The sequence below is a fragment of the Salmo salar genome, chromosome ssa02 (genome assembly GCF_905237065.1).
Source record: "Salmo salar chromosome ssa02, Ssal_v3.1, whole genome shotgun sequence".
NCBI lineage: Eukaryota > Metazoa > Chordata > Actinopteri > Salmoniformes > Salmonidae > Salmo > Salmo salar.
The window spans coordinates 114,038-242,500 of NC_059443.1; the positions used below are offsets into that span (position 1 = coordinate 114,038).

The following is a 128,463-nucleotide window of genomic DNA, read 5'->3' on the forward strand; positions in this document are numbered from 1 at the left end:
AGGTAGTTTACTGCTTCATATAGAGGTAGTTTACTGCTGTCTACATATAGAGGTAGTTTACTGCTGTCTACATATAGAGGTAGTTTACTGCTGTCTACATATAGAGGTAGTTTACTGCTGTCTACATATAGAGGTAGTTTACTGCTGTCTACATATAGAGGTAGTTTACTGCTGTCTTCATATAGAGGTAGTTTACTGCTGTCTACATATAGAGGTAGTTTACTGCTGTCTACATATAGAGGTAGTTTACTGCTGTCTACATATAGAGGTAGTTTACTGCTGTCTACATATAGAGGTAGTTTACTGCTGTCTACATATAGAGGTAGTTTACTGCTGTCTTCATATAGAGGTAGTTTACTGCTTCATATAGAGGTAGTTTACTGCTGTCTACATATAGAGGTAGTTTAAAGGTGTCTACATATAGAGGTAGTTTACTGCTGTCTACATATAGAGGTAGTTTACTGCTGTCTACATATAGAGGTAGTTTACTGCTGTCTACATATAGAGGTAGTTTACTGCTGTCTACATATAGAGGTAGTTTACTGCTGTCTTCATATAGAGGTAGTTTACTGCTTCATATAGAGGTAGTTTACTGCTGTCTACATATAGAGGTAGTTTACTGCTGTCTACATATAGAGGTAGTTTACTGCTGTCTACATATAGAGGTAGTTTACTGCTGTCTACATATAGAGGTAGTTTACTGCTGTCTACATATAGAGGTAGTTTACTGCTGTCTTCATATAGAGGTAGTTTACTGCTGTCTACATATAGAGGTAGTTTACTGCTGTCTACATATAGAGGTAGTTTACTGCTGTCTACATATAGAGGTAGTTTACTGCTGTCTACATATAGAGGTAGTTTACTGCTGTCTACATATAGAGGTAGTTTACTGCTGTCTTCATATAGAGGTAGTTTACTGCTTCATATAGAGGTAGTTTACTGCTGTCTACATATAGAGGTAGTTTACTGCTGTCTACATATAGAGGTAGTTTACTGCTGTCTACATATAGAGGTAGTTTACTGCTTCATATGTGGGGTTTACTGCTGTCTACATATAGAGGTAGTTTACTGCTGTCTACATATAGAGGTAGTTTACTGCTGTCTACATATAGAGGTAGTTTACTGCTGTCTACATATAGAGGTAGTTTACTGCTGTCTACATATAGAGGTAGTTTACTGCTGTCTTCACATAGAGGTAGTTTACTGCTGTCTACATATAGAGGTAGTTTACTGCTGTCTACATATAGAGGTAGTTTACTGCTGTCTTCATATAGAGGTAGTTTACTGCTGTCTACATATAGAGGTAGTTTACTGCTGTCTACATATAGAGGTAGTTTACTGCTGTCTACATATAGAGGTAGTTTACTGCTGTCTACATATAGAGGTAGTTTACTGCTGTCTACATATAGAGGTAGTTTACTGCTGTCTACATATAGAGGTAGTTTACTGCTGTCTACATATAGAGGTAGTTTACAGCTGTCTACATATAGAGGTAGTTTACTGCTGTCTACATATAGAGGTTGTTTACTGCTGTCTACATATAGAGGTAGTTTACTGCTGTCTTCATATAGAGGTAGTTTACTGCTGTCTACATATAGAGGTAGTTTACTGCTGTCTACATATAGAGGTTGTTTACTGCTGTCTACATATAGAGGTAGTTTACTGCTGTCTTCATATAGAGGTCGTTTACTGCTGTCTACATATAGAGGTAGTTTACTGCTTCATATAGAGGTAGTTTACTGCTGTCTACATATAGAGGTAGTTTACTGCTTCATATAGAGGTAGTTTACAGCTGTCTACATATAGAGGTAGTTTACTGCTGTCTACATATAGAGGTAGTTTACTGCTGTCTACATATAGAGGTAGTTTACTGCTTCATATAGAGGTAGTTTACTGCTGTCTACATATAGAGGTAGTTTACTGCTGTCTTCATATAGAGGTAGTTTACTGCTTCATATAGAGGTAGTTTACTGCTGTCTACATATACAGGTAGTTTACTGCTTCATATAGAGGTAGTTTACTGCTGTCTACATATAGAGGTAGTTTACTGCTGTCTATATATAGAGGTAGTTTGCTGCTGTCTTCATATAGAGGTAGTTTACTGCTTCATATAGAGGTAGTTTACTGCTGTCTACATATAGAGGTAGTTTACTGCTGTCTACATATAGAGGTAGTTTACTGCTGTCTACATATAGAGGTAGTTTACTGCTGTCTACATATAGAGGTAGTTTACTGCTGTCTACATATAGAGGTAGTTTACTGCTGTCTACATATAGAGGTAGTTTACTGCTGTCTTCATTTAGAGGTAGTTTACTGCTTCATATAGAGGTAGTTTACTGCTGTCTACATATAGAGGTAGTTTACTGCTGTCTTCATATAGAGGTAGTTTACTGCTTCATATAGAGGTAGTTTACTGCTGTCTACATATAGAGGTAGTTTACTGCTGTCTTCATATAGAGGTAGTTTACTGCTGTCTACATATAGAGGTAGTTTACTGCTGTCTTCATATAGAGGTAGTTTACTGCTGTCTTCATATAGAGGTAGTTTACTGCTGTCTTCATATAGAAGTAGTTTACTGCTGTCTTCATATAGAGGTAGTTTACTGCTTCATATAGAGGTAGTTTACTGCTGTCTACATATAGAGGTAGTTTACTGCTGTCTTCATATAGAGGTAGTTTACTGCTGTCTACATATAGAGGTAGTTTACTGCTGTCTACATATAGAGGTAGTTTACTGCTTCATATAGAGGTAGTTTACTGCTGTCTACATATAGAGGTAGTTTACTGCTGTCTTCATATAGAGGTAGTTTACTGCTGTCTACATATAGAGGTAGTTTACTGCTGTCTTCATATAGAGGTAGTTTACTGCTGTCTACATATAGAGGTAGTTTACTGCTGTCTACATATAGAGGTAGTTTACTGCTGTCTACATATAGAGGTAGTTTACTGCTGTCTACATATAGAGGTAGTTTACTGCTGTCTACATATAGAGGTAGTTTACTGCTGTCTTCATATAGAGGTAGTTTACTGCTTCATATAGAGGTAGTTTACTGCTGTCTACATATAGAGGTAGTTTACTGCTGTCTACATATAGAGGTAGTTTACTGCTGTCTACATATAGAGGTAGTTTACTGCTGTCTACATATAGAGGTAGTTTACTGCTGTCTACATATAGAGGTAGTTTACTGCTGTCTTCATATAGAGGTAGTTTACTGCTGTCTACATATAGAGGTAGTTTACTGCTGTCTACATATAGAGGTAGTTTACTGCTGTCTACATATAGAGGTAGTTTACTGCTGTCTACATATAGAGGTAGTTTACTGCTGTCTACATATAGAGGTAGTTTACTGCTGTCTTCATATAGAGGTAGTTTACTGCTTCATATAGAGGTAGTTTACTGCTGTCTACATATAGAGGTAGTTTACTGCTGTCTACATATAGAGGTAGTTTACTGCTGTCTACATATAGAGGTAGTTTACTGCTTCATATAGAGGTAGTTTACTGCTGTCTACATATAGAGGTAGTTTACTGCTGTCTACATATAGAGGTAGTTTACTGCTGTCTACATATAGAGGTAGTTTACTGCTGTCTACATATAGAGGTAGTTTACTGCTGTCTTCACATAGAGGTAGTTTACTGCTGTCTTCATATAGAGGTAGTTTACTGCTTCATATAGAGGTAGTTTACTGCTGTCTACATATAGAGGTAGTTTACTGCTGTCTTCATATAGAGGTAGTTTACTGCTTCATATAGAGGTAGTTTACTGCTGTCTACATATAGAGGTAGTTTACTGCTGTCTTCATATAGAGGTAGTTTACTGCTGTCTACATATAGAGGTAGTTAACTGCTGTCTTCATATAGAGGTAGTTTACTGCTTCATGTCGAGGTAGTTTACTTCTGTCTACATATAGAGGTAGTTTACTGCTTCATATAGAGGTAGTTTACTGCTGTCTTCATATAGAGGTAGTTTACTGCTGTCTACATATAGAGGTAGTTTACTGCTGTCTTCATATAGAGGTAGTTTACTGCTGTCTTCATATAGAGGTAGTTTACTGCTGTCTACATATAGAGGTAGTTTACTGCTGTCTACATATAGAGGTAGTTTACTGCTGTCTTCATATAGAGGTAGTTTACTGCTGTCTTCATATAGAGGTAGTTTACTGCTGTCTACATATAGAGGTAGTTTACTGCTGTCTACATATAGAGGTAGTTTACTGCTGTCTTCATATAGAGGTAGTTTACTGCTGTCTACATATAGAGGTAGTTTACTGCTGTCTACATATAGAGGTTGTTTACTGCTGTCTACATATAGAGGTAGTTTACTGCTGTCTACATATAGAGGTAGTTTACTGCTGTCTACATATAGAGGTAGTTTACTGCTGTCTACATATAGAGGTAGTTTACTGCTGTCTTCATATAGAGGTAGTTTACAGCTGTTTACATATAGAGGTAGTTTACTGCTGTCTACATATAGAGGTAGTTTACTGCTGTCTTCATATAGAGGTAGTTTACTGCTGTCTACATATAGAGGTAGTTAACTGCTGTCTTCATATAGAGGTAGTTTACTGCTTCATGTCGAGGTAGTTTACTGCTGTCTACATATAGAGGTAGTTTACTGCTTCATATAGAGGTAGTTTACTGCTGTCTTCATATAGAGGTAGTTTACTGCTGTCTACATATAGAGGTAGTTTACTGCTGTCTTCATATAGAGGTAGTTTACTGCTGTCTTCATATAGAGGTAGTTTACTGCTGTCTACATATAGAGGTAGTTTACTGCTGTCTACATATAGAGGTAGTTTACTGCTGTCTTCATATAGAGGTAGTTTACTGCTGTCTTCATATAGAGGTAGTTTACTGCTGTCTGCATATAGAGGTAGTTTACTGCTGTCTACATATAGAGGTAGTTTACTGCTGTCTACATATAGAGGTAGTTTACTGCTGTCTACATATAGAGGTAGTTTACTGCTGTCTACATATAGAGGTAGTTTACTGCTGTCTTCATATAGAGGTAGTTTACTGCTGTCTACATATAGAGGTAGTTTACTGCTGTCTACATATAGAGGTTGTTTACTGCTGTCTACATATAGAGGTAGTTTACTGCTGTCTACATATAGAGGTTGTTTACTGCTGTCTACATATAGAGGTAGTTTACTGCTGTCTTCATATAGAGGTCGTTTACTGCTGTCTACATATAGAGGTAGTTTACTGCTTCATATAGAGGTAGTTTACTGCTGTCTACATATAGAGGTAGTTTACTGCTTCATATAGAGGTAGTTTACAGCTGTCTACATATAGAGGTAGTTTACTGCTGTCTACATATAGAGGTAGTTTACTGCTGTCTACATATAGAGGTAGTTTACTGCTTCATATAGAGGTAGTTTACTGCTGTCTACATATAGAGGTAGTTTACTGCTGTCTTCATATAGAGGTAGTTTACTGCTTCATATAGAGGTAGTTTACTGCTGTCTACATATACAGGTAGTTTACTGCTTCATATAGAGGTAGTTTACTGCTGTCTACATATAGAGGTAGTTTACTGCTGTCTATATATAGAGGTAGTTTGCTGCTGTCTTCATATAGAGGTAGTTTACTGCTTCATATAGAGGTAGTTTACTGCTGTCTACATATAGAGGTAGTTTACTGCTGTCTACATATAGAGGTAGTTTACTGCTGTCTACATATAGAGGTAGTTTACTGCTGTCTACATATAGAGGTAGTTTACTGCTGTCTACATATAGAGGTAGTTTACTGCTGTCTACATATAGAGGTAGTTTACTGCTGTCTTCATTTAGAGGTAGTTTACTGCTTCATATAGAGGTAGTTTACTGCTGTCTACATATAGAGGTAGTTTACTGCTGTCTTCATATAGAGGTAGTTTACTGCTTCATATAGAGGTAGTTTACTGCTGTCTACATATAGAGGTAGTTTACTGCTGTCTTCATATAGAGGTAGTTTACTGCTGTCTACATATAGAGGTAGTTTACTGCTGTCTTCATATAGAGGTAGTTTACTGCTGTCTTCATATAGAGGTAGTTTACTGCTGTCTTCATATAGAAGTAGTTTACTGCTGTCTTCATATAGAGGTAGTTTACTGCTTCATATAGAGGTAGTTTACTGCTGTCTACATATAGAGGTAGTTTACTGCTGTCTTCATATAGAGGTAGTTTACTGCTGTCTACATATAGAGGTAGTTTACTGCTGTCTACATATAGAGGTAGTTTACTGCTTCATATAGAGGTAGTTTACTGCTGTCTACATATAGAGGTAGTTTACTGCTGTCTTCATATAGAGGTAGTTTACTGCTGTCTACATATAGAGGTAGTTTACTGCTGTCTTCATATAGAGGTAGTTTACTGCTGTCTACATATAGAGGTAGTTTACTGCTGTCTACATATAGAGGTAGTTTACTGCTGTCTACATATAGAGGTAGTTTACTGCTGTCTACATATAGAGGTAGTTTACTGCTGTCTACATATAGAGGTAGTTTACTGCTGTCTTCATATAGAGGTAGTTTACTGCTTCATATAGAGGTAGTTTACTGCTGTCTACATATAGAGGTAGTTTACTGCTGTCTACATATAGAGGTAGTTTACTGCTGTCTACATATAGAGGTAGTTTACTGCTGTCTACATATAGAGGTAGTTTACTGCTGTCTACATATAGAGGTAGTTTACTGCTGTCTTCATATAGAGGTAGTTTACTGCTGTCTACATATAGAGGTAGTTTACTGCTGTCTACATATAGAGGTAGTTTACTGCTGTCTACATATAGAGGTAGTTTACTGCTGTCTACATATAGAGGTAGTTTACTGCTGTCTACATATAGAGGTAGTTTACTGCTGTCTTCATATAGAGGTAGTTTACTGCTTCATATAGAGGTAGTTTACTGCTGTCTACATATAGAGGTAGTTTACTGCTGTCTACATATAGAGGTAGTTTACTGCTGTCTACATATAGAGGTAGTTTACTGCTTCATATAGAGGTAGTTTACTGCTGTCTACATATAGAGGTAGTTTACTGCTGTCTACATATAGAGGGTAGTTTACTGCTGTCTACATATAGAGGTAGTTTACTGCTGTCTACATATAGAGGTAGTTTACTGCTGTCTACATATAGAGGTAGTTTACTGCTGTCTTCACATAGAGGTAGTTTACTGCTGTCTTCATATAGAGGTAGTTTACTGCTTCATATAGAGGTAGTTTACTGCTGTCTACATATAGAGGTAGTTTACTGCTGTCTTCATATAGAGGTAGTTTACTGCTTCATATAGAGGTAGTTTACTGCTGTCTACATATAGAGGTAGTTTACTGCTGTCTTCATATAGAGGTAGTTTACTGCTGTCTACATATAGAGGTAGTTAACTGCTGTCTTCATATAGAGGTAGTTTACTGCTTCATGTCGAGGTAGTTTACTTCTGTCTACATATAGAGGTAGTTTACTGCTTCATATAGAGGTAGTTTACTGCTGTCTTCATATAGAGGTAGTTTACTGCTGTCTACATATAGAGGTAGTTTACTGCTGTCTTCATATAGAGGTAGTTTACTGCTGTCTACATATAGAGGTAGTTTACTGCTGTCTACATATAGAGGTAGTTTACTGCTGTCTACATATAGAGGTAGTTTACTGCTGTCTTCATATAGAGGTAGTTTACTGCTGTCTTCATATAGAGGTAGTTTACTGCTGTCTACATATAGAGGTAGTTTACTGCTGTCTACATATAGAGGTAGTTTACTGCTGTCTTCATATAGAGGTAGTTTACTGCTGTCTACATATAGAGGTAGTTTACTGCTGTCTACATATAGAGGTTGTTTACTGCTGTCTACATATAGAGGTAGTTTACTGCTGTCTACATATAGAGGTAGTTTACTGCTGTCTACATATAGAGGTAGTTTACTGCTGTCTACATATAGAGGTAGTTTACTGCTTCATATAGAGGTAGTTTACAGCTGTTTACATATAGAGGTAGTTTACTGCTGTCTACATATAGAGGTAGTTTACTGCTGTCTACATATAGAGGTAGTTTACTGCTTCATATAGAGGTAGTTTACTGCTGTCTACATATAGAGGTAGTTTACTGCTGTCTTCATATAGAGGTAGTTTACTGCTTCATATAGAGGTAGTTTACTGCTGTCTACATATAGAGGTAGTTTACTGCTGTCTACATATAGAGGTAGTTTACTGCTGTCTACATATAGAGGTAGTTTACTGCTGTCTACATATAGAGGTAGTTTACTGCTGTCTTCATATAGAGGTAGTTTACTGCTGTCTACATATAGAGGTAGTTTACTGCTGTCTACATATAGAGGTAGTTTACTGCTGTCTACATATAGAGGTAGTTTACTGCTGTCTTCATATAGAGGTAGTTTACTGCTTCATATAGAGGTAGATTACTGCTGTCTACATATAGAGGTAGTTTACTGCTGTCTACATATAGAGGTAGTTTACTGCTGTCTTCATATAGAGGTAGTTTACTGCTGTCTTCATATAGAGGTAGTTTACTGCTGTCTACATATAGAGGTAGTTTACTGCTGTCTTCATATAGAGGTAGTTTACTGCTTCATATAGAGGTAGTTTACTGCTGTCTACATATAGAGGTAGTTTACTGCTGTCTACATATAGAGGTAGTTTACTGCTGTCTTCATATAGAGGTAGTTTACTGCTGTCTCACATATAGAGGTAGTTTACTGCTGTCTACATATAGAGGTAGTTTACTGCTGTCTTCATATAGAGGTAGTTTACTGCTGTCTACATATAGAGGTAGTTTACTGCTGTCTACATATAGAGGTAGTTTACTGCTGTCTACATATAGAGGTAGTTTACTGCTGTCTTCATATAGAGGTAGTTTACTGCTGTCTACATATAGAGGTAGTTTACTGCTGTCTACATATAGAGGTAGTTTACTGCTGTCTACATATAGAGGTAGTTTACTGCTGTCTACATATAGAAGTAGCGGTCAATGACATTCAGTATAAAGTAGATCAGGACAAATGGTTAAATCCAGTAACCACAGCCCTCCACTCCAGACAGAGTTAAGAGAGCAGTGTAAGTAAAATAAGATTTAAATGGTATCTGTGAGAGGACAAGAGAACAAAACAAGGAGAGAACTGGAGAGAGAGAGAGAGAGAGAGAGATAAAGCCCTTGAATTGAATTGAGAGAGAGATAAAGAGTGACAGCAAGAGGGAGAGGGAGAGACAGACAGACAGACAGACAGACAGACAGACAGACAGACAGACAGACAGACAGACAGACAGACAGACAGACAGACAGACAGACAGACAGACAGACAGACAGACAGACAGACAGACAGAGTAGTGGAGAAATAGAGAGAGAGACAGGGAGTAGAGGAGACATAGAGAGAGAGAGACAGGAAGTAGTGGAGAAATAGAGAGAGAGACAGGAAGTAGTGGAGAAATAGAAAGAGAGACAGGAAGTAGTGGAGAAATTGAGAGAGAGAGACAGGGAGTAGTGGAGAAATAGAGAGAGAGAGACAGGGAGTAGAGGAGAAATAGAGAGAGACAGGGAGTAGTGGAGAAATAGAGAGAGACAGGAAGTAGTGGAGAAATAGAAAGAGAGACAGGAAGTAGTGGAGAAATTGAAAGAGAGACAGGGAGTAGTGGAGAAATAGAGAGAGGGACAGGGAGTAGAGGAGAAATAGAGAGAGAGAGACAGGGAGTAGAGGAGAAATAGAGAGAGAGAGACAGGGAGTAGAGGAGAAATAGAGAGAGAGACAGGGAGTAGAGGAGAAATAGAGAGAGAGACAGGGAGTAGTGGAGAAATAGAGAGAGACAGGAGTAGTGGAGAAATAGAGAGAGAGAGACAGGGAGTAGAGGAGAAATAGAGAGAGAGACAGGGAGTAGAGGAGAAATAGAGAGAGAGAGACAGGGAGTAGAGGAGAAATAGAGAGAGGGAGACAGGGAGTAGAGGAGAAATAGAGAGAGAGACAGGGAGTAGAGGAGAAATAGAGAGAGGGAGACAGGGAGTAGAGGAGAAATAGAGAGAGAGAGACAGGGAGTAGAGGAGAAATAGAGAGAGAGACAGAGAGAGAGAGAGAGAGAGAGAGAGAGAGAGAGAGACAGAGGGAGAGAGGGAGAGAGAGGGATAGAGAGAGAGAGAGAGAGAGAGAGAGAGAGAGAGAGAGAGAGAGAGACAGAGGGAGAGAGGGATAGAGAGAGAGGGAGAGAGAGGGATAGAGAGAGAGGAGAGAGAGAGAGGGAGAGAGAAAGAGAAAGAGGGAGAGAGAAAGAGACAGAGAGAGAGAGAGGAGAGAGGGAGAGAGAGAGAGAGAGAGAGAGAGAGAGAGGAGAGAGAGAGAGGGAGAGAGGAGAGAGAGAGAGAGAGAGAGAGAGGGAGAGAGGGAGAGAGGGAGAGAGAGAGAGAGGGAGAGGATGAGGAGCTGACCCCGTTAGATCCTAGCTTCTCCTCTCCTCCTCTCCTCTCATCAATGTGACGTGCATTACCATCACATCGTAGTCTAAAGGCCTCCACTCCTACAGTCCACTCCTCTACTGCCACTCCCAATCACTGCTACACAGAGACACACAGCACTACACAGAGATAGCAGGACCAACAGAGATACACAGGGATAGCAGGAAGGTCATAGACAGAGGGAGCAGGACCAACAGAGATAGCAGGACCAACAGAGATACACAGAGATAGCAGGACCAATAAAGATACACAGAGATAGCAGGACGAACAGAGATAGCAGGACCATTGGAGATACACAGAGATAGCAGGACCAACTGAGTTACACAGAGATAGCAGGACCAACAGAGATAGCATGACCAACAGAGATACACAGAGATAGCAGGACCAACAGAGATACACAGAGATAGCAGGACCAACAAATACACACAGAGATAGCAGGACCAACAGAGATGCACAGATAGCAGGACCAACAGAGATACACAGAGATAGCAGGACCAACAAAGATAGCAGGACCAACAGAGGTACACAGAGATAGCAGGACCGACAGAGGTACACAGAGATAGCAGGACCAACAGAGATACACAGAGATAGCAGGATCAACAGAGAAACACTACTTCACTTCTCTCTCTCTCTCTGCTCTACCCCCCACAACCCAGGATCAACAGAGAAACACTACTTCACTTCTCTCTCTCTCTGCTCTACCCCCCACAACCCAGGATCAACAGAGAAACACTACTTCACTTCTCTCTCTCTCTGCTCTACCCCCACAACCCAGGATCAACAGAGAAACACTACTTCACTTCTCTCTCTCTCTGCTCTACCCCCCACAACCCAGGATCAACAGAGAAACACTACTTCACTTCTCTCTCTCTGCTCTACCCCCCACAACCCAGGATCAACAGAGAAACACTACTTCACTTCTCTCTCTCTCTGCTCTACCCCCCACAACCCAGGATCAACAGAGAAACACTACTTCACTTCTCTCTCTCTCTGCTCTACCCCCACAACCCAGGATCAACAGAGAAACACTACTTCACTTCTCTCTCTCTGCTCTACCCCACAACCCAGGATCAACAGAGAAACACTACTTCACTTCTCTCTCTCTCTGCACTACCCCCCACAACCCAGGATCAACAGAGAAACACTACTTCACTTCTCTCTCTCTCTCTGCTCTACCCCCCACAACCCAGGATCAACAGAGAAACACTACTTCACTTCTCTCTCTCTGCTCTACCCCCACAACCCAGGATCAACAGAGAAACACTACTTCACTTCTCTCTCTCTCTCTGCTCTACCCCCCACAACCCAGGATCAACAGAGAAACACTACTTCACTTCTCTCTCTCTGCTCTACCCCCCACAACCCAGGATCAACAGAGATACACTACTTCACTTCTCTCTCTCTCTCTGCTCTACCCCCCACAACCCAGGATCAACAGAGAAACACTACTTCACTTCTCTCTCTCTCTCGCTCTACCCCCACAACCCAGGATCAACAGAGAAACACTACTTCACTTCTCTCTCTCTCTGCTCTACCCCCCACAACCCAGGATCAACAGAGAAACACTACTTCACTTCCTCTCTCTCTCTGCTCTACCCCCACAACCCAGGATCAACAGAGAAACACTACTTCACTTCTCTCTCTCTCTGCTCTACCCCCCACAAGCCAGGATCAACAGAGAAACACTACTTCACTTCTCTCTCTCTCTGCTCTAATTTCTTTGCGACACTGAGAAGGATTATCGTTGGGGTGGGGAGGGTGTTGAGGTCTGACAGGGGTATTTGTGCCACAACTGGTCGGCAAACAATGTGTTCCAAAGTCCATCTTCCACTGACTTGAATGATCAGAGAGGTTTGAGTGGTTCGTTAAACCGTTCAGACCACCCTCGGGGCAGGCGCTATCGTCGTGCTACACCACCTAAAACGATCGCCCTCCAAAAGCAGAGCACTGTAAAGGGAATAGGGTGGAATTTGGGATGCACGCTCCATGTTTTGTTTTTTTCTGCATTCTCTTTGAGCATGTAGCTTTGTCCAATTAATAATCTCTTCAAAAATAACAGTATTTTTGGATAAGCCTTGAGGGTTAGTAACCTAACAGCCATATCATTTCACATTTTAATGACAACAACAATTTGGATCCCGTTTTGTTATGGAGAACATTGATCTGACTGGCCCATGGTAAGAAGCTGTCGTGTTTAGACTCGTTGGTGCGGAGTCTGACAAGGTTTTTAATTTGAATCGGGGTCCATGCTGCTTCCTCCTCCGGGAGGGGGGGGCATGTTTTGATGTGACACCAGGGTCATGTTCATAGGGCACACTGTTACAAAAAAAGGGTTTAGAAGCAGAAAATGAAAACAAGCATGTCTTATTGGATAAATTCAGACAGGAGCTCCTGTTTCAATACGTTTCAGACCGGTTTCTTCTGTTTCGCGCTGACTGAACATGACCCAGGCCTGGCAATTAGGCCATTGAACCATTGGGCAGGCTCTGTTACAGCTCTGAGAGTTGGGCTGACGCAGAGACGTAGAGCAAGATAGGTAGAGAGACAGAGGCTGAGGAAGAGAGGAACAGAGAGAGAGAAAGAGAGAGAGAGAGAGAGAGCGAGACAGAGGAAATGAGAGACAGAGAGAGAAAAGGAGAGAGTGAGAGAGAGAGAGTATGAGAGAGAGTGAGAGAAAAGTAGAGAAGGAGAGAGAGAGAGAGAATGAGAGAAAAGGAGAGAGAAAAGGAGAGAGTGAGAGAAGAGAATGAGAGAAAAGGAGAGAGAGAGAGAGAGAATGAGAGAAAAGGAGAGAGAAAGGAGAGAGTGAGAGAGAGAGAATGAGAGAAAAGGAGAGAGAGAGAGAGTATGAGAGAGAGTGAGAGAAAAGGAGAGAAGGAGAGAGAGAGAGAATGAGAGAAAAGGAGAGAGAGAAAAGGAGAGAGAGAGAGAGAATGAGAGAGAGAGAGAAAATGAGAGAAAGGCTGAGGAAGAGAGGAACAGAGAGAGAGAGTGACAGAAAATGAGAGAAAGAGAGAGAGTATGAGAGGGAGTGAGAAAAGGAGAGAGAGAGAGAGAGAGAGAGAGAGAGAGAAAAGGAGAGAGAGAGAGAGGAGAGAGAGAGAGAGAGAAAAGGAGAGTGAGAGAGAGAGAGAGAAAAGGAGAGTGAGAGAGAGAGAGAGAAAAGGAGAGAGAGAGAGAGAGAGAGAAAAGGAGAGAAAGAGAGAGGAAAAGAGAGAGAGAGGCTGGGTGCTATCAAAGTCCTCATGGTTCTGTTCCACTTTCAGAGAGTGCCATGCTCAAAGGCACATCGAAACAGCCTTTTCAGCTACTGCCTCAACACTCCAGGATACCTTATCTTGATTAATGTCCAGTCGTGTGGTCGAGTGCTGCAAGGAAACACCTAGTTAAGCTGCAGCTGGCCCAGAACAGAGCTGCACGTCTTGCTCTTCATTGTAATCAGAGGGCCGATATAAATACTATCCACCCCAGTCTCTCTCTCTTCTATGACCTACTGTGTTGTCTGTACTGACATGTGACCTACCTGGTTGTCTGTAACTCGACACACGCCTCTCCTCCCGTGACCTACTGGTTGTCTGTACTGACACGTGACCTACTGGTTGTCTGTACTGACACGTGACCTACTGGTTGTCTGTACTGACATGTGACCTACTGGTTGTCTGTACTGACACGTGACCTACTGGTTGTCTGTACTGACACGTGACCTACTGGTTGTCTGTACTGATACGTGACCTACTGGTTGTCTGTACTGACACGTGACCTACTGGTTGTCTGTACTGACATGTGACCTACTGGTTGTCTGTACTGACACGTGACCTACTGGTTGTCTGTACTGACACGTGACCTACTGGTTGTCTGTACTGACACGTGACCTACTGGTTGTCTGTACTGACACGTGACCTACTGGTTGTCTGTACTGACACGTGACCTACTGGTTGTCTGTACTGACACGTGACCTACTGGTTGTCTGTACTGACACGTGACCTACTGGTTGTCTGTACTGACACGTGACCTACTGGTTGTCTGTACTGACACGTGACCTACTGGTTGTCTGTACTGACACGTGACCTACTGGTTGTCTGTACTGACACGTGACCTACTGGTTGTCTGTACTGACATGTGACCTACTGGTTGTCTGTACTGACATGTGACCTACTGGTTGTCTGTACTGACATGTGACCTACTGGTTGTCTGTACTGACATGTGACCTACTGGTTGTCTGTACTGACATGTGACCTACTGGTTGTCTGTACTGACATGTGACCTACTGGTTGTCTGTACTGACATGTGACCTACTGGTTGTGTGTACTGACATGTGACCTACTGGTTGTCTGTACTGACATGTGACCTACTGGTTGTCTGTACTGACATGTGACCTACTGGTTGTGTGTCTGTACTGACATGTGACCTACTGGTTGTGTGTACTGACATGTGACCTACTGGTTGTGTGTCTGTACTGACATGTGACCTACTGGTTGTCTGTACTGACATGTGACCTACTGGTTGTGTGTACTGACATGTGACCTACTGGTTGTGTGTCTGTACTGACACGTGACCTACTGGTTGTGTGTCTGTACTGACACGTGACCTACTGGTTGTGTTCTGTACTGACACGTGACCTACTGGTTGTCTGTACTGACATGTGACCTACTGGTTGTGTGTTACTGACACGTGACCTACTGGTTGTGTGTCTGTACTGACACGTGACCTACTGGTTGTGTGTCTGTACTGACACGTGACCTACTGGTTGTGTGTCTGTACTGACACGTGACCTACTGGTTGTGTGTACTGACATGTGACCTACTGGTTGTGTGTCTGTACTGACATGTGACCTACTGGTTGTGTGTCTGTACTGACACGTGACCTACTGGTTGTGTGTCTGTACTGACACGTGACCTACTGGTTGTGTGTACTGACATGTGACCTACTGGTTGTGTGTCTGTACTGACATGTGACCTACTGGTTGTGTGTCTGTACTGACACGTGACCTACTGGTTGTGTGTCTGTACTGACACGTGACCTACTGGTTGTTTCTTACTGACATGTGACCTACTGGTTGTGTGTACTGACATGTGACCTACTGGTTGTGTGTCTGTACTGACACGTGACCTACTGGTTGTGTGTCTGTACTGACACGTGACCTACTGGTTGTTGTCTGTACTGACACGTGACCTACTGGTTGTGTGTACTGACATGTGACCTACTGGTTGTGTGTCTGTACTGACATGTGACCTACTGGTTGTGTGTCTGTACTGACACGTGACCTACTGGTTGTGTGTCTGTACTGACACGTGACCTACTGGTTGTGTGTACTGACATGTGACCTACTGGTTGTGTGTCTGTACTGACACGTGACCTACTGGTTGTGTGTCTGTACTGACACGTGACCTACTGGTTGTGTGTACTGACATGCTCTGCTGTACTGACATGTGACCTACTGGTTGTCTGTACTGACATGTGACCTACTGGTTGTGTGTCCTGACATGTGACCTACTGGTTGTCTGTACTGACAGGCGACCTACTGGTTGTGTGTCTGTACTGACACGTGACCTACTGGTTGTGTGTCTGTACTGACACGTGACCTACTGGTTGTGTGTCTGTACTGACACGTGACCTACTGGTTGTGTGTCTGTACTGACACGTGACCTACTGGTTGTGTGTCTGTACTGACACGTGACCTACTGGTTGTGTGTCTGTACTGACACATGACCTACTGGTTGTCTGTACTGACATGTGACCTACTGGTTGTCTGTACTGACATGTGACCTACTGGTTGTGTGTACTGACATGTGACCTACTGGTTGTGTGTCTGTACTGACATGTGACCTACTGGTTGTGTGTCTGTACTGACATGTGACCTACTGGTTGTGTGTCTGTACTGACATGTGACCTACTGGTTGTGTGTACTGACATGTGACCTACTGGTTGTGTGTCTGTACTGACACGTGACCTACTGGTTGTGTATCTGTACTGACATGTGACCTACTGGTTGTGTGTCTGTACTGACACGTGACCTACTGGTTGTGTGTACTGACATGTGACCTACTGGTTGTGTGTCTGTACTGACACGTGACCTACTGGTTGTGTATCTCTACTGACATGTGACCTCTGAAAGCACTTCTTCGCTTTCAGAGACTGGGACTGAATCAGAGTGTTCTCACAGTCCTCCTGGCTCTGCTCTACTTTCAGAGACTGGGACTGAATCAGAGTGTTATCACAGTCCTCCTGGATCTGCTCTACTTTCAGAGACTGGGACTGAATCAGAGTGTTCTCACAGTCCTCCTGGCTCTGCTCTACTTTCAGAGACTGGGACTGAATCAGAGTGTTCTCACAGTCCTCCTGGCTCTTCTTCGCTTTCAGAGACTGGGACTGAATCAGAGTGTTCTCACAGTCCTCCTGGCTCTTCTTCGCTTTCAGAGACTGGGACTGAATCAGAGTGTTATCACAGTCCTCCTGGCTCTGCTCTACTTTCATCCTTCAGATATACGTCTTACTAATCTGAGACTACTCTGCTTCATCAGTTCACTGTGACCGGGCCGATAAGCAGACAACTGTAAACATAGCCTTCCCACTCAGCTCTTTATGGTTTCAGCACGCAAGGGATGAACCTTTTATCTAACTGTGAGTTACCATGACGTACAGTGCTCTTTACCTAGTTATGTTGTTTCCCTGCTATGAGGTGACCTTCTCTTCTTGTTGTTTCCCTGCTATGAGGTGACCTTCTCTTCTTGTTGTTTCCCTGCTATGAGGTGACCTTCTCTTCTTGTTGTTTCCCTGCTATGAGGTGACCTTCTCTTCATATTGTTTCCCTGCTATGAGGTGACCTTCTCTTCTTGTTGTTTCCCTGCTATGAGGTGACCTTCTCTTCTTGTTGTTTCCCTGCTATGAGGTGACCTTCTCTTCTTGTTGTTTCCCTGCTATGAGGTGACCTTCTCTTCTTGTTGTTTCCCTGCTATGAGGTGACCTTCTCTTCTTGTTGTTTCCCTGCTATGAGGTGACCTTCTCTTCTTGTTGTTTCCCTGCTATGAGGTGACCTTCTCTTCTTGTTGTTTCCCTGCTATGAGGTGACCTTCTCTTCTTGTTGTTTCCCTGCTATGAGGTGACCTTCTCTTCTTGTTGTTTCCCTGCTATGAGGTGACCTTCTCTTCTTGTTGTTTCCCTGCTATGAGGTGACCTTCTCTTCTTATTGTTTCCCTGCTATGAGGTGACCTTCTCTTCTTGTTGTTTCCCTGCTATGAGGTGACCTTCTCTTCTTGTTGTTTCCCTGCTGTGAGGTGACCTTCTCTTCTTGTTGTTTCCCTGCTATGAGGTGACCTTCTCTTCTTGTTGTTTCCCTGCTGTGAGGTGACCTTCTCTTCTTGTTGTTTCCCTGCTATGAGGTGACCTTCTCTTCTTGTTGTTTCCCTGCTATGAGGTGACCTTCTCTTCTTGTTGTTTCCCTGCTATGAGGTGACCTTCTCTTCTTGTTGTTTCCCTGCTATGAGGTGACCTTCTCTTCTTATTGTTTCCCTGCTATGAGGTGACCTTCTCTTCTTATTGTTTCCCTGCTATGAGGTGACCTTCTCTTCTTGTTGTTTCCCTGCTATGAGGTGACCTTCTCTTCTTATTGTTTCCCTGCTATGAGGTGACCTTCTCTTCTTGTTGTTTCCCTGCTATGAGGTGACCTTCTCTTCTTGTTGTTTCCCTGCTATGAGGTGACCTTCTCTTCTTGTTGTTTCCCTGCTATGAGGTGACCTTCTCTTCTTGTTGTTTCCCCTGCTATGAGGTGACCTTCTCTTCTTGTTGTTTCCCTGCTATGAGGTGACCTTCTCTTCTTGTTGTTTCCCTGCTATGAGGTGACCTTCTCTTCTTATTGTTTCCCTGCTATGAGGTGACCTTCTCTTCATATTGTTTCCCTGCTATGAGGTGACCTTCTCTTCTTGTTGTTTCCCTGCTATGAGGTGACCTTCTCTTCTTGTTGTTTCCCTGCTGTGAGGTGACCTTCTCTTCTTGTTGTTTCCCTGCTATGAGGTGACCTTCTCTTCTTGTTGTTTCCCTGCTATGAGGTGACCTTCTCTTCTTGTTGTTTCCCTGCTATGAGGTGACCTTCTCTTCTTGTTGTTTCCCTGCTATGAGGTGACCTTCTCTTCTTGTTGTTTCCCTGCTATGAGGTGACCTTCTCTTCTTGTTGTTTCCCTGCTATGAGGTGACCTTCTCTTCTTGTTGTTTCTCCTGCTATGAGGTGACCTTCTCTTCTTATTGTTTCCCTGCTATGAGGTGACCTTCTCTTCTTGTTGTTTCCCTGCTATGAGGTGACCTTCTCTTCTTGTTGTTTCCCTGCTATGAGGTGACCTTCTCTTCTTGTTGTTTCCCTGCATGAGGTGACCTTCTCTTCTTGTTGTTTCCCTGCTATGAGGTGACCTTCTCTTCTTGTTGTTTCCCTGCTATGAGGTGACCTTCTCTTCTTGTTGTTTCCCTGCTGTGAGGTGACCTTCTCTTCTTGTTGTTTCCCTGCTATGAGGTGACCTTCTCTTCTTATTGCTTCCCTGCTATGGGGTGACCTTCTCTTCTTGTTGTTTCCCTGCTATGAGGTGACCTTCTCTTCTTGTTGTTTCCCTGCTATGAGGTGACCTTCTCTTCTTGTTGTTTCCCTGCTATGAGGTGACCTTCTCTTCTTGTTGTTTCCCTGCTATGAGGTGACCTTCTCTTCTTGTTGTTTCCCTGCTATGAGGTGACCTTCTCTTCTTGTTGTTTCCCTGCTATGAGGTGACCTTCTCTTCTTATTGTTTCCCTGCTAAGAGGTGACCTTCTCTTCTTGTTGTTTCCCTGCTATGAGGTGACCTTCTCTTCTTGTTGTTTCCCCTGCTATGAGGTGACCTTCTCTTCTTGTTGTTTCCCTGCTATGAGGTGACCTTCTCTTCTTGTTGTTTCCCTGCTATGAGGTGACCTTCTCTTCTTGTTGTTTCCCTGCTATGAGGTGACCTTCTCTTCATGTTGTTTCCCTGCTATGAGGTGACCTTCTCTTCTTGTTGTTTCCCTGCTATGAGGTGACCTTCTCTTCTTGTTGTTTCCCTGCTATGAGGTGACCTTCTCTTCTTGTTGTTTCCCTGCTATGAGGTGACCTTCTCTTCTTGTTGTTTCCCTGCTATGAGGTGACCTTCTCTTCTTGTTGTTTCCCTGCTATGAGGTGACCTTCTCTTCTTGTTGTTTCCCTGCTATGAGGTGACCTTCTCTTCTTGTTGTTTCCCTGCTATGAGGTGACCTTCTCTTCATATTGTTTCCCTGCTATGAGGTGACCTTCTCTTTGTATTGCGCTGTAGGTAGCTATTCTACATTAGTTTCATAGTTGGTCTAAATGGTATTATTGCCCTATTGCTTGTGTTGTGTGCGTGTTTGTGAGATGTGTGTGTGTGTGTGTTAGAGGTGTGTGTGTGTGTGTGTGTGTGTGTGTGTGTGTGTGTGTGTGTGTGTGTGTGTGTGTGTGTGTGTGTGTGTTGAGTGTGTGTGTGTGTGTTGAGTGTGTGTGTGTGTGTGTGTGTGTGTGTGTGTGTGTGTGTGTGTGTGTTGTGTGTGTGTGTGTGTGTGTGTGTGTGTGTGTGTGTGTGTGTGTGTGTGTGTGTGTGTGTGTGTGTGTGTGTGTGTGTGTGTGTGTGTGTGTGTGTGTGTGTGTGTGTGTGTGTGTGTGTGTGTGTTGTGTGTGTGTGTGTGTGTGTGTGTGTGTGTGTGTGTTGAGTGTGTGTGTGTGTGTGTGTGTGTGTGTGTGTGTGTGTGTGTGTGTGTGTGTGTGTGTTGTGTGTGTGTGTGTGTGTGTGTGTGTGTGTGTGTGTGTGTGTGTGTGTGTGTGTGAGTGTGTAGTTTGTGGACCGGAAGTCCCACAAGAATAATAAACAAACAAAATAGGTCAAATGCTATTTCTAGGAGGTTTAGAGTTCAGGTTAGAATTAGGGTTGAGATATGTTCAGTGTTAGGAGTTAGGGTTAGGTTTAGAGTTCAGGTTAGAATTAGGGTTAGAATTATGTTCAGTGTTAGGAGTTAGGGTTAGGTTTAGAGTTCAGGTTAGAATTAGGGTTAGAATTATGTTCAGTGTTAGGAGTTAGGGTTAGGTTTAGAGTTCAGGTTAGAATTAGGGTTAGAATTATGTTCAGTGTTAGAGTTAGGGTTAGGTTTAGAGTTCAGGTTAGAATTAGGGTTAGAATTATGTTCAGTGTTAGGAGTTAGGGTTAGGTTTAGAGTTCAGGTTAGAATTAAGGTTAGAATTATGTTCAGTGTTAGGAGTTAGGTTAGGTTTAGAGTTCAGGTTAGAATTAGGGTTAGAATTATGTTCAGTGTTAGGAGTTAGGGTTAGGTTTAGAGTTCAGGTTAGAATTAGGGTTAGAATTATGTTCAGTGTTAGGAGTTAGGGTTAGGTTTAGAGTTAAGGTTAGGAATTAGGGTTAGAATTATGTTCAGTGTTAGGAGTTAGGGTTAGGTTTAGAGTTAAGGTTAGAATTAAGGTTAGAATTATGTTCAGTGTTAGGAGTTAGGTTAGGTTTAAGGTTAAGATTTCGGGTTAAGGTTAAGGCGTAGGTTTAGGGTTAGTGAAAATAGGATGTTGATTGGTACCCCACAAGGTTAGTTATATGTGTGTTTGTGTGTATACAGTGCATTCAGAAAGTATTCAGACCCCTCGACTTACAGGCTTATTCTAAAATTCATTAAAATGTGAATCTAAACACAATATTTTTGCTAATTTATTGATAATAAACTGAAATATTACAAAGACCCTTTACTCAGTACTTTGTTGAAACACTTTTGGCAGCGATTACATCCCTCGATTCTTCTTGAGTAGGACGCTACAAGCTTGGCACACCTGTATTTGGGGAGTTTCTCCCATTCTTCTCTGCAGATCCTCTCAAGCTCTGACAGGTTGGATGGGGAGCGTTGCTGCACAGTTATTTTTAGGTTTCTCCAGAGATGTTCGATCGGGTTTATGTCCGGACTGTGGTTGGGCCACTCAAGAACATTCAGAGGCTTGTCCCGAAGCCATTCCTGCGTTGTCTTGGCTGTGTGCTTGGGGTTGTCGTCCTGTTGGAAGGTGAACCTTTGCCCCAGTCTGAGGTCCTGGGCGCTCTGGAGCAGGATTTCATCAAGGATCTCTCTGTACTTTGCTCCTTTCATCTGTCCCTCGATCCTGACTAGTCTCCCAGTCCCTGCCGCTGAAAAACATCCCCACAGCATGATGCTGCCACCACCATGCTTCACCGTAGGGATGGTGCCAGGTTTCCACCAGATGTGACGCTTGGCATTCAGGCCAAAGATTTCAATATTGGTTTCATCATACCAAAGAATCTTGAGAGTCTTTAGGTGCCTTTGGCAAACTCAAGCGGGCTGTCATGTGCCTTTTACTGAGGTGTGGCTTCCGTCTGGCCACTCTACCTTAAAGGCCTGATTAGTGGAGTGCTGCAGAGATGGTTGTCCTTCTGGAAGGTTCTCCCATCTCCACAGAGGAACTCTTGAGCTCTGTCAGAGTGACCATCGGGTTCTTGGTCACCTCCCTGACCAAGGCCTTTCTCCCCAGATTACCAGGTTGGCCGGGCGGCCAGCTCTAGGAAGAGTCTTGGTGGCTACAAACCATTTAAGAATGATGGAGGCCACTGTGTTCTTGGAGACCTTCAAGGCTGCAAAACAATGTTGGTTACCCTTCCCCAGATCTGTGCCTCGACACAATCCTGTCTCAGAGCTCTACGGACAATTCCTTCGACCTCATGGCTTGGTTTTTACTTTGACATGCACTGTCAACTGTGGGACCTTATATAGACAGGTGTGTGCCTTTCAAAATCATGTCCATTGAATTTAATTTACCACAGGTGGACTCCAATCAAGTTGTAGAAACATCTCAAGGATGATAAATGGAAACAGGATGCACCTGGGCTCAATTTCGAGTCTCATAGCAAAAGGGTCTGAATACTTATGTAAATAAGATATTCGTTTTTAATTTGTAATACATTTGCATAAATTTCGTCATTATGGGGTATTGTGTGTTAGATTGCTGAGGATTAAAAAAAAAATCAATTTTAGAATAAGGCTGTAATCTAACAAAATGTGGAAAAGGTTAAGGGGGTCTGAATAGTTTCTGAAGGCCCTGTATATATACACATTTGTATGTTTGTGGATAAGGGTTGTGCACAGACCCAACCATCCAAAAGGCAGGTTCCTCCTGTACCACCCTCCCTAGGTGCTCTATAACACACAGATTGAAGAACGCAAACATTATATATGCCTCAAATGACATCCTACTACCTATATAGTGTACTGGGGAACAGAAGCCTGGCTGTTGCCTGGAGAGAAGAAACATTCACTGGATTACAGGGTAGAATAAAAGAGAGCAATGTTCCAGGAAATAACTGCTATTAACCCAACCAACTATAAACCCACTGCTACCAGGAAAGAACTGCTAGCTAATAACCCAACCAACTATAAACCCACTGCTACCAGGAAAGAACTGCTAGCTATTAACCCAACCAACTATAAACCCACTGCTACCAGGAAAGAACTGCTAATAACCCAACCAACTATAAACCCACTGCTACCAGGAAAGAACTGCTAATAACCCAACCAACTATAAACCCACTGCTACCAGGACAGAACCGCTGGCTAATAACCCAACCAACTATAAACCCACTGCTACCAGGAAAGAACTGCTAGCTAATAACCCAACCAACTATAAACCCACTGCTACCGGGAAAGAACTGCTAGTTAATAACCCAACCAACTATAAACCCACTGCTACCAGGAAAGAACTGCTAATAACCCAACCAACTATAAACCCACTGCTACCAGGAAAGAACTGCTAATAACCCAACCAACTATAAACCCACTGCTACCAGGAAAGAACTGCTAATAACCCAACCAACTATAAACCCACTGCTACCGGGAAAGAACTGCTAATAACCCAACCAACTATAAACCCACTGCTACCAGGAAAGAACTGCTAGCTAATAACCCAACCAACTATAAACCCACTGCTACCAGGAAAGAACTGCTACAATAACCCAACCAACTATAAACCCACTGCTACCAGGAAAGAACTGCTAGCAATAACCCAACCAACTATAAACCCACTGCTACCAGGAAAGAACTGCTAGCTAATAACCCAACCAACTATAAACCCACTGCTACCAGGAAAGAACTGCTAATAACCCGACCAACTATAAACCCACTGCTACCAGGAAAGAACTGCTAGCTAATAACCCAACCAACTATAAACCCACTGCTACCGGGAAAGAACTGCTAATAACCCAACCAACTATAAACCCACTGCTACCAGGAAAGAACTGCTAGCTAATAACCCAACCAACTATAAACCCACTGCTACCAGGAAAGAACTGCTAGCTAATAACCCAACCAACTATAAACCCACTGCTACCAGGAAAGAACTGCTAATAACCCAACCAACTATAAACCCACTGCTACCAGGAAAGAACTGCTAGCTAATAACCCAACCAACTATAAACCCACTGCTACCAGGAAAGAACTGCTAGCTAATAACCCAACCAACTATAAACCCACTGCTACCAGGAAAGAACTGCTAGCTAATAACCCAACCAACTATAAAACCCACTGCTACCGGGAAAGAACTGCTAATAACCCAACCAACTATAAACCCACTGCTACCAGGAAAGAACTGCTAATAACCCAACCAACCATCAACCCACTGCTGGTCGCCTGCCAAGAAAGAGTTAAGAAGTTATGAAAAACAACTGCCATTTCAGTTTACGGAAGTGTCTGAAACCTAACTTAAAGGAACTAGAGAAGACACCCGACCTGATAATGTCATGCCATGCTAAAACCTTGCATCTTCCTCCTGTAGGCATTACACATTTGGCATTTGGTACACCGGGTTCCTCACACAATGTTGAATTCTAGAAGATCTCTTGAAATTCTCAAGTGTCGTTAGTTCCCTTTGTTTGAAAATGTCAGGGAGAAAGTGGCCTAACGTGATGTCTGTCCATAACATCCACTTGCTAGAAGTGTAAACTAAGTCATAGTGGTCGACTGAAGCCAGGGTTCAGAAAGCAGAGGATGGATGATCAGGGGGAGAACATGAGGGGCATCTCTAAATGAAGATCTCAGAACACTACTCTAACTCAGTGTTAAAAAGATCTCAGAACACTACTCTGACTCAGTGTTAAAAAGATCTCAGAACACTACTCTAACTCAGTGTTAAAAGATCTCAGAACACTACTCTGACTCAGTGTTAAAAAGATCTCAGAACACTACTCTGACTCAGTGTTAAAAGATCTCAGAACACTACTCTGCTCAGTTTAAAAAGATCTCAGAACACTACTCTGACGTTAAAAAGATCCCAGAACACTACTCTGACTCAGTGTTAAAACGATCCCAGAACACTACTCTGACTCAGTGTTAAAACGATCCCAGAACACTACTCTGACTCAGTGTTAAAAAGATCTCAGAACACTACTCTGATCTCAGAACTCTCTGTTAAAAGATCTCAGAACACTACTCTGTTAAAAAGATCTCAGAACACTACTCATGTTAAAAAGATCTCAGAACACTACTCTGACTCGTTAAAAAGATCTCAGAACACTACTCTGACTCAGTGTTAAAAAGATCTCAGAACACTACTCTGACTCAGTGTTAAAAGATCTCAGAACACTACTCTGACTCAGTGTTAAAAAGATCCCAGAACACTACTCTGACTCAGTGTTAAAAAGATCTCAGAACACTACTCTGACTCAGTGTTAAAAAGATCTCAGAACACTACTCTGACTCATTGTTAAAAAGATCTCAGAACACTACTCTGTTAAAAAGATCTCAGAACACTACTCTGACTCAGTGTTACAAAGATCTCAGAACACTACTCTGACTCAGGGTTAAAAAAATCTCAGAACACTACTCTGACTCAGGGTTAAAAAGATCCCAGAACACTACTCTGACTCAGTGTTAAAAACCTGTTGGGACAAAAGTGCTAAAATCACTCACACTCACATACAGCAAACAACCATTTAGGAAGATGGAGGTGTGGTGAAGGAAAACCCATTTTTGAAATGTTTTCTTAAAGAAATGGATGAGTGATTTGAGTCTCTAAAGACAAGTGTTTCATTCATGCCTCAGTCCCAATGCTTTGCCCTGGTTAATACTGTCTCTATCAAGTCGGTGCACAATTGGCCCAGCGTCGTCCGGGTTTGGCCGATCTAAGTCGTCATTGTACATAAGAATTTGTCCTTAACTGACTTGCCTAGTTAAATAAAGGTTAAATATATTTATATATTTTATTTTAAATGAAGTCGATATGTGATATAAACAGGACAGACGTGGTATGATGAAATCCCATTGAAATATGGTAATACAGCCAGTCATTGAGACAGTTGAAGGTCTTTCCTCCCGATGCTGTATCTGTAACACAGGTAACGGATCTAATGGTCTCACTTAGAAAAATCCCCTCTGATAGGCAAGGTAAGTACTGAAGACTAGACAATCCCCCAGCTGTCCTCCTGTGCCTGCTGCTATCAATCACAACATAGGTGAGATGTCCTGAAGTCACACAGGAACAGAACACAACCACTTAGAGAGAGAGAGAGAGAGATGCAGCAGGAGGGGAAAAAAACTTTTTGCAGCACTTTCTGAATGGTTTATGAATGTATTTATAGCTACTTAAAAATGTGCTGTCTGTCCCCTTGTTCATTTCTCCCCCGTAAATGTAGTCACTATGCCAGCCAGCTATGGTGAGAGACAGTTTGAAGGGCTCTCCTCCCGATGCTGTAGCAGCTCTACACAGTTAAGGGGGTCTAAAGGTCCTACTGGTAGTCAAGGTTACTACTGGAGACTATAGACTCCCTCAGCTGTCCTCCTGCCCATGCTGCTATCTAGAGGACATTCCTATGGTGTTAAATACGGAGAGTTGATAAAGAAAATGGAGGAGGAGGAAAGTATTGGCTCCCCACTGACACTATAAACACTCCTACACTGTCTTTCAGAGATATACCAGGAGAGAGTGTGTGTGTGTGTGTGTGTGTGTGTGTGTGTGTGTGTGTGTGTGTGTGTGTGTGTGTGTGTGTGTGTGTGTGTGTGTGTGTGTGTGTGTGTGTGTGTGTGTGTGTCCTTCACTGTGTCTGTGGCCTAACATCAGTCTCTGTATGAGGAGAGATACTGTGTTCAGAGGGATGAAAGGAGAACGCTCAGATCAAACATACTTTTATAATTGTAGACAACAAACGTCCCCAGAGAACTCATTTTCTGCTCATGTTCATCCTAATGTGATTGATACAGGTGTTCTGATCTGTTCCAGGTACAGTCTCTACAGTCCTGTCCTCTCTATTGTAGGATTGATACAGGTGATCTGTTCTGTTCCAGGTACAGTCCTGTCCTCTCTATTGTAGGATTGATACAGGTGTTCTGTTCTGTTCCAGGTACAGTCTCTACAGTCCTGTCCCTCTCTATTGTAGGATTGATACAGGTGATCTGTTCTGTTCCAGGTACAGTCCTGTCCTCTCTATTGTAGGATTGATACAGGTGTTCTGTTCTGTTCCAGGTGCAGTCTCTACAGTCCTGTCCTCTCTATTGTAGGATTGATACAGGTGTTCTGTTCTGTTCCAGGTACAGTCTCTACAGTCCTGTCCTCCCTATTGTAGGATTGATACAGGTGTTCTGTTCTGTTCCAGGTACAGTCTCTACAGTCCTGTCCTCTCTATTGTAGGATTGATACAGGTGCTCTGGGCCCATATCCACAAAGCGTCTCAGAGCAGAAAATTGGTGGTAAGTGCTGAAAATATTTTACTCCTACTCTTACGGGTAAAAAAATAAAATCTATGCATGAAGCCTCTTTAGTCATAAGAGTCCCACCTAGTCGACAGATATTTAGGACACCTCATGAGCTTTCCTAACCAGTTAAGAGTTACAAGCAGGTGTCTTAATCAGAGAAAAATGCAGCTAGACAGTGGTTCTGGTGCTTTGGAGATCCGGTGCTTTGGAGTTCTGGTGCTTTGGAGTTCCGGTGCTTTGGAGATCCGGTGCTTTGGAGTTCCGGTGCTTTGGAGTTCCGGTGCTTTGGAGATCCGGTGCTTTGGAGTTCCGGTGCTTTGGAGATCCGGTGCTTTGGAGTTCCGGTGCTTTGGAGTTCCGGTGCTTTGGAGTTCCGGTGCTTTGGAGATCCGGTGCTTTGGAGTTCCGGTGCTTTGGAGATCCGGTGCTTTGGAGTTCCGGTGCTTTGGAGTTCCGGTGCTTTGGAGATCCGGTGCTTTGGAGTTCCGGTGCTTTGGAGATCCGGTGCTTTGGAGTTCCGGTGCTTTGGAGTTCCGGTGCTTTGGAGATCCGGTGCTTTGGAGATCCGGTGCTTTGGAGTTCCGGTGCTTTGGAGATCCAGTGCTTTGGAGTTCCGGTGCTTTGGAGATCCGGTGCTTTGGAGTTCCGGTGCTTTGGAGAATGTTTTTATATTTCTATATGATTTAGATCTACATGTAACAGTATCAAGATCTATATCTAACAGTATCTAGATCTACATCTAACAGTATCTAGATCTAACGGTATCTAGATATAACTAACAGTATCTAGATCTACATCTAACAGTATCTAGATCTACATCTAACAGTATCTAGATCTAACAGGATCTACATCTAACAGTATCTAGATCTACATCTAACAGTATCTAGATATAACAGGATCTACATCTAACAGTATCTAGATCTAACAGGATCTATATCTAACAGTATCTAGATCTACATCTAACAGTATCTAGATCTACCATCTAACAGTATCTAGATCTACATCTAACAGTATCTAAGATCTACATCTAACAGTATCTAGATCTACATCTAACAGTATCTAGATCTAACAGGATCTACATCTAACAGTATCTAGATCTACATCTAACAGTATCTAGATCTACATCTAACAGTATCTAGATCTACATCTAACAGTATCTAGATCTAACAGTATCTAGATCTACATCTAACAGTATCTAGATCTACATCTAACAGTATCTAGATCTACATCTAACAGTATCTACATCTAACAGTATCTAGATCTACATCTAACAGTATCTAGATCTAACAGTATCTAGATCTAACAGTATCTAGATCCTAACAGTATCTACATCTAACAGTATCTAGATCTACATCTAACAGTATCTAGATCTACATCTAACAGTATCTAGATCTACATCTAACAGTATCTAGATCTAACAGTATCTAAGATCTAACAGTATCTAGATCTAACAGTATCTAGATCTAACAGTATCTAGATCTAACAGTATCTAGATCTACATCTAACAGTATCTAGATCTAACAGTATCTAGATCTAACAGTATCTAGATCTAACAGTATCTAGATCTAACAGTATCTAAGATCTAACAGTATCTAGATCTAACAGTATCTAGATCTAACAGTATCTAAGATCTAACAGTATCTACAGATCTAACAGTATCTAGATCTAACAGTATCTAGATCTAACAGTATCTAAGATCTAACAGTATCTAGATCTAACAGTATCTAGATCTAACAGTATCTAGATCTAACAGTATCTAGATCTAACAGTATCTAGATCTAACAGTATCTAGATCTACATCTAACAGTATCTAGATCTAACAGTATCTAGATCTACATCTAACAGTATCTAGATCTAACAGTATCTAGATCTACATCTAACAGTATCTAGATCTAACAGTATCTAGATCTACATCTAACAGTATCTAGATCTAACAGTATCTAGATCTAACAGTATCTAGATCTACATCTAACAGTATCTAGATCTAACAGTATCTAGATCTAACAGTATCTAGATCTACATCTAACAGTATCTAGATCTAACAGTATCTAGATCTAACAGTATCTAGATCTACATCTAACAGTATCTAGATCTAACAGTATCTAGATCTAACAGTATCTAGATCTACATCTAACAGTATCTAGATCTAACAGTATCTAGATCTAACAGTATCTAGATCTACATCTAACAGTATCTAGATCTAACAGTATCTAGATCTAACAGTATCTAAGATCTAACAGTATCTAGATCTACATCTAACAGTATCTAGATCTAACAGTATCTAGATCTACATCTAACAGTATCTAGATCTACATCTAACAGTATCTAGATCTAACAGTATCTAGATCTAACAGTATCTAGATCTACATGTAACAGTATCTAGATCTAACAGTATCTAGATCTAACAGTATCTAGATCTACATCTAACAGTATCTCTTTTGACGATGATTTCACAAGGTCTATTTCACAATTTATGCCGAAATACTTAAATAAACTGTTTTTTTCTTTCTATTATTTAATTACCTGCCTCGTGTTATTTCCAGTTAACCATTTGGAGCGTCAACATCACCTTGTTCAAAACTATGACTTAATTGGGCATGCCTACATGAATAAATTCATATTTTATTTTCGTGTCAAATCACACTTTAGGCAAGGTTCCCCAGCTGGCCGCCAGCGGGCCAAAGTGTTTTTATTTGGTGGGCCAAATAAAACCACATAAAATATAATATATATAGCTGGATGGACATAAGTCTGTAAAAACAGCAGGAAATCAGCTCCAAGTGATTTTAATTTAAGAAATCAGTATTCTCACACATAATAGAGAGACAAGTGATGAATACAAATGTAAGCAAGGTTTGAAATATTTACATGTTTTTAGTCAAATATTCTTTCTGTCTGGGCTTCTTGCGGGTCAATTTGCAGTCCACCAATGATTAGTAATTGTGTTCTTGCCCTCCTACCAATCCGCTAGAGGAAAATAATCAGCCCGCGGCGGATTCTAGTTGATGACTCCGCCTTTAGGGGGTCAAAATTACAACGGTACTTCAGTGAGTCCTCCGGTTTACTGCGCAGTGCGCACTGCATAAAAAAATTATATAATACAAATATGAACAGGATAATAAAGAAAGTTTATCCGTGCAATAACAATAACCTATAAAGGCTATTGAAGGCAACTATGGCTCGTGTTAACTCGGATGTATAGACCTGTATGTATAGACCTGTATGCCTGTATGTATAGACCTGTATGTATAGACCTGTATGTATAGACCTGTATGCATAGACCTGTATGTATAGACCTGTATGCATAGACCTGTATGCATAGACCTGTATGTATAGACCTGTATGCATAGACTGTATGCATAGACCTGTATGCATAGACTGTATGTATAGACCTGTATGTATAGACCTGTATGCATAGACCTGTATGCATAGACCTGTATGTATAGACCTGTATGTATAGACCTGTATGCTTGTATGTATAGACCTGTATGTATAGACCTGTATGCATAGACCTGTATGTATAGACCTGTATAGACCTGTATGTATAGACCTGTATGCATAGACCTGTATGTATAGACCTGTATGCATAGACCTGTATGCATAGACCTGTATGCATAGACCTGTATGTATAGACCTGTATGCATAGACCTGTATGTATAGACCTGTATGCATAGACCTGTATGCACAGACCTGTATGTATAGACCTGTATGTACAGACCTGTATGTACAGACCTGTATGTATAGACCTGTATGCATAGACCTGTATGCATAGACCTGTATATATAGACCTGTATGTATAGACCTGTATGTATAGACCTGTATGTATGACCTGTATGTATAGACCTGTATGCATAGACCTGTATGTATAGACCTGTATAGACCTGTATGTATAGACCTGTATAGACCTGTATAGACCTGTATGTATAGACCTGTATGCATAGACCTGTATGCACAGACCTGTATGTACAGACCTGTATGTATAGACCTGTATGTACAGACCTGTATGTACAGACCTGTATGTACAGACCTGTATGTACAGACCTGTATGTATAGACCTGTATGCATAGACCTGTATGCATAGACCTGTATGCATAGACCTGTATGTATAGACCTGTATGTATAGACCTGTATGTATAGACCTGTATGCATAGACCTGTATGCGTAGACCTGTATGCGTAGACCTGTATGCATAGACCTGTATGCATAGACCTGTAATCAACATTATCGGAAAGTGACTAGATGTCTGATTCAGAGGGGTTGTGTTAAATGCGGAAAACACATTTCGGTTGAATGATTTCAGTTGTGCAACTGACTCTGTGTCCCCCCCCCTTTCCCTTTTGTCGAATGCGCAAAAAGCGATTTATAGTTGTTGAACGGGAGTAACGCGAGTATATTGATATAACGGTAATATTGTCAAAATTCCGCTTTTAACAACCATCAGTATTGGTTAAAAGAAATGGCAATATATTAGTCAAAAATTAAGAGTGTGCAAAGCGATCGTGTCAGGCGAAAATTATATGAAAGGTTTTACCATTGGCAGTCCCACATTCACTCTTATAGCGATTGGTTATTCCCCATAATTTGCAACAATCGTCAATGAACGTCATCACTTTATTTCCTTTGCGGTACATCAAACTGTCGTGATTACCAGCCGAGGTAAACTTTTATTATAAGTTGATTTTGTCTGAACAACACCCTAAAAACCTACCTCTGAGCTGAGAGTTATTGTTGTCTTAAAAAAACAGGTTTTAACAGGATTCCAGGACCTGTTCTGTTCCAGGTACAGTATCTACAGTCTTATCTACTTTCCATTGCATGCTTTTTAGCCTGAGCAGTTGTTCCGTCCCAAATGGCAGCTAATTCCCTACAAGCGTACTAATTTGACCAGGACCCATAGGGCATGGGCACTAGTCAAAGTAGTACACCAGATCGGGCAGAAAATAGTTGCATTTTGTAGTTTATTTGAAAATAAGAACTTTTCAAATACTCAAGGTTGTCAAATATAGTTTATATACAGTTTAAACTAAAATGCAACTATTCAAATACAGGTCTCAGAAAAACGATTTGAATTTATTTGGAATACCTTTAGGAAAACCAAACAATATTTGAATGTATTTGAATACGTATTTTATTTAATTATGCTTTATTTAACTAGACAAGTCAGTTAAGAACAAAATGTTATTTACATTGATGACCTACCAAAAGGCAAAAAGGCCTCCTGCGGGGACATAAAGAAATACAATATAAATAACATGGAAGTTATTTTAACAAATTTAAATAATAACAAATATTTGATGTAGAACCCGAAAAACGACAACAGTTAGTTTGAATTAGGTCTAATTATATGATCATTTTAAACACACTGGAGCGCTCGCCAGATATTAATATACCAGAAAACCTAGAATTAAATACACGAGGAACATAGAATCAACATAGTCATTTTAAAACTGTAAAAAAGTGGTCTAACAAATATATAAATATATATATTTACAATGAGTGAGCAATAACACACGACATCTGGTTCTTATACAAGTGTAGTAACTCCGTGATTATGACAGTGGCATCATTGTTGTTAAAGAGGACGTTGGAAATGTCTTTATAATGACATCATAATGGAGCCATGACATAAAGTGGAATAAGGAAGTCACTTATTCCTCCTGTACAGTAGTAGGAAGAAGAAGAAAACAACCTCTCAGCTCATTGCTATGCAATTAAAATGCAATTACCAAAATATTATGTAACAATATGCTGCTCCAAAAAAGTAATTGTATAACACAGGCACCAGAACAGTTTGTGTTATTAAGTGTTATCGAGAACGCGGACAGTAAGAAAACTAAATATCCCTAAAAACTATCGTCTTTAAATCAACTACAGCCGAGGTAGTTTACCTGTTAGTTTGTGTTCCTAGTAAACTGTCCCTTTTAAAGGGAAACTTCAGTATTTTGGCAACGAGGTCCTTTATCTACTTCCCCAGAATCAGATGAACTTGTGGAAACAATTTTTATGTCTCTGCGTGCAGTTTGAAGGAGGTTGCTAACTAGCGTTAGCGCAATGACTAGAAGTCTATGGGAACCTGCTAATACCCATACACTTCCAGTCATTGTGCTAATGCTAGTTAGCATTGTCTCACTAAACTACCCCCCCCCCCCCAACTTCCTTCCATACTGAACACAGAGACATTAAAGATGGAATCCATGAGTTCATCTGACTCTGGGTCAGTAGATACAATCCTGAAGTATTCCTTTAAAGATGGAATCTACGAGTTCATCTGACTCTGGGTCAGTAGATAAACTCCTGAAATATTCCTTTAAAGATGGTATAGTGTGTTTTGAAATAAGAACACTTAACCCTCAGATGGACAAAGAGGTTCCACGTTGGTTTTACTAAGCATCCAACTTGATGTTTATAATGTTTACAAAATGGCTTTGAATTGCTCTGCAGTATTTTCAGGTATCATTATAAAAGTGCAGCTTTCGACCCTTTTCAGGGGCATGTTGAAAGAGTCAGACTATAGCTGAGTCATAACCTATTCATACTTATCTGTAAAAAATATATAATTGGTTTGACTTGATTATCTACACATGGGGCAATGGGCAGTCAGGAAAATGGACATTGAACAAAATGTTCAGATATAAATGTATTGTGTAGATCAAATATGACTGTCAGAGATTGAAAGCAGCCAATCCAATAGTTTCAGAAAATAAGTCACTTCCTGAAATCTGTATTCAAATAGTTTAAAAAAGTAGTCACTTCCTGAAATCTGTATTCAAATAGTTTTAAAAAGTTGTCACTTCCTGAAATCTGTATTCAAATAGTTTTAAGAAGTAGTCACTTCCTGAAATCTGTATTCAAATAGTTTTAAGAAGTAGTCACTTCCTGAAATCTGTATTCAAATAGTTTTAAGAAGTAGTCACTTCCCGAAATCTGTATTCAAATAGTTTTAAGAAGTAGTCACTTCCTGAAATCTGTATTCAAATAGTTTTAAGAAGTAGTCACTTCCCGAAATCTGTATTCAAATAGTTTTAAGAAGTAGTCACTTCCTGAAATCTGTATTCAAATAGTTTTTTTTTTTTTTAAATCGCCTCCAAAGTAGCAATTTGTTCCCCCAATAATTCCAAAGCAGTTCAAGGGAATGGGCTGCCATTTGGGACAACCAGAGTGGAGTGGATGGAGCACAGTCAAACCCAGCCCTAAGAGATTGGACAGGCCGGCACTAATGGCGAGTGTTCATTGGTTTGCCTACAAAAACTAAACTGCTGTGAAATTAACTGTGATGTAACTACATTGAAAACGAGCAGATAATTTTAATTTTAATTACAAAACGGACCCAGATTTAATCTGAATAAAAGACTCAAAAAAATGTTGTATCGTTTGTCTGTAAATCATTTCTCCGCTCTCATTTCTGTCTGCAAATGGTTAGTACGGCATTCCCTAACCTTTAAGAGGCTACGTCCCAAACCGCACCCCATTCCCTTTAAAAAGCTACATCCCAAACGACACCCCATGGGCCCTGGTCAATAGTAGTGCACTACACAAGGAATAGGGTGCAATTTGGAAGGCAGCCATAGATCAGGGGGGGAAACAATAAGCAAGCTGCATCTGAAATCTTATTAAAAAACCTGACGTAAGATTATTAAAAGATTAGCTTCACCTAGTTCCATCTCAGCACTCTGTTTGTTTCTGTCCTGTGAACAAAGAGTCTTCAGTTTACACAGAGGCAGGAGAGGAGGCAGGAGAGGAGAGGCAGAGGCAGGAGAGGCAGGGGTAGAGGCGGGAGAGGAGAGGCAGGGGTAGAGGCAGGAGAGGAGAGGCAGGAGAGGAGAGGCAGGGGTAGAGGCAGGAGAGGGGTAGAGGCGGGAGAGGAGAGGCAGGGGTAGAGGCGGAGAGGGAGAGGCGGAGAGGCAGGGGTAGAGGTAGGAGAGGCAGGAGAGGAGACAGATATAAATCACTCAACTGAATTGATTCACAGATTTCACACAATGAAATGGTCTACTTTTAGGATGAAACTGAAACTAGATATTTGATCATTTCCACATCCTTGATTCAATAATCTTTTCACTTTTTGTATGTTACAGACATGATCTTTCTGTCGTTTGTAAGTATTAAGAAAAAACCCCATTATCTGATTCATTTAGCCCAACTCTCTCAGAATAACTAGGCTGATTATCTGGCTTCTCTCTTCATGACCTGGGTCACCTCTCCTGATCTCTTTGTGGTGTACTCCAGGGACGACACTGCCCCCCAATGGTCCATTACAGTAACTGCAGATTCTCAACACCAAAGGCATAGGATATTATTTTTATTTAACTAGCCAAGTCAGTTAAGAACAAATTTTTATTTACAATGACGGCCTACCAGGGAACAGTGGGTTAACTGCCTTGTTCAGGGGCAGAACGACAGATTTTTACCTTGTCAGCTCGGGGGATTCGATCCAGCAACCTTTCGGTTACTAGTCCAACACTCTAACCACTAGGCTACCTGCCTCCCCCCTCTAACCGCTAGGCTACCTGCCTCCCCCCTCTCTAACCGCTAGGCTACCCGCCTCCCCCCTCTCTAACCGCTAGGCTACCCGCCTCCCCCCTCTAACCGCTAGGCTACCCGCCTCCCCCCTCTAACCGCTAGGCTACCCGCCTCCCCCCTCTAACCGCTAGGCTACCCGCCTCCCCCTCTAACCGCTAGGCTACCTGCCTCCCCCTCTAACCGCTAGGCTACCCGCCTCCCCCTCTAACCGCTAGGCTACCTGCCTCCCCCCTCTAACCGCTAGGCTACCTGCCTCCCCCCTCTAACCGCTAGGCTACCTGCCTCCCCCTCTAACCGCTAGGCTACCTGCCTCCCCCCTCTAACCGCTAGGCTACCTGCCTCCCCCTCTAACCGCTAGGCTACCTGCCTCCCCCCTCTAACCGCTAGGCTACCTGCCTCCCCCTCTAACCGCTAGGCTACCTGCCTCCCCCCTCTAACCGCTAGGCTACCTGCCTCCCCCCCTCTAACCGCTAGGCTACCTGCCTCCCTCCCTCTAACCGCTAGGCTACCTGCCTCCCCCTCTAACCGCTAGGCTACCTGCCGTCCCCCCTCTAACCGCTAGGCTACCTGCCTCCCCCCTCTAACCGCTAGGCTACCTGCCTCCCCCCTCTAACCACTAGGCTACCTGCCTCCCCCTCTAACCGCTAGGCTACCTGCCTCCCCCTCTAACCACTAGGCTACCTGCCTCCCCCTCTAACCGCTAGGCTACCTGCCGTCCCCCTCTAACCGCTAGGCTACCTGCCTCCCCCCTCTAACCGCTAGGCTACCTGCCTCCCCCCTCTAACCGCTAGGCTACCTGCCTCCCCCACTCTAACCGCTAGGCTACCTGCCTCCCCCCTCTAACCACTAGGCTACCTGCCTCCCCCCTCTAACCGCTAGGCTACCTGCCTCCCCCCCTCTAACCGCTAGGCTACCTGCCTCCCCCTCTAACCACTAGGTTACCTGCCTCCCCCCTCTAACCGCTAGGCTACCTGCCTCCCCCTCTAACCACTAGGCTACCTGCCTCCCCCTCTAACCACTAGGCTACCTGCCTCCCCCCTCTAACCACTAGGTTACCTGCCTGCCGCCCTCTAACCACTAGGCTACCTGCCTCCCCCCTCTAACCACTAGGTTACCTGCCTGCCGCCCCCACTGTTCTCTGAAGTGCATCCAATAACTTCATTAATAGGTAAATTGTATCAAAACCTTTATTTAACTGACTGAAACAGATGAATCCCTTAAGTATAAATAAAGAAAGGTTTTTGTTACAGAAAACTTCAGAATACCACAATTCTGTGATGAACAAATACGATCAGACACGGCAGCAAGATAACATTTGGTCACAACAACAACAACAAGTCATGTTTTTTCCCTCAATGAATTAAAAAGTCAAATTATTATTGTCAGGATTGATGAGTTGGCGTATCCCAGAATGATGCCTTGGTAGTCTACCTCTTCTGTATCTGTCTCTTCATAATCTGATCTAAGATCAGGTCTCCCTGCTTCACGTCCGTGTTGCCACAGCCAACCACCGGACAGCTGTGGGACGGAGAAAGCCATATTATGCTAATCAATCAATCTGATGTTTTACTGCAACAGTTGTTTTAAGTGTAAAACAAGGTAGAGAGGACGGAGAGACGACATCACATCCTGATTGACAAGGTGCTATAGCAACAGGGGTAAAACAAGGTGAGAGACAGAGAGATGACATCACATCCTGATTGACAAGGTGCTATAGCAACAGGGGTAAAACAAGGTGAGAGGACAGAGAGATGACATCACATCCTGAATGACAAGGTGCTATAGCAACAGGGGTAAAACAAGGTGAGAGGACAGAGAGATGACATCACATCCTGATTGACAAGGTGCTATAGCAACAGGGGTAAAACAAGGTGAGAGGACAGAGAGATGACATCACATCCTGATTGACAAGGTGCTATAGCAACAGGGGTAAAACAAGGTGAGAGGACAGAGAGATGACATCACATCCTGATTGACAAGGTGCTATAGCAACAGGGGTAGGACAGAGAGATGACATCACATCCTGATTGACAAGGTGCTATAGCAACAGGGGTAAAACAAGGTGAGAAACAGAGAGATGACATCACATCCTGATTGACAAGGTGCTATAGCAACAGGGGCAGGACAGAGAGATGACATCACATCCTGATTGACAAGGTGCTATAGCAACAGGGGTAAAACAAGGTAGAGAGGACAGAGAGATGACATCACATCCTGATTGACAAGGTGCTATAGCAACAGGGGTAAAACAAGGTGAGAGGACAGAGAGATGACATCACATCCTGATTGACAAGGTGCTATAGCAACAGGGGTAAAACAAGGTGAGAGGACGGAGAGACGACATCACATCCTGATTGACAAGGTGCTATAGCAACAGGGGTAAACATAAGGACAGAGAGATGACATCACATCCTGATTGACAAGGTGCTATAGCAACAGGGGTAAAACAAAGGACAGAGAGATGACATCACATCCTGATTGACAAGGTGCTATAGCAACAGGGGCAGGACAGAGAGACGACATCACATCCTGATTGACAAGGTGCTATAGCAACAGGGGCAGGACAGAGAGACGACATCACATCCTGAATGACAAGGTGCTATAGCAACAGGGGCAGGACAGACTCAAGACAACAGATGTAGTGTAAATGAAATGACTAAACCAGCCAATAGGAGCGTCACGTCTCACCGTAGCTTCTTCTTCTGGTTTTGCCTGGCCTTGATCATCCCCATAATGGCGTCCCGGTCGTAGTGGTGGTTACACTTCTTGTTCTTCATTGGGTTCACCATCTCCACCTGCAGGGACACACAACAACATGGACAAAACCAGACTGGAACGCTTTATGGTCCTGTTGCCGGGCAGTTTAGTTTACAGTGGTAAAGAAATACCAAACATACTCATTATGAAATAGTGAAATGGGAAAAACACAAGACAACAACCACATTCAAGTGAAATGGAGGTTGTCAGATGACAAGTCAAGACCTACACAGTAACAACACTGACAGGAGGAGTAGAGACCAACCTGAGTGAGGGGACAGGTTACCTACTGACAGGAGGAGTAGAGACCAACCTGAGTGAGGGGACAGGTTACCTACTGACAGGAGGAGGAGAGACCAACCTGAGTGAGGGGACAGGTTACCTACTGACAGGAGGAGTAGAGACCAACCTGAGTGAGGGGACAGGTTACCTACTGACAGGAGGAGTAGAGACCAACCTGAGTGAGGGGACAGGTTACCTACTGACAGGAGGAGCAGAGACCAACCTGAGTGAGGGGACAGGTTACCTACTGACAGGAGGAGTAGAGACCAACCTGAGTGAGGGGACAGGTTACCTACTGACAGGAGGAGTAGAGACCAACCTGAGTGAGGGGACAGGTTACCTACTGACAGGAGGAGTAGAGACCAACCTGAGTGAGGGGACAGGTTACCTACTGACAGGAGGAGTAGAGACCAACCTGAGTGAGGGGACAGGTTACCTACTGACAGGAGGAGTAGAGACCAACCTGAGTGAGGGGACAGGTTACCTACTGACAGGAGGAGTAGAGACCAACCTGAGTGAGGGGACAGGTTACCTACTGACAGGAGGAGTAGAGACCAACCTGAGTGAGGGGACAGGTTACCTACTGACAGGAGGAGTAGAGACCAACCTGAGTGAGGGGACAGGTTACCTACTGACAGGAGGAGCAGAGACCAACCTGAGTGAGGGGACAGGTTACCTACTGACAGGAGGAGTAGAGACCAACCTGAGTGAGGGGACAGGTTACCTACTGACAGGAGGAGTAGAGACCAACCTGAGTGAGGGGACAGGTTACCTACTGACAGGAGGAGTAGAGACCAACCTGAGTGAGGGGACAGGTTACCTACTGACAGGAGGAGTAGAGACCAACCTGAGTGAGGGGACAGGTTACCTACTGACAGGAGGAGTAGAGACCAACCTGAGTGAGGGGACAGGTTACCTACTGACAGGAGGAGTAGAGACCAACCTGAGTGAGGGGACAGGTTACCTACTGACAGGAGGAGTAGAGACCAACCTGAGTGAGGGGACAGGTTACCTACTGACAGGAGGAGTAGAGACCAACCTGAGTGAGGGGACAGGTTACCTACTGACAGGAGGAGTAGAGACCAACCTGAGTGAGGGGACAGGTTACCTACTGACAGGAGGAGTAGAGACCAACCTGAGTGAGGGGACAGGTTACCTACTGACAGGAGGAGTAGAGACCAACCTGAGTGAGGGGACAGGTTACCTACTGACAGGAGGAGTAGAGACCAACCTGAGTGAGGGGACAGGTTACCTACTGACAGGAGGAGTAGAGACCAACCTGAGTGAGGGGACAGGTTACCTACTGACAGGAGGAGTAGAGACCAACCTGAGTGAGGGGACAGGTTACCTACTGACAGGAGGAGTAGAGACCAACCTGAGTGAGGGGACAGGTTACCTACTGACAGGAGGAGTAGAGACCAACCTGAGTGAGGGGACAGGTTACCTACTGACAGGAGGAGAGAGACCAACCTGAGTGAGGGGACAGGTTACCTACTGACAGGAGGAGTAGAGACCAACCTGAGTGAGGGGACAGGTTACCTACTGACAGGAGGAGTAGAGACCAACCTGAGTGAGGGGACAGGTTACCTACTGACAGGAGGAGTAGAGACCAACCTGAGTGAGGGGACAGGTTACCTACTGACAGGAGGAGTAGAGACCAACCTGAGTGAGGGGACAGGTTACCTACTGACAGGAGGAGTAGAGACCAACCTGAGTGAGGGGACAGGTTACCTACTGACAGGAGGAGTAGAGACCAACCTGAGTGAGGGGACAGGTTACCTACTGACAGGAGGAGTAGAGACCAACCTGAGTGAGGGGACAGGTTACCTACTGACAGGAGGAGTAGAGACCAACCTGAGTGAGGGGACAGGTTACCTACTGACAGGAGGAGTAGAGACCAACCTGAGTGAGGGGACAGGTTACCTACTGACAGGAGGAGTAGAGACCAACCTGAGTGAGGGGACAGGTTACCTACCGACAGGAGGAGTAGAGACCAACCTGAGTGAGGGGACAGGTTACCTACTGACAGGAGGAGTAGAGACCAACCTGAGTGAGGGGACAGGTTACCTACTGACAGGAGGAGTAGAGACCAACCTGAGTGAGGGGACAGGTTACCTACTGACAGGAGGAGTAAGACCAACCTGAGTGAGGGGACAGGTTAGCTACTGACAGGAGGAGTAGAGACCAACCTGAGTGAGGGGACAGGTTACCTACTGACAGGAGGAGTAGAGACCAACCTGAGTGAGGGGACAGGTTACCTACCGACAGGAGGAGTAGAGACCAACCTGAGTGAGGGGACAGGTTACCTACTGACAGGAGGAGTAGGGACCAACCTGAGTGAGGGGACAGGTTACCTACTGACAGGAGGAGTAGAGACCAACCTGAGTGAGGGGACAGGTTACCTACTGACAGGAGGAGTAGAGACCAACCTGAGTGAGGGGACAGGTTACCTACTGACAGGAGGAGTAGAGACCAACCTGAGTGAGGGGACAGGTTACCTACTGACAGGAGGAGTAGAGACCAACCTGAATGAGGGGACAGGTTACCTACTGACAGGAGGAGTAGAGACCAACCTGAGTGAGGGGACAGGTGAAGTTAACCTCACTCTGCGTCACAGCAATGTCCTCATCCAGCTCCTCCTCCATATTCTCTGCTGCGTCGGGGTTCACTGATGGAGACAGAACATACACACAAGACAGGTTTACCAGTCACCATGTGGGACATGCTGCTAGTCTCTAGTCTACATACAACTTGTGTGTGTGTGTGTGTGTGTGTGTGTGTGTGTGTGCCTCACCCGTTTTGAGTGCGTTTGTGACGTTCTCCTTAAAGCTGACCATCTTGCCGTGGTTCTGTATCTCTCCCTCAGACAGTCTGCTGTGTCTCTCAGTGAACTTGTCCTTCACCAGAGACTTCAGTCTGAACATGGCCTCGGGCTCCTGGTTCCTCACCTGGAGAACAGGAGACAGGTATCATCAGACAGGTGCTGCTGGGGGCAGCAGACAGGTGCTGCTGGGGGCAGCAGACAGGTGCTGCTGGGGGCAGCAGACAGGTGCTGCTGGGGGCAGCTGGGGGCAGCAGACAGGTGCTCTGGGGGCAGCAGACAGGTGCTCTGGGGGCAGCAGACAGGTGCTCTGGGGGCAGCAGACAGGTGCTGCTGGGGGCAGCAGACAGGTGCTCTGGGGGCAGCAGACAGGTGCTGCTGGGGGCAGCAGACAGGTGCTGCTGGGGGCAGCAGACAGGTGCTCTGGGGGCAGCAGACAGGTGCAGGGGGCAGACAGGTGAGTTAACCCTAACCTCCTGGTTCCTCAGCTGGTGGGCAGGAGCCAATCAGCATATAATCATCAAGCTGTTGATTAGTTGAATCAGGGTCATATTCATTAGTGCACAGCGTAGCAAAAAGCTTAGCAATGGAAATTAAAACTAAGAGTTTCACATTGGACATGATCAGTTAGTCCCTCCCTGTTTCAGACGGCTCTGATACGTTTGGTGCCAAAGGAATTCGACCTGGGTGTTATAGAGCTCCACCGTGGAGGTGTCATAATACCCAGAAAACCTAGCGTTCAAACAGGGAAATGGTTCCAATCGTTTTCCCACCATACATTTTTCCCCATAGGGAGTTTTAGAAACATTTAAAATAAGGGCTGTGTTTGGTGTAGGTTTACCCCGGCGTGACGTTTTGATAACCGTGTAAATCTCTCTAGGACAAGGTGACTTTTATCAATATATTTGGCTCTATTTAGTCTCAGATTTGAAAATGCTAATTAGCATCAAAGTAGACATGCAAAACTACAAATCCCAGCATGCTCCTGCACGGCATCTCTAGCTGACACCTTTGCTAACAGGTATTATGCAATGACATTTTTTAAAGAAATGTAACAAATGTATTTATTACTACATTGTTCTATGGGCTTGTCTGGTTTAGTATAATAACACCATTACAGGACTAGTTAGATGTCTGGTTTAGTTTAATAACACCATTACAGGACTAGTTAGATGTCTGGTTTAGTTATATGTCTGGTTTAGTTTAATAACACCATTACAGGACTAGTTAGATGTCTGGTTTAGTATAATAACACCATTACAGGACTAGTTAGATGTCTGGTTTAGTTTAATAACACCATTACAGGACTAGTTAGATGTCTGGTTTAGTTTAATAACACCATTACAGGACTAGTTAGATGTCTGGTTTAGTTTAATAACACCATTACAGGACTAGTTAGATGTCTGGTTTAGTTTAATAACACCATTACAGGACTAGTTAGATGTCTGGTTTAGTTTAATAACACCATTACAGGACTAGTTAGATGTCTGGTTTAGTTTAATAACACCATTACAGGACTAGTTAGATGTCTGGTTTAGTTTAATAACACCATTACAGGACTAGTTAGATGTCTGGTTTAGTTTAATAACACCATTACAGGACTAGTTAGATGTCTGGTTTAGTTTAATAACACCATTACAGGACTAGTTAGATGTCTGGTTTAGTTTAATAACACCATTACAGGACTAGTTAGATGTCTGGTTTAGTTTAATAACACCATTACAGGACTAGTTAGATGTCTGGTTTAGTTTAATAACACCATTACAGGACTAGTTAGATGTCTGGTTTAGTTTAATAACACCATTACAGGACTAGTTAGATGTCTGGTTTAGTTTAATAACACCATTACAGGACTAGTATCACTGGAAAGTGACATTCTGAGTGATAACGTAGAGGATTTGATGTACTTATCCAACAGCTACAGTAGACTACACACTGATCTCCAAAACGACATCTCCAGAATCCATCCGATGGGAGAAATCGGTCACGATGAAGGACAACTTCGACCTCTGCAGTGACACAGTTCACCACCTCACCTCCGCAGTGACACAGTTCACCACCTCATCTCCGCAGTGACAGTTCACCACCTCACCTCCGCAGTGACACAGTTCACCACCTCACCTCCGCAGTGACACAGTTCACCACCTCACCTCCGCAGTGACACAGTTCACCACCTCACCTCCGCAGTGACACAGTTCACCACCTCACCTCCGCAGTGACACAGTTCACCACCTCACCTCCGCAGTGACACAGTTCACCACCTCACCTCCGCAGTGACACAGTTCACCACCTCACCTCCGCAGTGACACAGTTCACCACCTCACCTCCGCAGTGACACAGTTCACCACCTCACCTCCGCAGTGACACAGTTCACCACCTCACCTCTGCAGTGACACAGTTCACCACCTCACCTCCGCAGTGACACAGTTCACCACCTCACCTCCGCAGTGACACAGTTCACCACCTCACCTCCGCAGTGACACAGTTCACCACCTCACCTCCGCAGTGACACAGTTCACCACCTCACCTCTGCAGTGACACAGTTCACCACCTCACCTCCGCAGTGACACAGTTCACCACCTCACCTCCGCAGTGACACAGTTCACCACCTCACCTCCGCAGTGACACAGTTCACCACCTCATCTCCGCAGTGACACAGTTCACCACCTCACCTCCGCAGTGACACAGTTCACCACATCGACGAAGCAGTTGATCTCCTGGTCCAGTTTGGCACACTCCAGCATCATCAACTCCAGCTTCTTCAGGACTGCATCATTCTCACTTCCTGGAACAATAATAATAATAATACAAAATAATTCATATCTTGTATACTGTTGGTTATGGGGACACAAGCTTCCAAATGATAGAATGCCATAGCTCTCCGTCTTCTCTGTTCTTTGTAGAAATTAGAAAACCCCAAACTGGAATGCTATACTCACAACTCAATTATTGTTAAAGTACTTGAACTGGACAATTGTATGGGAGATTGACAGCTGTGTACACAGGGATGAAAATTAAGGTATCCTGCTGGCTAGTGCTTCTCAGACCGAGCTAGTAGAAAATGCATCCAACTAGCCCGCTGGCTAGTGCTTTTCAGACCGAGCTAGTAGAAAATGCGTCCAACTAGCCCGCTGGCTAGTGCTTTTCAGACCGAGCTAGTAGAAAATGCGTCCAACTAGCCCGCTGACTAGTGCTTTCCAGACCGAGCTAGTAGAAAATGCGTCCGACTAGCCCGCTGGCTAGTGCTTTTCAGACCGAGCTAGTAGAAAATGCATCCGACTAGCCCGCTGGCTAGTGCTTTTCAGACCGAGCTAGTAGAAAATGCATCCGACTAGCCCGCTGGCTAGTGCTTTTCAGACCGAGCTAGTAGAAAATGCATCCGACTAGCCCGCTGGCTAGTGCTTTTCAGACCGAGCTAGTAGAAAATGCATCCGACTAGCCCGCTGGCTAGCGAGATTTAATATTTTCAAATACCACATGACACAGATTTTTGACCTGGATTAGTAAAAATATCAATATACTTGCACGGCTGACCAGTTCCCAAAATCCTGAAGTTACATCCTTGTGTGTACCGTTCCACTTCCTAGTTACATCCTTGTGTGTACCGTTCCACTTCCTAGTTACATCCTTGTGTGTACCGTTCCACTTCCTAGTTACATCCTTGTGTGTACCGTTCCACTTCCTAGTTACATCCTTGTGTGTACCGTTCCACTTCCTAGTTACATCCTTGTGTGTACCGTTCCACTTCCTAGTTACATCCTTGTGTGTACCGTTCCACTTCCTAGTTACATCCTTGTGTGTACCGTTCCACTTCCTAGTTACATCCTTGTGTGTACCGTTCCACTTCCTAGTTACATCCTTGTGTGTACCGTTCCACTTCCTAGTTACATCCTTGTGTGTACCGTTCCACTTCCTAGTTACATCCTTGTGTGTACCGTTCCACTTCCTAGTTACATCCTTGTGTGTACCGTTCCACATCCTAGTTACATCCTTGTGTGTACCGTTCCACTTCCTAGTTACATCCTTGTGTGTACCGTTCCACTTCCTAGTTACATCCTTGTGTGTACCGTTCCACTTCCTAGTTACATCCTTGTGTGTACCGTTCCACTTCCTAGTTACATCCTTGTGTGTACCGTTCCACTTCCTAGTTACATCCTTGTGTGTACCGTTCCACTTCCTGAGTTACATCCTTGTGTGTACCGTTCCACTTCCTAGTTACATCCTTGTGTGTACCGTTCCACTTCCTAGTTACATCCTTGTGTGTACCGTTCCACTTCCTAGTTACATCCTTGTGTGTACCGTTCCACTTCCTAGTTACATCCTTGTGTGTACCGTTCCACATCCTAGTTACATCCTTGTGTGTACCGTTCCACTTCCTAGTTACATCCTTGTGTGTACCGTTCCACATCCTAGTTACATCCTTGTGTGTACCGTTCCACATCCTAGTTACGTCAGTCAGTCAGTCAGCCAGCCAGCCAGCCAGCCAGCCAGCCAGTCAGCCAGTCAGCCATCAGCCAGTCCCATTGACTAGATACACAAAGAGCCTGTCCAGTGAGAAGGATTCGACAAAGATATTATCAGCACAGTAAAGTGTCTCTCTGATAGAGATGTGCTATTAACTTACCTGCTGTTTCTGCCACGTCCAGAGCAACGTCTGTCACAATGTCCATCCCTGTTCCAATATCTGTCTGGCATGTTTTCAGACTAGACAGTGTGGAGTGGACTGTACTCAAGGACATGTTGACATCTAAAACAAGAAAGTATCTGAAACAAGACATGCAAGTTGTTATAATATTAGGGCCCTGTGTTTTTGGTTAATCGTGTTTTGTCACATGACATGGGTTTTAACCTTTTATTTAAAAGATTTTTCATCAAACGGCCTTCTTTCTTTTCATGTCAGATGGTCCAACAACATCCTCAGATAACTGCTTTCATTTTTGTTCTAATTCAAATTCCTAGAAAAGGCTTGAAATAAAAAAATGTTAAATTCCAGGTCATGTGACATGATTAACCAAAACACAGGGACCTGGTTATAATGAATCAACATGATTAACCAAAACACAGGGACCTGGTTATAATGGATCAACATGATTAACCAAAACACAGGGAACTAGTTATAATGAATCAACATGATTAACCAAAACACAGGGACCTAGTTATAATGAATCAACCAAAACACAGGGTCCTGGTTATAATGAATCAACATGATTAACCAAAACACAGGGACCTAGTTATAATGAATCAACATGATTAACCAAAACACAGGGTCCTAGTTATAATGGATCAACATGATTAACCAAAACACAGGGACCTGGTTATAATGAATCAACATGATTAACCAAAACACAGGGTCCTAGTTATAATGAATCAACATGATTAACCAAAACACAGGGTCCTAGTTATAATGAATCAACATGATTAACCAAAACACAGGGTCCTAGTTATAATGAATCAACATGATTAACCAAAACACAGGGTCCTAGTTATAATGAATCAACATGATTAACCAAAACACAGGGACCTAGTTATAATGAATCAACATGATTAACCAAAACACAGGGTCCTAGTTATAATGAATCAACATGATTAACCAAAACACAGGGACCTAGTTATAATGAATCAACCAAAACACAGGGACCTGGTTATAATGAATCAACATGATTAACCAAAACACAGGGACCTAGTTATAATGGATCAACCAAAACACAGGGACCTAGTTATAATGAATCAACCAAAACACAGGGACCTAGTTATAATGGATCAACCAAAACACAGGGACCTAGTTATAATGGATCAACCAAAACACAGGGACCTAGTTATAATGAATCAACCAAAACACAGGGTCCTAGTTATAATGAATCAACCAAAACACAGGGACCTAGTTATAATGAATCAACCAAAACACAGGGACCTAGTTATAATGAATCAACCAAAACACAGGGACCTAGTTATAATGAATCAACATGATTAACCAAAACACAGGGACCTAGTTATAATGGATCAACCAAAACACAGGGACCTAGTTATAATGAATCAACATGATTAACCAAAACACAGGGACCTAGTTATAATGAATCAACCAAAACACAGGGACCTAGTTATAATGAAACAACCAAAACACAGGGACCTAGTTATAATGAATCAACATGATTAACCAAAACACAGGGACCTAGTTATAATGAATCAACCAAAACACAGGGACCTAGTTATAATGGATCAACATGATTAACCAAAACACAGGGTCCTAGTTATAATGGATCAAGCCACCCTCGGTATATTGGAGCAGATGCCAGGATGTCAAACCCTAACCCCAGGAGAACTGGTGTGCAGGTTTTTGTTCCAGCCCTGCTCAAAAAACACCTGATTCAGTTGCTCACCGAGACCTTGATTAGTTGAGTTAACGTTAGAGCAAGGTTGTAATAATAACCTGCATACGGTCACAAAACAAGTTATCTGTAGCTACCTTCAAGTTGAATCCACGTATCACCAACAAGTGCACTGACTAGCTATGTATGTTGATATCTGGCTAGCCGGCTAACGTTACGTTAAAATCACTAACTATGGCTAAGCAAGCATGCCAATAAATAGCTTGCTAACCTCACGACTTTCCCCACTGGGATGGGATAAACTAGTTGTAGAAGTGTTCTTTAATGTGTTGGTGCCTAAATAAGAGAAAACGCTAAACAACTTTAGCTCCCTACAGTAGCTGCATAAAATTACCGGGAAAAAGTTTGTTGTTGCTACCTTTTCCGGTTTCTCTTGAGTCGGGCTGACCTTCTTCTTCTTCGACGGGGTTTAACGGCGGTTGGCATCTAATGTTAATGGTGCATTACCGCCACCAGCTGGACGGGGTACTGAATAACAAACAAACAGACAAAAACGTTTCAGGAAAGCGGGGAAAACGATATCATACAAAATAAAAAACGTCAACTAAAAAAAACAGATATATTTATTAATTATACTTATTCAATCACAGTCCACTCCAAAATACTTCCCTGGACAGGCTCAGGGGCCTGTGATGGGCTACATTAACCGATGTGATCTAATCTCAAGGCCATCCTTCCAATTCTCAACTCATAATGTGTCATTAAGATGAGGAATATAACTTCTAGAAATTGTATATCTATACATAATGTGTAATTAAGATGAGGAATATGACTTCTAGAAATGGTATATCTATACATAATGTATCATTAAGATGAGGGATATAACTTCTAGAAATGGTATATCTATACATAATGATGAGGAATATAACTTCTAGAAATTGTATATCTATACATAATGTATCGTTAAGATGAGGAATATAACTTCTAGAAATGGTATATCTATACATAATGTGTCGTTACTGTTGCATTCGATTTTTTATTATTATATATTTATTTATTTAACCTTTATTTAACTAGGCAAGTCAGTTAAGAACAAATTCTTATTTACAATGACGGCCTACCGGGGAACAGTGGGTTAACTGCCTTGTTCAGGGGCAGAACGACAGATTTTTACCTTGTTGCTGGATCGAATCCCCGAGCTGACCTTTCGGTTACTGGCCCAACGCTCTAACCACTAGGTTACCTGCCACCCCAGAATGTATCTAAATATAACATACATTTTGCTGTGATGTGGCTGGCAATGGATTGATTTAAAGAAAGAGAGCGCAAACTCCATACATGATGCACATTCTAAAATGATTCATAACAATAAAGAGCAATATTCATCAATGTTGCTGGAATTAAGGGGTGCAGTGATATCCAGAAAGTGTCAGGCAAGTCCTCCCACTCTTTCTCTACACACCGCTGCACCATGGTTAGCAATCAGCCATGTCACAGAATGTGTAGCAGCAGGTTCATTGCTATCAGCCTGGACTTAGTGTAAGCTCTCTGTCGGAGGAGAGAGAGAAGCAGAGAGAGAGAGAGAGAGAGAGAGAGAGAGAGAGAGAGAGAGAGAAGCAGAGAGAGAGAGAGAGAGAGAGGAGCAGAGATTGAGAAGCAGAGAGAGAGGAAGCAGAGAGAGAGAGAAGCAGAGAGAGAGAAGCAGAGAGTGAGTGAGAAGCAGAGAGAGAGAGAGAGAGAGAGAGAGCAGAGAGAGAGAGAAAGCAGAGAGAGAGAGAGAAGCAGAGAGAGAGAGAGAAGCACAGAGAGAGAGAGAAGCAGAGAGAGAGAGAGAAGCAGAGAGAGAGAGAGAAGCAGAGAGAGAGAGAGAAGCAGAGAGAGAGAGAGAGAGAGAGAGAGAGAGAGAGAGAGAAAACCTTGACAAAGTACAGGCTCAGTGAGCACAGCCTTGCCATTGAGAAGGGTAGACACAGGAAAACCTGGCTCCCTGTAAAGGAAAGGCTGTGCAACCACTGCACAACAGCAGAACCTGAGACAGAGCTGCATTTCCTGACAAAATGTAAAAAATATAAAACAATTTGAGTGTCATTTCCCGAAATTTGAAACCCTTATTTAAGGTTTCAAAGACCTCTCTGATGAGAGTAGGCTACCCGTCCTGTTGGGGGGCAGAAGCTTGGGTTGGCCCACTACATTGCTGCCTGCCATAAGATGAGGCAGTGTTGACAGACCAATCAACCTGCACATGTCCTCTATGCTTGTTGTTATTGTTGAATGTATGGTTATTTTAACCCTTGGTTATTGTTGTTACTGTTGTCCCGTTGACAATTTTGATTCTCATTTTTGATTCTCACATTGCTACGTCATGCCAATAAAGCAAATTGAGAGAGAGAGAGCGAGAGCGAGAGAGAGAGAGAGAGAGAGGATGGGAGCATGTGAGAGGAGAGCAAGAAAGGACGGGAGCATGAGATGAGAGAGAGAGGATGGGAGCATGATAGGCAGAGAGGATGGGAGCATGAGAGAGGATGGGAGCATGAGAGAGGCAGAGAGAGGATAGGAGCATGAGAGGAGAGAGAGAGGATGGGAGCATGAGAGAGGCAGAGAGAGGATAGGAGCATGAGAGGAGAGAGAGAGGATGGGAGCATGAGAGAGGATGGGAGCATGAGAGGCAGAGAGAGGATGGGAGCATGAGAGGAGAGAGAGAGGATGGGAGCATGAGAGAGGATGGGAGCATGAGAGGCAGAGAGAGGATGGGAGCATGAGAGGCAGAGAGAGAGGATGGGAGCATGAGAGAGGATGGGAGCATGAGAGGCAGAGAGAGGATGGGAGCATGAAAGGCAGAGAGAGGATGGGAGCATGAGAGAGGATGGGAGCATGAGAGAGGCAGAGAGAGGACGGGAACGTGAGAGAGGCAGAGCGAGAGATCAGTGTGTGCAGGTGCAGAGAAACATCTCTGGCTGGCAGGTCATTCTAAACTATCTCTGCTGTCAGTACATATTAAGGGGAGGAAGCTATTATACCTGAAGCAGTCGCTGTTCAGTCAGACAGATTATACAGAGTATCACACCAGCTATAGTATGATTAGGAATCTATTAGGACCCACATTATATGATGTAGCAATGTGGTGCCGGGCGGCACAGTTTATGATGTGGCACGCAACCATTGGTCGTGTTCCTCTGCTCAGACGTTGCAGACGCACGCCAGATCTTACAACGCCTGGATAGGTAGTTAACCTATCAGCTAACCACATCATCTGATACCTGGATAGGTAGTTAACATATCAGCTAACCACATCATCTGATACCTGGATAGGTAGTTAACATATCAGCTAACCACATCATCTGATACCTGGATAGGTAGTTAACGTAGCAGCTAACCACATCATCTGATACCTGGATAGGTAGTTAACATATCAGCTAACCACATCATCTGATACCTGGATAGGTAGTTAACATATCAGCTAACCACATCATCTGATACCTGGATAGGTAGTTAACCACATCATCTGATACCTGGATAGGTAGTTAAGGTATCAGCTAACCACATCATCTGATACCTGGATAGGTAGTTAACATATCATCTGATACCTGGATAGGTAGTTAACATATCAGCTAACCACATCATCTGATACCTGGATAGGTAGTTAACATATCAGCTAACCACATCATCTGATATAGTCATCTTGTGCCCGGCGGCTCAGTCTATGACGTGGCACGCAACCATTGGTCAATGCAACACCTGCTCATGTCGTCCGGCAGTTTCTGGACCAATGAATCCAGTCTCATTGAGGAAGGAGGAAGTCCAGCCAGACATTCCTTCAAAATAAAAGACACCCAAACTACTGTAAATTGCTTGGATTTTAAAATGTTTTTAAAAAGTTCTGTTATATGAAATAAATTAAAAATTAAAAATCAAGAAAATTATATATCATTAGATTTATTCAAAGCCTCTTTTGTTTTTAATTTATGACATATTACCACAGTTACATTATACCAAGGTTGGCAACAAATGATGTTATTAAAAACCATTCAACTATTTACAGTGTTACTAAAGAATTAGCACATTAAAGGTCATTACGTAAGGAAGAGCTTTAATTAAAGTCAAAATGAATGAATCAACAGAAAGTTAAAGGAAGAGTCCTTTATCCAGATCTTCACAGGACCATCCTGAACTCGAGTCCTTTATCCAGATCTTCACAGGACCATCCTGAACTCGAGGTCTTTATCCAGATCTTCACAGGACTGTCCTGAACTCGAGTCCTTTATCCAGATCTTCACAGGACCATCCTGAACTCGAGTCCTTTATCCAGATCTTCACAGGACTGTCCTGAACTCGAGTCCTTTATCCAGATCTTCACAGGACTGTCCTGAACTCGTCGAAGATGAAACTTGGCACATGGGCCTCGGCCACCTTTAAAAAACAGAAAAACAACAACAGATTATTATATGTATGTAAAATGTAATATTCCAGATAAATATCTATAGTATTTTCTTTCCCCCATGGGTGTTGTTGCTAATCCTGATCCTAATCTAATCCTAATCCAATCCTAATCCAATCCTAATCTAATCCAATCCTAATCTAATCCTAATCTAATCCAATCCTAATCCAATCCTAATCCAATCCTAATCCAATCCTAATCTAATCCTAATCTAATCCAATCCTAATCTAATCCTAATCCAATCCTAATCTAATCCAATCCTAATCTAATCCTAATCTAATCCAATCCTAATCCAATCCTAATCCAATCCTAATCTAATCCTAATCCAATCCTAATCCAATCCTAATCCAATCATAATCCAATCCTAATCCTACCTTGCGAGGCAGTTTGGTGTAGCGTACGTAATCCTCCAGAAACATCAGAGCTCCCACCACATCAGACGGCATGTCCGGGATCTTCTGACTGTAAAATAATGATTTACCCAAAATCTCAATTTCATTGAATTTGAAGCAGAATATAATCCACATATAATAGCACAGTGATCCACAAATGTACTTAATTTTACATTTCAAATTGTATTTATACAGATTAGATCTATGGAGATAACATTTGGGGGGTTTTTTTGCAAGAAAGAGCTGTTTGAAATAGCAGCCTTGGGCAACATTACAACACTAGCACTAAATGTATTATATATAAATACATCTGACTTTACTGTGATATCACTGTCACGTTCTTAAAATTAATGTGTATATGTGAGGTTTTTAAACTGGCAAATAAAAAAATCAATCAATCAATCAATCAATCAAAGGATGGATGGAGGGAGGGAGGGAGGGAGGGAGGGAGGGAGGGATGGAGGGATGGAGGGAGGGAGGGATGGATGGAGGGATGGAGGGAGGGAGGGAGGGATGGATGGAGGGATGGATGGAGGGAGGGATGGAGGGATGGAGGGAGGGATAGAGGGATGGAGGGAGGGATGGATGGAGGGATGGATGGAGGGAGGGATGGAGGGATGGAGGGAGGGATAGAGGGAGGGATAGAGGGATGGAGGGAGGGAGGGATGGATGGAGGGATGGAGGGATGGAGGGAGGGAGGGAGGGATGGATGAGTGGATGGATGGAGGGATGGATGAGTGGATGGATGGATGGATGGATGGAGGGATGGATGGAGGGATGGATGAGTGGATGGATGGATGGATGGAGGGATGGATGAGTGGATGGATGGATGGATGATGGAGGGATGGATGAAGGGATGGATGAAGGGATGGATGGATGGAGGGATGGATGGATGGATGGATGGATGGAGGGATGGATGGATGGATGGATGGATGGATGGACATGTACCTGGTGCACTGTTCCATGACAGAGCGTATGAATTGCCCAATGAGAGCCAGGAACTGCTCTGTGTATCTGGAGTGGAACTGCTTGAGCAGAGTGAGCAGGCCCAGAACCAGAGGAGACCAGTCGACCGGGTCGGTGGCTTTCCTGCACGTCATCCCTGGACAAATAGGAGAACAGCCAATCACGTGGTGGACGCACTCAACATGGGTCAGGACCAGCCAATCACATGGTGGACGCACTCAACATGGGGTCAGGACCAGCCAATCACATGGGGTCAGGACCAGCCAATCACATGGTGGACGCACTCAACATGGGGTCAGGACCAGCCAATCACATGGTGGACACATTCAACATGGGGTCAGGACCAGCCATTCACATGGTGGACACACTCAACATGGGGTCAGGACCAGCCAATCACATGGTGGACCGCACTCAACATGGGGTCAGGACCAGCCAATCACATGGTGGACACACTCAACATGGGGTCAGGACCAGATATTACTTTTTTTTGTTAATTACATTTTTTGGGGGATTACTTATTTATATATTTTTTTACTGACGGATAAAATCAAATCAAGAGAGCAGAACATATGAAAGCATTACGCAACACTTATCCCCAATGTGGTCCTACATGGACAATTCAGACAGGAAGATGAATGAAAACACATCACCATGGTAACCGTTCCCCCTGGTTGTTCTGGAGAGGATGTGTCTCATTGGTCGCCTTTACACAGGCACTCATTGGTCGCCTTTACACAGGCACCCAGTAGCGTTGCAGTTCTTGACAAACCGGTGTTCCTGGCACTAGAGGTCTGCGCAGGACTGACTTCTTCATCCCTACTACCCTACCACCATACCATCAGGACCCAGGGGAACCCAGCCCTCTACCTGGTACCTACTACCATCAGGACCCAGGGGAACCCAGCCCTCTACCTGGTACCTACTACCATCAGGACCCAGGGGAACCCAGCCCTCTACCTGGTACCTACTACCATCAGGACCCAGAGGAACCCAGCCCTCTACCTGGTACCTACTACCATCAGGACCCAGGGGAACCCAGCCCTCTACCTGGTACCTACTACCATCAGGACCCAGGGGAACCCAGCCCTCTACCTGGTACCTACTACCATCAGGACCCAGGGGAACCCAGCCCTCTACCTGGTACCTACTACCATCAGGACCCAGGGGAACCCAGCCCTCTACCTGGTACCTACTACCATCAGGACCCAGGGGAACCCAGCCCTCTACCTGGTACCTACTACCATCAGGACCCAGGGGAACCCAGCCCTCTACCTGGTACCTACTACCATCAGGACCCAGAGGAACCCAGCCCTCTACCTGGTACCTACTACCATCAGGACCCAGAGGAACCCAGCCCTCTACCTGGTACCTACTACCATCAGGACCCAGAGGAACCCAGCCCTCTACCTGGTACCTACTACCATCAGGACCCAGAGGAACCCAGCTCTCTACCTGGTACCTACTACCATCAGGACCCAGGGGAACCCAGCCCTCTACCTGGTACCTACTACCATCAGGACCCAGGGGAACCCAGCCCTCTACCTGGTACCTACTACCATCAGGACCCAGGGGAACCCAGCCCTCTACCTGGTACCTACTACCATCAGGACCCAGGGGAACCCAGCCCTCTACCTGGTACCTACTACCATCAGGACCCAGGGGAACCCAGCCCTCTACCTGGTACCTACTACCATCAGGACCCAGGGGAACCCAGCCCTCTACCTGGTACCTACTACCATCAGGACCCAGAGGAACCCAGCCCTCTACCTGGTACCTACTACCATCAGGACCCAGGGGAACCCAGCCCTCTACCTGGTACCTACTACCATCAGGACCCAGGGGAACCCAGCCCTCTACCTGGTACCTACTACCATCAGGACCCAGGGGAACCCAGCCCTCTACCTGGTACCTACTACCATCAGGACCCAGAGGAACCCAGCCCTCTACCTGGTACCTACTACCATCAGGACCCAGGGGAACCCAGCCCTCTACCTGGTACCTACTACCATCAGGACCCAGAGGAACCCAGCCCTCTACCTGGTACCTACTACCATCAGGACCCAGAGGAACCCAGCCCTCTACCTGGTACCTACTACCATCAGGACCCAGGGGAACCCAGCCCTCTACCTGGTACCTACTACCATCAGGACCCAGGGGAACCCAGCCCTCTACCTGGTACCTACTACCATCAGGACCCAGGGGAACCCAGCCCTCTACCTGGTACCTACTACCATCAGGACCCAGGGGAACCCAGCCCTCTACCTGGTACCTACTACCATCAGGACCCAGGGGAACCCAGCCCTCTACCTGGTACCTACTACCATCCATGGACCCAGGGGAACCCAGCCCTCTACCTGGTACCTACTACCATCAGGACCCAGGGGAACCCAGCCCTCTACCTGGTACCTACTACCATCAGGACCCAGGGGAACCCAGCCCTCTACCTGGTACCTACTACCATACCATAGGACCCAGGGAACCCAGCCCTCTACCTGGTACCTACTACCATCAGGACCCAGGGGAACCCAGCCCTCTACCTGGTACCTACTACCATCAGGACCCAGGGGAACCCAGCCCTCTACCTGGTACCTACTACCATCAGGACCCAGGGGAACCCAGCCCTCTACCTGGTACCTACTACCATCAGGACCCAGGGGAACCCAGCCCTCTACCTGGTACCTACTACCATCAGGACCCAGGGGAACCCAGCCCTCTACCTGGTACCTACTACCATACAATCAGGACCCAGGGGAACCCAGCCCTCTACCTGGTACCTACTACCATCAGGACCCAGGGGAACCCAGCCCTCTACCTGGTACCTACTACCATCAGGACCCAGGGGAACCCAGCCCTCTACCTGGTACCTACTACCATACCATGTTCAAAGGTTCTTAAATCTTTTGTCTTGCCCGTTCACCCTCTGAATGGCAGACATACACAATCCATGTCTCAATTGTTTCAAGGCTTAAAAATCGTTCTTTAACTCGTCTCCTCCCCTTCATCTACACTGAAGTGGATTTAACAAGTGACATCAATAAGGGATCATACCTTTCACATGGAAAGAGCAGGTGTCCTTAATGTTTTGTATACTCAGTGTATATGTCATATGATGGTGAAAAATTGAATTTCCCCTGTGAGTATCAATAAAGTTGCTTGAAACTCACCTTGATTTCCCGTGAGTACCGTAATTTCCGGACTATAAGCCGCAACTTTTTTTCCCATGCTTTGAACAATGACGCGGCTAATATATGGATTTTTCCCGCTTTCAATTTTTTTCTCTCCAAAAAAACACATTCTGTGACGTGCTCAGTTTTTTGGCGGCATGAAGCTTTCATTAGACCAATGAAATTGCCGAACGGGTTAAGGTCAAACAACTTTGTTTAGATTAAATCGAGCGCTCTCAAACTTCCCATCATTGTGATTACGGTAGTCATTTTGTCACCCTCATCATGGCAAAGACACGGAGAAATGCATATGATGCCGCTTTCAAGTTGAAGGCGATTGATCTGGCTGTTGGAAAAGGAAATAGAGCTGCTGCACGGGAGCTTGGTCTTAATGAGTCGATGATAAGACGTTGGAAACAGCAGCGTGAGGAATTGACTCAGTGCAAAAAGACAACTAAAGCTTACTGCTAATTTTGTATTTTTTGTTACAAGCCGTGTTTCGTTAAAGCCTGTGTAAAGTTCATTTGTTTCAATGTACCGGTAGGCACCTGCGGCTTATAGACATGTGCGGCTTATTTATGTTCAAAATAATAATTTTCAAAAAATTCAGTGGGTGCGGCTTATATTCAGGTGCGCTTAATAGTCCGGAAATTACGGTATCAATAAAGTTGATTCAAACTCACCTTGATTTCCCCTGTCAGTATCAATAATGTTGACTGAAACTCACCTTGGTTTTTGCTGTACTGCAGTTTAGGCAGCTGAGCGATGATGAAGAGGAAGTTGACGATAGGAAAGTAAGGCAGGCGCTTGGTTGTAATGTAGATCTACAACATATAGAACAGGTGAAGTAAGGGAGGTGCTGGGTTGTAATGTAGATCTACAACATATAGAACAGCTGATGTAAGGGAGGTGCTGGGTTGTAATGTAGATCTACAACATATAGTATTAATAGTAGTGGTAGTAGTATTAACAGTAGTAGTAGTAGTATTAATAATACTAGTAGCAGTAGTATTAACAGTAGTAGCAGCAGTATTAATAGTAGTAGTAGCAGTATTGACAGTAGTAGTAGTAGCAGTATTGACAGTAGTAGTAGTAGTAGTAGTAGTAGTATTAACAGTAGTAGTAGTAGTAGTATTAACAGTAGTAGTAGTAGTAGTAGTATTAACAGTAGTAGTAGTAGTAGTATTAACAGTAGTAGTAGTAGTATTAACAGTAGTAGTAGTAGTATTAGTAGTAGTAGTAGAATTAGTAGTAGTAGTATTAACAGTAGTAGTAGTAGTAGTAGTAGTAGTATTAATAGTAGTAGTAGCAGTATTAATAATAGTAGTAGCAGTATTAACAGTAGTAGTAGCAGTAGTAATAGCAGTAGTAATAGTAGTAGTATTAATAATAGTAGCAGCAGTAGCAGTAGTAGAAATAATAATAGTAGTAGTATTAATAATAGTAGCAGTAATAATAGTAATTAGAAGCCAGACCTTGTTGAGTGGGTTGTGAATGCCTGCTGCCTCCAGAGAGGCTGTGATCTCATACAGCAGGTTGTTGTCCTCCTTGGGGTATGGAAGGCTGGGGTCCTGGTAGTGGGCTTCTATATCAGCCAGTAGAGACCTACGGTAGAAACAGCAGACACCTGACTATTCAACACAGCCTTTAAATGACAGATAAAAACTATTATAGCAACATTACTTTACCGGGTTCACACTTTTAGGCCGAGTTTACACACGCAGACAAATTCTGAACTTTTGCCCGATTACTGGTAAAAGAGCTGATCCGATTGGTCAAAAGACCTATTAGTGGTAAAAGAGCTGATCTGATTGGTCAAAAGATCAATTAGTGGTAAAAGAGCTGATCTGATTGGTCAAAATACCAATTAGTTGTAAAAGAGCTGATCCGATTGGTCAAAAGACCAATTAGTAGAAACATGCATGTTAAAATTAAATATGTTCTGACTTTTCCATGTCTAGTGATAAGAAACTCCATGACAACGGCCATCCCTTTCATGACAAGCAACAATCACTCTTCCCCGTTTCAAATGAACAGTAAAACCCTTTACTTTTAAAGCCTGCAAGGTATACCATCTTTTATTAATAATTAAAACATGTACGAGCCTTCATAACGTCTTATAACAAAAGACTTATAACAAAATGTCATGTCTCTCTAACGCATCATCTCAGATGGGCACTGACTTGTTGAGGTTCTCCAGCGCAGCGGCCAGGTGTTTGGAGTCAAACTTGCAGGAGTAGTTCAGCTCGTTGGCGATCTGTTGCCTCAGGATCTGCATCTGACCAACCTGAGGGAAAACAACCCCGTGTCACTTCCATACAGGGATTGAACCCCGCTCTCCCCGGTGGGGAAGGGTATATACACACGCGTCTCTACGTCAAGACTTGAGACCTCCAGAGACTTCTACAAGATTAGAATTGTTTTTTCCTTCTTCTTCTTCAAGTCACTTTGATCTCCCTTTTTGTCTGTATACTGCAATTCAGCGTTTAGACTGTGAGTGTGTAGAAGACAGCTCAACTTGTAATAAACCTTGGAGGTACAGTTGAAGTGGGAAGTTTACATACACCTTAGCCAAATACATTTAAACTCAGTTTCACACAGTCCCTGACATTTAATCCTAGTAAAAATTCCCTGTCTTAGGTCAGTTAGGATCACCACTTTATTTTAAGAATGTGAAATGTCAGAATAATAATAGAGAGAATGATTTATTTCAGCTTTTATTTCTTTCATCACATTCCCAGTGGGTCAGAAGTTTACATACAATCAATTAGTATTTGGTAGCATTGCCTTTAAATTGTTTAACTGGGGTCAAACGTTTCGGGTAGCCTTCCACAAGCGTCCCACAAAAAGTTCTTCCTGACAGAGCTGGTGTAACTGAGTCAGGTTTGTAGGCCTCCTTGCTCGCAAACACTTTTTCAGTTCTGCCCACAAATGTTCTATGGGATTGAGGTCAGGGCTTTGTGATGGCCACTCAAATACCTTGACTTTGTTGTCCTTAAGCCATTTTGCCACAACTTTGTAAGTATGCTTGGGGTCATTGTCCATTTGGAAGACCCATTTGCGACCAAGCTTTAACTTCCTGACTGAAGTCTTGAGATTTTGCTTCAATATAGCCACATAATTCTCCTTCCTCATGATCTCATGATGCCATCTATTTTGTGAAGTGCACCAGTCCCTCCTGCAGCAAAGCACCCCCACAACATGATGCTGCCACCCCCGTGCTTCACGGTTGGGATGGTGTTCTTCGGCTTGCAAGCCTCCCCCCTTTTCCTCCAAACATAACGATGGTCATTATGGCCAAACAGTTCTATTTTTGTTTCATCAGACCAGAGACATTTCTCCAAAAAGTACAATCTCTGTCCCCATGTGCAGATGCAAACCGTAGTCTGGCTTTTTTATGGCGGTTTTGGAGCAGTGGCTTCTTCCTTGCTGAGCGGCCTTTCAGGTTATGTTGATATAGGACTCGTTTTACTGTGGATATAGATAGAGTGTCCTGACTCTCTGAGGTCATTAAAGATCCCATGACACTTATTGTAAGAGTAGGGGTGTTAACCCCTGGTGTCCTGGCTAAATTCCCAATCTGGCCTTCATACCGTCACGCCCACCTAATCATCCCCAGCATACAATTGGCTCATTCATCCCCCTCCTCTCCCCTGTAACTATTCCCCAGGTCGCTGCTGTAAATGAGAACATGTTCTCAGTCAACTTACCTGGTAAAATAACGGTAAAATAAAAAATTAAAAAGGTACACCTCCAATTGACTCAAATGATGTCAATTAGCCTATCAGAAGCTTCTAAAGCCATGACATATTTTTCTGGAATTTTCCAAGCTGTTTAAAGGCACAGTCAACTTAGTGTATGTAAACTTCTGACCCACATTGTGTTACAGTGAATTATAAGTGAAATCATCTGTCTGTAAACAATTGTTGGAAAAATTACTTGTGTCATGCACAAAGTAGATGTCCTAACCGACTTGCCAAAACTATAGTTTACTAACAAGAAATTTGTGGAGTGGTTGAAAAACAAGTTTTAATGACTCCAACCTAAGTGTATGTAAACTTCCGACTTCAACTGTACATGTTATTGTGGCCAGTGTGTTAACCCTACAGCAGGTTCTGCACCGTCACCCATCTTAGATTATAGTAATCTAGAGAACGATCACTGAACGAAGAGGTTGTGTAGTTCATAACATTAAGTTGGTATTGCTAAAACAGGTCAACGAAACACAGTACCTTCATGATGGATTCCAAGTACGGACCCCAGATCTTCTGCGTTTTGGCGACAGCGTTGGCGTAGACTTTACTGGCATTTGCTGACAGAAAGAAGACAAAGAAATGCAACAGTGAGTGATGACGGCCTGGACAGTCATAACCAGAGGATAATGTTCCCTGGTCATAATCTCCTGTTCACTGGGAGGATAATGTTCCCTGGTCATAATCTCCTGTTCACTGGGAGGATAATGTTCCCTGGTCATAATCTCCTGTTCACTGGGAGGATAATGTTCCCTGGTCATAATCTCCTGTTCACTGGGAGGATAATGTTCCCTGGTCATAATCTCCTGTTCACTGGGAGGATAATGTTCCCTGGTCATAATCTCTGGGTCCTGTTCAGTGGGAGGATAATGTTCCCTGGTCATAATCTCCTGTTCAGTGGGAGCCTAATGTTCCCTGGTCATAATCTCCTGTTCACTGGGAGGATAATGTTCCCTGGTCATAATCTCCTGTTCAGTGGGAGGATAATGTTCCCTGGTCATAATCTCCTGTTCACTGGGAGGATAATGTTCCCTGGTCATAATCTCTGGGTCCTGTTCAGTGGGAGGATAATGTTCCCTGGTCATAATCCCCTGTTCAGTGGGAGGATAATGTTCCCTGGTCATAATCTCTGGGTCCTGTTCAGTGGGAGGATAATGTTCCCTGGTCATAATCTCTGGGTCCTGTTCAGTGGGAGGATAATGTTCCCTGTTCAGAATCTCCTGTTCAGTGGGAGGATAATGTTCCCTGGTCATAATCTCCTGTTCACTGGGAGGATAATGTTCCCTGGTCATAATCTCCTGTTCACTGGGAGGATAATGTTCCCTGGTCATAATCTCCTGTTCAGTGGGAGGATAATGTTCCCTGGTCATAATCTCCTGTTCACTGGGAGGATAATGTTCCCTGGTCATAATCTCTGGGTCCTGTTCAGTGGGAGGATAATGTTCCCTGGTCATAATCTCCTGTTCAGTGGGAGGATAATGTTCCCTGGTCATAATCTCCTGTTCAGTGGGAGGATAATGTTCCCTGGTCATAATCTCCTGTTCACTGGGAGGATAATGTTCCCTGGTCATAATCTCTGGGTCCTGTTCACTTGGCACCAAATGGAAGAAAATGACAATTTTTTTTGGTTTCCACTGCAAAAAGTTGTACACAACCCTGGTAAGAATCCTTCCTGAGCTGTTGATACCTACCCACAATACCTTTGACGGGATTGACAGCGCTCAGCATGGCTTTAAAGACATCCACCATAGCCTTGTCTCTCAGGATGGTCTTCTGAAACACCGACAGGAAGTTCTAACGGAACAAAAAACCTGTCATGTTACGGAACCTTGAGGGGAAGCAATAACAAACCCGGAAACACTTGAATGACTCTAAATGTATTCAAGATTTAAAAACAGGTGAGCCGACTCACACTGCAATATGTGCTTGTTGAATGATAATGACTGGCGTTGTCTCTACAGAAAAGTGAAGCTACGAATGACAGTATCTGTATTAAAACATAACAGCAAACTCATATTGACCTCAATATCATGATTGTTTGAAGTACAAAAAAAATGGGTACAAGCTGGTTAAATAAAAAGGTTAAATAGTTGTTAGGACTGAGGTAGTAAGGTTCCATAGCATCCTAATAGATAGGAGAGTTGTATTCATAGGCTGGCAGGCTGGGTTTCATAATATCATGTGACCTGCAGTTCCTTGACGATCATGAAGCAGAGTAGCCTGTCGAGCCCGTTGAGGCCGAAGGTCCCCAAGGTGTCCTGTATCTCAGAGAACAGACGGTTGTTGGTCACTTCCTGGTGGGTCTTCAGGTCGTACCAGGTGTTCAACTGGTCCATGTAACACGTCACTCTGGGAACACAGGTAACAGGTCAACCGTAGCATTATTAAGACATATTTTCAAAGCACTGAGAAGAGAGTAAACCCAAAACAGACGTGTTAAAAGAACACCAACGCTACCTTCCATAACTAATCTTCAAATAGCCACCCTTTCGCCTTGATGACTGTTGGAAAAGCATTCCAGGTGAAGCTGGTTGAGAGAATGCCAAGAGTGTGCAAAGCTGTCATCAAGGCAAAGGGTGGCTATTAACTTGTTTGGTTACTACATGACTCCATATGTGTAATTTCATCGTTTAAAAAAAAATGATATATATATATATATATATATATTCTACAATGTAGAAAATAGTACAAATAAATACCCTTGAATGAGAAGGCAGTGTACCTATAAGCTCACAGACTGATGCCACCAAGATGACATGGAGAGAGATACCTACTTGGGGTCTGTGATGCGGAGGATCTCTCTACAGAGTCGTCCTATGAAGGTGGCCGACTCATCGACCGAGGGGAACTTGGGGATGGGGATATGAGTCGACTGGTAGACACTCTGCCAATCCTGGATCTAAGAAACACAAAGAGCTAAACATTAGCCGTTTAAATAGTACGTATATCATTTAAACCAGGGCTTTCCCAACCCCGTTTCTGGAGAGCTACTCTCCTGTATGGTTTTCAATCCAACGCCCAGTTGTAACTAACCTGATTCAACCAGCTAATATATACTGTTTATAGCCTCTCTACTCTATATAGCCTCTCTACTGTCCATAGCCTCTCTACTGCGTGTAGCCTCTCTACTGTGTATAGCCTCTCTACTGCGTATAGCCTCTCTAATGTATGCAGCCTCTCTACTGTATATAGCCTCTCTACTGTATATAGCCTCTCTACTGTATATAGCCTCTCTACTGTATATAGCCTCTCTACTGTATGCAGCCTCTCTACTGTATATAGCCTCGCTACTGTATATAGCCTCTCTACTGTATATAGCCTCGCTACTGTATATAGCCTCTACTGTATATATCCTCTCTACTGTATATAGCCTCTCTACTGTATATAGCCTCTCTACTGTATATAGCCTCTCTACTGTATATAGCCTCTCTACTGTATATAGCCTCTCTACTGTATGCAGCCTCTCTACTGTTTATAGCCTCTCTACTGTATATAGCCTCTCTACTGTATATAGCCTCTCTACTGTATATAGCCTCTACTGTATATATCCTCTCTACTGTATATAGCCTCTCTACTGTATATAGCCTCTCTACTGTATGCAGCCTCTCTACTGTTTATAGCCTCTCTACTGTTTATAGCCTCTCTACTGTTTATAGCCTCTCTACTGTATATAGCCTCGCTACTGTATATAGCCTCTCTACTGTATATAGCCTCTACTGTATATATCCTCTCTACTGTATATATCCTCTCTACTGTTTATAGCCTCTCTACTGTATATATCCTCTCTACTGTATATAGCCTCTCTACTGTATATATCCTCTCTACTGTATATAGCCTCTCTACTGTATATAACCTCTCTACTGTATATAGCCCCTCTACTGTATATAGCCTCTCTACTGTATATAACCTCTCTACTGTATATAACCTCTCTACTGTATATAGCCTCTCTACTGTATATATCCTCTCTACTGTATATAGCCTCTCTACTGTATATAGCCTCTCTACTGTATATAGCCTCTCTACTGTATATAACCTCTACTGTATATATCCTCTCTACTGTGTATATCCTGTCTTTTTACTGTTGTTTTATTTCTTTACCTACCTATTGTTCACCTAATACCTTTTTTGCACTGTTGGTTAGAGCCTGTAAGTAAACATTTCACTGTATTCGGCGCACGTGACAAATAAACTTTGATTTAATTAGTAGACGGGAGGCTTGGACCTTCTCCTCCAATACGATTGAGAACGAGGCGAGGAATGTAATGTTTCCTCGTTCGTTTTGGATGATGTTTTAATGTTTAAAGGAATCAACCAGACCAACTGAGAAAGAGCCATGTGACTATATATATATATATATATATATATATATAAATAAAAGGTCCAACCTTGGTGCGCAGGAAACTGTTGCATTCCTGCTCCACGTTGTAGTTGATGATACGAGAGACTTCCTCCTGCCAGATCTTCAGGCCGTAGATGGAGACGTAATCCTGGATGTACTCAAAGGACCGGTAGAAGCCATCCATGGTGGCTGCCATCTCCTTCAGCTTCAGCATCAACTCACTGGTCTGACCAGGTGTGAGATTGAAATTTACCACGATTCATATTCTGTAACACTTCATTTCTTTTTTACATTTTCAAGTTAGCAGACAAGTTTGTTTTGTATTCTGTCATGAATAAAACCTGAACAAACTTAGAAAGTTTTGAAAGTGACGGTTAACATTGTGCTGAATGGTACTGAGGATATATTTATAAATGTAACTTATTTAACTAGGCAAGTCAGTTAAGAAACAATTCTTATTTACAATGGACGGCCTACCCCCGGCCAAACCCGGACGACGCTGGGTCAATTGTGCGCCACCCTATGGGACTCCCAATCACGGCCGGGATGTGATACAGCCTGGAATCGAACCAGGGACTGTAGTGACTCCTCTAGCACTGAGATGCAGTGCCTTAGACCGCTGCGCCACTCGGGAGCCCCACGGAACGGTTGATATTGTGCTGTGTCATGGTCAGATATCTCACCTTAGCCTTGGGGTTAAAGATAAGTCCTTTGTGTAGAGCGTAGGCTACTCTTCTCACCAACTCCTTCCTGATACCATCTTCCAGGAGCTGCTTGGGATCCACCTGAAGAGACGCCATGAAAAAGGTAAGACTTATGCATTTAGACACATTTTCTCAATTATAAAAATATATATTTTTATTTTATTTAACTTTTATTTAAAACGAGGCAAGTCAGTTAAGAACAAATTCTTATTTTACAATGACGACCACCATGACGAACAGTGGGTTAACTGCCTTGTTGATAAAGGAATTTATATGTTTAAAGTAATGACTAAAGAATTCCACCCTGAAACGTATTTAACGGTGTGAAATGTATTAGAATTATAAGACTATAATCCAATAATGTGTGTGAGACAAGTTAAGGGTGAGAAAGGTATGGTTGAGAAAACAAAGGACAACTGAACTACACATGACCTGGTTGTAACTCTGAAAACTGACAACAGGAAGGAGGGCCTTTCCAAGGCCCCTCTAATCTAGGGAGGAGAGAAACGGCTAGAAACTGCCAGGCTGGTACAAAAGTGATAAACTGTGTGTGTGTGTGTGTGTGTGTAGGTGGGAGTTATAAAATGACTGTGTTTGCATTTTTTGACTTCAGAGCTCTCGTGAATAAAGAACAATGAACCATTTGGAGAATCTGAGACTTAGCCTAATTATTATTAAATCCCAGGGTCTTATAAACCTCGGGGGATTGGTCAAAGCTTAAATTACTGTTTAGTTATCGTCACTGGGATTGAACATTCTCGTGACGCTTGTTCAGGGGCAGAACGACAGATTGTTTTACCTTGTTCAGGGGCAGAACGACAGATTGTTTTACCTTGTTCAGGGGCAGAACGACAGATTGTTATACCTTGTTCAGGGGCAGAACGACAGATTGTTTTACCTTGTTCAGGGGCAGAACGACAGATTGTTTTACCTTGTTCAGGGGCAGAACGACAGATTGTTTTACCTTGTTCAGGGCAGAACGACAGATTGTTTTACCTTGTTCAGGGGGCAGAACGACAGATTGTTTTACCTTGTTCAGGGGCAGAACGACAGATTGTTTTACCTTGTTCAGGGGCAGAACGACAGATTGTTTTACCTTGTTCAGGGCAGAACGACAGATTGTTTTACCTTGTTCAGGGGCAGAACGACAGATTGTTATACCTTGTTCAGGGGCAGAACGACAGATTGTTATACCTTGTTCAGGGGCAGAACGACAGATTGTTTTACCTTGTTCAGGGGCAGAACGACAGATTGTTATACCTTGTTCAGGGGCAGAACGACAGATTGTTATACCTTGTTCAGGGGCAGAACGACAGATTGTTTTACCTTGTTCAGGGGCAGAACGACAGATTGTTTTACCTTGTTCAGGGGCAGAACGACAGATTGTTTTACCTTGTTCAGGGGCAGAACGACAGATTGTTTTACCTTGTTCAGGGCAGAACGACAGATTGTTTTACCTTGTTCAGGGGCAGAACGACAGATTGTTATACCTTGTTCAGGGGCAGAACGACAGATTGTTATACCTTGTTCAGGGGCAGAACGACAGATTGTTTTACCTTGTTCAGGGGCAGAACGACAGATTGTTTTACCTTGTTCAGGGGCAGAACGACAGATTGTTTTACCTTGTTCAGGGGCAGAACGACAGATTGTTTTACCTTGTTCAGGGGCAGAACGACAGATTGTTTTACCTTGTTCAGGGGCAGAACGACAGATTGTTTTACCTTGTTCAGGGGCAGAACGACAGATTGTTTTACCTTGTTCAGGGGCAGAACGACAGATTGTTTTACCTTGTTCAGGGGCAGAACGACAGATTGTTTTACCTTGTTCAGGGGCAGAACGACAGATTGTTTTACCTTGTTCAGGGGCAGAACGACAGATTGTTTTACCTTGTTCAGGGGCAGAACGACAGATTGTTTTACCTTGTTCAGGGGCAGAACGACAGATTGTTATACCTTGTTCAGGGGCAGAACGACAGATTGTTTTACCTTGTTCAGGGGCAGAACGACAGATTGTTTTACCTTGTTCAGGGGCAGAACGACAGATTGTTATACCTTGTTCAGGGGCAGAACGACAGATTGTTTTACCTTGTTCAGGGGCAGAACGACAGATTGTTTTACCTTGTTCAGGGGCAGAACGACAGATTGTTTTACCTTGTTCCTCTAACCACTAGGCTACCCTGCGCCTCCACTCTAACCACTAGGCTACCTGCCGTCCCTCCACTCTAACCACTAGGCTACTGCTCTAATCGCCCACCCAATTAGGTTACTGTCAGTCCTTCACTCTAACCACTAGGTTATTTGTCAGTCTTCCACCAACCACTAGGCTACCTGCTCTAACCTTAGGCTACCTGCCAGTCCTTCACTCTAACCACTAGGTTACCTGCCGTCCCTCCACTCTAACCACTAGGCTACCTGCCGCCCCTCCACTCAACCACTAGGCCACTGCCGTCCCTCCACTCTCTTTTCCACTAGGCTACCTGCCGTCCCTCCACTCTAACCACTAGGCTACCTGCCGTCCCTCCACTCTAACCACTAGGCCTGCCGTCCCTCCCACTCTAACCACTAGGCTACCTGCCGTCCCTCCACTCTAACCACTAGGCTACCTGCCGTCCCTCCTCTAACCACTAGGTTACCTGCCGTCCCTCCACTCTAACCACTAGGCTAACCTGCCGTCCCTCCACTCTAACCACTGGGCTACCTGCCGTCCCTCCACTCTAACCACTAGGCTACCTGCCGTCCCTCCACTCTAACCACTAGGCTACCTGCCGTCCCTCCCTCTAACCACTAGGCTACCCGCCGTCCCTCCACTCTAACCACTAGGCTACCCGCCGTCCACTCCACTCTAACCACTAGGCTACCCCGTCCCTCCACTCTAACCACTAGGCTACCGCCGTCCCTCCACTCTAACCACTAGGCTACCCGCCGTCCCTCCACTCTAACCACTAGGCTACCCGCCGTCCCTCCACTCTAACCAATGGTACCCGCCGTCCCTCCACTCCTAACCACTAGCTACCACGCCCCGTCCCTCCACTCTAACCACTAGGCTACGCCTCCCCCCTAACCACTGGCTACCTGCCTCCCCCTCTAACCACTAGGCTCCTGCCGTCCCCACTCCAACCACTAGGCTACCTGCCTCCCCCCTCTAACCATTAGCTCCACTTGGCTCCCTCCACTCTAACCACTGGCTACCTGCTCCCCTCTAACCACTAGGCTACCGCCGCCCTCCACTCTAACCACTAGCTACCTGCCTCCCCACTCTAACCACTAGGCTGCCTGCCGTCCCTCCACTCTAACCACTAGGCTACCTGCCTCCCCCCTCCCTAACCACTAGGCTACCTGCCTCCACAACCACTAGGCTACCTGCCTCCCCTCTAACCACTAGGCTACCTGCCACCCTCCACTCTAACCACTAGGCTACCTGCCTCCCCACTAACCACTAGGCTACCTGCCTCCCCCACCACTAGGCTACCTGCCTCCCCACCAACCACTAGGCTACCTGCCGACCCTCCACTCTAACCACTAGGCTACCTGCCTCCCTCCCACTCTAACCACTAGGCTACCTGCCGTCCCCCCTCTAACCACTAGGCTACCTGCCTCCCCCCTCCTAACCACTAGGCTACCCCGTCCCTCCCTCTAACCACTAGGCTACCTGCCGTCCTCCACTCTAACCACTAGGCTACCTGCCTCCCTCCCTCTAACCACTAGGCTACCTGCCTCCCTCCACTCTAACCACTAGGCTACCTGCCGTCCCTCCACTCTAACCACTAGGCTACCTGCCGTCCCCCCTCTAACCACTAGGCTACCTGCCGTCCCCCACTCTAACCACTAGGCTACCTGCCTCCCTCACTCTAACCACTAGGCTACCTCTCCCCTCTAACCACTAGGCTACCTGCCTCCCCCTCTAACCACTAGGCTACCTGCCGTCCCTCCACTCTAACCACTAGGCTACCTGCCGTCCCTCCACTCTAACCACTAGGCTACCTGCCGTCCCCTCCCTCTAACCACTAGGCTGCCTGCCGTCCCTCCCTCTAACCACTAGTCTACCTGCCGTCCCTCCACTCTAACCACTAGGCTACCTGCCGTCCCTCCACTCTAACCACTAGGCTACCTGCCTCCCTCCACTCTAACCACTAGGCTACCTGCCGGTCCCCTCTAACCACTAGGCTACCTGCCTCCCCCTCTAACCACTAGGCTACCTGCCGTCCCTCCACTCTAACCACTAGGCTACCTGCCTCCCTCCCTCTAACCACTAGGCTACCTGCCTCCCCTCCCTCTAACCACTAGGCTACCTGCCTCCCCCTCTAACCACTAGGCTGCCTGCCTCCCCCCTCTAACCACTAGTCTACCTGCCGTCCCTCCACCTCTAACCACTAGGCTACCTGCCGTCCCTCCACTCTAACCACTAGGCTACCTGCCGCCCCTCCACTCTAACCACTAGGCTACCTGCTCCCCCACTCTAACCACTAGGCTACCTGCCGTCCCTCCACTCTAACCACTAGGCTACCTGCCGTCCCCCCACTCTAACCACTAGGCTGCCTGCCGTCCCTCCACTCTAACCACTAGGCTGCCTGCCGCCCTCCACTCTAACCACTAGGCTACCTGCCGTCCCTCCACTCTAACCACTAGGCTACCTGCCGCCCCTCCACTCTAACCACTAGGCTGCCTGCCGTCCCTCCACTCGAACCACTGGGCTACCTGCCGTCCCTCCACTCTAACCACTAGGCTACCTGCCGTCCCTCCACTCTAACCACTAGGCTACCTGCCGTCCCTCCACTCTAACCACTAGGCTACCTGCCGCCCCTCCACTCTAACCACTAGGCTACCTGCCGCCCCCTCCACTCTAACCACTAGGCTACCTGCCGTCCCTCCACTCTAACCACTAGGCTACCTGCCGTCCCTCCACTCTAACCACTAGACTACCTGCCGTCCCTCCACTCTAACCACTAGGCTACCTGCCGCCCCTCCACTCTAACCACTAGGCTACCTGCCGTCCCTCCACTCTAACCACTAGGCTACCTGCCGTCCCTCCACTCTAACCACTAGGCTACCTGCCGTCCCTCCACTCTAACCACTAGGCTACCTGCCGTCCCTCCACTCTAACCACTAGGCTACCTGCCGCCCCTCCACTCTAACCACTAGGCTACCCGCCGTCCCTCCACTCTAACCACTAGGCTACCTGCCACCCCTCCACTCTAACCACTAGACTACCTGCCGTCCCTCCACTCTAACCACTAGGCTACCTGCCGTCCCTCCACTCTAACCACTAGGCTACCTGCCGTCCCTCCACTCTAACCACTAGGCTACCTGCCGTCCCTCCACTCTAACCACTAGGCTACCTGCCGTCCCTCCACTCTAACCACTAGTCTACCTGCCGTCCCTCCACTCTAACCACTAGGCTACCTGCCGTCCCTCCACTCTAACCACTAGGCTACCTGCCGTCCCTCCACTCTAACCACTAGGCTACCTGCCGTCCCTCCACTCTAACCACTAGGCTACCTGCCGTCCCTCCACTCTAACCACTAGTCTACCTGCCGTCCCTCCCCTCTAACCACTAGGCTACCTGCAGTCATCATATCTAAAGCCGTTTTAATTTAAAAACTGACCTTGATGATTCCAACCAGCGTAGTCTTCATCATCAGAATCCCTTCAGTAAAGATGGAGATGGCGTGGGTGAGTTTGGCAACCTGGGAGAAAAATCAAGAACGAAATAACAAGTCGAGGATGTTCAGCTGTAGAAAACCCACTGCCTCTCACCAACACTGCTCCATTCAGCCAGAGAGGAACGGTTTGGGGAGACTCAGTGAGCATCTGTTCCCTCTGCACAGTTAGGGGCCAGGAACCTAGTCAGGGACACTCTGGCTCCTAGTTATAGTCACTACTATAGGTCCTAGTTATAGTCACTACTATAGGTCCTAGTTATAGTATAGGTCCTAGTTATAGTCACTACTATAGGTCCTAGTTATAGTATAGGTCCTAGTTATAGTCACTACTATAGGTCCTAGTTATAGTCACTACTATAGGTCCTAGTTATAGTCACTACTATAGGTCCTAGTTATAGTCACTACTATAGGTCCTAGTTATAGTCACTACTATAGGTCCTAGTTATAGTCACTACTATAGGTCCTAGTTATAGCTCTATGTCAGTCACTACTATAGGTCCTAGTTATAGTCACTACTATAGGTCCTAGTTATAGTCACTACTATAGGTCCTAGTTATAGTCACTAATAGGTCCTAGTTATAGTCACTACTATAGGTCCTAGTTATAGTATAGGTCCTAGTTATAGTCACTACTATAGGTCCTAGTCCTAGTTATAGTCACTACTATAGGTCCTAGTTATAGTATAGGTCCTAGTTATAGTCACTACTATAGGTCCTAGTTATAGTATAGGTCCCTAGTTATAGTCACTACTATAGGTCCTAGTTATAGCATATAGGTCCTAGTTATAGTCACTACTATAGGTCCTAGTTATAGTCCATAGGTCCTAGTTATAGTCACTACTATAGGTCCTAGTTATAGTCACTACTATAGGTCCTAGTTATAGTATATAGGTCCTAGTTCTATAGGTCCTAGTTATAGTCACTACTATAGGTCCTAGTTATAGTATAGGTCCTCGTTATAGTCACTACTATAGGTCCTAGTTATAGTATAGGTCCTAGTTATAGTCACTACTATAGGTCCTAGTTATAGTATATAGGTCCTAGTTATAGTCACTACTATAGGTCCTAGTTATATACTACTATAGGTCCTAGTTATAGTCACTACTATAGGTCCTAGTTATAGTCACTTACTATAGGTCCTAGTTATAGTCACTACTATAGGTCCTAGTTATAGTCACTACTATAGGTCCTAGTTATAGTCACTACTATAGGTCCTCGCTTATAGACACTACTATAGGTCCTAGTTATAGTCACTACTATAGGTCCTCGTTATAGTCACTACTATAGGTCCTAGTTATAGTCACTACTATAGGTCCTAGTTATAGTCACTACTATAGGTCCTAGTTATAGTCACTACTATAGGTCCTAGTTATAGTCACTACTATAGGTCCTAGTTATAGTCACTACTATAGGTCCTAGTTATAGTCACTACTATAGGTCCTAGTTATAGTCACTACTATAGGTCCTAGTTATAGTCTCTATAGGTCCTAGTTATAGTCACTACTATAGGTCCTAGTTATAGTATAGGTCCTAGTTATAGTCACTACTATAGGTCCTAGTTATAGTAATAGGTCCTAGTTATAGTCACTACTATAGGTCCTAGTTATAGTCACTACTATAGGTCCTAGTTATAGTCACTACTATAGGTCCTAGTTATAGTCACTACTATAGGTCCTAGTTATAGTCACTACTATAGGTCCTAGTTATAGTCACTACTATAGGTCCTAGTTATAGTCACTACTATAGGTCCTAGTTATAGTCACTACTATAGGTCCTAGTTATAGTATAGGTCCTAGTTATAGTCACTACTATAGGTCCTAGTTATAGTCACTACTATAGGTCCTAGTTATAGTCACTACTATAGGTCCTAGTTATAGTCACTACTATAGGTCCTAGTTATAGTCACTACTATAGGTCCTAGTTATAGTCACTACTATAGGTCCTAGTTATAGTCACTACTATAGGTCCTAGTTATAGTCACTACTATAGGTCCTAGTTATAGTCACTACTACTATGGTCCTAGTTATAGTCACTACTATAGGTCCTAGTTATAGTAACATAGGTCCTAGTTATAGTAATAGGTCCTAGTTATAGTCACTACTATAGGTCCTAGTTATAGTCACTACTATAGGTCCTAGTTATAGTCACTACTATAGGTCCTAGTTATAGTCACTACTATAGGTCCTAGTTATAGTATAGGTCCTAGTTATAGTCACTACTATAGGTCCTAGTTATAGTCACTACTATAGGTCCTAGTTATAGTCACTACTATAGGTCCTAGTTATAGTCACTACTATAGGTCCTAGTTATAGTCACTACTATAGGTCCTAGTTATAGTCACTACTATAGGTCCTAGTTATAGTCACTACTATAGGTCCTAGTTATAGTCACTACTATAGGTCCTAGTTATAGTCACTACTATAGGTCCTAGTTATAGTCACTACTATAGGTCCTAGTTATAGTCACTACTATAGGTCCTAGTTATAGTCACTACTTAGGTCCTAGTTATAGTCACTACTATAGGTCCTAGTTATAGTCACTACTATAGGTCCTAGTTATAGTCACTACTATAGGTCCTAGTTATAGTCACTACTATAGGTCCTAGTTATAGACACTACTATAGGTCCTAGTTATAGTCACTACTATAGGTCCTAGTTATAGTCACTACTATAGGTCCTAGTTATAGTCACTACTATAGGTCCTAGTTATAGTCACTACTATAGGTCCTAGTTATAGTCACTACTATAGGTCCTAGTTATAGTCACTACTATAGGTCCTAGTTATAGTCACTACTATAGGTCCCTAGTTATAGTCACTACTATAGGTCCTAGTTATAGTCACTACTATAGGTCCTAGTTATAGTCACTACTATAGGTCCTAGTTATAGTCCTACTATAGGTCCTAGTTATAGTCACTACTATAGGTCCTAGTTATAGTCACTACTATAGGTCCTAGTTATAGTCACTACTATAGGTCCTAGTTATAGTCACTACATAGGTCCTAGTTATAGTCACTACTATAGGTCCTAGTTATAGTCACTACTATAGGTCCTAGTTATAGTACATAGGTCCTAGTTATAGTCACTACTTGGTCCTAGTTATAGTTATAGGTCCTAGTTATAGTCACTACTATAGGTCCTAGTTATAGTCACTACTATAGGTCCTAGTTATAGTCACTACTATAGGTCCTAGTTATAGTCACTACTATAGGTCCTAGTTATAGTCACTACTATAGGTCCTAGTTATAGTCACTATAGGTCCTAGTTATAGTCACTACTATAGGTCCTAGTTATAGTCACTACTATAGGTCCTAGTTATAGTCACTACTATAGGTCCTAGTTATAGTCACTACTATAGGTCCTAGTTATAGTCACTACTATAGGTCCTAGTTATAGTCACTACTATAGGTCCTAGTTATAGTCACTACTATAGGTCCTAGTTATAGTCACTACTATAGGTCCTAGTTATAGTCACTACTATAGGTCCTAGTTATAGTCACTACTATAGGTCCTAGTTATAGTCACTACTATAGGTCCTAGTTATAGTCACTACTATAGGTCCTAGTTATAGTCACTACTATAGGTCCTAGTTATAGTCACTACTATAGGTCCTAGTTATAGTCACTACTATAGGTCCTAGTTATAGTCACTACTATAGGTCCTAGTTATAGTCACTACTATAGGTCCTAGTTATAGTCACTACTATAGGTCCTAGTTATAGTCACTACTATAGGTCCTAGTTATAGTCACTACTATAGGTCCTAGTTATAGTCACTACTATAGGTCCTAGTTATAGTCACTACTATAGGTCCTAGTTATAGTCACTACTATAGGTCCTAGTTATAGTCACTACTATAGGTCCTAGTTATAGTCACTACTATAGGTCCTAGTTATAGTCACTACTATAGGTCCTAGTTATAGTCACTACTATAGGTCCTAGTTATAGTCACTACTATAGGTCCTAGTTATAGTCACTACTATAGGTCCTAGTTATAGTCATAGGTCCTAGTTATAGTCACTACTATAGGTCCTAGTTATAGTCACTACTATAGGTCCTAGTTATAGTCCCTATAGGTCCTAGTTATAGTCACTACTATAGGTCCTAGTTATAGTATAGGTCCTAGTTATAGTCACTACTATAGGTCCTAGTTATAGTCATAGGTCCTAGTTATAGTCACTACTATAGGTCCTAGTTATAGTATAGGTCCTAGTTATAGTCACTACTATAGGTCCTAGTTATAGTAATAGGTCCTAGTTATAGTCACTACTATAGGTCCTAGTTATAGTAAATAGGTCCTAGTTATAGTCACTACTATAGGTCCTAGTTATAGTCACTACTATAGGTCCTAGTTATAGTATAGGTCCTAGTTATAGTCACTACTATAGGTCCTAGTTATAGTCATAGGTCCTAGTTATAGTACTATAGGTCCTAGTTATAGTCACTACTATAGGTCCTAGTTATAGTATAGGTCCTAGTTATAGTCACTACTATAGGTCCTAGTTATAGTTAGGTCCTAGTTATAGTCACTACTATAGGTCCTAGTTATAGTCACTACTATAGGTCCTAGTTATAGTATAGGTCCTAGTTATAGTCACTACTATAGGTCCTAGTTATAGTATAGGTCCTAGTTATAGTCACTACTATAGGTCCTAGTTATAGTCACTACTATAGGTCCTAGTTATAGTATAGGTCCTAGTTATAGTCACTACTATAGGTCCTAGTTATAGTCCCTATAGGTCCTAGTTATAGTCACTACTATAGGTCCTAGTTATAGTCACTACTATAGGTCCTAGTTATAGTCACTACTATAGGTCCTAGTTATAGTAGGTCCTGGCACTACTATAGGTCCTAGTTATAGTATAGGTCCTAGTTATAGTCACTACTATAGGTCCTAGTTATAGTCACACTATAGGTCCTAGTTATAGTCACTACTATAGGTCCTAGTTATAGTCCCGCATAGGTCCTAGTTATAGTCACTACTATAGGTCCTAGTTATAGTAATAGGTCCTAGTTATAGTCACTACTATAGGTCCTAGTTATAGTCACTACTATAGGTCCTAGTTATAGTCACTACCATGGGTCCTAGTTATAGTCACTACTATAGGTCCTAGTTATAGTCACTACTTAGGTCCTAGTTATAGTCACTACTATAGGTCCTAGTTATAGCTAAGGTCCTAGTTATAGTCACTACTATAGGTCCTAGTTATAGTCACTACTATAGGTCCTAGTTATAGTCACTACTATAGGTCCTAGTTATAGTCACTACTATAGGTCCTAGTTATAGTCACTACTATAGGTCCTAGTTATAGTCACTACTATAGGTCCTAGTTATAGTCACTACTATAGGTCCTAGTTATAGTCACTACTATAGGTCCTAGTTATAGTCACTACTATAGGTCCTAGTTATAGTCACTACTATAGGTCCTAGTTATAGTCACTACTATAGGTCCTAGTTATAGTCCTACTATGGGTCCTAGTTATAGTCACTACTATAGGTCCTAGTTATAGTCACTACTATAGGTCCTAGTTATAGTCACTACTATAGGTCCTAGTTATAGTCACTACTATAGGTCCTAGTTATAGTCACTACTATAGGTCCTAGTTATAGTCAAGTCCTAGTTTCACTATAGGTCCTAGTTATAGTCACTACTATAGGTCCTAGTTATAGTATAGGTCCTAGTTATAGTCACTACTATAGGTCCTAGTTATAGTATAGGTCCTAGTTATAGTCACTACTATAGGTCCTAGTTATAGACACTACTATAGGTCCTAGTTATAGTCACTACTATAGGTCCTAGTTATAGTCACTACTATAGGTCCTAGTTATAGTATAGGTCCTAGTTATAGTCACTACTATAGGTCCTAGTTATAGTCACTACTATAGGTCCTAGTTATAGTATAGGTCCTAGTTATAGTCACTACTATAGGTCCTAGTTATAGACACTACTATAGGTCCTAGTTATAGTCACTACTATAGGTCCTAGTTATAGTATAGGTCCTAGTTATAGTCACTACTATAGGTCCTAGTTATAGTCACTACTATAGGTCCTAGTTATAGTCACTACTATAGGTCCTAGTTATAGACACTACTATAGGTCCTAGTTATAGTCACTACTATAGGTCCTAGTTATAGTCACTACTATAGGTCCTAGTTATAGTATAGGTCCTAGTTATAGTCACTACTATAGGTCCTAGTTATAGTATAGGTCCTAGTTATAGTCACTACTATAGGTCCTAGTTATAGTATAGGTCCTAGTTATAGTCACTACTATAGGTCCTAGTTATACTATAGGTCCTAGTTATAGTCACTACTATAGGTCCTAGTTATAGTCACTACTATAGGTCCTAGTGATAGTCACTACTATAGGTCCTAGTTATAGTCACTACTATAGGTCCTAGTTATAGTATAGGTCCTAGTTATAGTCACTACTATAGGTCCTAGTTATAGTCACTACTATAGGTCCTAGTTATAGTCACTACTATAGGTCCTAGTTATAGTATAGGTCCTAGTTATAGTCACTACTATAGGTCCTAGTTATAGTCACTACTATAGGTCCTAGTTATAGTCACTACTATAGGTCCTAGTTATAGTCACTACTATAGGTCCTAGTTATAGTCACTACTATAGGTCCTAGTTATAGTCACTACTATAGGTCCTAGTTATAGTCACTACTATAGGTCCTAGTTATAGTATAGGTCCTAGTTATAGTCACTACTATGGGTCCTAGTTATAGTCACTACTATAGGTCCTAGTTATAGCACTACTATAGGTCCTAGTTATAGTCACTACTATAGGTCCTAGTTATAGTCACTACTATAGGTCCTAGTTATAGTATAGGTCCTAGTTATAGTCACTACTATAGGTCCTAGTTATAGTCACTACTATAGGTCCTAGTTATAGTATAGGTCCTAGTTATAGTCACTACTATAGGTCCTAGTTATAGACACTACTATAGGTCCTAGTTATAGTATAGGTCCTCTGAGAGACCCCCCATCTTGTTCCCTGCACCAGTCTAACACTAGCAGTGTGTGTCTGGTGTAGTACTGACCTCTATATCTGCCATTTCGGAGACACTTTTTAACAAAGACACTAACAGTCATGTGTGATTATATTTTTCATATGGGTGGCCCCAGCGGGAATCGAACCCACAACCTTTTGTCATCGCAAGCGCCCATGCTCATCCGACTGATTCACACAGGACCATAAAGCTGTTTCTAAAACGACCTCTGACCTCGTAGCGAGCCCCCAGCTGGGCGTAGTCCTTCAGCTTGTCCTTGTCCAGTCTGGTGGGAACCTCCATGATGGCATGGATCTGCAGCTTGATGATCTTAGCCAGGGAGGTGAACATGCTCTCAGGGATGATCTGTAACACCTAGTGGAGAGTAGAGGAAACATGCTCTCAGGGATGATCTGTAACACCTAGTGGAGAGTAGAGGAAACATGCTCTCAGGGATGATCTGTAACACCTAGTGGAGAGTAGAGGAAACATGCTCTCAGGGATGATCTGTAACACCTAGTGGAGAGTAGAGGAAACATGCTCTCAGGGATGATGATCTGTAACACCTAGTGGAGAGTAGAGGAAACATGCTCTCAGGGATGATCTGTAACACCTAGTGGAGAGTAGAGGAAACATGCTCTCAGGGATGATCTGTAACACCTAGTGGAGAGTAGAGGAAACATGCTCTCAGGGATGATGCTGTAACACCTAGTGGAGAGTAGAGGAAACATGCTCTCAGGGATGATCTGTAACACCTAGTGGAGAGTAGAGGAAACATGCTCTCAGGGATGATCTGTAACACCTAGTGGAGAGTAGAGGAAACATGCTCTCAGGGATGATCTGTAACACCTAGTGGAGAGTAGAGGAAACATGCTCTCAGGGATGATCTGTAACACCTAGTGGAGAGTAGAGGAAACATGCTCTCAGGGATGATCTGTAACACCTAGTGGAGAGTAGAGGAAACATGCTCTCAGGGATGATCTGTAACACCTAGTGGAGAGTAGAGGAAACATGCTCTCAGGGATGATCTGTAACACCTAGTGGAGAGTAGAGGAAACATGCTCTCAGGGGATGATCTGTAACACCTAGTGGAGAGTAGAGGAAACATGCTCTCAGGGATGATCTGTAACACCTAGTGGAGAGTAGAGGAAACATGCTCTCAGGGATGATCTGTAACACCTAGTGGAGAGTAGAGGAAACATGCTCTCAGGGATGATCTGTAACACCTAGTGGAGAGTAGAGGAAACATGCTCTCAGGGATGATCTGTAACACCTAGTGGAGAGTAGAGGAAACATGCTCTCAGGGATGATGATCTGTAACACCTAGTGGAGAGTAGAGGAAACATGCTCTCAGGGATGATCTGTAACACCTAGTGGAGAGTAGAGGAAACATGCTCTCAGGGATGATCTGTAACACCTAGTGGAGAGTAGAGGAAACATGCTCTCAGGGATGATCTGTAACACCTAGTGGAGAGTAGAGGAAACATGCTCTCAGGGATGATCTGTAACACCTAGTGGAGAGTAGAGGAAACATGCTCTCAGGGATGATCTGTAACACCTAGTGGAGAGTAGAGGAAACATGCTCTCAGGGATGATCTGTAACACCTAGTGGAGAGTAGAGGAAACATGCTCTCAGGGATGATCTGTAACACCTAGTGGAGAGTAGAGGAAACATGCTCTCAGGGATGATCTGTAACACCTAGTGGAGAGTAGAGGAAACATGCTCTCAGGGATGATACTGTAACACCTAGTGGAGAGTAGAGGAAACATGCTCTCAGGGATGATCTGTAACACCTAGTGGAGAGTAGAGGAAACATGCTCTCAGGGATGATGCTGTAACACCTAGTGGAGAGTAGAGGAAACATGCTCTCAGGGATGATCTGTAACACCTAGTGGAGAGTAGAGGAAACATGCTCTCAGGGATGATCTGTAACACCTAGTGGAGAGTAGAGGAAACATGCTCTCAGGGATGATGCTGTAACACCTAGTGGAGAGTAGAGGAAACATGCTCTCAGGGATGATCTGTAACACCTAGTGGAGAGTAGAGGAAACATGCTCTCAGGGATGATCTGTAACACCTAGTGGAGAGTAGAGGAAACATGCTCTCAGGGATGATCTGTAACACCTAGTGGAGAGTAGAGGAAACATGCTCTCAGGGATGATGCTGTAACACCTAGTGGAGAGTAGAGGAAACATGCTCTCAGGGATGATCTGTAACACCTAGTGGAGAGTAGAGGAAACATGCTCTCAGGGATGATGACTGTAACACCTAGTGGAGAGTAGAGGAAACATGCTCTCAGGGATGATCTGTAACACCTAGTGGAGAGTAGAGGAAACATGCTCTCAGGGATGATCTGTAACACCTAGTGGAGAGTAGAGGAAACATGCTCTCAGGGATGATCTGTAACACCTAGTGGAGAGTAGAGGAAACATGCTCTCAGGGATGATCTGTAACACCTAGTGGAGAGTAGAGGAAACATGCTCTCAGGGATGATCTGTAACACCTAGTGGAGAGTAGAGGAAACATGCTCTCAGGGATGATCTGTAACACCTAGTGGAGAGTAGAGGAAACATGCTCTCAGGGTGATGATCTGTAACACCTAGTGGAGAGTAGAGGAAACATGCTCTCAGGGATGATCTGTAACACCTAGTGGAGAGTAGAGGAAACATGCTCTCAGGGATGATCTGTAACACCTAGTGGAGAGTAGAGGAAACATGCTCTCAGGGATGATCTGTAACACCTAGTGGAGAGTAGAGGAAACATGCTCTCAGGGATGATCTGTAACACCTAGTGGAGAGTAGAGGAAACATGCTCTCAGGGATGATCTGTAACACCTAGTGGAGAGTAGAGGAAACATGCTCTCAGGGATGATCTGTAACACCTAGTGGAGAGTAGAGGAAACATGCTCTCAGGGATGATCTGTAACACCTAGTGGAGAGTAGAGGAAACATGCTCTCAGGGATGATGTCTGTAACACCTAGTGGAGAGTAGAGGAAACATGCTCTCAGGGATGATCTGTAACACCTAGTGGAGAGTAGAGGAAACATGCTCTCAGGGATGATCTGTAACACCTAGTGGAGAGTAGAGGAAACATGCTCTCAGGGATGATCTGTAACACCTAGTGGAGAGTAGAGGAAACATGCTCTCAGGGATGATCTGTAACACCTAGTGGAGAGTAGAGGAAACATGCTCTCAGGGATGATCTGTAACACCTAGTGGAGAGTAGAGGAAACATGCTCTCAGGGATGATCTGTAACACCTAGTGGAGAGTAGAGGAAACATGCTCTCAGGGATGATCTGTAACACCTAGTGGAGAGTAGAGGAAACATGCTCTCAGGGATGATCTGTAACACCTAGTGGAGAGTAGAGGAAACATGCTCTCAGGGGATGATCTGTAACACCTAGTGGAGAGTAGAGGAAACATGCTCTCAGGGATGATCTGTAACACCTAGTGGAGAGTAGAGGAAACATGCTCTCGGGGGATGATCTGTAACACCTAGTGGAGAGTAGAGGAAACATGCTCTCAGGGATGATCTGTAACACCTAGTGGAGAGTAGAGGAAACATGCTCTCAGGGATGATCTGTAACACCTAGTGGAGAGTAGAGGAAACATGCTCTCAGGGATGATCTGTAACACCTAGTGGAGAGTAGAGGAAACATGCTCTCAGGGATGATGATCTGTAACACCTAGTGGAGAGTAGAGAAACATGCTCTCAGGGATGATCTGTAACACCTAGTGGAGAGTAGAGGAAACATGCTCTCAGGGATGATCTGTAACACCTAGTGGAGAGTAGAGGAAACATGCTCTCAGGGATGATCTGTAACACCTAGTGGAGAGTAGAGGAAACATGCTCTCAGGGGATGATCTGTAACACCTAGTGGAGAGTAGAGGAAACATGCTCTCAGGGATGATCTGTAACACCTAGTGGAGAGTAGAGGAAACATGCTCTCAGGGATGATCTGTAACACCTAGTGGAGAGTAGAGGAAACATGCTCTCAGGGATGATGTCTGTAACACCTAGTGGAGAGTAGAGGAAACATGCTCTCAGGGATGATCTGTAACACCTAGTGGAGAGTAGAGGAAACATGCTCTCAGGGATGATCTGTAACACCTAGTGGAGAGTAGAGGAAACATGCTCTCAGGGATGATCTGTAACACCTAGTGGAGAGTAGAGGAAACATGCTCTCAGGGATGATCTGTAACACCTAGTGGAGAGTAGGGAAACATGCTCTCAGGGATGATCTGTAACACCTAGTGGAGAGTAGAGGAAACATGCTCTCAGGGGATGATCTGTAACACCTAGTGGAGAGTAGAGGAAACATGCTCTCAGGGATGATCTGTAACACCTAGTGGAGAGTAGAGGAAACATGCTCTCAGGGATGATCTGTAACACCTAGTGGAGAGTAGAGGAAACATGCTCTCAGGGATGATCTGTAACACCTAGTGGAGAGTAGAGGAAACATGCTCTCAGGGATGATCTGTAACACCTAGTGGAGAGTAGAGGAAACATGCTCTCAGGGATGATCTGTAACACCTAGTGGAGAGTAGAGGAAACATGCTCTCAGGGATGATGACTGTAACACCTAGTGGAGAGTAGAGGAAACATGCTCTCAGGGATGATCTGTAACACCTAGTGGAGAGTAGAGGAAACATGCTCTCAGGGATGATCTGTAACACCTAGTGGAGAGTAGAGGAAACATGCTCTCAGGGATGATCTGTAACACCTAGTGGAGAGTAGAGGAAACATGCTCTCAGGGATGATCTGTAACACCTAGTGGAGAGTAGAGGAAACATGCTCTCAGGGATGATCTGTAACACCTAGTGGAGAGTAGAGGAAACATGCTCTCAGGGATGATGTCTGTAACACCTAGTGGAGAGTAGAGGAAACATGCTCTCAGGGATGATCTGTAACACCTAGTGGAGAGGAGAGGAAACATGCTCTCAGGGATGATCTGTAACACCTAGTGGAGAGTAGAGGAAACATGCTCTCAGGGGATGATCTGTAACACCTAGTGGAGAGTAGAGGAAACATGCTCTCAGGGATGATCTGTAACACCTAGTGGAGAGTAGAGGAAACATGCTCTCAGGGATGATCTGTAACACCTAGTGGAGAGTAGAGGAAACATGCTCTCAGGGATGATATCTGTAACACCTAGTGGAGAGTAGAGGAAACATGCTCTCAGGGATGATCTGTAACACCTAGTGGAGAGTAGAGGAAACATGCTCTCAGGGATGATCTGTAACACCTAGTGGAGAGTAGAGGAAACATGCTCTCAGGGATGATCTGTAACACCTAGTGGAGAGTAGAGGAAACATGCTCTCAGGGATGATCTGTAACACCTAGTGGAGAGTAGAGGAAACATGCTCTCAGGGATGATCTGTAACACCTAGTGGAGAGTAGAGGAAACATGCTCTCAGGGATGATCTGTAACACCTAGTGGAGAGTAGAGGAAACATGCTCTCAGGGATGATCTGTAACACCTAGTGGAGAGTAGAGGAAACATGCTCTCAGGGATGATCTGTAACACCTAGTGGAGAGTAGAGGAAACATGCTCTCAGGGATGATCTGTAACACCTAGTGGAGAGTAGAGGAAACATGCTCTCAGGGATGATCTGTAACACCTAGTGGAGAGTAGAGGAAACATGCTCTCAGGGATGATCTGTAACACCTAGTGGAGAGTAGAGGAAACATGCTCTCAGGGATGATCTGTAACACCTAGTGGAGAGTAGAGGAAACATGCTCTCAGGGATGATCTGTAACACCTAGTGGAGAGTAGAGGAAACATGCTCTCAGGGAATGATCTGTAACACCTAGTGGAGAGTAGAGGAAACATGCTCTCAGGGATGATCTGTAACACCTAGTGGAGAGTAGAGGAAACATGCTCTCAGGGATGATCTGTAACACCTAGTGGAGAGTAGAGGAAACATGCTCTCAGGGATGATCTGTAACACCTAGTGGAGAGTAGAGGAAACATGCTCTCAGGGATGATCTGTAACACCCTAGTGGAGAGTAGAGGAAACATGCTCTCAGGGATGATCTGTAACACCTAGTGGAGAGTAGAGGAAACATGCTCTCAGGGATGATCTGTAACACCTAGTGGAGAGTAGAGGAAACATGCTCTCAGGGATGATCTGTAACACCTAGTGGAGAGTAGAGGAAACATGCTCTCAGGGATGATCTGTAACACCTAGTGGAGAGTAGAGGAAACATGCTCTCAGGGATGATCTGTAACACCTAGTGGAGAGTAGAGGAAACATGCTCTCAGGGATGATCTGTAACACCTAGTGGAGAGTAGAGGAAACATGCTCTCAGGGATGATCTGTAACACCTAGTGGAGAGTAGAGGAAACATGCTCTCAGGGATGATCTGTAACACCTAGTGGAGAGTAGAGGAAACATGCTCTCAGGGATGATCTGTAACACCTAGTGGAGAGTAGAGGAAACATGCTCTCAGGGATGATCTGTAACACCTAGTGGAGAGTAGAGGAAACATGCTCTCAGGGATGATCTGTAACACCTAGTGGAGAGTAGAGGAAACATGCTCTCAGGGGATGATCTGTAACACCTAGTGGAGAGTAGAGGAAACATGCTCTCAGGGATGATCTGTAACACCTAGTGGAGAGTAGAGGAAACATGCTCTCAGGGATGATCTGTAACACCTAGTGGAGAGTAGAGGAAACATGCTCTCAGGGATGATCTGTAACACCTAGTGGAGAGTAGAGGAAACATGCTCTCAGGGATGATCTGTAACACCTAGTGGAGAGTAGAGGAAACATGCTCTCAGGGATGATCTGTAACACCTAGTGGAGAGTAGAGGAAACATGCTCTCAGGGATGATCTGTAACACCTAGTGGAGAGTAGAGGAAACATGCTCTCAGGGATGATCTGTAACACCTAGTGGAGAGTAGAGGAAACATGCTCTCAGGGATGATCTGTAACACCTAGTGGAGAGTAGAGGAAACATGCTCTCAGGGTGATGATCTGTAACACCTAGTGGAGAGTAGAGGAAACATGCTCTCAGGGATGATCTGTAACACCTAGTGGAGAGTAGAGGAAACATGCTCTCAGGGACGATGATCTGTAACACCTAGTGGAGAGTAGAGGAAACATGCTCTCAGGGATGATCTGTAACACCTAGTGGAGAGTAGAGGAAACATGCTCTCAGGGATGATCTGTAACACCTAGTGGAGAGTAGAGGAAACATGCTCTCAGGGATGATCTGTAACACCTAGTGGAGAGTAGAGGAAACATGCTCTCAGGGATGATCTGTAACACCTAGTGGAGAGTAGAGGAAACATGCTCTCAGGGATGATCTGTAACACCTAGTGGAGAGTAGAGGAAACATGCTCTCAGGGATGATCTGTAACACCTAGTGGAGAGTAGAGGAAACATGCTCTCAGGGATGATCTGTAACACCTAGTGGAGAGTAGAGGAAACATGCTCTCAGGGATGATCTGTAACACCTAGTGGAGAGTAGAGGAAACATGCTCTCAGGGATGATCTGTAACACCTAGTGGAGAGTAGAGGAAACATGCTCTCAGGGATGATCTGTAACACCTAGTGGAGAGTAGAGGAAACATGCTCTCAGGGATGATGATCTGTAACACCTAGTGGAGAGTAGAGGAAACATGCTCTCAGGGATGATCTGTAACACCTAGTGGAGAGTAGAGGAAACATGCTCTCAGGGATGATCTGTAACACCTAGTGGAGAGTAGAGGAAACATGCTCTCAGGGATGATCTGTAACACCTAGTGGAGAGTAGAGGAAACATGCTCTCAGGGATGATCTGTAACACCTAGTGGAGAGTAGAGGAAACATGCTCTCAGGAGATGATCTGTAACACCTAGTGGAGAGTAGAGGAAACATGCTCTCAGGGATGATCTGTAACACCTAGTGGAGAGGAGAGGAAACATGCTCTCAGGGATGATCTGTAACACCTAGTGGAGAGTAGAGGAAACATGCTCTCAGGGATGATCTGTAACACCTAGTGGAGAGTAGAGGAAACATGCTCTCAGGGATGATCTGTAACACCTAGTGGAGAGTAGAGGAAACATGCTCTCAGGGATGATGCTGTAACACCTAGTGGAGAGTAGAGGAAACATGCTCTCAGGGATGATCTGTAACACCTAGTGGAGAGTAGAGGAAACATGCTCTCAGGGATGATCTGTAACACCTAGTGGAGAGTAGAGGAAACATGCTCTCAGGGATGATCTGTAACACCTAGTGGAGAGTAGAGGAAACATGCTCTCAGGGATGATCTGTAACACCTAGTGGAGAGTAGAGGAAACATGCTCTCAGGGATGATCTGTAACACCTAGTGGAGAGTAGAGGAAACATGCTCTCAGGGATGATCTGTAACACCTAGTGGAGAGTAGAGGAAACATGCTCTCAGGGATGATCTGTAACACCTAGTGGAGAGTAGAGGAAACATGCTCTCAGGGATGATCTGTAACACCTAGTGGAGAGTAGAGGAAACATGCTCTCAGGGATGATCTGTAACACCTAGTGGAGAGTAGAGGAAACATGCTCTCAGGGATGATCTGTAACACCTAGTGGAGAGTAGAGGAAACATGCTCTCAGGGATGATCTGTAACACCTAGTGGAGAGTAGAGGAAACATGCTCTCAGGGATGATCTGTAACACCTAGTGGAGAGTAGAGGAAACATGCTCTCAGGGATGATCTGTAACACCTAGTGGAGAGTAGAGGAAACATGCTCTCAGGGGATGATCTGTAACACCTAGTGGAGAGTAGAGGAAACATGCTCTCAGGGATGATCTGTAACACCTAGTGGAGAGTAGAGGAAACATGCTCTCAGGGATGATCTGTAACACCTAGTGGAGAGTAGAGGAAACATGCTCTCAGGGATGATCTGTAACACCTAGTGGAGAGTAGAGGAAACATGCTCTCAGGGATGATGACTGTAACACCTAGTGGAGAGTAGAGGAAACATGCTCTCAGGGATGATCTGTAACACCTAGTGGAGAGTAGAGGAAACATGCTCTCAGGGATGATCTGTAACACCTAGTGGAGAGTAGAGGAAACATGCTCTCAGGGATGATCTGTAACACCTAGTGGAGAGTAGAGGAAACATGCTCTCAGGGATGATCTGTAACACCTAGTGGAGAGTAGAGGAAACATGCTCTCAGGGATGATCTGTAACACCTAGTGGAGAGTAGAGGAAACATGCTCTCAGGGATGATCTGTAACACCTAGTGGAGAGTAGAGGAAACATGCTCTCAGGGATGATCTGTAACACCTAGTGGAGAGTAGAGGAAACATGCTCTCAGGGATGATCTGTAACACCTAGTGGAGAGTAGAGGAAACATGCTCTCAGGGATGATCTGTAACACCTAGTGGAGAGTAGAGGAAACATGCTCTCAGGGATGATCTGTAACACCTAGTGGAGAGTAGAGGAAACATGCTCTCAGGGATGATCTGTAACACCTAGTGGAGAGTAGAGGAAACATGCTCTCAGGGATGATCTGTAACACCTAGTGGAGAGTAGAGGAAACATGCTCTCAGGGAATGATCTGTAACACCTAGTGGAGAGTAGAGGAAACATGCTCTCAGGGATGATCTGTAACACCTAGTGGAGAGTAGAGGAAACATGCTCTCAGGGATGATCTGTAACACCTAGTGGAGAGTAGAGGAAACATGCTCTCAGGGATGATCTGTAACACCTAGTGGAGAGTAGAGGAAACATGCTCTCAGGGATGATCTGTAACACCTAGTGGAGAGTAGAGGAAACATGCTCTCAGGGATGATCTGTAACACCTAGTGGAGAGTAGAGGAAACATGCTCTCAGGGATGATCTGTAACACCTAGTGGAGAGTAGAGGAAACATGCTCTCAGGGATGATCTGTAACACCTAGTGGAGAGTAGAGGAAACATGCTCTCAGGGATGATCTGTAACACCTAGTGGAGAGTAGAGGAAACATGCTCTCAGGGATGATCTGTAACACCTAGTGGAGAGTAGAGGAAACATGCTCTCAGGGATGATCTGTAACACCTAGTGGAGAGTAGAGGAAACATGCTCTCAGGGATGATCTGTAACACCTAGTGGAGAGTAGAGGAAACATGCTCTCAGGGATGATCTGTAACACCTAGTGGAGAGTAGAGGAAACATGCTCTCAGGGATGATCTGTAACACCTAGTGGAGAGTAGAGGAAACATGCTCTCAGGGATGATCTGTAACACCTAGTGGAGAGTAGAGGAAACATGCTCTCAGGGATGATCTGTAACACCTAGTGGAGAGTAGAGGAAACATGCTCTCAGGGATGATCTGTAACACCTAGTGGAGAGTAGAGGAAACATGCTCTCAGGGATGATCTGTAACACCTAGTGGAGAGTAGAGGAAACATGCTCTCAGGGATGATCTGTAACACCTAGTGGAGAGTAGAGGAAACATGCTCTCAGGGATGATCTGTAACACCTAGTGGAGAGTAGAGGAAACATGCTCTCAGGGATGATTCTGTAACACCTAGTGGAGAGTAGAGGAAACATGCTCTCAGGGATGATCTGTAACACCTAGTGGAGAGTAGAGGAAACATGCTCTCAGGGATGATCTGTAACACCTAGTGGAGAGTAGAGGAAACATGCTCTCAGGGATGATCTGTAACACCTAGTGGAGAGTAGAGGAAACATGCTCTCAGGGATGATCTGTAACACCTAGTGGAGAGTAGAGGAAACATGCTCTCAGGGATGATCTGTAACACCTAGTGGAGAGTAGAGGAAACATGCTCTCAGGGATGATCTGTAACACCTAGTGGAGAGTAGAGGAAACATGCTCTCAGGGATGATGACTGTAACACCTAGTGGAGAGTAGAGGAAACATGCTCTCAGGGATGATCTGTAACACCTAGTGGAGAGTAGAGGAAACATGCTCTCAGGGATGATCTGTAACACCTAGTGGAGAGTAGAGGAAACATGCTCTCAGGGATGATTCTGTAACACCTAGTGGAGAGTAGAGGAAACATGCTCTCAGGGATGATCTGTAACACCTAGTGGAGAGTAGAGGAAACATGCTCTCAGGGATGATCTGTAACACCTAGTGGAGAGTAGAGGAAACATGCTCTCAGGGATGATCTGTAACACCTAGTGGAGAGTAGAGGAAACATGCTCTCAGGGATGATCTGTAACACCTAGTGGAGAGTAGAGGAAACATGCTCTCAGGGATGATCTGTAACACCTAGTGGAGAGTAGAGGAAACATGCTCTCAGGGGATGATCTGTAACACCTAGTGGAGAGTAGAGAAACATGCTCTCAGGGATGATCTGTAACACCTAGTGGAGAGTAGAGGAAACATGCTCTCAGGGATGATCTGTAACACCTAGTGGAGAGTAGAGGAAACATGCTCTCAGGGATGATCTGTAACACCTAGTGGAGAGTAGAGGAAACATGCTCTCAGGGATGATCTGTAACACCTAGTGGAGAGTAGAGGAAACATGCTCTCAGGGATGATCTGTAACACCTAGTGGAGAGTAGAGGAAACATGCTCTCAGGGATGATCTGTAACACCTAGTGGAGAGTAGAGGAAACATGCTCTCAGGGATGATCTGTAACACCTAGTGGAGAGTAGAGGAAACATGCTCTCAGGGATGATGATCTGTAACACCTAGTGGAGAGTAGAGGAAACATGCTCTCAGGGATGATCTGTAACACCTAGTGGAGAGTAGAGGAAACATGCTCTCAGGGATGATCTGTAACACCTAGTGGAGAGTAGAGGAAACATGCTCTCAGGGATGATGATCTGTAACACCTAGTGGAGAGTAGAGGAAACATGCTCTCAGGGATGATCTGTAACACCTAGTGGAGAGTAGAGGAAACATGCTCTCAGGGACGATGATCTGTAACACCTAGTGGAGAGTAGAGGAAACATGCTCTCAGGGATGATCTGTAACACCTAGTGGAGAGTAGAGGAAACATGCTCTCAGGGGATGATCTGTAACACCTAGTGGAGAGTAGAGGAAACATGCTCTCAGGGATGATCTGTAACACCTAGTGGAGAGTAGAGGAAACATGCTCTCAGGGATGATGATCTGTAACACCTAGTGGAGAGTAGAGGAAACATGCTCTCAGGGATGATCTGTAACACCTAGTGGAGAGTAGAGGAAACATGCTCTCAGGGATGATCTGTAACACCTAGTGGAGAGTAGAGGAAACATGCTCTCAGGGATGATGATCTGTAACACCTAGTGGAGAGTAGAGGAAACATGCTCTCAGGGATGATCTGTAACACCTAGTGGAGAGTAGAGGAAACATGCTCTCAGGGATGATCTGTAACACCTAGTGGAGAGTAGAGGAAACATGCTCTCAGGGATGATCTGTAACACCTAGTGGAGAGTAGAGGAAACATGCTCTCAGGGATGATCTGTAACACCTAGTGGAGAGTAGAGGAAACATGCTCTCAGGGATGATCTGTAACACCTAGTGGAGAGTAGAGGAAACATGCTCTCAGGGATGATCTGTAACACCTAGTGGAGAGTAGAGGAAACATGCTCTCAGGGATGATCTGTAACACCTAGTGGAGAGTAGAGGAAACATGCTCTCAGGGATGATCTGTAACACCTAGTGGAGAGTAGAGGAAACATGCTCTCAGGGATGATCTGTAACACCTAGTGGAGAGTAGAGGAAACATGCTCTCAGGGATGATCTGTAACACCTAGTGGAGAGTAGAGGAAACATGCTCTCAGGGATGATGACTGTAACACCTAGTGGAGAGTAGAGGAAACATGCTCTCAGGGATGATCTGTAACACCTAGTGGAGAGTAGAGGAAACATGCTCTCAGGGATGATCTGTAACACCTAGTGGAGAGTAGAGGAAACATGCTCTCAGGGATGATCTGTAACACCTAGTGGAGAGTAGAGGAAACATGCTCTCAGGGATGATGATCTGTAACACCTAGTGGAGAGTAGAGGAAACATGCTCTCAGGGATGATCTGTAACACCTAGTGGAGAGTAGAGGAAACATGCTCTCAGGGATGATCTGTAACACCTAGTGGAGAGTAGAGGAAACATGCTCTCAGGGATGATCTGTAACACCTAGTGGAGAGTAGAGGAAACATGCTCTCAGGGATGATCTGTAACACCTAGTGGAGAGTAGAGGAAACATGCTCTCAGGGATGATCTGTAACACCTAGTGGAGAGTAGAGGAAACATGCTCTCAGGGATGATCTGTAACACCTAGTGGAGAGTAGAGGAAACATGCTCTCAGGGATGATCTGTAACACCTAGTGGAGAGTAGAGGAAACATGCTCTCAGGGATGATCTGTAACACCTAGTGGAGAGTAGAGGAAACATGCTCTCAGGGATGATCTGTAACACCTAGTGGAGAGTAGAGGAAACATGCTCTCAGGGATGATCTGTAACACCTAGTGGAGAGTAGAGGAAACATGCTCTCAGGGATGATCTGTAACACCTAGTGGAGAGTAGAGGAAACATGCTCTCAGGGATGATCTGTAACACCTAGTGGAGAGTAGAGGAAACATGCTCTCAGGGATGATCTGTAACACCTAGTGGAGAGTAGAGGAAACATGCTCTCAGGGATGATCTGTAACACCTAGTGGAGAGTAGAGGAAACATGCTCTCAGGGATGATCTGTAACACCTAGTGGAGAGTAGAGGAAACATGCTCTCAGGGATGATCTGTAACACCTAGTGGAGAGTAGAGGAAACATGCTCTCAGGGATGATCTGTAACACCTAGTGGAGAGTAGAGGAAACATGCTCTCAGGGACAGTGATCTGTAACACCTAGTGGAGAGTAGAGGAAACATGCTCTCAGGGATGATCTGTAACACCTAGTGGAGAGTAGAGGAAACATGCTCTCAGGGATGATCTGTAACACCTAGTGGAGAGTAGAGGAAACATGCTCTCAGGGATGATCTGTAACACCTAGTGGAGAGTAGAGGAAACATGCTCTCAGGGATGATCTGTAACACCTAGTGGAGAGTAGAGGAAACATGCTCTCAGGGATGATCTGTAACACCTAGTGGAGAGTAGAGGAAACATGCTCTCAGGGATGATCTGTAACACCTAGTGGAGAGTAGAGGAAACATGCTCTCAGGGATGATCTGTAACACCTAGTGGAGAGTAGAGAAACATGCTCTCAGGGATGATCTGTAACACCTAGTGGAGAGTAGAGGAAACATGCTCTCAGGGATGATCTGTAACACCTAGTGGAGAGTAGAGGAAACATGCTCTCAGGGACGATGATCTGTAACACCTAGTGGAGAGTAGAGGAAACATGCTCTCAGGGATGATCTGTAACACCTAGTGGAGAGTAGAGGAAACATGCTCTCAGGGATGATCTGTAACACCTAGTGGAGAGTAGAGGAAACATGCTCTCAGGGATGATCTGTAACACCTAGTGGAGAGTAGAGGAAACATGCTCTCAGGGATGATCTGTAACACCTAGTGGAGAGTAGAGGAAACATGCTCTCAGGGACGATGATCTGTAACACCTAGTGGAGAGTAGAGGGAAACATGCTCTCAGGGATGATCTGTAACACCTAGTGGAGAGTAGAGGAAACATGCTCTCAGGGACGATGATCTGTAACACCTAGTGGAGAGTAGAGGAAACATGCTCTCAGGGATGATCTGTAACACCTAGTGGAGAGTAGAGGAAACATGCTCTCAGGGACGATGATCTGTAACACCTAGTGGAGAGTAGAGGAAACATGCTCTCAGGGATGATCTGTAACACCTAGTGGAGAGTAGAGGAAACATGCTCTCAGGGACGATGATCTGTAACACCTAGTGGAGAGTAGAGGAAACATGCTCTCAGGTATGATCTGTAACACCTAGTGGAGAGTAGAGGAAACATGCTCTCAGGTATGATCTGTAACACCTAGTGGAGAGGAGAGGAAACATGCTCTCAGGGATGATCTGTAACACCTAGTGGAGAGTAGAGGAAACATGCTCTCAGGTATGATCTGTAACACCTAGTGGAGAGTAGAGGAAACATGCTCTCAGGGATGATGATCTGTAACACCTAGTGGAGAGTAGAGGAAACATGCTCTCAGGGATGATCTGTAACACCTAGTGGAGAGTAGAGGAAACATGCTCTCAGGGATGATCTGTAACACCTAGTGGAGAGTAGAGGAAACATGCTCTCAGGGATGATCTGTAACACCTAGTGGAGAGTAGAGGAAACATGCTCTCAGGTATGATCTGTAACACCTAGTGGAGAGTAGAGGAAACATGCTCTCAGGGATGATCTGTAACACCTAGTGGAGAGTAGAGGAAACATGCTCTCAGGGATGATGATCTGTTGGGGTAGGGAGTAGAGACTAGGGGCTGGGGGTAGAGAGTAGAGACTAGGGGCTGGGGGTAGAGAGTAGAGACTAGGGGCTGGGGGTAGAGACTAGGGGCTGGGGGTAGAGACTAGGGGGCTGGGGGTAGGGAGTAGAGACTAGGGGCTGGGGGTAGAGAGTAGAGACTAGGGGCTGGGGGTAGGGAGTGAGACTAGGGGCTGGGGATAGGGAGTAGAGACTAGGGGCTGGGGGTAGAGAGTAGAGACTAGGAGCTGGGGGTAGAGACTAGGGGCTGGGGGTAGAGACTAGGGGCTGGGGGTAGGGAGTAGGGAGTAGAGACTAGGGGCTGGGGGTAGAGACTAGGGGCTGGGGGTAGAGACTAGGGGCTGGGGGTAGAGAGTAGAGGCTAGGGGCTGGGGGGGTAGAGACTAGGGGCTGGGGGTAGAGAGTAGAGACTAGGGGCTGGGGGTAGAGACTAGGGGCTGGGGGTAGAGACTAGGGGCTGGGGGTAGAGACTAGGGGCTGGGGGTAGAGAGTAGAGAATAGGGGCTGGGGTAGAGAGTAGAGACTAGGGGCTGGGGGTAGAGAGTAGAGGCTAGGGGCAGAGAGTAGAGACTAGGGGGCTGGGGGTAGAGAGTAGAGACTAGGGGCTGGGGGTAGAGACTAGGGGCTGGGAGTAGAGACTAGGGGCTGGGGTAGGGAGTAGAGACTAGGGGCTGGGGTAGAGACTAGGGGCTGGGGGTAGGGAGTAGAGACTAGGGGCTGGGGGGAGAGACTAGGGGCTGGGGTAGAGACTAGGGGCTGGGGGTAGAGACTAGGGGCTGGGGGTAGAGACTAGGGGCTGGGGGTAGAGGGTAGAGTCTAGGGGCTGGGGGTAGGGAGTAGAGACTAGGGTCTGGAGGTAGAGAGTAGAGGCTAGGGGCTGGGGGGTAGAGACTAGGGGCTGGGGGTAGAGAGTAGAGACTAGGGGCTGGGGGTAGGGAGTAGAGACTAGGGGCTGGGGATAGGGAGTAGAGACTAGGGGCTGGGGGTAGAGAGTAGAGACTAGGAGCTGGGGGTAGAGACTAGGGGCTGGGGGTAGAGACTAGGGGCTGGGGGTAGGGAGTAGGAGTAGAGACTAGGGGCTGGGGGTAGAGACTAGGGGCTGGGGGTAGAGACTAGGGGCTGGGGGTAGAGAGTAGAGGCTAGGGGCTGGGGGTAGAGACTAGGGGCTGGGGGTAGAGAGTAGAGACTAGGGGCTGGGGGTAGAGACTAGGGGCTGGGGGTAGAGACTAGGGGCTGGGGGTAGAGACTAGGGGCTGGGGGTAGAGAGTAGAGAATAGGGGCTGGGGTAGAGAGTAGAGACTAGGGGCTGGGGTAGAGAGTAGAGGCTAGGGGCAGAGAGTAGAGACTAGGGGCTGGGGGTAGAGAGTAGAGACTAGGGGCTGGGGGGTAGAGACTAGGGGCTGGGAGTAGAGACTAGGGGCTGGGGGTAGGGAGTAGAGACTAGGGGCTGGGGTAGAGAGTAGAGACTAGGGGCTGGGGGTACAGACTAGGGGCTGGGGGTAGAGACTAGGGGCTGGGGGTAGGGAGTAGAGCCTAGGGGCTGGGGGAGAGACTAGGGGCTGGGGGTAGAGACTAGGGGCTGGGGGGTAGAGACTAGGGGCTGGGGGTAGAGACTAGGGGCTGGGGGTAGAGACTAGGGGCTGGGGGTAGAGGGTAGAGTCTAGGGGCTGGGGGTAGGGAGTAGAGACTAGGGTCTGGAGGTAGAGAGTAGAGGCTAGGGGCTGGGGGTAGAGACTAGGGGCTGGGGGTAGAGAGTAGAGACTAGGGGCTGGGGGTAGGGAGTAGAGACTAGGGGCTGGGGATAGGGAGTAGAGACTAGGGGCTGGGGGTAGAGAGTAGAGACTAGGAGCTGGGGGTAGAGACTAGGGGCTGGGGGTAGAGACTAGGGGCTGGGGGTAGGGAGTAGAGACTAGGGGCTGGGGGTAGAGACTAGGGGCTGGGGGTAGAGACTAGGGGCTGGGGGTAGAGAGTAGAGGCTAGGGGCTGGGGGTAGGGAGTAGAGACTAGGGGCTGGAGGTAGAGAGTAGAGGCTAGGGACTGGGGGTAGAGACTAGGGGCAGACTAGGGGCTGGGGGTAGAGACTAGGGGCTGGGGGTAGAGACTAGGGGCTGGGGGTAGAGACTAGGGGCTGGGGGTAGAGACTAGGGGCTGGGGGTAGAGAGTAGAGACTAGGGGCTGGGGTAGAGAGTAGAGACTAGGGGCTGGGGGTAGAGAGTAGAGACTAGGGGCTGGGGGTAGAGAGTAGAGACTAGGGGCTGGGGGTATAGACTAGGGGCTGGGAGTAGAGACTAGGGGCTGGGGTAGAGAGTAGAGACTAGGGGCTGGGGGTAGAGAGTAGAGACTAGGGGCTGGGGGTAGAGACTAGGGGCTGGGGGTAGAGAGGGCTAGGGGCTGGGGGTAGAGAGTAGAGGCTAGGGGCTGGGGGTAGAGACTAGGGGCTGGGGTAGAGACTAGGGGCTGGGGGTAGAGAGTAGAGGCTAGGGGCTGGGGTAGAGAGTAGAGACTAGGGGCTGGGGGTAGAGACTAGGGGCTGGGGGTAGAGACTAGGGGCTGGGGGAGTAGAGACTAGGGGCTGGGGGTAGAGAGTAGAGAATAGGGGCTGGGGGTAGAGAGTAGAGACTAGGGGCTGGGGGCAGAGAGTAGAGACTAGGGGCTGGGGGTAGAGAGTAGAGACTAGGGGCTGGGGGTAGAGAGTAGAGACTAGGGGTAGAGTGTAGAGCGTAGGGGCTGGGGGTAGAGAGTAGAGACTAGGGGTAGAGAGTAGAGGCTAGGGGCTGAGGGTAGAGAGTAGAGGCTAGGGGCTGGGGGTGAGAGTAGAGGCTGAGGGTAGAGAGTAGAGACTAGGGGCTGGGGGTAGAGAGTAGAGACTAGGGGCTGGGGGTAGAGAGTAGAGACTAGGGGCTGGGGTAGGGAGTAGAGACTAGGGGGCTGGGGGTAGGGAGTAGAGACTAGGGGCTGGGGGTAGAGAGTAGAGACTAGGGGCTGGGGGTAGAGAGTAGAGACTAGGGGCTGGGGGTAGAGAGTAGAGACTAGGGTCTGGGGTAGAGAGTAGAGACTAGGGGCTGGGGGTAGAGAGTAGAGACTAGGCGTAGGGAGTGGGGACCGGGGGTTGATTTGAGATTCAGCATTCCTCGTCCCCCGGGACCCGTACCTTCCTGACGAGGTCACCAGTTCCCCGGAGTAGAACTGAGAAACACTAAGCAGATCTGGACTGTTAGCCTGGTTGATTCGCAGCAGAGGCAGATCCAACGCAGACGCCAACTGGAAACATACATCAATAAAAAACACGCGTTACAGACTGCATGTTTTCAAAACAGTAAAAGACCTTTTGAACCTGTGTCCTCTACTAAATGAAGTGTTTTTCTGAGAGGTGAACGGTTGACCTTTAGGAAGGTTGCTCGTAGTTTGGTCACCATGGATGGATTCACTCTGATACTCTCCTGCATGATGGACGTGAAGCTGGGAAACAACCAGAGAAAAACATTCAAAATGGCAAATTTAGATTTTTTTTTATTTGACCAGGTTAGTCTCACTGGGTTGACCAGGTTAGTCTCACTGGGTTGACCAGGTTAGTCTCACTGGGTTGACCAGGTTAGTCTCACTGGGTTGACCAGGTTAGTCTCACTGGGTTGACCAGGTTAGTCTCACTGAGATCTTATTTGACCAGGTTAGTCTCACTGGGTTGACCAGGTTAGTCTCACTGAGATCTTATTTGACCAGGTTAGTCTCACTGGGTTGACCAGGTTAGTCTCACTGGGTTGACCAGGTTAGTCTCACTGGGTTGACCAGGTTAGTCTCACTGGGTTGACCAGGTTAGTCTCACTGGGTTGACCAGGTTAGTCTCACTGGGTTGACCAGGTTAGTCTCACTGAGATCTTATTTGACCAGGTTAGTCTCACTGGGTTGACCAGGTTAGTCTCACTGGGTTGACCAGGTTAGTCTCACTGGGTTGACCAGGTTAGTCTCACTGGGTTGACCAGGTTAGTCTCACTGGGTTGACCAGGTTAGTCTCACTGGGATCTTATTTGCAAGAGAGACCTGACTATGTCATCATGAAACTGGTAATATGTAGTTGGTCAGTGTGTACCTGTCTATGATCTGCCATGCATAGGACAGGTCTACTACTATCTGCATGGTGATCAGGACCATTCATAACGCATTCATAACCCACCCAGTCATAAGATATTTATAACCCTTACCTGTCTAATGATCTGCCATGCATAGGACAGGTCTACTACTATCTGCATGGTGATCAGGACCATTCATAACCCATTATTAACCCATAAATAACCCATTCATAAGACATTTATAACCCCTACCTGTCTATGATCTGCCAAGCGTAGGAGAGGTCTCCTACTATCTGCATGGTGATCAGGACCATTCATAACCCATTATTAACCCATAAATAACCCATTCATAAGACATTTATAACCCCTACCTGTCTATGATCTGCCAAGCGTAGGACAGGTCTACTACTATCTGCATGGTGATCAGGACCATTCATAACCCATTATTAACCCATAAAAAACCCATTCATAAGACATTTATAACCCCTACCCGTCTATGATCTGCCAAGCGTAGGAGAGGTCTCCTACTATCTGCATGGTGATCAGGACCATTCATAACCCATTATTAACCCACAAATAACCCATTCATAAGACATTTATAACCCCTACCTGTCTATGATCTGCCAAGCGTAGGAGAGGTCTCCTACTATCTGCATGGTGATCAGGACCATTCATAACCCATACATAACCCACCCATTCATAAGACATTTATAACCCCTACCTGTCTATGATCTGCCAAGCGTAGGACAGGTCTCCTACTATCTGCATGGTGATCAGGACCATTCATAACCCATACATAACCCACCCATTCATAAGACATTTATAACCCCTACCTGTCTATGATCTGCCAAGCGTAGGACAGGTCTCCTACTATCTGCATGGTGATCAGGACCATTCATAACCCATACATAACCCAACCCATTCATAAGACATTTATAACCCCTACCTGTCTATGATCTGCCAAGCGTAGGACAGGTCTCCTACTATCTGCATGGTGATCAGGACCTCCTCCTTGATGTTGATCGTCCTGATCATCTGGTGAAGGAACTTCCTGGTGTCAGCCAGGAACTGACACACCTGCAGGTTGGACTCCAACTGGTGGAACTCTTGAACCTGAGCACAGGTAAGGAGAGGACAGGAAGTCAGGGTTTATAGGTAAGGAGAGGACAGGAAGTCAGGGTTTATAGGTAAGGAGAGGACAGGAAGTCAGGGTTTATAGGTAAGGAGAGGACAGGAAGTCAGGGTTTATAGGTAAGGAGAGGACAGGAAGTCAGGGTTTATAGGTAAGGAGAGGACAGGAAGTCAGGGTTTATAGGTAAGGAGAGGACAGGAAGTCAGGGTTTATAGGTAAGGAGAGGACAGGAAGTCAGGGTTTATAGGTAAGGAGAGGACAGCAAGTCAGGGTTTATAGGTAAGGAGAGGACAGGAAGTCAGGGTTTATTGGTAAGGAGAGGACAGGAAGTCAGGGTTTATAGGTAAGGAGAGGACAGGAAGTCAGGGTTTATAGGTAAGGAGAGGACAGGAAGTCAGGGTTTATAGGTAAGGAGAGGACAGCAAGTCAGGGTTTATAGGTAAGGAGAGGACAGGAAGTCAGGGTTTATAGGTAAGGAGAGGACAGGAAGTCAGGGGGTTTATTGGTAAGGAGAGGACAGGAAGTCGTGGTTTTATTGGTAAGGAGAGGAAGTCAGGGTTTATTAGTAAGGAGGGGACAGGAAGTCGGGGTTTACAGGTAAGGTGAGGAAGTCAGGCTATATAGGTAAGGAGAGGACAGGAAGACAGGGTTATATAGTCTCCTGTTTCCACACTTCCAAGTCTCTTATCCAATTGGCTGTTAGAATGAACATGAGAAAAGTTGAGCTTTTCACTGAAAAGTTACAACATATTTTTGGACAAAGCAACACCATTGTATATTAAATCGAAGGAATACAAATGTAACCACCGTGTAATATAATGATCATGTAACGGTCACTAAGTGTGTTACCATGTACTCACCGTGTAATATAATGATCATGTAACGGTCACTAAGTGTGTAACCGTGTAATATAATGATCATGTAACGGTCACTAAGTGTGTTACCATGTAATATAATGATCATGTAACGGTCACTAAGTGTGTTACCATGTAATATAATGATCATGTAACGGTCACTAAGTGTGTTACCATGTAATATAATGATCATGTAATGGTCACTAAGTGTGTTACCATGTAATATAATGATCATGTAACGGTCACTAAGTGTGTTACCATGTAATATAATGATCATGTAACGGTCACTAAGTGTGTTACCATGTAATATAATGATCATGTAACGGTCACTAAGTGTGTTACCATGTAATATAATGATCATGTAACGGTCACTAAGTGTGTTACCGTGTAATAAAATGATCATGTAACGGTCACTAAGTGAATGTACTCTTGTTCACTTTCTAGTCGTTGTCGTTTGTGGTGAATTTCCAAGCCTCACCTCTACGAGGGCCTGTATCAGCTGAACGGTCTTCCTGCCTGCAGCGGTGGAGTCCTCGTAGTTCAGAGACTCTATCTGCTTAGAGATCTCCCTGAACCATGCCTGCAGGTTCTCTGTCCAACAACAACAACAACCATGTCAACAACACATCAACATCTAACACGTTTAGAATGGGAGGAAGTATGGCACAGTGAGATCAGCTTATTGCCACAGGAATAAGTATGGTACAGTGAGCCCCCAACAGAAATAGGTATGGTACAGTGAGCCCGCAACAGGAATAGGTATGGTACAGTGAGATCAGCTTATTGCCACAGGAATAGGTATGGTGCAGTGAGCCCGCAACAGGAATAAGTATGGTACAGTGAGCCTGCAACAGGAATAAGTATGGTACAGTGAGATCAGCTTTCACTATTGAGACAGGAATAGGTATGGTACAGTGAGCCTGCAACAGGAATAAGTATGGTACAGTGAGCCCGCAACAGGAATAAGTATGGTACAGTGAGCCTGCAACAGGAATAAGTATGGTACAGTGAGCCCGCAACAGGAATAAGTATGGTACAGTGAGCCCGCAACAGGAATAAGTATGGTACAGTGAGCCCGCAACAGGAATAGGTATGGTACAGTGAGCCTGCAACAGGAATAAGTATGGTACAGTGAGCCTGCAACAGGAATAGGTATGGTACAGTGAGCCTGCAACAGGAGTAGGTATGGTAGAGTGAGCCCCCAACAGGAATAAGTATGGTACAGTGAGCCCGCAACAGGAATAAGTATGGTACAGTGAGCCCGCAACAGGAATAAGTATGGTACAGTGAGCCCCCAACAGGAATAGGTATGGTACAGTGAGCCTGCAACAGGAATAGGTACGGTACAGTGAGCCTGCAACAGGAATAAGTATGGTACAGTGAGCCCGCAACAGGAATAAGTATGGTACAGTGAGCCGGCAACAGGAATAAGTATGGTACAGTGAGCCGGCAACAGGAATAAGTATGGTACAGTGAGCCTGCAACAGGAATAAGTATGGTACAGTGAGCCCGCAACAGGAATAAGTATGGTACAGTGAGCCGGCAACAGGAATAAGTATGGTACAGTGAGCCCGCAACAGGAATAGGTATGGTACAATGAGCCCCCAACAGGAATAGGTATGGTACAGTGAGACTGCAACAGGAGTAGGTATGGTACAGTGAGCCCGCAACAGGAATAAGTATGGTACAGTGAGCCTGCAACAGGAATAGGTATGGTACAGTGAGCCTGCAACAGGAATAAGTATGGTACAGTGAGCCTGCAACAGGAATAAGTATGGCACAGTGAGCCCGCAACAGGAATAAGTATGGTACAGTGAGCCTGCAACAGGAATAGGTATGGTACAGTGAGCCACATGCTTTTAACAGAAAAACATTAGGAATGCCTTCCTAATATTGAGGAAGGTATTCTGCCCCCTGAACTGCCTCAGGTTGTTGGGACATGGACTCTACAAGGTGTCCAAAGCACTCCAATGCTTCCCACAGGTGTGTTAAGTTGGCTGGGTGTTGGCTGGGTGTTGGCTGGGTGTTGGCTGGGTGTTGGCTGGGTGTTGGCTGGGTGGGGGACCATTCTTCATACAGAAGGGGGACTTTTGAGTGTGACAGAAAGCGGTGAGCCTGGAACCTACTACCATATCCTGTTCAAAGATACTTACATCTTCTGTCTGGAACCTACTACCATATCCTGTTCAAAGATACTTACATCTTCTGTCTTGTCCATTCACCCCCTTGTCCATTTCACCCCCTTGTCCATTTTACCCCCTTGTCCATTTCACCCCCTTGTCCATTTCACCCCCTTGTCCATTTCACCCTCTATATATGTGTAGGGTATACACTGACTGGACACCTGCTCTTTCCATGACAGACTGACCAGGTGAATCCAGGTGAAGGATATGATCCCTTATTGATGTCACTTGTTAAATCCACTTCAATCAGTGAAGACGATTTTTTTAAAGCCTTGAGACATGGATTGTGTATTTTTGTGCCATTCAAACAGTTTCAGTGATTGACTCCAACTAAAAGGATTTTACAAGCAGTCACAATAAGAGCAGGGAGTCCAGATTGTGAACTACAATAAGAGTAGGGGAGTCCAGATTGTGAACTACAAAAGAGTAGGGAGTCCAGATTGTGAACTACAATAAGAGCAGGGAGTCCAGATTGTGAACTACAATAAGAGCAGGACGTGAACTCAAAGCAGGGAGTCCAGATTGTGAACTACAATAAGAGTAGGGAGTCCAGATTGTGAACTACAATAAGAGCAGGGAGTCCAGATTGTGAACTACAATAAGAGTAGGGAGTCCAGATTGTGAACTACAATAAGAGTAGGGAGTCCAGATTGTGAACTACAATAAGAGTAGGGAGTCCAGATTGTGAACTACAATAAGAGCAGGGAGTCCAGATTGTGAACTACAATAAGAGCAGGGAGTCCAGATTGTGAACTACAATAAGAGCAGGGAGTCCAGATTGTGAACTACAATAAGAGCAGGGAGTCCAGATTGTGAACTACAATAAGAGTAGGGAGTCCAGATTGTGAACTACAATAAGAGCAGGGAGTCCAGATTGTGAACTACAATAAGAGTAGGGAGTCCAGATTGTGAACTACAATAAGAGTAGGGAGTCCAGATTGTGAACTACAATAAGAGTAGGGAGTCCAGATTGTGAACTACCAGTTGTGGTAATGATGTGTGTTTTTATGTTGTAGCTAGTTCTGTTATCCATCTCACCATTCTTCTCCACTCTGGTTAGAGGCTTGACCCCAGAGAAGACCTCAGCCAGCTCGGTCATCCTCTCTGATCCCTCTGTTCTATAACTCTCCCATTTCAGCTGCTTCTCTGACAGCATCTGCTTGAACATCTGAGAGAGGAAGAGAAAAAAAAACCAGGGGGAACACAGATGGTGAATTCACCATTTATATTCAGAGACCCGACACGTTTTTTTTAATTGTGTAATTACAACTTGGCATCAAATCATATATGATATTGTTGAGACTGACCTCTTTGAGAGTGAACTCGAACTGGGCGGTGTCGAGGAGTAACTGGAAGAGGATCTTGGGGTTGTACTTGGAGTCGTTGATCACCTGATCTTTGATCTGGCGCAGACGCTTGTTGTTGGGATCATAGGCTGCAAGAAGACAACACAGTTTAGGAATATAGTATCACCTGGCATGACACAGTATCACCTGACATGACACAGAGTATCACCTGGCATGGCATGACATAGTATCACCTGGCATGGCATGACACAGTATCACCTGGCATGGCATAGTATCACCTGGCATTACACCTGGCATGGCATGACATAGTATCGCATGACATGACAGTATGACCTGGCATGACATAGTATCACGACACAGTGTCACCTGGCATGGCATGACATAGTGCCACCTGGCATGGCATGACATAGTGCCACCTGGCATGACATAGTTAACCTGGCACGACACAGTGCAGCCCAGCACGATTACACCCGAGGTTCTGTCTGATATGACTATACCTGAGGTTCTGCTCTACCTGGTTTTGATACTAGTTCTCATTCCCACTTTAATCATTTTACATTTTAGTCATTTAGCAGACGCTCTTATCCAGAGCGACTTACAGTAGTGAATGCATACATTTCATACATTTTTTTCCCTTTTTTTCTCCGTACTGGTCCCCGTGGGAATTGAACCCACAACCCTGGCGTTGCAAACACCATGCTCTACCAACTGAGCCACACGGGACCTTAAAAATAAATCAATACAAAATGCTTCATGAACCCTTTATAAGGCCTTTATGGATGCTTCATGAACCCTTTATAAGGCCTTTATGGATGCTTCATGAACCCTTTATAAGGCCTTTATGGATGCTTCATGAACCCTTTATAAGGCCTTTATGGATGCTTCATGAACCCTTTATAAGGCCTTTATGGATGCTTCATGAACCCTTTATAAGGCCTTTATGGATGCTTCATGAACCCTTTATAAGGCCTTTATGGACGCTTCATGAACCCTTTATAAGGCCTTTATGGATGCTTCATGAACCCTTTATAAGGCCTTTATGGATGCTTCATAAATCAGTTGTAAGCCCATTTCATGCATGGACCTAGAGGTCTATAGAAAGACCTACCTGAGTCTGCAGTGTGTAGCATCAGCCAGCGTATAGAAACGTTACAGTCCCGTAGACAGTTGAGCAGCTTGGGGATGTTATCCAGGGACGATCTCCTCCCTCAGAAACCCTTCCTTCAGCAGCTGCTGGATCTGTGGCCTCAGGCCCTCCATACTGACTGAATAACGACTGGCCTAGAGGAGGGTTAATGTATGGTTAGTTACAGGGTGTTATCATGGCAGTGGGGGGGGTCATAAGCAGTCCTCTAACCTTCCACATTTTCACAACAACTTGTGAAGGATATGATGGGAGACTCACGTCTATAACAAGTGAAAACCATTTCATGTTAGTAGACGTTTTGTCAGTAAGCCTGTTAGCCTCTATACCTGCTCTCTGATATTGGCCGAGTCCAGGGTGTAGTTGAGGGCGATCTTGGCAGCTTTATACGGTTCCCAAGCCTCCACCAGATTCACAGTGATTCCCATGTAGACACTGATGACCTGCAGCAGGAGAAATTGTAAATACTTTAAACCAGCGTAATGGCTGGTGGCCGAGGGAAATATACTGCATCAAGATAAACAAGTACACTAAATGTTTTTTTTCCCCCTAGTATTCAGGGAAGTACAGTTTAGATGGTGTCTCTCACCCAGTTATCAGGGAAGTACTTGTCCACTATCTCCCTCATCTTGGCCTGTTGAGTCTGAAGTATGGAGGGAATGAAGTAGAGACAGACATACAGCATGGCAGCCTGGTTAGCTAAGGCTGTGCTGCGATGCTCAGGCAGAGGGTACGCAGATACCTGGGTGGGAGACAGAGGACATCTTTAGAGACAGGACTAAACATGGATCTGAGACTGGTTATGCTAACGCTGTGCTGCGATGCTCAGACACCTGGGTGGGAGACAGAGGACATCTTTAGAGACAGGACTAAACATGGATCTGAGACTGGTTATGCTAACGCTGTGCTGCGATGCTCAGACACCTGGGTGGGAGACAGAGGACATCTTTAGAGACAGGACTAAACATGGATCTGAGACTGGTTATGCTAACGCTGTGCTGCGATGCTCAGACACCTGGGGGGGAGACAGAGGACATCTTTAGAGACAGGACTAAACATGGATCTGAGAATCAGACGATTACATGATAAATAACATACAAAATAGATAATAATAAAACATTCAAGACAACGTAATATTGTAGCATTAGTCGGGGTGTAAGAACTGTCATTCAGCTCTAGGATACTAACCACCTAAAGGGAACCAATGGAGTGTTTACGTTACCAACTAGGAAAAACAGTGACACGACAAACTCCTTTTAAAAAAAAGTAAGAAAACAAAATGGTTATAAAAAAACAATTTAAAAAAATGCAGGAAATGATCCGTTTGAGTCTTACCTGGTTATAGATGTCATCAGAACGCAGCCTGCCGATCACCATGCTGATGAAGGTAGAACTGATAGGCACTCTCTGGAAGTAGCTCTCAGGGTAGTTAGCTGGCCGTTTGGCCCCTGACTGGCTGGAGTAGCCTGTACTACGCAGCAGCTTACAGATGTCATCCAGGTTAGAGTCTGCTGAGGAGCGGGCAGCACTGGATAGACAAACAGGACATGTATTGTTAGGAACACGGTCCATTTTAACTCAAGATGTTTTGTTTTCTTTCATTAAAATAACTTTTTAGCTCTCTCTTGTACTACGCATTAGATTTCAGCCTGTGAAATGTTTTCAAATCAAAATGTTATTGGTCACATACATATATTTAGCAGATGTTATTGTGTGTGTGAAGTGAAATGCTTGTGCAAAATTGCTTAGGAGCTAAAAGCAGAGCTTCCATGTCTGTCAGCGCTATCTTACTATTCTAGTACTATAGATAGTATTATGGTATTATAGACATTATTATAGTATTATAGATATTATAGTATTATAATATTATAGATATTATTATAGTATTATAGATATTATTATAGATATTATTATAGATATTATTATAGATATTATTGACAGCATTAAACAGTCCCTGACAAAATAACAAAGAAGATTGATTCTTAAAAGGGTTGAACTGTATAAAGGATGTAGAAGCCATTTCCCCCCAAAAAGAGCAGCAAAAGTCTGACCTGTATCTATAGTAGGACACCAGCATCCTCTCTCTGACCTCTCCCTCCATCTTCTGGTCAATAACCAACAGCATGACTCCATAGAGATACAGGGCTTCACACTGGTTAACAAGGACAAACACCACATCATAGGACTGTTACATACCTTCTGGACATCACCAAACATACAGGGCATCACACTGGTTAACAAGGACAAACACCACATCATAGGACTGTTACATACCTTCTGGACATCGCCAAACATACAGGGACGATTTTCATGAAATGTATAAAAGTTGATCTTAGAGCTACAAAGCTTCCAGGGAACCCGACCCCCGGGGCCCCTCTACAAAATATAAGTCATTACAAGAGATTGGGGCGGCAGGGTAGACTAGTGGTTAGAGCGTTGGACTAGTAACCCGAAAGGTTGCTAGATCGAATCCCCCCCGAGCTGACAAGGTAAGAAAATCTGTCGCTCTGCCCCCATGAAAAAGGCAGTTAACCGTCATTGAAAATAAGAATTTGTTCTTAACTGACTTGCCTAGTAAATATAAAAATTAAATAAATATTTTTTTTACCAGGAGTTGTTTTCCATCCTCATTCAGCAGCACAGTCTCCAGGGTCTGTTGAATGTAAACTCCTTCATACAGGTCATCCAGGTACCTGGAGAGAAGAACGGCTGATTAAATAAAGCATGGTGAGGAAATGGTGAGACAGACAGACTACTTGACACACCACACATTAAGGCTTCAGGCTCAATGAAATGGTGAGACAGACAGACTACTTGACACACCACACATTAAGGCTTCAGGCTCAATGAAATGGTGAGACAGACAGACTACTTGACACACCACACATTAAGGCTTCAGGCTCAATGAAATGGTGAGACAGACAGACTACTTGACACACCACACATTAAGGCTTCAGGCTCAATGAAATGGTGAGACAGACAGACTACTTGACACACCACACATTAAGGCTTCAGGCTCAATGAAATGGTGAGACAGACAGACTACTTGACACACCACACATTAAGGCTTCAGGCTCAATGAAATGGTGAGACAGACAGACTACTTGACACACCACACATTAAGGCTTCAGGCTCAATGAAATGGTGAGACAGACAGACTACTTGACACACCACACATTAAGGCTTCAGGCTCAATGAGTGAACAAACCAAAATATCTCAATCCAAAACAGACACCCTGGTTGATATCGGAAGGAAGTAATTCTAGATCACCTGATCAGATCAACGATGTACTTGTGGACACTTTCAAACGCCAGGTAGAATCGTGAAAGTATCTCTATGTTGTTCTCCCCGGAACTCATCGTCCAAATCCTGCAGATCTGGTTTGGCTTCTAGCTTACTGTCGTAGTACTCTGGACCCTGGAAGGCAGCGGGAGAATATAAAAAGGTTACTTATGGACATAACGTTATCCCTGTACTTCTTCATCATCATCATGCCATAACACATTGGAAATAATTGAGTTCATGGATGACGGATGGAAATCAAATAACTTGAAAGACCTAACCATGACCCTGGCGGTGTCTGTCCATTATCTAAGGAGGTGCACCGCAAATGATGTCCTTTCACTGTGATCTCATCTCATACCTATTTAACAAGACAATCCCCCCCCATCTCACCTTGAAGTAGCTGAAATCACAGATGATGTCTCCATATTTCTGCTGGTCGCTCTTGTCTTTGAGCCTGAAGACAGCAGGGATGAAGTCCGAGAGGCGGAGGAGCTCGGCTATGATAGCGTTACCCCGGGACACGATCCTCAGCACCGCCTGACCACACAGGTTGTTCTCCGCCAGGAAATCCACCATGGCGGCGGTCTGGGTCTACAAGGCACCGCTGCAAATCGGGCTCTGGCCCCCCACTTCTACACAAAGAGAGACACAGCTGCCACAGGTTAAACCAGGGACTAAAACTGCATCTCTAAATAGTATTCATTTGTATAACGTTAACGAGTTCAGCTAACTACGTGAAACAATTGTACATTTAACGTTAGTTATCACCGGCAGGCTAGTTGAAGCTAGTGGCCGGTAAGATATTTTGCAACAAGCGGTTTATTCTACCGAGCCGAGCGAGTTTCTATATATTTTACATGCATCATTTCACAACAGTAACTCACATTATTAAGGTATACACCTATAGTATAGTGTAGCTGCTAGCTAAATGTTGACCGTTTATAAGGTATACACCTATAGTATAGTGTAGTTGCTAGCTAAATGTTGACCGTTTCCAGGTTTTTCAATTCAATTCCTGTTTACCGTCACATGACAAACCACATGATTCCACCGCTGCCTCCCGGCAGAGTGTTAGTGGACCACAAGATGGCGACGAAGTCAAGACTAAGAGCAGGGGGCTTCTTCTTCGTGTGAATGTTCTGCCGGCTGGGAGACGCTTCTTCTTCTTCGTTGCTATTATGGCCGCCCGCAAACAAATATTATAGGTGCATGCCGCCACCTACTGTATTGGCTATGTATCAGCCTACGATTCTGTGGTATGAATTCATTACTTTGTGAAAAAATTGGCCTACTAACTAACTAACCCTGCACCCATTAAAACCTCACCACTATACTAACTAACCCTACACCCATTAAAACCTCACCACTATACCAACTAACCCTGCACCCATTAAAACCTCACCACTATACCAACTAACCCTACACCCATTAAAACCTCACCACTATACCAACTAACCCTGCACCCATTAAAACCTCACCACTATACCAACTAACCCTGCACCCATTAAAACCTCACCACTATACCAACTAACCCTGCACCCATTAAAACCTCACCACTATACCAACTAACCCTGCACCCATTAAAACATCACCACTATACTAACTAACCCTGCACCCATTAAAACATCACCACTATACCAACTAACCCTACACCCATTAAAACCTCACCACTATACCAACTAACCCTGCACCCATTAAAACCTCACCACTATACCAACTAACCCTGCACCCATTAAAACATCACCACTATACCAACTAACCCTGCACCCATTAAAACATCACCACTATACTAACTAACCCTGCACCCATTAAAACCTCACCACTATACCAACTAACCCTGCACCCATTAAAACCTCACCACTATACCAACTAACCCTGCACCCATTAAAACCTCACCACTATACTAACTAACTCTAACTCATCTAGGAATCTCCCTCCTACAGACATCTAGAATCACCCTCCTACAGACATCTAGAATCTCCCCCCTACAGACATCTAGAATCTCCCTCCTACAGACATCTAGAATCTCCCCCCTACAGACATCTAGAATCTCCCCCCTACAGACATCTAGAATCTCCCTCCTACAGACATCTAGAATCTCCCCCCCCTACAGACATCTAGAATCTCCCCCTACAGACATCTAGAATCTCCCTCCTACAGACATCTAGAATCTCCCCCCTACAGACATCTAGAATCTCCCTCCTACAGACATCTAGAATCTCCCCTACAGACATCTAGAATCTCCCTTCCTACAGACATCTAGAATCTCCCTCCTACAGACATCTAGAATCTCCCCCTACAGACATCTAGAATCTCCCCCCTACAGACATCTAGAATCTCCCCCCCTACAGACATCTAGAATCTCCCTCCTACAGACATCTAGAATCTCCCTCCTACAGACATCTAGAATCTCCCCCCTACAGACATCTAGAATCTCCCCCCTACAGACATCTAGAATCTCCCTCCTACAGACATCTAGAATCTCCCCCCTACAGACATCTAGAATCTCCCCCCTACAGACATCTAGAATCTCCCCCCTACAGACATCTAGAATCTCCCCCCTACAGACATCTAGAATCTCCCATCTAGGCACTGTGTCAGTATGGTTTGCTACCTTTAGCAGGTCAGAACGCAGACTTGCAAATTTCGGTAACAAAATAAAGGGAAATGGGGAAGGACAAAATCTTGAACAGCACCACTATCGAACCCTGTACCTATACACTATCTAACCCTGTACCTATACACTATCTACTATCTAACCCTGTACCTATACACTATCTACTATCTAACCCTGTACCTATACACTATCTACTATCTAACCCTGTACCTATACACTATCTAACCCTGTACCTATACACTATCTACTATCTAACCCTGTACCTATACACTATCTAACCCTGTACCTATACACTATCTACTATCTAACCCTGTACCTATACACTATCTAACCCTGTACCTATACACTATCTACTATCTAACCCTGTACCTATACACTATCTACTATCTAACCCTGTACCTATACACTATCTAACCCTGTACCTATACACTATCTACTATCTAACCCTGTACCTATACACTATCTACTATCTAACCCTGTACCTATACACTATCTAACCCTGTACCTATACACTATCTAACCCTGTACCTATACACTATCTAACCCTGTACCTATACACTATCTACTATCTAACCCTGTACCTATACACTATCTACTATCTAACCCTGTACCTATACACTATCTAACCCTGTACCTATACACTATCTACTATCTAACCCTGTACCTATACACTATCTACTATCTAACCCTGTACCTTTACACTATCTACTATCTAACCCTGTACCTATACACTATCTAACCCTGTACCTATACACTATCTACTATCTAACCCTGTACCTATACACTATCTACTATCTAACCCTGTACCTATACACTATCTGCTATCTAACCCCTGTACCTATACACTATCTACTATCCGAACCCTGTACCTATACACTATCTACTATCTAACCCTGTACCTATACACTATCTAACCCTGTACCTATACACTATCTACTATCTAACCCTGTACCTATACACTATCTACTATCTAACCCTGTACCTATACACTATCTACCATCTAACCCTGTAGCTATACACTATCTACCATCTAACCCTGTACCTACACACTATCTAACCCTGTACCTATACACTATCTACTATCGAACCCTGTACCTATACACTATCTACTATCTAACCCTGTACCTATACACTATCTACTATCGAACCCTGTACCTATACACTATCTACTATCTAACCCTGTACCTATACACTATCTACCATCTAACCCTGTACCTATACACTATCTAACCCTGTACCTATACACTATCTACTATCTAACCCTGTACCTATACACTATCTACTATCTAACCCTGTACCTATACACTATCTACTATCTAACCCTGTACCTATACACTATCTACCATCTAACCCTGTACCTATACACTATCTAACCCTGTACCTATACACTATCTACTATCTAACCCTGTACCTATACACTATCTACTATCTAACCCTGTACCTATACACTATCTAACCCTGTACCTATACACTATCTAACCCTGTACCTATACACTATCTAACCCTGTACCTATACACTATCTACTATCTAACCCTGTACCTATACACTATCTACTATCTAACCCTGTACCTATACACTATCTAACCCTGTACCTATACACTATCTACTATCTAACCCTGTACCTATACACTATCTACTATCTAACCCTGTACCTTTACACTATCTACTATCTAACCCTGTACCTATACACTATCTAACCCTGTACCTATACACTATCTACTATCTAACCCTGTACCTATACACTATCTACTATCTAACCCTGTACCTATACACTATCTGCTATCTAACCCTGTACCTATACACTATCTACTATCGAACCCTGTACCTATACACTATCTACTATCTAACCCTGTACCTATACACTATCTAACCCTGTACCTATACACTATCTACTATCTAACCCTGTACCTATACACTATCTACTATCTAACCCTGTACCTATACACTATCTACCATCTAACCCTGTAGCTATACACTATCTACCATCTAACCCTGTACCTACACACTATCTAACCCTGTACCTATACACTATCTACTATCGAACCCTGTACCTATACACTATCTACTATCTAACCCTGTACCTATACACTATCTACTATCGAACCCTGTACCTATACACTATCTACTATCTAACCCTGTACCTATACACTATCTACCATCTAACCCTGTACCTATACACTATCTAACCCTGTACCTATACACTATCTACTATCTAACCCTGTACCTATACACTATCTACTATCTAACCCTGTACCTATACACTATCTACTATCTAACCCTGTACCTATACACTATCTACCATCTAACCCTGTACCTATACACTATCTAACCCTGTACCTATACACTATCTACTATCTAACCCTGTACCTATACACTATCACGATCTAACCCTGTACCTATACACTATCTACTATCTAACCCTGACCTATACACTATCTACTATCTAACCCTGTACCTATACACTATCTACCATCTAACCCTGTACCTTTACACTATCTACTATCTAACCCTGTACCTATACACTATCTACAACCCTGTACCTATACACTATCTACCATCTAACCCGTCCACACACTAACTAACCCTGTACCTATACACTATCTACTATCTAACCCTGTACCTATACACTATCTACCATCTAACCCTGTACCTACACACTATCTAACCCTGTACCTATACACTATCTACTATCTAACCCTGTACCTATACACTATCTAACCCTGTACCTATACACTATCTACTATCTAACCCTGTACCTATACACTATCTACCATCTAACCCTGTAGCTATACACTATCTACCATCTAACCCTGTACCTACACACTATCTAACCCTGTACCTATACACTATCTACTATCTAACCCTGTACCTATACACTATCTACTATCTAACCCTGTACCTATACACTATCTAACCCTGTACCTATACACTATCTACTATCTAACCCTGTACCTATACACTATCTACTATCTAACCCTGTACCTATACACTATCTACTATCTAACCCTGTACCTACACACTATCTACTATCTAACCCTGTACCTATACACTATCTACTATCTAACCCTGTACCTTTACACTATCTACTATCTAACCCTGTACCTATACACTATCTACTATCTAACCCTGTACCTATACACTATCTACCATCTAACCCTGTACCTATACACTATCTAACCCTGTACCTATACACTATCTACTATCTAACCCTGTACCTATACACTATCTAACCCTGTACCTATACACTATCTACCATCTAACCCTGTACCTATACACTATCTACCATCTAACCCTGTACCTATACACTATCTACCATCTAACCCTGTACCTATACACTATCTAACCCTGTACCTATACACTATCTACTATCTAACCCTGTACCTATACACTATCTACTATCTAACCCTGTACCTATACACTATCTACCATCTAACCCTGTACCTATACACTATCTAACCCTGTACCTATACACATATCTACTATCTAACCCTGTACCTATACACTATCTAACCCTGTACCTATACACTATCTAACCCTGTACCTATACACTATCTACTATCTAACCCTGTACCTATACACTATCTAACCCTGTACCTATACACTATCACGATCTAACCCTGTACCTATACACTATCTACTATCTAACCCTGTACCTATACACTATCTACTATCTAACCCTGTACCTATACACTATCTACTATCTAACCCTGTACCTATACACTATCTAACCCTGTACCTATACACTATCTACTATCTAACCCTGTACCTATACACTATCTACTATCTAACCCTGTACCTATACACTATCTACTATCTAACCCTGTACCTATACACTATCTACTATCTAACCCTGTACGTATACACTATCTAACCCTGTACCTATACACTATCTAACCCTGTACCTATACACTATCTACTATCTAACCCTGTACCTATACACTATCTACTATCTAACCCTGTACCTATACACTAGCTACTATCTAACCCTGTACCTATACACTATCTAACCCTGTACCTATACACTATACACTATCTAACCCTGTACCTATACACTATCTACTATCTAACCCTGTACCTATCTACTATCTAACCCTGTACCTATACACTATCTAACCCTGTACCTATACACTATCTACTATCTAACCCTGTACCTATACACTATCTACCATCTAACCCTGTACCTATACACGATCTACTATCTAACCCTGTACCTATACACTATCTAACCCTGTACCTATACACTATCTAACCCTGTACCTATACACTATCTACTATCTAACCCTGTACCTATACACTATCTACTATCTAACCCTGTACCTATCTACTATCTACTATCTAACCCTGTACCTATACACTATCTACTATCTAACCCTGTACCTATACACTATCTACTATCTAACCCTGTACCTATACACTATCTAACCCTGTACCTATACACTATCTAACCCTGTACCTATACACTATCTAATATCTAACCCTGTACCTATACACTATCTAACCCTGTACCTATCTACTATCTCCTATCTAACCCTGTACCTATACACTATCTACTATCTAACCCCTGTACCTATACACTATCTACTATCTAACCCTGTACCTATACACTATCTAACCCTGTACCTATACACTATCTAACCCTGTACCTATACACTATCTAATATCTAACCCTGTACCTATACACTATCTAACCCTGTACCTATCTACTATCTACTATCTAACCCTGTACCTATACACTATCTACTATCTAACCCTGTACCTATACACTATCTACTATCTAACCCTGTACCTATACACTATCTAACCCTGTACCTATCTACTATCTACTATCTAACCCTGTACCTATACACTATCTACTATCTAACCCTGTACCTATACACTATCTACTATCTAACCCTGTACCTATACACTATCTAACCCTGTACCTATACACTATCTACTATCTAACCCTGTACCTACACACTATCTACTATCTAACCCTGTACCTATACACTATCTACTATCTAACCCTGTACCTATACACTATCTACTATCTAACCCTGTACCTATACACTATCTACTATCTAACCCTGTACCTATACACTATCTAACCCTGTACCTATACACTATCTACTATCTAACCCTGTACCTATACACTATCTACTATCTAACCCTGTACCTATACACTATCTATCTAACCCTGTACCTATACACTATCTACTATCTAACCCTGTAGCTATACACTATCTACCATCTAACCCTGTACCTACACACTATCTAACCCTGTACCTATACACTATCTACTATCTAACCCTGTACCTATACACTATCTACTATCGAACCCTGTACCTATACACTATCTACTATCAAACCCTGTACCTATACACTATCTACTATCTAACCCTGTACCTATACACTATCTAGTATCTAACCCTGTACCTATACACTATCTACTATCTAACCCTGTACCTATACACTATCTACTATCTAACCCTGTACCTATCTACTATCTACTATCTAACCCTGTACCTATACACTATCTAACCCTGTACCTATACACTATCTACTATCTAACCCTGTACCTATACACTATCTACTATCTAACCCTGTACCTATACACTATCTGACCCTGTACCTATACACTGTCTAACCCTGTACCTATACACTATCTACTATCTAACCCTGTACCTATACACTATCTACTATCTAACCCTGTACCTATACACTATCTACTATCTAACCCTGTACCTATACACTATCTACTATCTAACCCTGTACCTATACACTATCTAACCCTGTACCTATACACTATCTACTATCTAACCCTGTACCTATACACTATCTACCATCTAACCCTGTACCTATACACTATCTACTATCTAACCCTGTACCTATACACTATCTAACCCTGTACCTATACACTATCTAACCCTGTACCTATACACTATCTACTATCTAACCCTGTACCTATACACTATCTAACCCTGTACCTATACACTATCTACTATCTAACCCTGTACCTATACACTATCTACTATCTAACCCTGTACCTATACACTATCTACTATCTAACCCTGTACCTATACACTATCTAACCCTGTACCTATACACTATCTACTATCTAACCCTGTACCTATACACTATCTAACCCTGTACCTATACACTATCTACTATCTAACCCTGTACCTATACACTATCTAACCCTGTACCTATACACTATCTACTATCTAACCCTGTACCTATACACTATCTACTATCTAACCCTGTACCTATACACTATCTAACCCTGTACCTATACACTATCTACTATCTAACCCTGTACCTATACACTATCTACTATCTAACCCTGTACCTATACACTATCTAACCCTGTACCTATACACTATCTAACCCTGTACCTATACACTATCTAACCCTGTACCTATACACTATCTACTATCTAACCCTGTACCTATACACTATCTACTATCTAACCCTGTACCTATACACTATCTAACCCCTGTACCTATACACTATCTACTATCTAACCCTGTACCTATACACTATCTACTATCTAACCCTGTACCTTTACACTATCTACTATCTAACCCTGTACCTATACACTATCTAACCCTGTACCTATACACTATCTACTATCTAACCCTGTACCTATACACTATCTACTATCTAACCCTGTACCTATACACTATCTGCTATCTAACCCTGTACCTATACACTATCTACTATCGAACCCTGTACCTATACACTATCTACTATCTAACCCTGTACCTATACACTATCTAACCCTGTACCTATACACTATCTACTATCTAACCCTGTACCTATACACTATCTACTATCTAACCCTGTACCTATACACTATCTACCATCTAACCCTGTAGCTATACACTATCTACCATCTAACCCTGTACCTACACACTATCTAACCCTGTACCTATACACTATCTACTATCGAACCCTGTACCTATACACTATCTACTATCTAACCCCTGTACCTATACACTATCTACTATCGAACCCTGTACCTATACACTATCTACTATCTAACCCTGTACCTATACACTATCTACCATCTAACCCTGTACCTATACACTATCTAACCCTGTACCTATACACTATCTACTATCTAACCCTTTACCTATACACTATCTACTATCTAACCCTGTACCTATACACTATCTACTATCTAACCCTGTACCTATACACTATCTACCATCTAACCCTGTACCTATACACTATCTAACCCTGTACCTATACACTATCTACTATCTAACCCTGTACCTATACACTATCTACTATCTAACCCTGTACCTATACACTATCTAACCCTGTACCTATACACTATCTAACCCTGTACCTATACACTATCTAACCCTGTACCTATACACTATCTACTATCTAACCCTGTACCTATACACTATCTACTATCTAACCCTGTACCTATACACTATCTAACCCTGTACCTATACACTATCTACTATCTAACCCTGTACCTATACACTATCTACTATCTAACCCTGTACCTTTACACTATCTACTATCTAACCCTGTACCTATACACTATCTAACCCTGTACCTATACACTATCTACTATCTAACCCTGTACCTATACACTATCTACTATCTAACCCTGTACCTATACACTATCTGCTATCTAACCCTGTACCTATACACTATCTACTATCGAACCCTGTACCTATACACTATCTACTATCTAACCCTGTACCTATACACTATCTAACCCTGTACCTATACACTATCTACTATCTAACCCTGTACCTATACACTATCTACTATCTAACCCTGTACCTATACACTATCTACCATCTAACCCTGTAGCTATACACTATCTACCATCTAACCCTGTACCTACACACTATCTAACCCTGTACCTATACACTATCTACTATCGAACCCTGTACCTATACACTATCTACTATCTAACCCTGTACCTATACACTATCTACTATCGAACCCTGTACCTATACACTATCTACTATCTAACCCTGTACCTATACACTATCTACCATCTAACCCTGTACCTATACACTATCTAACCCTGTACCTATACACTATCTACTATCTAACCCTGTACCTATACACTATCTACTATCTAACCCTGTACCTATACACTATCTACTATCTAACCCTGTACCTATACACTATCTACCATCTAACCCTGTACCTATACACTATCTAACCCTGTACCTATACACTATCTACTATCTAACCCTGTACCTATACACTATCACGATCTAACCCTGTACCTATACACTATCTACTATCTAACCCTGACCTATACACTATCTACTATCTAACCCTGTACCTATACACTATCTACTATCTAACCCTGTACCTATACACTATCTACCATCTAACCCTGTACCTTTACACTATCTACTATCTAACCCTGTACCTATACACTATCTAACCCTGTACCTATACACTATCTACCATCTAACCCTGTACCTACACACTAACTAACCCTGTACCTATACACTATCTACTATCTAACCCTGTACCTATACACTATCTACCATCTAACCCTGTACCTACACACTATCTAACCCTGTACCTATACACTATCTACTATCTAACCCTGTACCTATACACTATCTAACCCTGTACCTATACACTATCTACTATCTAACCCTGTACCTATACACTATCTACCATCTAACCCTGTAGCTATACACTATCTACCATCTAACCCTGTACCTACACACTATCTAACCCTGTACCTATACACTATCTACTATCTAACCCTGTACCTATACACTATCTACTATCTAACCCTGTACCTATACACTATCTAACCCTGTACCTATACACTATCTACTATCTAACCCTGTACCTATACACTATCTACTATCTAACCCTGTACCTATACACTATCTACTATCTAACCCTGTACCTACACACTATCTACTATCTAACCCTGTACCTATACACTATCTACTATCTAACCCTGTACCTTTACACTATCTACTATCTAACCCTGTACCTATACACTATCTACTATCTAACCCTGTACCTATACACTATCTACCATCTAACCCTGTACCTATACACTATCTAACCCTGTACCTATACACTATCTACTATCTAACCCTGTACCTATACACTATCTAACCCTGTACCTATACACTATCTACCATCTAACCCTGTACCTATACACTATCTACCATCTAACCCTGTACCTATACACTATCTACCATCTAACCCTGTACCTATACACTATCTAACCCTGTACCTATACACTATCTACTATCTAACCCTGTACCTATACACTATCTACTATCTAACCCTGTACCTATACACTATCTACTATCTAACCCTGTACCTATACACTATCTACCATCTAACCCTGTACCTATACACTATCTAACCCTGTACCTATACACTATCTACTATCTAACCCTGTACCTATACACTATCTAACCCTGTACCTATACACTATCTAACCCCTGTACCTATACACTATCTACTATCTAACCCTGTACCTATACACTATCTAACCCTGTACCTATACACTATCACGATCTAACCCTGTACCTATACACTATCTACTATCTAACCCTGTACCTATACACTATCTACTATCTAACCCTGTACCTATACACTATCTACTATCTAACCCTGTACCTATACACTATCTAACCCTGTACCTATACACTATCTACTATCTAACCCTGTACCTATACACTATCTACTATCTAACCCTGTACCTATACACTATCTACTATCTAACCCTGTACCTATACACTATCTACTATCTAACCCTGTACGTATTACACTATCTAACCCTGTACCTATACACTATCTAACCCTGTACCTATACACTATCTACTATCTAACCCTGTACCTATACACTATCTACTATCTAACCCTGTACCTATACACTAGCTACTATCTAACCCTGTACCTATACACTATCTAACCCTGTACCTATACACTATACACTATCTAACCCTGTACCTATACACTATCTACTATCTAACCCTGTACCTATCTACTATCTAACCCTGTACCTATACACTATCTAACCCTGTACCTATACACTATCTACTATCTAACCCTGTACCTATACACTATCTACCATCTAACCCTGTACCTATACACGATCTACTATCTAACCCTGTACCTATACACTATCTAACCCCTGTACCTATACACTATCTAACCCTGTACCTATACACTATCTACTATCTAACCCTGTACCTATACACTATCTACTATCTAACCCTGTACCTATCTACTATCTACTATCTAACCCTGTACCTATACACTATCTACTATCTAACCCTGTACCTATACACTATCTACTATCTAACCCTGTACCTATACACTATCTACTATCTAACCCTGTACCTATACACTATCTAACCCTGTACCTATACACTATCTAACCCTGTACCTATACACTATCTAATATCTAACCCTGTACCTATACACTATCTAACCCTGTACCTATCTACTATCTCCTATCTAACCCTGTACCTATACACTATCTACTATCTAACCCTGTACCTATACACTATCTACTATCTAACCCTGTACCTATACACTATCTAACCCTGTACCTATACACTATCTAACCCTGTACCTATACACTATCTAATATCTAACCCTGTACCTATACACTATCTAACCCTGTACCTATCTACTATCTACTATCTAACCCTGTACCTATACACTATCTACTATCTAACCCTGTACCTATACACTATCTACTATCTAACCCTGTACCTATACACTATCTAACCCTGTACCTATCTACTATCTACTATCTAACCCTGTACCTATACACTATCTACTATCTAACCCTGTACCTATACACTATCTACTATCTAACCCTGTACCTATACACTATCTAACCCTGTACCTATACACTATCTACTATCTAACCCTGTACCTACACACTATCTAACCCTGTACCTATACACTATCTACTATCTAACCCTGTACCTACACACTATCTACTATCTAACCCTGTACCTATACACTATCTACTATCTAACCCTGTACCTATACACTATCTAACCCTGTACCTATACACTATCTACTATCTAACCCTGTACCTATACACTATCTAACCCTGTACCTATACACTATCTACTATCTAACCCTGTACCTATACACTATCTACTATCTAACCCTGTACCTATACACTATCTAACCCTGTACCTATACACTATCTACTATCTAACCCTGTAGCTATACACTATCTACCATCTAACCCTGTACCTACACACTATCTAACCCTGTACCTATACACTATCTACTATCTAACCCTGTACCTATACACTATCTACTATCGAACCCTGTACCTATACACTATCTACTATCAAACCCTGTACCTATACACTATCTACTATCTAACCCTGTACCTATACACTATCTAGTATCTAACCCTGTACCTATACACTATCTACTATCTAACCCTGTACCTATACACTATCTACTATCTAACCCTGTACCTATACACTATCTACTATCTAACCCTGTACCTATCTACTATCTACTATCTAACCCTGTACCTATACACTATCTAACCCTGTACCTATACACTATCTACTATCTAACCCTGTACCTATACACTATCTACTATCTAACCCTGTACCTATACACTATCTGACCCTGTACCTATACACTGTCTAACCCTGTACCTATACACTATCTACTATCTAACCCTGTACCTATACACTATCTACTATCTAACCCTGTACCTATACACTATCTACTATCTAACCCTGTACCTATACACTATCTACTATCTAACCCTGTACCTATACACTATCTAACCCTGTACCTATACACTATCTACTATCTAACCCTGTACCTATACACTATCTACCATCTAACCCTGTACCTATACACTATCTACTATCTAACCCTGTACCTATACACTATCTAACCCTGTACCTATACACTATCTAACCCTGTACCTATACACTATCTACTATCTAACCCTGTACCTATACACTATCTAACCCTGTACCTATACACTATCTACTATCTAACCCTGTACCTATACACTATCTACCATCTAACCCTGTACCTATACACTATCTAACCCTGTACCTATACACTATCTACTATCTAACCCTGTACCTATACACTATCTACTATCTAACCCTGTACCTATACACTATCTACTATCTAACCTTGTACCTATACACTATCTACTATCTAACCCTGTACCTATACACTATCTAACCCTGTACCTATACACTATCTACTATCTAACCCCTGTACCTATACACTATCTACCATCTAACCCTGTACCTATACACTATCTACTATCTAACCCTGTACCTATACACTAGCTACTATCTAACCCTGTACCTATACACTATCTACTATCTAACCCTGTACCTATACACTATCTAACCCTGTACCTATACACTATCTACTATCTAACCCTGTACCTATACACTATCTACTATCTAACCCTGTACCTATACACTATCTACTATCTAACCCTGTACCTATACACTATCTACTATCTAACCCTGTACCTATACACTAGCTACTATCTAACCCTGTACCTATACACTATCTACTATCTAACCCTGTACCTATACACTATCTAACCCTGTACCTATACACTATCTAACCCTGTACATATACACTATCTACTATCTAACCCTGTACCTATACACTATCTACTATCTAACCCTGTACCTATACACTATCTACTATCTAACCCTGTACCTATACACTATCTACCATCTAACCCTGTACCTATACACTATCTAACCCTGTACCTATACACTATCTACTATCTAACCCTGTACCTATACACTATCTACTATCTAACCCTGTACCTATACACTATCTACTATCTAACCCTGTACCTATACACTATCTAACCCTGTACCTATACACTATCTACTATCTAACCCTGTACCTATACACTATCTAATATCTAACCCTGTACCTATACACTATCTACTATCTAACCCTGTACCTATACACTATCTACTATCTAACCCTGTACCTATACACTATCTACTATCTAACCCTGTACCTATACACTATCTACTATCTAACCCTGTACCTATACACTATCTAACCCTGTACCTACACACTATCTACTATCTAACCCTGTACCTATACACTATCTACTATCTAACCCTGTACCTATACACTATCTACTATCTAACCCTGTACCTATACACTATCTAACCCTGTACCTATACACTATCTACTATCTAACCCTGTACCTATACACTATCTACTATCTAACCCTGTACCTATACACTATCTACTATCTAACCCTGTACCTATCTACTATCTACTATCTAACCCTGTACCTATACACTATCTAACCCTGTACCTATACACTATCTACTATCTAACCCTGTACCTATACACTATCTACCATCTAACCCTGTTACCTATACACTATCTACTATCTAACCCTGTACCTATACACTATCTACTATCTAACCCTGTACCTATACACTATCTACTATCTAACCCTGTACCTATACACTATCTACTATCTAACCCTGTACCTATACACTATCTACTATCTAACCCTGTACCTATACACTATCTACTATCTAACCCTGTACCTATACACTATCTACTATCTAACCCTGTACCTATACACTATCTACTATCTAACCCTGTACCTATACACTATCTACTATCTAACCCTGTACCTATACACTATCTACCATCTAACCCTGTACCTATACACTATCTAACCCTGTACCTATACACTATCTACTATCTAACCCTGTAGCTATACACTATCTACCATCTAACCCTGTACCTACACACTATCTAACCCTGTACCTATACACTATCTACTATCTAACCCTGTACCTATACACTATCTACTATCGAACCCTGTACCTATACACTATCTACTATCAAACCCTGTACCTATACACTATCTACTATCTAACCCTGTACCTATACACTATCTACTATCTAACCCTGTACCTATACACTATCTACTATCTAACCCTGTACCTATACACTATCTACTATCTAACCCTGTACCTATACACTATCTACTATCTAACCCTGTACCTATCTACTATCTACTATCTAACCCTGTACCTATACACTATCTAACCCTGTACCTATACACTATCTACTATCTAACCCTGTACCTATACACTATCTACTATCTAACCCTGTACCTATACACTATCTGACCCTGTACCTATACACTGTCTAACCCTGTACCTATACACTATCTACTATCTAACCCTGTACCTATACACTATCTACTATCTAACCCTGTACCTATACACTATCTACTATCTAACCCTGTACCTATACACTATCTACTATCTAACCCTGTACCTATACACTATCTAACCCTGTACCTATACACTATCTACTATCTAACCCTGTACCTATACACTATCTACCATCTAACCCTGTACCTATACACTATCTACTATCTAACCCTGTACCTATACACTATCTAACCCTGTACCTATACACTATCTAACCCTGTACCTATACACTATCTACTATCTAACCCTGTACCTATACACTATCTAACCCTGTACCTATACACTATCTACTATCTAACCCTGTACCTATACACTATCTACCATCTAACCCTGTACCTATACACTATCTAACCCTGTACCTATACACTATCTACTATCTAACCCTGTACCTATACACTATCTACTATCTAACCCTGTACCTATACACTATCTACTATCTAACCTTGTACCTATACACTATCTACTATCTAACCCTGTACCTATACACTATCTAACCCTGTACCTATACACTATCTACTATCTAACCCTGTACCTATACACTATCTACCATCTAACCCTGTACCTATACACTATCTACTATCTAACCCTGTACCTATACACTAGCTACTATCTAACCCTGTACCTATACACTATCTACTATCTAACCCTGTACCTATACACTATCTAACCCTGTACCTATACACTATCTACTATCTAACCCTGTACCTATACACTATCTACCATCTAACCCTGTACCTATACACTATCTACTATCTAACCCTGTACCTATACACTAGCTACTATCTAACCCTGTACCTATACACTATCTACTATCTAACCCTGTACCTATACACTATCTAACCCTGTACCTATACACTATCTAACCCTGTACATATACACTATCTACTATCTAACCCTGTACCTATACACTATCTACTATCTAACCCTGTACCTATACACTATCTACTATCTAACCCTGTACCTATACACTATCTACCATCTAACCCTGTACCTATACACTATCTAACCCTGTACCTATACACTATCTACTATCTAACCCTGTACCTATACACTATCTACTATCTAACCCTGTACCTATACACTATCTACTATCTAACCCTGTACCTATACACTATCTAACCCCTGTACCTATACACTATCTACTATCTAACCCTGTACCTATACACTATCTAATATCTAACCCTGTACCTATACACTATCTACTATCTAACCCTGTACCTATACACTATCTACTATCTAACCCTGTACCTATACACTATCTACTATCTAACCCTGTACCTATACACTATCTAACCCTGTACCTACACACTATCTACTATCTAACCCTGTACCTATACACTATCTACTATCTAACCCTGTACCTATACACTATCTACAATCTAACCCTGTACCTATACACTATCTAACCCTGTACCTATACACTATCTACTATCTAACCCTGTACCTATACACTATCTACTATCTAACCCTGTACCTATACACTATCTACTATCTAACCCTGTACCTATCTACTATCTACTATCTAACCCTGTACCTATACACTATCTAACCCTGTACCTATACACTATCTACTATCTAACCCTGTACCTATACACTATCTACCATCTAACCCTGTACCTATACACTATCTACTATCTAACCCTGTACCTATACACTATCTACTATCTAACCCTGTACCTATACACTATCTACTATCTAACCCTGTACCTATACACTATCTACTATCTAACCCTGTACCTATACACTATCTACTATCTAACCCTGTACCTATACACTATCTACTATCTAACCCTGTACCTATATACTATCTACCATCTAACCCTGTACCTATACACTATCTACTATCTAACCCTGTACCTATACACTATCTAACCCTGTACCTATACACTATCTACTATCTAACCCTGTACCTATACACTATCTAACCCTGTACCTATACACTATCTACTATCTAACCCTGTACCTATACACTATCTACTATCTAACCCTGACCTATACACTATCTAACCCTGTACCTATACACTATCTACTATCTAACCCTGTACCTATACACTATCTACTATCTAACCCTGTACCTATCTACTATCTACTATCTAACCCTGTACCTATCTACTATCTAACCCTGTACCTATACACTATCTACTATCTAACCCTGTACCTATACACTATCTACTATCTAACCCTGTACCTATACACTATCTACTATCTAACCCTGTACCTATACACTATCTACTATCTAACCCTGTACCTATCTACTATCTACTATCTAACCCTGTACCTATACACTATCTAACCCTGTACCTATACACTATCTACTATCTAACCCTGTACCTATACACTATCTACTATCTAACCCTGTACCTATACACTATCTACTATCTAACCCTGTACCTATACACTATCTAACCCTGTACCTATACACTATCTACTATCTAACCCTGTACCTATACACTATCTAACCCTGTACCTATACACTATCTACTATCTAACCCTGTACCTATACACTATCTACTATCTAACCCTGTACCTATACACTATCTAATATCTAACCCTGTACCTATACACTATCTAACCCTGTACCTATACACTATCTACTATCTAACCCTGTACCTATACACTATCTACTATCTAACCCTGTACCTATACACTATCTAACCCTGTACCTATCTACTATCTAACCCTGTACCTATACACTATCTACTATCTAACCCTGTACCTATACACTATCTAACCCTGTACCTATACACTATCTACTATCTAACCCTGTACCTATACACTATCTAACCCTGTACCTATACACTATCTAACCCTGTACCTATACACTATCTAACCCTGTACCTATCTACTATCTAACCCTGTACCTATACACTATCTACTATCTAACCCTGTACCTATCTACTATCTACTATCTAACCCTGTACCTATACACTATCTACTATCTAACCCTGTACCTATACACTATCTACTATCTAACCCTGTACCTATACACTATCTACTATCTAACCCTGTACCTATACACTATCTACTATCTAACCCTGTACCTATACACTATCTACCATCTAACCCTGTACCTATACACTATCTAACCCTGTACCTATACACTATCTAACCCTGTACCTATCTACTATCTAACCCTGTACCTATACACTATCTAACCCTGTACCTATACACTATCTAACCCTGTACCTATCTACTATCTAACCCTGTACCTATACACTATCTACCATCTAACCCTGTACCTATACACTATCTAACCCTGTACCTATACACTATCTAACCCTGTACCTATCTACTATCTAACCCTGTACCTATACACTATCTACTATCTAACCCTGTACCTATACACTATCTACCATCTAACCCTGTACCTATACACTATCTAACCCTGTACCTATACACTATCTAACCCTGTACCTATCTACTATCTAACCCTGTACCTATACACTATCTACTATCTAACCCTGTACCTACACACTATCTAACCCTGTACCTATCTACTATCTACTATCTAACCCTGTACCTATACACTATCTACTATCTAACCCTGTACCTATCTACTATCTACTATCTAACCCTGTACCTATACACTATCTAACCCTGTACCTATACACTATCTACTATCTAACCCTGTACCTATACACTATCTACTATCTAACCCTGTACCTATACACTCCCACTTCTTTGGCCCTGAACATCAGCCTGGGAGGATGTAAACTCTCTTCTCTAAACTTCTTGCAGATCTTCGACACTAAAATCTCTCACACAAATATTTCTCTGCTGCTGCAACTCCCTCATCCATCTTCTATGGTTTCTGCTCCATCAGCGCAGTACAGTGGATCACCATGGCAACAAACGCAAGAAATCCAACCTTACTTCAGGCCTACTCAGTGGGGGGGAGCTCCCAGTCAAATCACTCACCCTTGGGCTGTCCGTTACTCTCTTCACTGCCTCAGCATAGGAAACTTTCTACCCCACTCAAACTCCGGCAATCTCAACCTGTCTCTCTCTCTCTCTCTGTCTGTTCTCTCTCTCTGTCTCTCTCTGTCTCTCTCTCT

The 128,463-nt window shown here is 43.7% G+C and overlaps 2 protein-coding genes and 1 non-coding gene across 4 annotated transcripts; all 3 read right to left on the minus strand.

Annotated features, from left to right (window-relative positions):
- Positions 1-36,853: 36,853 nt before the first annotated feature.
- On the minus strand, positions 36,854-48,270 carry LOC123727344 (E3 SUMO-protein ligase NSE2). Of its 2 annotated transcripts, XM_045696303.1 has the most exons (8): positions 48,008-48,270; positions 46,394-46,509; positions 46,169-46,308; positions 44,217-44,329; positions 41,518-41,671; positions 41,297-41,391; positions 38,373-38,479; positions 36,854-37,202 (listed from the first exon to the last, which is right to left on the minus strand). In XM_045696303.1, exons 2-8 carry the CDS (start codon positions 46,414-46,416, stop codon positions 37,112-37,114), a joined length of 723 nt encoding a protein of 240 aa, XP_045552259.1. In that variant the 5' UTR covers positions 46,417-46,509; positions 48,008-48,270; the 3' UTR covers positions 36,854-37,111. The 2 variants fall into 2 exon arrangements, with proteins under 2 accessions (XP_045552259.1, XP_045552266.1); XM_045696310.1 differs by lacking the exon at positions 46,394-46,509 and having other exon boundaries at positions 48,008-48,268.
- A 3,519-nt stretch (positions 48,271-51,789) lies between these two features.
- Positions 51,790-108,556, minus strand: washc5 (WASH complex subunit 5). The gene is given in 32 exon segments (XM_045696319.1): positions 51,790-52,277; positions 52,680-52,767; positions 53,646-53,799; positions 57,555-57,651; positions 58,303-58,432; positions 59,011-59,114; positions 61,060-61,139; positions 62,271-62,373; positions 62,766-62,928; positions 63,354-63,478; positions 64,965-65,144; positions 65,602-65,703; positions 71,225-71,305; positions 78,512-78,652; positions 96,729-96,739; positions 96,742-96,838; positions 96,961-97,036; positions 98,591-98,757; positions 100,109-100,221; positions 102,852-102,981; positions 103,121-103,248; positions 104,229-104,313; positions 104,315-104,401; positions 104,594-104,707; positions 104,854-105,006; positions 105,600-105,792; positions 106,316-106,416; positions 106,873-106,957; positions 107,536-107,612; positions 107,614-107,682; positions 107,941-108,182; positions 108,435-108,556. Coding segments are annotated over 31 exon segments (3,477 nt in total). The 5' UTR covers positions 108,127-108,182; positions 108,435-108,556; the 3' UTR covers positions 51,790-52,220.
- Positions 103,771-103,845, minus strand: trnaa-ugc (transfer RNA alanine (anticodon UGC)). Its single transcript has one exon. It is a non-coding gene; the product is annotated as a tRNA-Ala (tRNA).
- Positions 108,557-128,463: the final 19,907 nt, after the last annotated feature.

What these genes read in the sequence shown, in the direction of transcription:
- LOC123727344 (XM_045696303.1), bottom strand. Translation starts at nt 46,416, where the DNA reads ATGAAAAATCTTTTAAATAAAAG. An exon ending in AAAAATCTTTTAAATAAAAG is followed by an intron (nt 46,309 to 46,393) that starts GTTAAAACCCAT and finishes GTCTTGTTTCAG; the next exon opens with ATACTTTCTTGTTTTAGATG. An exon ending in AACCAGAAGAAGAAGCTACG is followed by an intron (nt 37,203 to 38,372) that starts GTGAGACGTGAC and finishes TCCGTCCCACAG; the next exon opens with CTGTCCGGTGGTTGGCTGTG.